The 121,896-nt window shown below is 42.9% G+C and overlaps 1 protein-coding gene across 1 annotated transcript; it reads right to left on the reverse strand.

The window, feature by feature from the left end:
• Nucleotides 1-8,589: 8,589 nt before the first annotated feature.
• SOBP (sine oculis binding protein homolog) lies at nucleotides 8,590-121,122 on the reverse strand. Its single transcript, XM_058801985.1, has 7 exons — nucleotides 120,979-121,122; nucleotides 111,764-111,902; nucleotides 109,728-109,913; nucleotides 97,465-97,616; nucleotides 57,704-57,799; nucleotides 22,236-24,190; nucleotides 8,590-9,935 (listed from the first exon to the last, which is right to left on the reverse strand). The coding sequence occupies exons 1-6, from the start codon at nucleotides 121,072-121,074 to the stop codon at nucleotides 22,238-22,240; spliced, it is 2,622 nt and encodes an 873-aa protein (XP_058657968.1). The 5' UTR covers nucleotides 121,075-121,122; the 3' UTR covers nucleotides 8,590-9,935; nucleotides 22,236-22,237.
• Between the last annotated feature and the right edge of the window lie 774 nt (nucleotides 121,123-121,896).

A 121,896-nucleotide genomic window follows, 5' to 3' on the forward strand; every position in this document is an offset into this window, starting at 1 on the left:
CTCGTGTGGAGTGGCCAGGCTCCACATCTGTGGTGCTGCTATTTCACTGGTCTGCGGGGCTCTCGCTTGGCCTATAAACCACAAACATCTGCTGGGGTTATGGTCGGCTTGCTGGCTGATTTCAGCAGGGGTGGTGACCTGCTGTACTAGTCAATCAGTTCTGGAAGAGCAAACTGGATGCAATGCAGAGGAGTTTGAGAGAGCAGGAAAAGCACTCAGCCAGTCAAAAACAAAAACTAGGTTTAAAAAAGAGCTGTGAAAATGGTAAAATGTTGCAGCTCAATAGCCTGGGCAAAGCACACACTTGTGCCCAGGTGACCTTGGTCTTTTCCACACATTCTCTCCCTTACCACCTAGACAGTATTTTTTAATGCATGTTGACAATAAAGCATGCCAGTTTATCAACCCAGTAAGATAAGCAAAATCTAGAGTCACTTCAGAGGAAGGAAATTACGAGAAGAAAATGTGCCTCACACCCACATTGATAAAGTACTCCTAATTTCATTTAGTTAGGGAATAGTTTATTTGAAAGTGATATAACAGCGATAAATTCACTGTAGTAGCTCAGGTTGCAATGACATCTTCAGCCATTAATGTGGATGTCATGTGTGTCTCAGAGAAATGTCATCGTAGCTTGGCAGCCTGAGGAATGACATGTAAGAGACCAACTCTGCTCTCCATCCCAGCAGTGCTGCCTGGAAGAATTCCACTGACCCTTCCATCCACTTTCCTTGGATTGACACAGATGGACACTAAGAGAGGAATGGACTGTCAAAGCTCTCAGTGTTCAGCATCATTTCTTTAAAAAAGGAGTCCCTGCTGCTGGTCTGATTCACGTCTCTCCTGTTCCAGGGTAGATTCAGACTGATTCTGGGGGATTTGCGCTGGCAGACAACAGAGATGTCCTTTTTAAAGTGAAATATATAAAGTTCTTCCCATGTAAATTCAGTTTAGATGCAGGAGTCTGGGTGAAGGACTGTTGAAGCTACTTATCCCACCAGTTATTCTATAGTCTCACTGAGAATTTATTTCCAGGTCAAGCAGGGCAGCACATGCTGAAAAGGCAAGGATGGAGCACAGCTCTGTGCAAATAATACATTAGGTCTGCACTGGACCAATATCTACTGGCAAAACAGACTCTTTTTTCAGGAACCTGGTCCAGTTGGGACTTCCAGAAAATGAAAGTATTTTATAGTGCAACCTTGTAAACTACTTAGGGATTTTGAAAATAAACATAAAAGCGAGGATACTGTTCCTGCTCCTCAGTGTCTGATAATTTCCCAGGAGCATAGATGGCTGAAAAAAGATCTCTTTTCTCATGGTTACATACCCTGCTATTTCGGGGATGTCACTCACTGGACTGCATTATCAAAAACATTTAATGAATCTCCCCTTGGGTTTGCATTCCTGAAGAAAGCCACAGCAGCCCAGATTGCAACTCATGGCAGCCTAACTGCTTCTTGAAGCCATGCTTGCCCTGCTGGGCGACCTCCTTAAGTCTCCCCAAAATGCATAGGAGTTCTTGGTCCCCTTGGGAGCCCTTAGAAAGCCCAGCCAGAGTATCCGCCAGCCTGTATCTCTGTCAAAACAGAGGGGCTGGACAGGAGCAGTGTGAGGAGACTTCTGTAAAAAGCAGTCTACAAACCTGTGAGCTTAATGGACAGTGAAATACATGGTACTTTTTTTTAATCAACTCCTGTAAGTATTACAGTAGGAAATAAAAATTTCCACTAGATTCTATATGGTGGGAAGATTATCTCTTTCTTTTGAATTCTGCTGGATTTTCCTGTGAGAGCAAATGTGTCTGACTGATAGTGTGTGGCTATCAGACACAAGGAAAATTATCTAATTTATAGCCTGTACTGAGAAAGCTACCAGCAGCAGAATAAAATAGTTCTCCATATGGCACCATAAAGGTTCCAAAAACTATAGTTAAAGAAAACAACAATGCTTGTAGAGAAATTCTCCTTCCATGTATCAAGTAAGGGGTTACAGCAACAAGGTTGGTAAAGGCTCACAAGAAGGAACGATGTCTTTGATTGTCTTAGATGAATTTATAGCTTTTATGTACAGGATTACAAGTATTAGATGCATCTTTGTGCTAACAGGGCTCATGTTTTGAAGTACAAGAAAACTCTACAGTTACATTCTGTGGAGGCTTCCACAGTTTGCCAAATGGAAAAACATTTGGAGGTTTGGAAAAATCTTGCACATAAATTACTAAAGGCACGAAGCGCCTGAAAGATGGATGAAATCAGAAGCCAAGGAAAAGCAGCGTGTGTGCCAAGGAACAAAAAAAAACATGTAATGATTTCTTTTAATGACTCTCCTGCAAAATGGAGAGCAAGCTTCCAGGGCATGTCATATTCTCATAAAAGCAGCTTGCCTGGGTGATGAGAAATACCCTGTAAGTGGTCAGACCGAGACCAAATTTTTCATCCTTTCTGCACGTAGCTCTCCATTGATTATGTTAAGTGCTACCCACTGGTTAAAAACACAGCAAGCTCATTGTCTCTGCCTGTGGCAAAGGGCAGCTACACACTTGCTAATTTCCTGATTTATGACACCCTATAGAAGGAATTGAAAATGGGCACAAGGCAGGGGACACACACGCACTATTAGGACAGAGGGAGATCAGGAAGTTTGTGATAAAGAAAAGGCAGGCTCTCGTCTGACATGTAATCTCTCTCTTGGCTTGAAGTAAACCTGCTCCTTCAAGGCTATGCCATCAAGAGGGCCTGGCTCAAGTTTCACCACTAAATCTGAGTCAACAATCTCTAATCTGGACACTGGGCTCAGGATTCAGGCTCAGGTTGCAGTTGGAAGCAGACAACAGGGACACAGGAGGTGGGGGTCAGGGGGAATGGGGAGAGGAGGAAAAAGACAATCTTTGTTTCTCACTTGACTGTCTGCATAAGGCTCAATTGAGGTAATTTTTTTTTTTTTTTGTCATCTCCGAGATAAAACTTTGCACCTCTCTGGCCTTGAAGTTGCCTTCCTGACACTTATATTAAGTACAGAAGATATATGTCCGAGAATGGGGGACATAAGTTTGCAGAGCAGCTCAGATTTGGAGTTCTTTTCATCTTTCTGACATGTGATACCGTGACATAAGCTGCCTGCAGTGGGGTTGCTATGCAGATATACAGTTTCTGAAAAGTTACACCAGGAAAACTAAAACCTACCGATGGATTTAGCATTTCACAAAGAAGCGGGATAAAATGTGTGGCAGTTAGATTCAAAAGCTAGAAAAGGTGAATTAAACTTTCATGAAAACAATCTCCCTAAAAAAACAAAAAGGATCAATAAGTATAGAAGGATCTTGTTGCATTCCTAGCCTTTGGGCTGCTGGCTTAATCCCGCTACTGTATATAATAAAGGACACCCTGTGTGTTTAATGGCAGGGACAGAAAGAAGTGGAATATACTTGGGTACTGTTCCTCCTAATTTCACCCTCTTCCCCCCTCTTTGTTGTTTCTTTGCCATAATTTTATTTTGAAAAATAAAGACTAGAATAAAAAATATGTTGTCTGAGGCTTGCAGCCAAAAATGTGCCAGCACTTTCCCTTCCCACCGCCCCCCCAGTCCTCCTCAAACTCCTTAGGCCAAAAGCCTTAACAAAAGCTGTTTTCTGTTTGGAAGATCTCCGGGTCCTGCGCTCTCTTTCCTAACCCCTAACACAGGAAATGATTTTATAATTCACGTTATTAAGCAATTCGACTCATGCTCCCCCCTCTTCCCACCTCATTCCCTGGATGTCGACCGACAATAAGCCTGTGGGCTGGCACCCATCCTCTCTGACCGATCTGTGTCAGCTCCTCTACCTGACTCTGCCCATAAATCATCCTGCTGGGTCTCTAGTAAGGGTGTGCAGGCAACAGGGAGCTTTCCCCAGCATCCAGCTGTGCTCAGCACTCAGGCCCCTGCTCAGCCATGAGTTTTGGGAGATAACTGGGAGTTCTACAGCCAGCTGCTCCCGAGCCCTGTGTGCGTGTGTGTCCAAACATTGCATTTCACATAAGGCCTGTCATGCCAAAGACCATGACAGCCACTGGGATGCATGAACTGAATGTCTTTTGGCAAGAAGGAGAAGCCACATCTCTGTCCCGAGGTGCTCAGGAGAGGGCGGGTAATGAGGGCCGGCATCACCCAGCGCATGTGGGGCAGACGTGTCGGGGCAGCCCTGCCAGCCTGGCACACTCTGCCCTGCTCCAGAGCTGCCTGGGTGCTGCTGCCAGTGCTGCTGCCAGTGCTGCTGCCCCAGGGAGCCCTTTGGCTGCCTGCCCTCCCTGTCCTGCTGTGCTGAGGGCCCAGGAAGCGTGGAGGACAGCGAGGCTGCAGCACACTGAAGTCAGCTCCTGGAGCTGGCTTGAGGGAGGCTTCCTTTGCTTCAGAAGTGGGCTTTGTAACGGCCCACTGTAAATGAAGCAACTCTAAAGCCCTTTTGGGAGGAAGAGCAGATGCCTTTTTTCCAGGAGAGAGCCTCAAGCACTAGCTGGAGGACTGTGCTTCCTCTTCCTGGCACTGTGGATGTCATCTTTGTGTCTCTTCCCTGTAAAATGAAGAGAACCCCTCCTGCCTTTCTTGGCATAACCTGTGCCCCAGTAGACCAGCCAGGACAGATTGTATCACATTGATTCTGGCTTGGGACATGGGAAGGGATAACAGCCTCTCTCAACAATTTGTTTTGCATGTGCCTGTGTGGGTTCGTTTCCTTCAGCTGAGGAAAGGGTGTGAAGCTGAGTCTCCTGGACCCTCAGCAAACCCCCAGAGTACAACACTTTTCTGGAAAAGAAGGCAGCATTCCTTCTTCTGCAAGCCTTTTTCTTTTACTAAATAGGTCCAGCAAGCTCCTTCAAAAGCAGGCCTACTGAGAGCTGAGAATCACAACATATCTCTGTCCCCAACTATCTTATCAGCAGTTAACAACCTAACAAACTTTCCTTCCCACCTGGGGCAGGATTCCACCTGCAGCAAGTGTGGGCTGCTCAGATGTCACAGAGCTCCAAGAGGGAGCAGGTGATGCTGCCCCATCTCTGGTGACAGTCATGTGCCTGGACTATTGATGTAGGCACACACAACTTTTAGATGTTTGCATCATTTGCAAGGAAAGCTCCTGGGCATTTGGCTGCCTCTCTGTGTTTTGAGTATGCTTGGAAAGCTTATTTCAGTAGGGCAGTGGGTAAAGTGGCTGGGACACACCTGCTCCAGCAGATAGGTGATGCTTTAGAGACCAAGGAACAGCTTGGAGAAAAGAGAGTGTCAGTAGCCTAAGTTACCATTTTCTTCTTCTTCCTTGTGGCTGGGCCAGTTCTTCACATTGTCACAGGACTTCAGGTCCCAGCAGGTCTTGACTGGCCAACATGTCAGACCGAGGGGCGCCCCTGTATCAGATACCCTGTGCCCCTCTGGGGGGCTGCAGTGCCCTGCAGTCAGCATCCATTGCACCTCTGAGGAGCCATGCTCCCACCATTCCTAGAAGCAAACAGCCAGAAGCTGCTGTTCTGCTGTGCTTTTCCACAGCTCTCTGTGTTTTGCTGGTGCTTCCCATGTTTTCTGCAAAATGTCCAGTATTGCTCAAGGTAGCAATGCATTTCTTTGCTCAACACCACATAAATGACAACTAAAATGTGTGTAAGCCTATGAAAAGCTGTTTTCCCCATTTAAAAACATCTCAGCTGTTATATTCAGTGTGAAGCAGGTTCAACTCAATTCTGGATTCTCTCTCCCTCTGCTGCACACTTGTGGATACTGAGTACCACCTTTCCTTACTCACAGATCCCAAATATCAAGTCAACTTCCAGTGAGAGTGGAAGGCAAAACAACTTAAGAGACTGCTTCTTTTCTGAGTTACACCTCTGTAAATCCAGAGCAAATCCAGGGGAATCAACCTGAACCAGCATCAGCAAATTTGCTCTTAGTTTGCACACAGAATGTTTGTCATAGTTGTTATTATTAAATGATGTCTTTATATTCCAGGTCTATTTTTAAAACAAAGGCAATGAAGTTTGGGCATCCAGTTCTATATATGGACACTCCAAATGGCATTGAAATGCCTCATGCATGTGTTTGGCTGAGTGTTGATTTGAGTGTCCAAATATGGACCTCAGAATGGGATATCTCACTTGGATAAGCATCCTTGCAGATTTGGCTCACAGCACTTATTTGAACAAAGCAAATTTATTTCTATAATTTAGCATGGAAAAAGCACAAATTGTTTTCATTTTGAGGGACATCCTTATTCACGGAATCGGGCCACTCAAAAAACTGTCATGTGTAGTAGTTCTGAAAAAAATAAAGCTCTCAAAATCATCTAAGAAAACAGGGGAGGAAATTAATGCAGAGTGCTTGCAGTACACAGACCCCCTTTTATCACAAGGGCAAAATGCTCGCTGACAGCAAGAATTCAGTGCTAGCAGAAGGGCCCATGCAGCTTGATCACAGCAAACTCCCCTCTGCCCCGGCAGTGTGAAGGGGCGCACGCACGGCCAGCTGCTCCGAGACCCGAGGCAAAGCCGCCTCTCCCTGCTGATGGAGACAGTCTCTGCATCCCAAACCCATGTGTAAGGGTTGGAGCCATGGCTGCTGCACGCAGGAACCTTCCCCTGTATCTCCTGGATTTTCTTTGTCTGGCTCCTTGATGGCAAGTTTCCTAGGAAAGAACTTGGCTTGGCTATGAGGTCTTAGTGCTCAATAAATAATGTCAGCAGCAGGAGAGCACCGATCTGCAAGTGTTTGCTGGGCTCCTGTTAATTGCGAAGGACCTCTACATCCTTTGTGTAATTCCATTCATTTTGTTGGCATCGTACAAGGCATGGATTTGGCCTCAAAAATAAAGCAGGTTTCTCTTGAATAATGTATTGTACCATTTGGTCTGCATTTTCCTCAAGGTTTATGTATACTTGGATATTTCTCCCCATATATGCAGCTGGAGATATTTTTTCAATAGCAAACAATGAACCGATTCAGCTGTTCAAAGCAGTTGTTCACATTCTGAATTTTGGGGTAAGATGTTAAGAAAGTATAAGGTGAGCAAATTCTCAGGAAAGCTAAGGCAAGTTCGTGATCACTGGAAACATGTGACGCCAGCTCTAGCCTAGATCACTTTCTCTACCTCTGCTGTCCTGATGATTTTTGACAAGCTGATTCCATTTCTGGAAAAGAAAACCAGTTCACCAGAGAGAAAGATTTCTCTAAAGAGTCTGTTGTTTTTCAGAAGAGTGAAAATGTGTGCTAACAATTCTGGACCACTGACAAAAGCAAAATCAATACACACGGCCTTCGTTTTACAGCCAAGTTCAGATGAATAAATAGAGATGCAGCAAGCTGTTTACTAGGGAGACAAGCTTCACTCTACATGCCCTTCCAAGCAGGCGTGCTTAGGCTGTTGTTGTTTGCCTTACATGGCTGGTAAATAAAATCAGTCAAAGAGTTCCAGAGCTCACCGGACATTTCCAAGCCCTCCATCAGCAGCGCTGGCTGTGCTGGCCAAGAGCTGGGAAGCAACCGCTGTTGCGAGACAGCTGTGGCAGAGGTCTGGGGGCAGTTGGGAGGAGTTTGGTCCTTTGAAGAACCTCTGATTTCAGGGGGAGTTCATGCACAGAAAAGCCCCATCCTCACAAAAGACAGGCAGAATATTCCCTGTACATTGCCCCAGAGGCAGCATGAGAAAAGGGTGCTTGCACAGATCCTCCCGAAATCAACAAAGCTGCAGCCACTGCATCTATCCAGGGATCTTCTCTAAGATCAGGACCTCACTCTGTACTGTGCTAAGTGCAGGAGTTTTTCTCCCCATGCCTTAAACACTGCAGAAAGTGAGAAGTGTCAAGGGAGGCACGAAGATGGAAGGGACATAGATACAGCTTTCAAGAACAACTTACACATATTTTTCTGTGGCTTCAGACTCAGGGGTCTTCTTGTCTGTGACCAGACAGGTATAGGAATGAATAACTGCATGCACAAAGAGGGAAAAAAAAAAAAGAAAAATAAAACAACAGCACATTTAAGTGCATTTTTTTCTTGGAGATTTATTTTGTTTTAATAAATCTGACACCAGTCAGGGAGAGAGAAAAGCATTGCAAGACCGAAAGGAAAGCAGAGCACGCTGAGGGTGCTTCAGATTCTTGCTGTCTTGAAGATGTTTCATCAAAATGTCTTTGAGCTCTCTCCCTAGACTCAGGAGTTTTTGGATTCCCCCCCCCCCCACACCCCTTTCTTTTTTGTTGTTTTTTTTTTTCGTTTGTTTGTTTGTTTTTTTAAAAAGCGAGCTTACTCGCCCGGTGTGATTTCCAAGCTTTCACAGCTCTAATAAATAAGGAGCACCTGTAAAACAGTAGCTTGACTTAAGTGAATCTGTACAAAGGAAAATATAGAAATACAGTATATACATAGTGCTCATAGTGCACCATCACTACAAGGCTCTGTTCAACTGACTCTGCTGCCCTGCTCCCAACACCGCTGACACAGAGACTCTGCTCCCTCCTCTCTTTCCCGCAGCAGCCTTATAGAAAAGGTGTACTCTGAACACTCAAGAGTGAACAATTGCTTTATTCGAGTTAGTAAACAGTTACACTGAATCACAAGGTGATCTGAAATTTTTTTTAAGTTTTTTTTCTTTCTTTTTGATTTTTTGTGGGGTTTTTACACGTTTTTGTATTTTTTTTCTTTTCTTTTTTTTTTTTTTCTTTTTTTTTGTCAGAATGGGATACTCCACAACTCTCTTACCAATTCAGTGCCAGTATAACATGCTCTAGTGTACTTTTGGACTCTTGGCTACAACTGTACAAGTGCACACAAGTAAATTCTACCCTGTTATCCTCCACCCACTGATTGAGGATCAAATTGCACATTTCTCTTAACCATGACAGGAGAAAGCAAACAGTGAAACAGAATCATGGGGGATCTTTCTCACTTTACCCTTGTTTTCATTGGTTTGTCCATACCATTCTAATTATCATGAAAGGGCTATGCATATGGAGAGATTGTCTCACTGCCTTCCTGGATCACTGAAAACCATCAGGGTTGAAATTTCATCCAAGTCTTTCGTGACGCCCAGCAAATATTCCCCTCAGATTATTTTACACCTTGAGGGAATTTTGGTCTTTAGTTCAACACTCTTGCTCTGTTCCCAAATGGGGCGCTATTTAGGGGAATTTAAAGAGAAAGCTGAGAAGAATAAACATTTACTGAGTTCTCTTGGCATTCAGTCTCTGAAAAACCACAGTATAAACTATTCATGCTGCTTCTTACATCTGTCAAATCAAAAATTAAAAGCCATAAAAGTGTAACACTGAAAATATGGCATTAGAAAGGATAAAGGTGGCCTTTGTAAAAATAACAAGGAAAGTATATTAGCCAATAAAATATTCTAACTCTTCATTTAAAAGTGCATCATGGGTAGGACAGAGATGACTCTGAAGCGTTGCTACTCCAGTATTACCCCTTTCCCCCATCAAAACTTGAATAGGTCCAAAACCATACAATGCAAATCACGATTCTTAGTGTAGCAGCAAAACCACAGCAGTTTTTCAAAGGAAAAAAATTAAAAAAAAAAAATCCGTATCACTGTCCAGTTGTCACATATCTGAACTTCGAAGTCAGTGAGGGAAAAGTACCTATGTTGGTCCATGTGGTTTTTGAAACCCGGGTGAAAAATCCCCCCAGCAAGAAACGAAGAGGAAAAAGCGTTCCAAGAGGAGAAGAGGGGTGGTCACAGGAATGCTGAGCACACTGTGTGGATCTATGATGTGCTGTTTTCTGGGTTAAAGGCACCCGTGGGACCGAGACTTCCTCGGGGGCTTCATGTCAGGAAGCTCTTTCTTTGCTGGACTTTCAGCCGGAGGGGTGGTGAGCGGACCAGCTGGTGTCATTCGGTGCAGTGACGTGGTTTGCTCTGCTCCCTTTCTCCATGCAAGGTACCCTGTCAGTGAGCGCTCCTGCAAAGCAGACAAGCAGAGGGGGTCAGGGAGAGCAGCAGGAGGCTCACTGCAGGCAGGCTGGGCACTGCCTGAGCTCAGGTCCCACACGGCCTCACGCTGGGCAGGCAGCCAGGCCGAGGCACAAGCCCATTGCTCCGGCCTCGCCGGCCCCTCGTGCCTCAAGGGCCATTGGGACATGCAGCCTCCAAGGCCCCTGGAAAGGGAGATGGAGGAATTCCTGTGATACAAAGCTGGAAGCTGATATAATGATAGTTAATTATCAACAACACCCTGGCAGGTATAAGCTCCTGAGTCTTAGTGTTTCTAGGGGATACTGGGAGATGCACCAGTGATTCCCTCATTAGCTGGCCACATAAGCTACCTAGCAGTGATTGTCCCCTCTGTCTCTCTACACAGGGAGCTTTAGACTTTATCTCCTTGGACAGGATCTGCTGTCCCCTACAGATTTGGACTGAAACTCTGCAGTACTTATCAGCCTTAGTTTTGGTGCTGGGGCACACTTCCCTTCTCAGTCTGCTCCACAATCTCCCTTCACACTGGCTCCTCTGCAATCCCTCTCAACAACTTGCCTGTATCCCCTTGCCAAAGGTCCACCCTCCTTACAGCAGAGACTGGAAGGCACATGGAATATGTTGACTAACATAAACTTCCATGGCATGGAGACCAGGATATCTAGGTTAAGGAGTAACATTTGTGCTTTCAGGCAATGTGCCCAGTGAGATGAGCTTCTTTGTGTGTATAGAGAGCTGTGAACAAGAACTAGACTGAGAATTGGGATCTATCTACCTACTAAGGTGAGTCACATGACTGCTTTCTGTTCACATTTTTTGGCTTGAAGTCTTGGTGTAAAAAGGGAAGCAGAGAAAATTAAACCTGTAATGTCTGAAACCTCATACTGCTCTCTCTTTCCATACATCAAGGGAAATGAATTTCCATTCCTCACTAACCAGACTCATAGTACATGGACAGCACAGACCAATAAGGGATTTGGGAGGGAAGGCATAAAGAAGTTCAGTGGCTCTTGATGCTTTCTGCCTGGAGCAGAGCTGTGTCAGTTCTGTCTGTTTTCCTGTGGTGCAGATGGACTTAGTGTAACAGGGTGTGCAGAAGGGCAGGAAGGACCTTCCCTGTTGACTGGCTCATATGGCAGTAATCTCGTTTGATGAATGCATCTTTGTAGCATTCAAGTTACAAAATAAAAATCCATATCAGGCATCACAGGCAAAGTTCTGTAAAGAAATGAGAACACACCAGTCATCACTGCTTGGGAGCTCAATGCTACACACCTCGTGCCAGCACTAGCGTGCATGACCAGCACAATAAAGTCAGCTATTTATATCTCCCCCCAAAAAACCCCAAATTACTTTTCAGGAGAGCGACATATGCTCTTCACCCTAGCTGAACCTGCCTTCAACACACATCAAATATTGCCGATCAGATAGAAAAATTGCATCAACCACAAAAGAATTTTCATTAGGGTAAAGCCATGGAGCTGAACTTATGTGAGCTGTGCTGAGGTAAGCAGACTGGGTTTTGCTTGCTTTCCAAAGTCAAGTAGGCCTGGGCTGATCCCGGGCTGGAAGACCACCTAGAAGTTAGAGGCAGACTGTAGTTCAAACCCAGGAAGCAGCATGGAAAAGATGAGGGAAAGAGAACAAGTAAGAAGGCTCATTTCTGCCCTATTGTTGATGTGGGGAGAAGGAGAATAACTCAACTGGATGACGACCCAGCTCCAGCAGGTGGCTTGGAGGTTCATCTGTGTGGGCTCAGATAGTGAGGCAGTGCTCCTGTACAACCGGTGAGAGCTGCACTGGTGCCCTGCATGGCTGTTAGTCAAAACCTGAGCAACTGGCAGCTGTGACACAGGCTGCACTCACCCACACAGAGCTTCCTCTTTGGTGATGCCTGACCTGCAAGGATTTAAGTCCTTGCCCAGAGCAGCACAGAATTAGAGCATGGCAGGTCAATCTGGCAGCTCAGGCAAAGCCTCCCCACTCTTTGCTCCCTCTCTGCAGTTACCCAGCTACTTCCAGGTGCTGTTGCAAAGCTACAGCCCTTTATCCTGTGGTGGGAATTTTGGTCCTGCCTGGTAAAGCCAAATGCTGGAAGTGTTCCTCACTTCCCTGCCCCTCCATGCTGAGGAGCTGGGTGGCTCAGCTGTGGGGAGATGTCATCCTTATGCTCCCCCACACCCCAGCACTGATCCCTGAGTATCTGCTCCCAGCAATGCCCAGGAGCCAAGCTGGCAGCATGCTCCTGATGGCCACCAGAAAGAGCTGCTTTTCCACAGCGGCCTCCCCAGTCATGTCCTGCTCCCTCAGAGGGGCCATGTCATTGACATGGCTTTGGACTCATACACACATCCAGATGCACACACAGTTTTTTCCATGGTTGCTTCCCTGTCATTCTATGCCCCGTTGAACATTTCTGTCTCCAGATTCACATCTTATTGTTCAGGAAAAATTGGAGACTGGGTGGGGAGGCTGAAACAACCGTTAATGTGGATTGGCATGGCAGAGTTTCCATAATTTAGCACAGCACTTTATTCACCCAGACAATGAATGCTGATGTGCTAAAAGAGGCCTGGTTCATCTGGGACATGCATGGCCCTAGAGTAAAGGCACTGCAATTATTTTCTCAGGGAAACTGCTCTGAAGATAAACCACAATAGTGCAGCTAAAGTCAGCATGGGAGCAAGCTCAGCCCTGGAAACACTCGAGAATCATCTGTTACTTGTAATAGTTCTGTAATTTTTAATTTTATTTTTTTTACAATTCTTAAAGCAGTTCAAGCTTCTTCATTAAAACCTTCCCCTTTGAATACTCTATGATTTATCTTTCCATGAGCTAATGGAAGGGATGCCACATTGCAAAAGTCAGGGAGGGCTTTTAGCTCAAATGGGAGAACAAGCTGAGTCCTTAAGCATCAATGCTGGATTTCAAAGAGAGTGGTTTCCTTCTGCTCTGACCTTGTAAGCTAAAAAGATCTCCTCAGCTTTGGGTCACCTGTGGAACTCAGTTCTCCCTTCTACCAAAACATGAGCTGGAATCTGAGCAAACATTGTGACTTTAGGGAATACACTGGGGAAGAGCCCTGGGGTTTGCCTTCTTTGCCTAGGCAGAGGAAGTGGTGAAGACACCCCCAAGTCTATGAATTGTTGCACCATTTTCTCCAGGCTACTACTGACAGAGGGGTCTCTGGTTTATATTTTGGGACATTCTGAGGTATGTACATGGATCATGCAAAGAGGAAAATGCCACCATGGTTTTGGACTTCTAATCTCTACACTGGAAGTGACTCCTATGGCAGACCACAGAGCCTGCCAGGGCCAGTCCTGATTGTAATTGGGTATATCTCCACAACAGCAAGGCAGCCCAGTCTCCCCCAGTCAGTACAGCACCAGTGTGTTTGCCAGCCTTGTGAGTAGTGTGCTTTGCCCTACTGGTGTGCAGATGTGGCAGAAGATATGATTTTCCTCTGAAAAAAAAAAAAAAAACAGCCAAATTTTCAACAAATTCTCCCATTCTAAGCTGGGATAAAGTTGAAATTTTGCAAGGTATTTTTAAAAAAAATAACAAGAAAGCAACCAACCCCCCCACCCCCCCAAAAAAATCCAAACCACAAAACCAAACTGTACCAAACAAAAAAAAACCCCAAAACTGAAAAACTGAAATAGAAGGTAAACCTAATCCAGACAGCTTCTACTCTCCTTTCCTGAAAACAGGCAACCACTGTGATTCAATAACCCTTCTTTAAACCTCTGATTTTGTCTGAATCAGAACCGTAACTTCAGCATTTCAGCAGTCTTCTGTGAGCCTAAATCACTATTCCAAGGTGCTTCTCAATTTTGTTATTCAACCTGATCTCTCCAGTAAAACCAGTTAAATAGCCAGAGAAAGGCAGTTTAACTGTTGGTGGTGGTAAGGAGGATGGTGAGGATGGGTGTCTTGCTGAGGCACAGCCTGTGTCTCCCTGAGAGAGTCCTTCTCACCTGGGCTACACCTGGGCCTGGCTTTTTAACCTGAAATGTTATTGTGGGCCACAAAAATATAACAATTACAATAACAAAACTTTCTGAAACAGCAATGAACTTTCTTAGTGAAAAGTTTCAGCATCCTATATCACGAAGCAATCAACATTTTCCCGTTTTCCCCATGAACAACTCCACTGTCCATAACCATCCAGGACTGCATGCGTGACACTGTCCTCACGGGGTTTCTCCCTGGTTTTCACAGCCTTTGTTCTGGTTCTTTTCAAGTCTTAACAACAGCAGATGCAGACTCATCCAAAAGCAAAGGGGCATGCTCAGGTGGCAAAAATGTCACATGGATTACCTTGTGGGAGAAAGAAGAGGAAAAACTTGTCCAGAGCACATAAGGAGCAAGTGGGTGAGACCTGGCACAGACCTCAGTGCAGTGCCAGATACCTTAGGGCATCTCCCTTATCCTCAGCACTGAACTGGGCACTGAAAAACCTGGATTGGGCCCAGGTTTAGATTTTCTCTATTCCTCACCCCAAGAAGACAATTGGACAAAGGAACAATGTTTTTACCACCAACCATTTCATCAATAATTGGCAAACTGCTTCAAATAAAACTGAATTGGCATTTTAGCTGATCTTTCAAATTTAGGGTCACAATTCAAATTTTCAGTGACTTTGTCATGTATCCTCTCTAGTTGTGTAAAGACTCTCTCAATTGGAGAATTCCTGTGGGAAGCGGCTTTTTTTCTCCTCTTTTTGGATTAGGAACTTAGAAGTGGCAGCACAAGTAGTTCATGAAACCTTATAAATATTTGGAGCATAAGCAGACGACACAAAGTTTTGCATTTAAGCATGTGGGCTCCAAATAAATAGCTGAAAATTGCCTTAACCATAGGTTTCAATATCAATCACCTGATGATGGGATGCAGATCCTTCCAGAGAGGTCAGAATTCCACAGTTATGTCACTCAACACTACCCAATCCTGAAACCCCCTATTTCTTAATTTATTTTTTTTTAATATCTGCCTTCATAGAAGATGATTACATTACACTGCATGAAAGTCCAAAAGTGGGACTGGAAGATGGAGCACAGCAGGGAGTAGGGGTGTCCTCTCAGCAAATGCAGTTCAGCCTCTTTGCCTTTAGATAATTTGTTGTTGAAGGTTGGCTCGAATTTAAGGCAGCAATGTTTCAAAAACACTTGGAAAAGCAAGCCAGCTGCAGGGTGGATATCATTACAAATTGAGACACATGTTGTACAGGAATACCATTCTTTTCAAATACCAGAGTTGTGTCTGGGGAAGCAAAGCCACGCAAAGGAGTCGGAGGCAGGACCTCGAGCTGTAGCGTGCTGGGGGCCTTCAGTTTGCATTAGAGGCACCAAGCACTGAGTGCACACAGCACTGAGCAGGATCAAGCCCAGATATTTAATCAGCTGTAATTTTCATGGAAGAAGCAAACATTAAATAGTTGAGGGCTCTGCAGAATGTTAGAGGTTACTCCAATTCATGGCTCTCACGAGATGATCACACATGTTTCCAAAGACAACTTTCAGTCCTGCAGCTCATTATCAAAATAATGTAAATAAGGTCATTATTAGGAGGTCTCAGCTGTGAGGCTTTGACTGGTGGAGGCACCCAGAAATGTGCTTACCTTTATGGGACCAACAGGAGAGACTCAGCAGGTAATCTGGAAGCAAAAATTGTTTCAGAAAGTCTTGCTTGCCACTGTCTGATTTCTGCCTGACTTCTTGCTCAAAGAGCGTTGTTTCTACTTTTCTTCAATCTTCCACTATGTTTTTTCAAACAATAATTTAATTTTATTTAAAATCTATACCTCATTGCTTGAGTATGTCCAACTTTTTTACAACCACAGTCCTCAGAAGCGTTTTGCTCTTTTCTCTCTCACTTTCAGGTATTGCTGTTAAATAGTTTATAATCTTCTCACAGTTGTTCAGAGCTCAGTGCTCTGCACTGAGGTTGGCATGGTGTTTCAGGGTCAAGCTTCACAAAGGCTGTTAGCTCCTCATCAGATTTCAGTGGCAATCAGACACATACCATCCAGCATCTTGGCCCCTGCATGCCAAGGCAATCGATGTCTAGATGATGTTTTTACAAGTGTTTTTACAAGAGTCTGTTTTACTATGGTCTTTGTTGTTAGGGACTCTGTATTTAATTATGAGAGGTGCTTTCCTCCCCACCGCCATAAAATTTCCATGTACCACTGACTTTGGTAGCTCAACAGCACAAGGACAGGCTGATGAAGAGCTTGAGTCTCCCCGTAGGGCTGTTTCACACTTAACACTTTTCAGTGCAGCCAAACCCACTTTGAACCAATTTAAATAAGAGGAGCATTTTAGACCTTATAAGTATGAACGTGCCTGAACAGTCTTTAAAGCCTGGCAAAGAATTATGAGCAACTCATTGTTTCAATATGAATGTGAGTTGCACCAACTTAGGGAATGCATGGTGCTTATTTCAGTTCAAATTATTTTAATTTCATAAGACAATTAAAACTAATAATGGCAAGTAAACACCAAAATTATCTCTGAAATGGGTGATCTGAGGTCCTGGGATCTGTCAGGTAGGCTACAGTCTGTAGGTGTCATACGTTCTTCAGATTTCTTTGGGTCTGTCAATTGAGCTATGTCTTTTTTGGCTGTCAAGTTCTGGCCGTGTGTGTTGTTTGCCAACAGCCCTAGATGATTATTACCTTTACAAATCAGACTAGGTGTAGTTATTTTCTAAACTGAGTTCAAGAATCAGATTTCATATTTGAAACATGTGCCCTAGGAGGTTTTACAGAAAAGCAGGAGGAGCCCATCAGAAGAGTGTGCAGTGATCTATGGCAGCGTACCACGAGCCTGCTATTTACTGCCACTGAGACGGAAGTTAGCACTCCCACACCCCAGCAAGATGTGGGAGCTGAAAGCTACCCTGGAAGTATGTCATTTTATACTTCACTATTTTGAGAACATTTTTTTTCTTTCCTTTTTTTTTTTTTTTCCCTGGGAAATCCTTTTTCTGATTTAATATACCTGAGAAGGTATACAAGCAATTTTGAAACATAAGATCACACTGCCAGAGTCAGGCAGCTCTCAAGGGCAAAGCTTCAGTTCCAAGCAAATGTGTTTAAGGCTTTGTGGTGTTAAAACTCTCTCCTCTCCCCCTTTGGATAAATGGAAAATTTCTGTAGGCTCATAAGAAGCCAGGTGAAGGAAAACTTCTGAAGCAGAAGAGTAGGTGTTAAGTGTATGAGTCCAATTACTCTGCTGATTTAAATTAGTTTGGCACCAGTGGAACTATATCCAGTTAAAATCAGCTAAGGCTCTGGCCTGTAGTACCACGTCAACAAAGATGACTAGCATAGAAATGTGTTCAAATACAGAAAAACTATTTTCAACTACATGTTTAATGTCAAATTTTGTCAGAGCAATCTGGGCAGAGGTAAGAAAGATGTTGGTAGATAAGATACCACAGTGACAGAGGAGATCTAAAATCTCTAAGGCTAAAAAAAAAGAGGTCAATAGCTATGCTCCTTCCCTCAGGAATCCAGACCAGAGTAGGAAATCTTGTGCTGGACCATTATGGGCAGAGGAGCTCAAAGTGGGATATATACTACTTCTGCTCTGAACTGAGTGTTCTGCCTGCTGTATATTTTTACGAGTACAGTGCACGGACTAGACAGCTGAAGGTTTGGATCTTTCACTTTCAGCAGATGCTGACCCTGAGACATACAGGTTGGCTCTGTAGATGGCCATACACCTACTATTTCCATTACTTCTGGAAGAAATTCTGCTGTCACAAGCAGAAAAACTCTTTCCTTTCCTGACCCCTCTGTCCCCAACACAGGATTACCCAATACACACACATACGCACACACAGAAGCTAGTTGTGAGTTTAGCATGTGCCACTTCGTTTTCTCATTTAGTTTAACATAACTATCATGTTAAATCCAAGCAGACCTCAGTGTTTTCATTTCTTTGCTTTAGGAAACACTGACATCAAAGCTAGCGGGTAAAAACTGATCCCGCCAGGGCATAAAGCATGTAGGCAGGCAACACTAACACTGCTAATTTTAGAAACTCACATTGCTCAAACTTGAGAATATAACACTCAACAGAATACTCTTCCTAGCTTCATTCCTTTATCATAGCAGGACTTTGGCACTGAGACATCTTTTGATAGTTTTTCAAATTGCATCAAGTTAGAACAGCTTGACAGTTCACATCCTGATGGAGAAACTAAACTTTCACATCAAGGATGATGTTACTGATTAGCACTTTCAATAATCAAGTAATTGGTACATTAAATAATCCAGAAATTGGCAACTTGCCCAAAAAGGTCACGCTTGCACTGATTCCTTTTTAGAGAGTCCATGTTGATGTTACATGAATTCAATCTGTCTGTCCAGAACTCTAGCGTAAAAATATTTGGCTAATTTCCTTCTTGTCACACAATTTGATGGGAAATAAAATCCAGGAAAAGTTGCACATTAGAGCAATATGTTCAGATTTTCCAATTCAAGTAGGTGAGAAGCAAGAGGGAAAAAGACAACTGGCTGGACTTTTTTCTCCCAGGTTAGTGTAGCCAGCGCTATCAATACAAACCTCCAAGGGTCCAAATCAACCCATTTGTTAGTGCAGCTTCTATCCTCTTTCTAATTTATTAGAATTTCTATGAGGTTGGAGTCTCTCTTAAGACATCCTCCCCACAACTGGACTGCAGAAGAAGGGCTTTATCTCCCTGCTTCCTGAGGCCTGGGCAGGAGGAACTAACCCATGTGCATGGCAGAGCTCAGGGCTGCGGGTGCAAGAGGCTACACTGATGTTCTCGTCTGCACAGACACAGACAGGCTCAGTCCTCACAGGCAGGGAGGGCAGAAATCTAAGGCAGAGCCAGCCCTTTTGCTCCCCCAGACTGGCTATGACCAGCAATGCTGAAATAGCAAAAGAAGGGCTCTTCGTGAAACCACAGAGTCCTCACCTCAAATCAATCATCAGAGCTGCACAAATCACTCGTGCGTGCCTTGAGGCGCTCAAAACCCACCCGCATTTCACTGAGGTACGCACTGGAATGAGATGGTTACCATGCTGTTTACTTCTGCAGAGTATTTGGAGTATCCTCTTTCCCTTGGAGCACTTAGGGACTCTGGTCTCCCATATCTTCTGCACAGAGGCTACTTCTTTTCTTTTCCTGGAGGAATGAGGGGATGGACACAGACTAATAACCATCACCATGCCGTGCTATGCTACTGCACAAGCCCCAGGGGGAATGGCAGACACCTGGGCTGGGCTTCTTAACTTCCAGTGTCTGTGTGGAAATCTAGGTCTGTGCCACTCATCCTAAGTTTACCTCACTGCAGGCAGAAATAGGCACTCCTAGGGCACAATTTATCTGAGCTGTCTTAGTTGTTGACTCTGGGATGAGCTCAGCTGTCTCTCTGAAGTGCCTGCTTCTCTAGGTTAAAGAGAGTTTAGACAATTAGCTCAGCTGCATCTTTGTTACAGATGTCTGTATTGGGTCAGATTAATCTTGCCTGGCAACCTGAAAACTTTCCTGTAAGACAACCCTTACACTGAGGCAAAGAAATATGAAAAATATGAAATAGGATAAAAGGGAAAATCGCTATTCCTGAGGATAATCACAGTGGCAGTTATTGACATTTAAAGAATACAAAGGGCTGAGGACAGTAACTGAATGATAAAGAATCCTTGTCTTTCTAATGCAGCTTGTTCAGCTTGCCAACCTTCTCTCTCAAGTACTATCTGTGATGTCATGAATAATCATGTCAACAGGCAAAAACACATTACTCGGCGAAGCCAGAACTCACTCTGATTGTTCAGGCTCTGGCTTTGAATGTTACTAAACTCTTCATGGGACTGGGACCTTGAAGAGGCAGCACTGCTGCAGCCTGGATAGTCCAGGCAAGCAGAAATAGATGCTAAGAACCAGCCTGTCTTTGACTACAGAGTAAGCACATAATATGCAAGTCTTCTAGCACTGTCTTGAAATAAGCAGCTATGAGGAGCTTCAATGAGGTAGGAAAGGGTTAACCATGGCTCTCCTAAAATTTAATAAAAAGGACACAGCCAAATAGTGGCCTTCTCACTAGATCAAATCACTACCCCTAGGTAGAAGCATGCATACATTTATGACGGGAATCTTTCAAGCTCCAAAGGTAACACAGGGGTTTGCAATAAAGATATTGCTGCTGAGGGACATACATTCCATACCTCAGGGGTGGGTAGGGGGATCCCCACTAATAGGACCTAGGAGTGTGTAAAGATTTAAATATTAATTTGACTTTCAAGTGCCTGTATATGCTGATTACTAGTCCAGGAATGTGATAGTTGTCCTCTCTTCTTGTTAGTGTATCTTTTATGTGTGTCAGCACATGCTGAGAGCAAAGAATAATGGTTGTATTCCACCGAAGAAAGTAAATAAATACTGTTGGTGATCAAGGGAAGAAATGTTTCCAGCCCTGCAATGAGCACAGGGAAGGCTGTGTTAACAAATGAGAAGGCAGTCCTGGCTATACTATGTATCTTTGATGGTGCAATTAGCCCACACTGATGGAGCAGGGAGATACTGCAATGGCCCAGATTACACAGTCTGCTGCTGCTATCTGTGGCTGTAGGTGCCAAACACCACTGCAGTCATTATTTGTGCTACTAGGAACAGGGATTTACTGGAGGCTACAGAATATTCCATGGATTGTAATGAAATCTGGCATGTCACCAAGCCACATCCGGCTAAGCATCAGTATTTTACTGCTGAACAGATTTCTTGCAACACCCACCATTTCCCCTTTTCCTGAAAGAAGCTCTTCGTGCTTGTGAATCTAAATAAATTCCATTACATTAGTTTTGTTAAGGAATATATTCAGTGCAGGTAGCACAGTGTGCAGCTGCAGTGCCAGCTGCAGGTTGAGCTCTGGGGGGGCCAGAGCCCAAGCCTGAGCACCAGGCAAGAGAGTGGGAATGGGCACTGATCCTTTCCATAACAAAGGACACAGGGTGACCACACACCCCCAACAACTCCCAGGCTTCCCTGTGCTTAGACTCTGAGGGTATACAAGGTAAAAAAGCCCAGGGTTCCTTTGTTCTGCATCCCTACTCAAAGGCATCAGCTCGAGCTGTTGTTTTGTTATTTATTTATTGCACCATGATGAAATTGTTATAATGATTGGGATATCTGAGAACTCTGATGTGGAAAACCTGGGGTCAAGCCAGTGAGGAAGCCTGGTCTGATTGTGTGAGTGTGGGGTGTGTAGCTGTGGAGGGGCTTTGTCCTGGCTCAGGTGGTACAAGAGTGACTGCCAGAGGCGTTCTTGCATGGTCAGACAGGAAGATTCATTAGACAGTTTCTCACTTGCAGGTTTGAAGCATCAGACACATACTAAACAAAGAGTTTTACAAAGGTGCTATGCTATCAGAGGGATTCAGTAGGCTGGAAAGTGGAAACAAAGGATGAGAAGTTTCTGCATATGGAGCACTGTCCTTGGACAAGCCAAGGAGGGTGGTGGAGATACCCAAATCTCTGCCTTGCTTTGCAGCCCTACCAGGAGCCACAAACATACACCAAGCACTGGGCTGGGGCAAATCTCAGCTGCTTTTTTAGGGTGGGAGACTTGCACCAAAGGCAGATACCTCAGGAAGGGCACTAAAGCCCCATGGCAGAGGTTTTGCTGCAATAAGCTATAGTGGGCAGGTCCCAAACAGCAGGCAGTCCCTAAGCACCAATACCCCAGAAAGGAAAGCCCATGGAGAGGAGTTCAGTCTCTCGAGAACAGCTCAGTGGAAAGCCAGGATGCAGTGTGGAGGCAGATCAAAGTGAGATGGTTGGAGGTGACCATTTGCTAAGTCCATTGGATCTGAGCTAGCAGGAAGCTGCTGGGTCATCTGGCTCTGTGCTACACTGCAGGGCAATTTCAGTCATCGTGAAGGCTTGAGCTGCTATGTAACTCAGCTGGAATAAGTAAGCAGATTAATGGCCCAGACCTGTACCATATTCTAGGCAGAAAACCACTGATTTTGACATACACAGCACAATAACTTCACAGCCAGAACCATCATGACATGTTCTGTGAGCAAAAGTGTAATGAGGCTGCTGATGAATGGAGTACTGACAAGTACAGATGCAATACAACACAAAAAACAATACTACAACACAAATACCAGTAGTTTTCTGAAAGTGCTCATAAATTGTAATTTGTATCTTTCTCTTTCATGAAGGCGACATCCACATGAGTTTGCCCTCACACCTGAAAATACTGAATTCTATTCACACAGAAGGCAGTAGTGATTACACAAACCTTTACTTATTCTGATTTCGAATTCGGAGACACCTCCTTTTCAATGGTGGCTCCAGATCCTCTGGCCCTGTGCTGAGCATTGGCGTTGAGATAATGCACGGCGCAATAGCAGTCTTTTCTGCTGGTTTTGGCACAGGCTGGATCACGCAGCCTGTCTTGGGCAGCATCCTCAAAGCATACGCGTGGTCCTCGTCTGCTGGATTGTTAAGGTTTGGGTCCTGTTTGTCTCCCCCAGCCAGGGGCTCCTCCCCAGCCTTCTTGCCAGCCTCTCCCTCGAGGTGGCAGTTCGAGGCGCAGTTGTTCTCCTTCACGGACTCCAGCTCGCTCACCGCCAGCTCCTCCGGGGACTGCGGCTTTTTCGGCTCCTGGGGCGGCTCCGGGTTCTTGGAACCCTCTGTGCTCTTTGTGCCATTCACAATGACGTTGCACACCGCTGCGCCAGCTTCCAGTCCTGGCGTGCCAGAGGCCAAGGAGACGGGACAGCAGTGAGCTCCGTCACTGCATGGTAACGTTTTTGAGTCAACCGGGCTGCAGTTGTCCCTGCAGTCACTGCAGTTCCTTTTGTCTGAGCTACCAAAAGCCAAATTTACAACACTGTTAGGTTCACGTTCAACTTTCACCTGGGCGTGCAGAGCCCTGTGGATGACATTGTGCAGCCTAGACCGGTGGCCCACTGTTAGGTCTATCACACCGTCCTGTGGACCCTGCAGCACGCTGGGGAAACCAAATTTACTGTTTGCTGGACTACTAGGTCTGACAGTCAAATCAACAACTTCATTTTTACTGTGCTCCTGAAGCACTTTAGCTTGATTAAGGGACTGGCCTGAGCAGCTCGGTGATGAGTCAGAGGATTTGGATGATCCTTGCTTTGACTCTCGAGGGGATGAAGAGCTATTGGTTGGCTTTGCCCCAGGCGTCTCGCTGGAGGTACTTGGAATGAAGCTTTCACCATTGCTGGAGAAGCCGTTGGGGGGTTTGGAGTCGTTGATGTGAGGGATGGGGATGGGAATGGGGATGGGAACGGGCAAAGGGACAATGACAGGATATGGCACTAGTAGAGTTGGGGGTGGCACCAGTGGGGCGAGGGATGGCAATCCAAAGTTCATCATCTGTGGCATAGGCATAGGACCATTTGGCATCATGCTGACAGGGGGGAAAGGAAGACTGGGCAAAGGAGCCCCGGGAGGGGGAGGTGGCAACAAGCCAGGAGGATTCCCAGGCATGGTAGGTGTTGTGGGGGGATGGATATGGGGGGAAAGCATTGGCCTGTGCATGGGGCTAGAGGTGGGACCCATATTTCTGGGACCACCTGGTGGGGGACCAATTCCAGGAATCATTGGATTTGATAGAGGGCTGTTAGGATTTGAGGCATGGTGAGGTGGCCCACGAATAAACGGTGGACGGATTTGCTGCATAATTTGCTGTTCCATGAATATGGGCAGAGGAACTGGCCCACGGTTTGTCATCACCATGGGAGGACTGCGAGGAGGGACACCAATTGGAGGCACAATGCTAGCAGGTGGCTGGACAGAAACTGGTGGAATATTTGGATTCTCACTGATGGGAATAGGTTTGGGAACTGGTGTGGGGATTTTAGTGACAGAGCAGTTGGCAGTGTCAGACGGAGAGGCAGTGGTAGACGCTGATGGTCCAGGTCCTTGAATTTGGCCAGCTGCAGACGCTGGGGATGGGGCTTTTCTCCGAGCATCTGCTAGCGGTATATTCCAAGAATCTGGAGTCAGCAGCTGCACCCCAGTGCCTTCTGCTTTATTTTCGACTGGAGGATGTAATGTACTGCACAGTCCAGCTGGAAGATTGGCCTGTGTCTCTTTGTAGAAAATGTCCATTTTGTACTGATTGAGACATTTTGCACTGCAGAACTGAAGCCTTCTTTCCCCGTCCCCAAAATCCAGATACTCTTTTGTGTGTCTTATGTGCTTACACCAGTCACATACCTACAACACAGTAATAAAATCAAATCAGGTAAGAAAAGCAATCTTCTCTTCATAGTGTTATTTTAAAAGTAATTTTTCAGTTGCTAAACACATTATTTTTCTAACAGGAAAAAAAGAAGTCGCATTTGTGAAAACTGCACCCTTTTTTCCCCCCAACATATTAATGAATTGAATGCCACTCCCTTTTCTGGCTCCCATGATCTCAGTTCTACCTTATATGATGCTTTATATATTTTAAACCCAAAGCACAGAAAAGAATCCTCAGCTGGCATAAACTGTTATAACACACATATGTAAGCATGCAAAGTCCATATGAGTATGGCTGTGATCACTCCTTGGTGGCAATCTAAGATGCCTGTGCCATCTGAGATGCCACGCTACACAAGGAGTGCGAGAACTGGAAAAGGACTCAGAGAATTGCTGGAAATGAATGCAAACCATTCTCTGCTAAACTGCAGCCCACAGTAACATTTAGTATTCTACCAAGGGTATCAAATAATAGGCTGGAAAGAGTGTGATATTTCAAAATGGCATCACAAAGCAAAAACCATCACTGATTCTTTGCCCTTCGTTCCAAGGAGAAACTTGGAAAAAGTTGGGATATTTGCGTAAGGTTCGAATAGTCCCAATTTGTGATGTTTCAGCAAGCTGGAATTATTTTCTGAGCTGTTTGCCCACTCTTGTGTACAAGTCACTTTGAGTAAAACTTCTTGGCAAGCAAGGACCTGTTTAGCAACTCTCAAATACTACGGCAAAAAGTTTGCATTGCAGGCTCAATTTTGTTTTGTTTCTCTGCTTTCCATTTAATCCTTTTTTTGTGTTGCTGTTGGTGTGGTAAAGGCACAGCCAATTTTTTTTTAAAATAAGGCTGCAGAACTAATTAAGCTGTGAAAGGTTTTCCCAGTTGTAAACCACTAGACACCAAAGTTCAAAAAATAGTCATTCTAGGCTTCAGAATCCATTACTTCAGAGAAATTATTGTGATTTCATTAACACATTAATTTTGCAACACCAACAGCTCTCACAGATGGTGAAGACATGATCTACAATTCAAATATGACTCTTGTTTGCACAAATGCCTTTCCTTCATATGGCATTTTAAACAAGAATTAATATGAGTAATCTTGCCATAGCTATAAACAGATAAACAGATGTCAGATTTTTCAGTGCCTCACTTTTTTGACAGAATTTTACACACACAAACCCCCCCCATTTTTGTCATTTACATTAGTTCTCAAAATACTCCACTGACAGAGATTTTTGGTGCTTTCTATCAGCATGTTGAGCCTATGACCATGTCATAATATATCCTGGTATTGTTTGCTCTGCCTTTTCCAAATAGCCCACATTAGCTTGTTTTGAAACGACTCTATCTTTTGTACAGAGGAAAAAAATACACTAAAAACCCCAAAGAAGACTATGATTGTGAAAAGACTGCATTAAAAGGATAATTAATTTTAATAACTGTTGGCCATATAAACAATTCAAAACAACATATGCTGGGCATCTGATTACCCATCTCATTTAACTCTCAGTTTTCCTTTAATATAAACAGTGGCGACATTCTTGAGTTTTCAGTAATATATCTTTAATGTATATAGACACACACACATGGTATGCTATGGCTATTAGCCCATTTAACTCCTCCACCTTTTGGCTATCCTGCCAGGTCACTGTTTCTTTCCCTCTTGCTCCCCTCCCCATTCACACACACAGGCATACACTCCCTCCTCTCTCTTATCCCAACATTTAAATCAAGCTAAATAATCAATCGAGAAGCAGCATCCCCTAAGTCAGCCCTGAAGTTTGTGAATGCAGGACCCAGATTTTTAGCTTGGGCAAGCATACACTGTGCCCTGTGAGATAAAGCAGAGGGGCTGCTGGTGCTGTTTGGCACATGTGGCATCAGTAAGTCTGTATTTCCAGCATGGTGCCCCATGGCAAAAAAGGAAATTTCCTGGTGCAAACAAGTCCAGCCCTGCATTGAACATACAGTGACATTGTCACACCCTAAAATGTGTGGGCAAAAAGGCTGTGAAATGCACAGAAGTGCTGGGATAAATGCCTGCACTGCCATGGTGCATGCATCCCCCAGGCGTGGGGCAGATGGGAAAGCAGGAGTGCAGCAAGCAGGGCAGAGGGGACAATGCCACTTCCAATAGCTCCTGGATTTTATCAGGTGTCAGCCCCCCACAGGAAGGCTCAGGGGCCATCACAGACAGCCCTGGAGCTTGTGCTGCAAATAGTGCAAGCACACAGCAGTGGTACTGAACCATCCTGCATATTTGGCATGGCTGGGGGTTTGCCACCCACCTGGCAAGGCAGCACACATGATGGAACCATCCTGTAATCAACCTCCTGAAATTTTCTGGCTTGCCACTGTTTTCAAAGCAGACAAAAGGGGAATTTGTGAGTCTACACTATGAGGTAATAAGATACATTTAACTCAGTAGAACTGCTGAATTTACCTTAAAGTTATTTCTGAGTGAGAGCTCACTGCTGTAGCCATAAAATGCTATCTATTTTGCATGCATGGAATCAGGATGTACTCCACCACACTCCTCCTGCTGCTTGCAGAGTATGCTCTTGCCCCAAGGGCTGGCAAAGATGCAGAGAGACTCCACATGTACCCCAGGAGATGTACAAAGAGATACCAGGAGCTCCCGCACAGCTCCTGAGGCAGGCTGGGGCAGCATGAAGCCCACCCTGGCCCACCACCATCTATTTGCAGCAGAAAGACAAGGAGGAGAGTGGCCTCAGAGGTGCCTGCAGAAAGGGATGGAGCAGGACTTCAGGTGCATCTGCACTGAAGACTTGCCCTTCCTTTGGGACAAGGAATAAACCACCTTGTAACCCCCTGCCAAAGAAATGCCTGAGAAATATGAGAGAGCAAACCCAGTCTCCTTCTCTTTCTAGGAAGAGCCCCATCTGTGACCTTAATTAAAGGGACTGAAAGAGAAATACAGCTCCACAAAAAATTGTGGCATCTTTTCTAATAATTTAATTTCATTTGTTAGCATTTGCAAAATTCACTGAAACACTCCACTGTATTATTGCTGTATTGATTTGTTTATCTCCAGTGGGCTCCTGTGTCTCTCCTGGCTAAACAAATATTTTCTCTTCCTTGGTAAAATATTTAGAAATCCTGCTTACAAATTCTCTACTGATTTCTCCAATTTTCAATAATTCGGTGAGGAACAAGAAACTCTGCCTCACTCACATATTGATCACATACCCTTCTGTATATTTTATCAGTAGATAAAATTAATTAAAGCCAGAGAAATTAAAGGCAGCAAATCTATTCCTCTGAATACCCCGCATAGACCAAATATTCCATAATTATCTCATTGATTTAATGCAATATCTCAAAGTGTTGAAGCTACAACATCAGTGTAAAATGTCCATCTTCTACATTCATGTATTTCATAATTTTCTTTTGTTTTTTCTCTCATTCTTTTTACTTACATAAGCAATCAGTCTGTGCTGCTTAGTTAAGACAAAAGGTACAAAAATGTGGGACTCATATGCAGGTAATATGCAGGTAATATGACACCTCACAATACCATACTAAAAGGCAGAAAAACTGTCTCTACAACAATGAGGAAATTAGTAAAGGAGAAAAAAATATCACTTAAGAATTAATGAATCAAGTCTGTCTTACAGAATTGATCATTTAAGATGAGGTCAATGAATTTATGATACAAATGGCTATATTACTAAAGGTGATAAAATGCAGCAATATCATTCATTTTACATCTAACTAATGATGTGCTCAAAGTAATTACAGATTTCTTCTAAAAGCCTACACTGATTAGTTCAGATGTGATAGGTAAAACATATATATCTCTCCATTCTATAAAATAACATTTTCTTATCTGTAGAACACACAGCTGATGTCTTATCTTTTTAAGTACTTGCATTCTGTCTGGAACATCACTGTTCTTCACAACCAGCTCAGAATTTCTCTGCACATGTATTCCCTTTCCTTCCCTTTTCCTGCCTTATTCCTTCTTTTCGTTGTACAACCAAGAGAAGAGCTGGACTGTTGCAGAGTGCTTATTGACACTGCCCATTGGATTTGGGAGTGCTCACACATGGGAGCAGCTCCCCAGCTTTCAGTGGGATTAGTCACAAGCATTCATGCTGTAGGATCACATTTGGAGGTCCTGACCCAGCACCAGTGGAAAACATTAAGAGGCTCCTCTTTAATGCAATCCATCAGCTTTGGGTCTGTTGCCTAACCATGGCCTCTGCTCACCCTGGAGTCATCAAGAGCTTTGTTCCCAATCTCAACAGCAGCAGAGACAGGGACAGGGATTTTGGAAGGAGCTGCAGGAGAAATACCCAGGAAGAAAATAAATGCTGTGAGACTGAGTTACAGACATTTCCTAACAAACATAGGCACAGCCACCATTTTACACATTTCTACCAACAGGAGGTTGGACCAGTAGTGGTGTCACTGACAATAAGCATGAACATTTCCAAGATAAGAGGGTGAAAACTTGCAAGGTGCTAACAGATCTCCTATGCACCTTCATCTCTCTTGGAAAACACTTCTAGGACCGCTCTGGGAGAAGCACACTTCACACCATGAATGCCAGAACATGAATCCTGAATGACAGAAAGATCAGTATTAAGATAACGGCCTATCTCATTCAGCTGCAGTGCAACAACCCTCAAGAAGATTAAATTTACCGAAGTGGGGCATATCCAAGGCTAAACAACAGAATGAACATTCCTTCAGTACATTTAATGTATTTATATTTTGGTGGCAGCTTGCCAGCATGTTACTTATAAGCTCAGTGACTTGGTATCATTTATCTGCTTTCCTGTGAAACACACAGCAACCTACACCAGGAGACAACTCAGAAGACACTGCATCAGCAGAAACACAGCTCGTGCCCGAAATGGGAACACTGAGGCAGCCAGCACTGAGGGATCCCGTAACGCTCAGATGTCTCTAACACAAAGAGCGGGAATAAAGCCATTCCTGTTGGCATCCATATCTTTATTTTGATAGAAACACCCAAAGTGGAGTCCAGACATGGCTACAAGGCTGCCTTGCAGGCACAACACAGGATTCTGCTGTGCCCAAAAGGGCCTGGACTCCAGGCACCAGGTAATTAATACTTAAATCAATTGGCTGTCAAATGCAGGCACAAAGTTCACACATTGGTGCAGTCCACCACTAACTTTTGAAGAATAATCTAGTATCAGACACTACTTCATTAAGAAATACACTTGGCAAAACCTGTTTGCAGAGGTATTTACACCAGCCCTAGAGAAACCAGGAACAAGTAGCAATGGAAAAAACCCTGCTCAGATGAAAGATTCCCTATGCCTCTTACACAATGCTTTGGACAACTATCAGCTCCATGGTAAAGCTTGGCAAGAGGACAGAAAGTGGTCACTAAGGCAAAGACGTGCCATTTTCAGCTTCTCCAGGACCAGAAGGTGACTGACAAAGCTCCTCTCCTTGCTCAGGACAATGCCACTGGGGTATGCCTTGCACAAGTGAGGGTTGAATCACATCTGAGGACCAGGCTTTTATCAAAGATGCTGAACAGATGCTGAAGATTATCAAAGACTCATTTCTTGGCATAAAATCCGTGTATTCTACTTTGCTGAGTAGTTCCTATTTCCTTTTCTCACTGTGGTATCCAAGTGCTGTCTCTTTATATACATTCAGGCATATGTTCTGACTTCACGAACACCACTGCACATTTCCTATATCCTGTTCTGGCCCTGGTTGCCTTTCCTTTTAGCCCAGACTGGTCCTGGAAAGGTCTGGGAAGATGCCTGAAGTTTCCAGTACTGCCACCCAGTCAGGATGTGTGAGGCATGGAGGCAGAGGCTCCCACCCCATCCCAAAAGCCACAAGGTGAGGACACAATGCCTCTCCCCTCCTGCCTTGCAGCCCAGTGAGAACCCGACACACCAGCCATAAGTTTTTCTGCAAGGGCTCAAGATTTTTGAAGTCTGCCAAACATTGGACACAGCAAAAATCTAGAAATTAGGAAGCGGCTAGAAACACACATACAGAGGTTTCTAGCACACAGCCAAATGAGTCACAAGTAGTGTTCTAGCACACAGCTCAGTCACACCCTTTGCAGAGCACCCAGCAGCTGCCGCAGCACGGACACCAAAGCATCCTGAGCCCCAGGCCCCCTTGCAAGGCTGTGAGCACTCCCAGCAGAACACCAGGGGAAAATTCAGTCAATCAAAAGGAAAGAAACGTAGATCTGTGTGTCCTGCTGGACTATGTACCCAACTGACTCCAAAGGAGTGTGAAACCTCTCTCTGCCGTCCTCAACAGCTCCCCAAGCTTGTTGGGCAATGTGGCTATCTGCAGCCTCCCTACTTTTCTCCATTTATCCATCAACAAGGCTTCTCTTCAGAGCAGGTCACCTAAAAGGTAATCCCCTCATAGAGCCCACCTGCAATGCTAATCCTGCAAATGGCTCTGTTTCTGCAGTCTGTTGCCTGATTAAGAACTGAAAAACTTTGGGGCAAGAGCTGTACCTCAAGTGTTAACGTATCCAACACTTGTGAGCACAGAGAAGCTCTGGCCCCAGTGGAGCTCTGGGTTAGACTGAGACCTCCTGCAAACATCAGTTTGGGTCTGTATCAATCTTCACCTCCTCTTCTGCTCACCTTCTGAGGATAACTTGCTGCAGAACAGCCCCTCAGGAGCCAAAGCCCCCATCAGGCTCTGAGTTCTTAGCACACACACCAATTTGTTTGATACAAAAATTGTTCCAAGGAATTAAAGTTCCCTTTTAGCATTTCCTGGCTCAGAAAAAGACAAATATGAAGAAGAGCAAGGTAGGCACACTGCCATGCCAGTTGAGAAGGTGGGCAGGTGAAGATTTGCAGAAGGACACAACCATGCTCAGAAGAATAGAGTTAGAGTGAGGAAGAGGGGGATAATGTGTTCCACCCAGAGATGATGGAAAATGACAAACTCATTGGAGAGGTAAGCAACAATCAGCACAATAGCCTAATGCTGTTGTGCTTTTTTCACAGCTAATTGAGTTATCACAAAAGGTATTCAGCTGCCAGCACCCAGCGCCAAGAGATAGAGTGGGTGCAGCCTTGCCAGGAGCTGCTGTCGCTCACCAGTGTGTCCCACATTTCTCTGGTTGATCCTCCTCCAAAACACCCATGCTCAGGCTTCCTCCTGACACGGACCAGGCAGCCTGGGGCACAGCCAGGGCTGGGCAGGGTGTGCAGGATCTGCCTGTCCAGCACTGCAGCCGCTCTGTGCTGGCCCATGGGGCTGGGGGCTTTGTCTGGGGGTCCCCAGCAGGCATCAGACTGTCCCTGAAGGGGGAGGGCAGCTCACAGTGCCTACTTTGAAGACAACTATGACTAAGTCCCAGCTGTCATGACTGGGAATTGATGCTCTTTCACTACCAAATGTCAAACAATACTGTAACAGGCATAATCCTAAGTGTGGCTCTAAGCAGTTATCCAGCCTCGATCACCATTTTTGATGTCTTATTGTAAAACATTCAGCATGTTTATTGTGGCAAGATTTTTCTATCCAAGATGGCTTGTGATAATTTTTTTATACTGATTGTTCCATTTAAATGGAGTGATTATTATAAAAAACAAAAAGAACCATTCCAGCTGAAACCTGCTGCGAAGGAACCCCGAGGCAGGCTCTAACACACTGTGAATGTGGTTACAATATAGCTCATAGCAATGCTAGGTGTGAAGGAAAACAGATTTTTACAATGTTTGGAGCTTTGTGTAAAAACAGTTGACAAAACAGAACACTGCAGTTGCCTACAACTTAAAACTGTCCTGTGACAAGTTTCTCTCTGTAAAAAAGATACCAAAGCTTGCCTGCCTGATTGTTTTTTCTTTCCCTGATGTTACCCTCCTGAACATCTTGTCCTTTCAAAAATCTTACCCAGTTTTCTGAGTGAATACTGATTTTATGTCATTTAAATGCAAGACTCACTCTGTCTCCATTTTTCATCCTAATTATGCAAAAGTCTAAGCTACATGAAGCATAAGGAGAAAATAGAGTTATTTGGTAATTAATGGCTAATGATAAATTGATTCCATTTTTTGAATCATTGCAGTTGTCATCTGTGGTATTTAAAACATAGGGCTTTTCAAAGCCCTTGGGTTCCTTTGTGTTGGGGGGCTTTTTAATGTTCCCAGTCAAGAAGAATGAATGTGAGTTATGCTAATGCCTGATGGAAATCCAGGTTGGGTCTTATTTCATCAGAGTGGCTACATATTTGATTTTGTATATAAACAGCTGAGCTCTGTGTTTTCACCTTCAGTCTGAGGCTTTGAAAGCACAGAAGGAACTTTGGATCTAAAACCACTGGTGAAGCCCAAAATATGATGGGTGAAACTTCAGGGAAAATGAATGTACTGTGAGGTGGGGCTTGCCAAGAGGGAAGTTCTTCTCCCCAGAAATGTTCCTGGCTAAAATAACAGAGAATGGGACAATAGCAGCATTTAAATCTAAAATCTTTAAGGTTTTTTACAGGGGTGCTATACAAGAGCAGATTAAAGGGCATGTCTGTATGGCTGTTTCAGTACTGGCTAAGTCCACCACTGCAGCAGTGACAGAAGTCCTAAATAAAATGAATGTGATGCATAAGATAAATGGAGGGTAAGAACAGGAGAGAGCTGGGGGTTAAATGCCCTCAGTAGGTCAGACAGTCTGTCTCACACATTTCAGAAACATCTGAAGAACACCTCAGTCTGAATGTCCTTTCCAAAAGGGCATGCCATGGGTTTCCCATGCCTTGGAAACCTCATCCCACACCAAGTATATTGGCCTTTGGGCATGCAATAGTCTGTGGGGCAGAGCAAACCACAGTTCAAGCCATCAAGTCCTTCACTCAGATCCTGGACTCTCATCAAGCCTCATCACACAGAAAGGCCAAGTAACAGTTCCTCTTCCAGACTTAATCTAGTCTGACTGGAGACCATGCAACTGTGTCAGTAGCCACCTTTCTTGTGAGCATAATTTGAGGGATCTGTGGAGTAAACTGAGTGTCTCCACCACCATGCTCTTCATGGCCCTTATTTCTTAGGTGGCACCATGAGAAGCCAGCTTGGCAGAGCAGTGGTGCAAACATCTGCTGGTCAGTCAAGAAGTTTAATTTGGATTATGTAGGCATTGGTCTCCTTGATGTTCAACACTTGATGTACAGACCAACGCTTCTCATGATGTGCATTCCCAAACTGCCCTGCTCCTGTGATGATGGTGGGAAACAACTCAGCAGACAGAAACAACTACATTGAGTAGGTAAAGCTGGGAGTCTTGGTGAACTACAGCCTGTCCCTTTCCACAACAGGAGGTTTTGCTTTATCATACTTAAGCTGTTAGTGCCCCAGCAGGAGCTTCACTTCTTCCTAAAGATGATACAAATGAACTTCATCAAACTCCTGTCACTAACGCTGTGCAAGGTATCAGCAGTGGAAAAGCATTGCAAACACCTTGACAGCAGGACAAGAAATGTTGGCTTTGAATATTCAGGAACTCTTAAGAAAGAAATCAGAGCTGTCATCTGGAAAAACATTTCTGGGGCTTAGAAATACTTCCTCAGAGTGCCCAGGCCCTGTTGTCTCTTTGGGGCAGCAGGGGAAGGTTGCACTAGGAAATACCCTCCTTCCTCTTCCTCAGAGAGTGGAAATGCACTTTGTTCCTCAGGAGGACATTCACCTCCATGACATTGGAGAATTTTTTGTATAATTTACATTTCCACACGTTCAGCTACAGGAGGCAGCAGAGCAGCTTCTCCATCCTTGGGATAGCCAAGCTGCAGAGTCCCATCAGTGCCCAGGCTGACAACAGGGCCAGCACTTCTGTCATGACAGGTACCCTTCACTCCTTTCTCCTTTGGAGAACTGGACTAAACATCAGCCACAGAAGGTTTCTTCTGCAGAGCATCTGCCAACAAGGGCAGTGAGAAAGAGAGCCTGTATGCACCAGGCACGGCAGCATTCCCTGCATCCAACCCAGCAACTGGGAAAAGAAAGGAAGCAACTGACACTGCCAATTGTTCTATCAAATTCTTTTGAGAAATAAAGATGCTGTTAAGCAAAAAAAACCTTAGGGTAAAAATCAAAGGGGCACTTTACTAGGCTCAATCAGTATTGACCAAAATCTTTCCAAATGAGAAATCTGCACCCTTAGGAATCTCATGCAACCAAGTCTGCAGATGACTTCAGAAGCCAGATGAAGATTTACTTCTCTAATTAATTAGCTTTTTTATTCAGTGTCTGAATAAACATGTTCACTCATCTTGTTTTCTGATCAAAACTTTATTCTGATAATATGGCAGACATTGTGAGGTGGAAAATTACCCATCTGGCTAGAATTTATATCTAGTAATATCTTATATGTATTTTTCCCAGTATATTTTCTTTTTTATATTCAAGAGAATATAAAAATAACAATAAAACCCCCTGTTACTACTCCAGTTGCTCACAGATTGGTTGACAGAACTATAAATGTAATAATGAGGAGGTTTGAGGGGCAGGTTAATGTTTTTTGCTAGCATATGATGCTTTTAGCCTAAGGCATTGCTGGGGGCCAATACCACTTCACCTGAAACCAAAATCACCACTGAACAGTCATTAAATCACTCAGAGTTAAATGTAATATTAGTGGGTCTAGAGAATAGTACTGTAATCCAGATTTGAAATTTCATTAATCCATAGAATAGGAAGTAGGAGTACAATCTGAAACCTAGGGAAATCTTTATTTATTACCCTTTATTTGTAATGAAGGGCTCTAAGTCAAATTTCTCCCTCTCACCTACTGCCATTTTACAGTGGCATAACTCTCTCAGACTGTTGGGAGACTGGTGGGCTGTTTTCTTCTGATTCACGCCTGTACAGGCAATTCTGTAAGAAGCTTACAGAATTCAAGACTCTGGGTGCTTTGAAAAAAAAATATTATATATGTGTGTGTGTCTCTGTGTGCCTCTGTGTGTCTGTGTGTGTGTGTTTGTGTTTTCCCCCTATCTACATAGCTAAGAGATCTTCAATTCTTCAATTTTTATTATGACATGGTAATTTTTCTCATGCAATAATTTTTACAGGCCAGGACCCAGGACCCATTACACTGTATTATGTGCTGTAACAGATACATAACTGTGGCACAGACTGCAGCAGAACTGGCTGGGTCTCACAGTCAACCTGACACAGGCTCCCTGCATGTTTCCCCACCTTTCCCAAGCATATAAAAATCCTAGAGGGACTGCATCAGCCACTAACTTGAAAAAATTACCTTAGGAAAAGATTGACTTGATTAGGGAAAGATTGACTTGACCATTAGTAAAAATGGATGAAAAAAATCCCACAAAACTTCCCAAGAGAGGTGTTGCTGGGTTTAGGCTACAGAACTCTGAAGGGAGTCGAAGCTGTCTGAGATCTGAATGCGTGTGATTCATACTTTGAGAGCTGCTGGTAACGGTACACACCACCCTGCGTCCCAGAGTATGCTCAGTCTGAAAAGCAGCCCTCTCTCTGGAAACCACATTTGATTAGAACAGCCCTGGGCCAGATCCAAAACCTGCCTGGATCAGGGAAACATGTGTCACATCAGTTTCAGCCCAGGACTGAGACATGTCACATCTCTTGCAGATTGGGCACTGGGAGTGGAATTCATTTTCCCATTTCCTCTGGAGTTGGGGGCTGGAGAAGACGAAGCCAAGTAGGCGAAATTGCTCTGCCGCACACAGAGGAAACATTCTGAGTCCTCTACTTCTCTTGCTGCAAGGCACTGATCCTGGCTGAAACCCAGAGTCCCTTGGTACAGACCCAGCTCCCCTTCCCCCTCCTAATTAGCACAAAATCACCAGTGGAGAGAAGCTTACTCTGAGCAACTGTGGGTATTACTCTTGGTCACTCCTACATGGAGCAAGGAAGAACGAAATAATGGCCAGGGAATGGAAGAGATGGGGATTGTAAGAGCCTGCACATCCCTCAAACAAGGAAAAAGGAGAGGAGAGGAGAGGAGAGGAGAGGAGAGGAGAGGAGAGGAGAGGAGAGGAGAGGAGAGGAGAGGAGAGGAGAGGAGAGGAGAGGAGAGGAGAGGAGAGGAGAGGAGAGGAGAGGAGAGGAGAGGAGAGGAGAGGAGAGGAGAGGAGAGGAGAGGAGAGGAGAGGAGAGGAGAGGAGAGGAGAGGAGAGGAGAGGAGAGGAGAGGAGAGGAGAGGAGAGGAGAGGAGAGGAGAGGAGAGGAGAGGAGAGGAGAGGAGAGGAGAGGAGAGGAGAGGAGAATAAAAAGATTACTCTGTTTCTGGTAGGTAGGATTTACCATGAACATTATGGTCTCTAGCTATCTGAAACCATGGTTTTTCAGGATTCAGATTTTTCAAGGATAACCTTGAAAATAATAAATGAGGAGTTACAAAGGGCTGAAACTGCAGCCTAGAGCCAAACATATGGTGAACTAATGTGTGTGAAACTTCCTTGTCGTCTTCTTCTGCTAATGCCTCTCTTGTTTTACTAAGAACATTCCTGCAGAGAAGCCAGGCCTCCTTTGACAGGAGCCAACAGCTGTGAGGGTGATGGGCAGCAAGCAGCTTTACTTATGTGCCACACCTGAGGGAGGGAGGGCCAGCCCTTCACACACCCTGCTTGCCCACTGTGATGCCCTTCTCAGGCCCAAAACATTTGCTGGATCTCAAGAAATGCAAAATGTGCCTTCTTCCTTGCTGATTGACACCTCTTTCTTTCTAAGTAAGGCATGGAAGTGAAAAAAATTATCTTTCCTATTCCGATGAAAAGGTCTTACTTATCCCTCTGTTTGGAAAGTGTTTAGCACTAGAACATACCTGACACTAAGCTATTTACATAAATCAAATCTATTCTTAGCAATCCTGGGATCAATCTGGGATAACTCCACTGAAGCTAGTGTTGATTTTCAATCTGAATCATGTAACTGAGAGTTGAATTTGGTACAAAGGATTAATTTCTCACCAAGGAGGGTACATTACAGCAGAAGGCATCAGATGCACTGTTCAGTAGAGAACACAATCACAGAGGACTCTTTAGCAATGCATTGTGTTACTGTAGATGGCACTCCTTCCTTGCCTGGGTGCACGATGCACACTGCAACTGCACAGATTCTATTATGTAAATGCATCATGCCAAAGCCTTTCATACTTACAAGACCATGCAGATGATTTTCTCCTTGCATGACATGCATGACAAAGCAGCTATGTGGAAGCAGCACACCAGGACAAAAGAAATCAACATATTCAAACCATCACCCTGCAAAGCTCTCAAGAATGCTTTGCTCTTTAGATTCCTCCTCAAAGAGGACCCAGTCGGTCTTGCTTTCTCCAGTCTTTTTCCTCCCCTAGGTCTTCCCACAAAACTACTTCTGACAATGATTTCACAGGGTAGAGCACCACTCGAAATATTCATCGGACCTGCTGAGACCTGGCTGGCAAATGAAGACCTGCAGCCATCACATACAAAGACTTCTAACTGTGCATTTGTTCAATGCAACTCAAGTGTTTGTTTTTCTTTAAAGAGCTTTCTTTTAAATTTATTTTAACACCCATCCTGGGTCAAGTGCTCCTCATCCAGTCACTTAGAGCAGTAGGAGAAGGAAGGTTACAAAGCTACAGCATTGAGATAGGACTTGCCATGTTGGCATTAGTCATTCTCTGCAAAGACAAAACTGCTGAGTAACTTTGGACAAGGAGAAGGGCAGGCAGTGAAATAATGCAAACAGCACAATTTCAGATATTAATTTTGATTGCCCAGCTCAGGTCTGTGAATAGATGTAGGCATCTTGGGAGGGTGGATCACAGCAGGAACCTAAGGCTCTGAACTGATCCCAGCAGAACTCTGTGTCCATCCACTGTCAGAGGAATGAAAGGAGACCAAGCAAGTCTCTAAAGCTGGGAGGCTTCTGTGTTCTTTATTTCCAGTATGTATCTTTGATCCTCCTTTTACAACCAGGAGAAGGCTTCCCCAGATCTGCCTAGCCTGCTTGGAGCAGGAGGGTTTTGAAATGGGAATCAGGTCCTCTCACATGTGTGTACAACATCCAGTACGGTCACTCACACAGAGCCGGTGCCTTGATCCACCACCATCAAACAACCAAAGTGCAGCATCCCTGTGGGGCTCTTTCCTCCCTCTGGGATCAGAAATCAAGCGGGGCTTTGCTCACACTCTGACCTTAGGATTTGGTTCTCTGTGGCTCATTACAACTGTGCACTCCTACACACACTGTTATATGGAGATGCACCACAGTAGCAGGGAAAGGAAGATGGAGTTAAGTACAGTGTATTTACCATTAGACATGACTGAGAATATTGGCTGTTCTTCACACGGACCAGGCACATTTGTCACCCTGTGCTACAGGAGGGGATGTGACTAAGAGGTGGGGACACGCCAGTTAACCTCAGGCACTTGTCCAAGCACAGCGAGAGATCTGAGGTATGCACGAGGGTTGAAATTCCATTACAGGTTTTAAATAATTAAACACTACATGTTTGGAAGCTCATTCATTCCTATTACTTTTTAAATAATTAATCTGTATTTACATCTAGTGAACTTCACGGAGCTATACACATAACAAATTTGAGTCAAGTTGCAGAAGAGAGATTGTTCCTGTCTGACAGCATTACAAATGTTTTTGCTGTACACAGTAACTTCAGCTATTAGGGATCAGTCAAAAGCCAAATCCAACCTAGATGCTGTACACCACTGAGGGTTTTTATCAAATTATTCACAAGTAATCAAAACACTAAAATAAACTGTAAATCCCCAGAGGATAAAAATGTGCTTCTTAAATCTTAGAAAAGTAAAAACCAATTCAAGACAGTGAAATGAAAAACTGCATATTTTTTTCCTATTGAAAATAATCACTATGTTCATAGATAACGCTGTCAGTTCCACCTAACCTGTAGTACAGTCTGATTAAAAAATACTGATTTCAAAGCCTAGAATAATACATGTAACAGAGAACAGGCTCTAGAACAGGGAAAAAAAAATCTTTATCCAGAGTCCTTGTCTTCCTCAACATATTATTTCCTTCTATTTGCTTGTAGTTCAAGCTGAACCAGACATTAAACACTCAGCAGGTTCCCCCTAACTGAACTAGATGTGATGCACCAAAATGAATAACCAATACTGTTGAAACTTCCAAAACAATAGAGCACTGAAATAGGTGCTTGAAACCATAGCTCTGCTGTGGGAAATGAATTTGTAGCAATGGCATCAGGATTACATGTTTATTACACATGTGATTTCCAGCTCCAGTTAGCCTCTATTTGCAGGTAAACAGATATATATGCATTCACTTATGCAATTCTAGCTGCTATTCCTACAAATTCAGCCCAAAACTAAGTTATTTCCTTTTCAAATAGCATTACTACTAATAGAAATGCTGCTGGCCAAACAGTTCCTTCAATTATAATAAGTGGAGCAAAGCTGCCATCAAACTGAGATCTCTGTTACACCTGCACAGTTATTCTGTAAGTTAATTAGATTGCACAGGGCTAAATATGGACTTAATGTGCTCTTCAGAGGCCTCATAATGGCAGAAGACATATTAGGGAGAGAAGAAAGAATTCAACTTGACTTTCAAATCCCAGGCTGGCTTTGCAAGGAAGGGAGCAAAAACATCTGTACTGTAGGTGAAGCAGACATGCATTAGAGATCATGGAAAGCCCGTGTTACCTTGGAGAGGAAAGGTTTGCTTAAAAAGTACCTTGCAACCTTCTTACTTAGTTATTGTTATTAAAAAAAAAAAAAAAAAACAATGCAAGGACATCTAAATCAAGGGCAGGTATTGGATCCAATAATGACAAGTCTTCTGTTTGCTCCTTTGACCTATGCAGCTCTAATTCAGAGTCCTGAGGACAGAAGCTGCACATTTCTGAATGGCACAAGAGAAACGGGGCTGCAGAAGAAGGGACCACGAGGTCAGGTTTCAGTGAAAGCCAGGCTTGCATGCCAGGCACAGAGATCAAGGAGTGACTAACTCAAAGCACAGGAAGAATCAGTGCTTCAGATGTCAGCTGTTTCAAGGATTACAAGTCCTCCTCTTTCCAGTGTCGAGGTAATAATCAGAGCAGTGGATGTGCAAGGATCCTCGCAGTGATGGCTGAATGTGCAGCCCTCGATTTGGATTCAGTTTGGGGGATTTTGTTTCTTTTTTAGACAAAGCCAACAGCGCCAAGTATTCATATTTCAATGCTGTTTTAAGGATCAAAACCCATCTTACTTAATAAAAAGATGAGCAAGATTCAAAGCAGAAAATTATATGGGAGCTTCACATACAGTAGGTGGAGAGCAGGATTCTGTGACTTTTTGTCAGGGGTATTCATTTAAAGATTGGTGCTAACAACAGCTTCTAAAAAATGTTGTTGTATGTGTTCCTTCCTGTCCCTTCCCCTCCCCCTCCCCCCTGTATTCATGTTTTCACATAAATCCTGATTTTGGCATATTATTTTATTGTGGAGACATGTTCTGTGTACTGGATGGCTTATGCAAATTAGCCAAATGTCCTATAAATTAGTCTTGAAATGCCTGGGATAATGAGCTGCTTGCATGGTGAGCAGTGCACAGTATTCAAAGAAGGACTTTAGAGGTTGGGAGAGTAGGAAAACATTATAAATGTGTCCAGACTGCACAGCAAGGCAGCATGCCTCCCTGGCTCACCTCAAAATGCAAGGCTGACTGACTGGAACTGAAAAATGCAATACCAGGAAGCGACCAAAAATTGAAACACCCTGCCCCCCACTTATTATTTGGTAGGCAGGTATGCCCTCAGCTACTGAAGCCCAAGATTGCAGATCTTAGTTGACTTGGCCAACATATTTAAACTTCTGCAGGCTGGGTTTTCTTTACTGTCTAGTTTGGATTCTAATTGAAGGTCTTTTGACATATGTTATGTATGTGAATTGTATTGTATGCACTGCTTTCTTTTGGAGATATGCATCTGTCTACCAAAACTCATACCGCCCTTGTGTTCCTTGCATGAGATGGAGAGAATGCTTCAAAACTATACTCCCAGCTGTATTTTAAAAACAGATGTTTTATGTCACTTGCTGCTATCTTGTGAAGTGTAGATTTAAGAGCAAGCTTTGCGCACACAGGGCTGGTTCTCTGCTCCTGACTCAGGTGATGCTCTCTGAGGCATGTGAGGTAAATGGCAATAAATCAGATGACAAATCCAAAATACACCACTTGGCAGTGGTGGCAATTGCCAATGTGGCATGTGTTTAATTGGCATGCAGTATTGAATTTGTGTGTGGGCACCTTCACTTGAAACATCACAATAATTAAATGATATTAGCATTCAGATGCAGGTGTATGAGAGAAAAGTGCTGTTGGGATGCCTTTACCTTGCATTACTTTATTTTATTGTTATCACAGAACTAAAGAGGGGGGGGTAAGGGAAAGAGGCTGGACAACAGGGAGGAAAACCAGAGATGGGTTTTACAGTTGGGATGTTCCCCTTCCCTCCCTCCCTCCCTCCCTCCCTCCCTCTCCTTCTGGCTCTTCTAAGGCCCCATGTTTTCTGCTAAGGATCCTGTGGAGCACGCCCTCAAAGGTAGCCATTTTATCCCTTTGTCCTGCAACAACCACTGTGCCCTCCTGAGCACCCTGCCTTGGAAACGTCTCTTTTCCCTATACAGAGAGAGCATAGGAAGCTCCTCAAAGCACACAAGAGTGCAGTGACAAATCTGGCTCTCTGCTGTCAGTGCTACTGGGATACGGCGAGTGGCCGGGCCAGCTGCTTGGAGCTTTGTGCTAACCATGGCTAGCCCTGATTCGGTGGCGTTTTATCCCCTCTGACAATTGTGCAGACAAAAGGGATGAGGTAAAGGCAAAGCAAGCAGGAGGAATTCATCACCGCAATTCCACGTGAGCACCAGAAGTGCAATTATGTTCATTTTATGAATGGAAGCAGAGACAAAGAGAGATAAAGTGACTTGGCCGGGGTCACAGGGAATATCTGGAACAGAGCTGAGGAAAGAACAGGCACCTCATTAAGGACTGATCTAATACCATGCACTGGGGCAATCTTCCTTGCAAAGAACTCAGGGCTTGCGTTCAGAGACCCGCCTAGTTTGGTAATTCTGAGAAATCAAGCTGTGAGCTGTGGCAGGCAACTGACATGCTTTTAGATGGCAAAGATCACATTTAGCAACATCTGGGCTTTACAACATTTAGGGATGGGGACTTTCCACAGCTAACAGCACTTACAAGCCAAAGACTACGGGAACAAGCAGACGTAAAAAAAAGTTACGTGATTTACCATGGAATTGAGGAAGATAGTTAAATTGAAAGAAACAAAATAAAGTAATGGAGGAAGGGAGATATTCAGTGGAGGAAGAGAAGCCTAAGAAAATAATTGCAAGTAGCAGGAAACCAAGAACAAAGGTCAAAAATAATTTTAAATGGAAAATAGTAGGTACACTTAGGTGAAAACAGCTCAGCCGACAGAGACAATCCCTGCCTCACTGCACTTTCAATAAAAATGTTTCAGCTTGCATGAACCTTGGGCAGAGGAGCTGTTTGTGCTGGAGACAGTCACAAGAGGAGCTGCCCAGGAGACAGAATCCCAGTGCAAGGGTACCCAGGCAGGGGAGGGACAGCAGCCGTGCCCACCGACGAGCTCCACCTGCTCCCTGCTCAGCATCTGCAGCGAGTGTAACACCAGCAGGAGCTGTTTCAATAATGTTTTAAACCTTCCTGCCCTGCTTTTCAGAGCTCCAACATGTAAATTCAAATCCCTGGACATTCACAAGCAATTATTTTCTAACAATGCTAGAAGAAAAGCTTCCAGCTCTACAGCTTCAAAAGCTCCTGCCCAGACATGCTCTGTGGTTGACCTTTTTCAAGACCTAAATATATATGAGATACCTAAATAAGATAATTGGCCAAGTATAATGTTGGTGTGAGCTAGAGGCCTTATACCAGAGGTGACAGAGGCCCCCTCTAAGCAGGAGAGAAACTGCAGGAACTCCATCCTTGCTGGTTTGCCCCCTGCGTTCAAAAGCTTCTCTGATGCTTGATCCTCTCCTGATTTTGTGTGATTTTATTCATGTACAGCCAGGTGTCGGGTCTCACAATGGATGTACTTAGCTGTACAAACTGTGCCAAGTGAGCTTAGCAGAATGGCAGTGCTGTGCAGGAGATGCTACTTTTGCAAGGGCAGCCCCAAATTTCTATTTTCCACTGCTGCATGAGAACAGCCTATCATGCCATAAAAGATAGAAATGTTTTGTGGCCTTGCAGATAAGCTAGACAGATGATCCATCATCATGGCTCTGCATCACCACCATGGTGAAGGGATAAGGAGTGAAAGCTGATGGCTTCTGCACAACAAACAAACAAGCACAGTGTTTGCTCATTTCAATGTGCAAAGCTGACTTGTTTAAATATGAATTTGTTGCTTATAGACAAATTTTAGTGACAGCAGCCCCATGGCATCTATCACTGTTTGCACTTCTGCTAAAAATAGTTGTATTGTCTTTGGATTTATTTAGATGCCACATCTGCAGGTAGTTCTCACTCCTTCCACCACATCTCTACCTGTTACCATTTCCTCCAGGGTACATCACGCTTAGGAAGAAGCTAACCATACAAGGTTCATGTGGCATCACAAACACCTGAAATCACTTCCCTGACCTCACCAAAAGGCTGTGCCCTTTTCTCTCTCATCTCCTCCCAGTTATTCTCCTTCTCTGTCATGCTTACAGGCAAAGGACAACAGGTAAAGCTTCAAAATGCCCCCAGTGCCTTCACTGAAGACTGAGGTGGTCTAAAAGGCAGCACAAACTGCAGAGACTGCAGAGTGGTTTCTCTCAGACCAGATCCTGATAATCATTGCTTCTCCATTTACAGAAAAGTGAGCGATTTTCTCTTCCCCCTGTGCCAGCCCACAGCACGATACAGAAGTGCTTTAGAATCAAAGCACTGTCTGGAGGAACTAACAGAACCTTGCCATTTCTAGGTATTCACTGTATATATATATACATATATATATATATATATTCAGATGAAGCACACTGTATATATATTCAGATGAAGCACCTGTCTCCAATTCAGGGTGATCAGGCTCCTCCCAGAACTCATTTGGGCATTGTCTTAACACCTATGAAAAAGGAGCAAATCCCACCCAGGAAATAAACAGTAGTGAGAAAACATAAAATGTGAAGTCTAAACACTACTGGTTTCCTCCAAGAGCCACAATCCAGGCACTCTCTAAACCCCTCTTTTAAGACAGAGCTGCATGGAGTTCCTGAAGTTTCACCAAGGTCCAGGCTACTTTTGATTTGCCTTTTTTGCAGTTTTTGAACCCCAAGAGCACTGGGAGATCCCCATGCTCACAGCACCTCATCCCTCTGCTGTGAGTATCTGCCTTCATGGATGGATTTTAGTGTAGGACCAGGGCTTTGCACATGAGGGATGTGGCACCTCCTGCTGTGTCAGTGCACCATGATATAGATGTGCTGTCACTCTGCCACTCAGAAAGGCACTCTGAAAATAAAGAGTGTGCTCTCCACACCATGCACCATTTTGCTAGCTGGGCACCCAGGAACCAAAACCAGCCAGCAAAGACCACAAACTGCAGCTTCTATTGCTCCAAAAACCTCCAAAAAGGCATTCTGCCTTCTGCACACAACCTGCACTTGTGGCAATCCTCAGCATTTTACAGCTGAATTATTTTCTCTGCTGTGCTAATCAGATTTTTTTCCAGCAGGTTTTTCTAACAACACAGGGGGGTAATTGGGCCAAACTCCTCTACATAGGGGCTTCTCCCAAAACTCCCAGACACAGCTGAACTGGAGGGAAAGAATAGTGGGATCATAGTTAATTCCATGGAGACAAGCACAACCTGCTTTCCAAATACATGAGCAAGGTACTGCAGCTCTCCTAAGCAGGCTGCTGTGTTCTTCCTAGCCCCTACATGAGCTCCCATCAGCAGTTCAGAGATACCAAGGAATACATCTCACCAGGGTGGCACTGGAGAGAAAAGCCATCACACAGGTCACTACAGTTGTGTGGTGACTTAGGGCAACTGAGATTTCAGCAAGATCCCAACAGAAGGATTTTGACAATGAATACAGACTAATATCTCCATTTATTCAAGGAGCACAACAGCAGCCTTTCCTTTCACTGACCATAATGGTCTTGAGCTAATATAATTTGAACTTTAGACAGCTTGCACTCATCTGGTCCTTGGCCATGCCTTCCTGCTGGGGAGAGTTTCTGCCCTTGTTTGTGCTGGAGGAAAAAGGGAACTAAAGCTGGACTGCTGGACTGCTCAAGCACACGAGCTATAACCCCTCATTAAATGTGCATCATGTGGTAACAAAGAAGGAGCAGTGCAGTGGCAATTGCCAGAGCCCTGTGGCAATACAGCAAGCAAGCATAGCCACTGGGGAGAGCAGTGCTTGCTCAACACAGTCCCCTGCAATCTCTCAGAAAGGAAGAAATAGGATATGCCTAAGATAAAACTGAACGTGTTTTCCTGGCCCTGTGCAAGCCCTGTGTCTGTAAGGGTGTGCCTGTCCCTGCTAAGCCCCCATTCCTCTCTGGGCACATGGTCTGGGAAAAGCCCTGTAGGCTGCAGGCACAAACACACCTGAGAATCTCACCTGCTTGCTTTGCGTATGGTACTGGATGCTTCCAGTTTAAGCAAGAGATTGGATCCTGAAGGATCCAGTGATTTTACATGAAATACCATCCCAGAGATTTATAAATACAAAGTGAAAAATAATGGATAAGAGAAGCATTTACTGTTTCTATCTATGGAGTCAATCTCTTGGCTCTTTAATATTTCAGTTTCCAGCATCCTTTGGCCCTGATGGCTTGGTAAAATGATACAACAGCACAATGTCTCTAGCACTATCTTCCAGCACTACATAATCCTATGTTTGGGACAGATTGTCAACTACCTTGAGACTCTTTTACACCACTCTGGCAGCTGAAAGGGGCCACCTAAGTGCATTTCATATGCACCAACTTTTGAGGCTTCTTTCCATTGCTAGAGTGATGAAAAGGCATCCCTAGCTTGGGCCAGAACCTCGTCCTTTGCTTGAAGTTTTGAACAAATGAAGCTGCTGTTTGAATGCCTAAGAAACAGAGAGAGAAGGGGGCAGTAGCCAGGTGAATACCAAGTGCTTCTACCTTTGGCAGTCAGGAATCTATGTAGTAATGAAGCAGAAACGTATTGGGATGTATTACCTTCCCAAGCACTAAAAAACACTTGGAAAATGACTGCTTTGCATGTTGACTAAGGACGCATTAATTTCAGTGTCATGTGCAGTAATGTTCATTTGGGACAGGCCACAGGTGGTCAATTATTCCTCTGCCTGTCTAGAAGAAGTATGTTTATTCCTCATAATAAAGTGTATTAGTACAATATAGAGTTTATCGCTCAATTAGGAAAGTGACATGTAAAGAGTTACAGCTTCTAGTGGAGAATAGAGCTAAAACCAAATTTTTAAAACTGAGTGAAATACTACCCTCCTCCCCATCAGACACACAGAAAATATACAGCTGGAGAGGCAACTGACAGATACTTTAGGTGGAATATTTAACCAGCCTGTACAATTGAATATTGTATTGTATATTAAAACTCTAGACTATAACTGTGTTCCTTTCTCTGTTTGAAACATTTTTAGCTGATTATCACACACAGCTCTGCTTACTTCAGTTACTATGTCTGGGCAGTCAAGTTGTTTTTAAATACCTGTAAGTAAATCTTGGTACTTGTTTACTCCTGCATCAGATAATAATTCATAATAAATGAACTTTTCAAATACCAAGGATGCAGTTGTTCATTATTTGGAGTATAACACAACATTCAATAAGAGACATCATTTTGCACTTCTAACATTTTAATCTCAAATTTAAATTGCATGCAAAGGCAATTAAATAACAGCATCCCCATTTAAAAGCTGTAGACTACATATCTAAACATAAAGTTAGTAGATACCTAACTTCCAAGCATACAAGCAGTCCCTCTGAGTGGCTCTACATGCAAGACTGATGTTGGACACATGCAGGAATATGCAGCTCAGCCAACGACTGTAGTACCTAAAATGTAGGTGTCCTATGGAAGGTATTTATCTAGTTAATGAGCAGATACAGGCATGTCTAAACATTGCTTAAGCAATCCTAAATCAACACCTAATTCCCACTCTACAAGTGCTTGCCTTCCTGGACCTAGAAAGAGACTCCAGCCTGGATGCCAAATACTGAGATGCCCCAGCCAGGCATGTGAATGGAACCATGTCCTAAACCAAAGGGTGCTGTGGAACTGGGAAGAAACATGGCACTGGTTAAAACCAGAGTGAAATGTTGATCTAGCTGAAGCTCACACTGAAACATCCATCACCTTACTGTGAATGCAGCTGAGAACAACATCTGATCACCTGAATCCCATAGGATTATCCTGCTACCCTGAAAGACATCAGGCACAAGGAGATGTGCATGGTTTTCAAACAGGGAAGCAACCTCATGCATAATGAAGATTTCACTGAAATTGTTAGGGCCAGACTGGGGGGAAAGGTGTACAGCATAGGAATATTTCAGATTGCTACAAGCAAAAAGCTGTACTCAAAATACTGATGCATGTACACCCACCTGAAAGACCCCGGTCTGCAAATGAAAGCAAGAACAAGCAAACTTCTTGTAGGGAAACAGACACTTCTTCCCAGGGTGAGAAACAACAGCACATCAAAATAACACTGTGCAAGACAACATTTATAAAAATGCTGATAGAAATCATCTCCCTTTTGACTTGTGGAGCCATCAAAAACTCACTTCCACAGAGCGTTTTTGGACCCTTTAGTTGACTGAATCACCAATTTAGAATCTGTCAGACTCCATTATGCAGATTAAGAGTCTCTCCTTGGTTTCATTTGTTATGCATTAATAAGAGAGCACTGGTGCCTGTATCCTCTCACACAACCAAAGCCTTTCTGCCATTACATAGTAAATTTTGTTCTTTCTCGCATTCGGAAAAAAACCCAACAAAGCAGCAACACGGCTTAGTTGCTATGCAAAGACTTTAGAGCCACTGCATAGGGATCAGTTCTAGAGTTCAGTTTGATTCCAACCAAGAAAGGCAAATTATGCCTGGAAGTGAACTGGCAAGACCTTCCACCTTGCCTGTTTCTCTTGTCTGCGGGTGTAGCATGTGCTCAGAACAAACCTGGGATGCCCACAACCCTTTATAATCCTGATGCACATTTACTGCCTTGAAGCCTGATGCCTGCTACTGTTAAAATTCCGAGTACCAACAGCCAGATTTATTATGAATGCTGGTAGGGATCTTTTTTCTCTCTCATTGACTAGATGTGACTCAAAAAGTTAATGGTAATTGCTTTCATCTTCATTTAGCAACAAGAGAGAGAGAGAGAGAAATGGGAGCAATTTGCAGATATGAGAACAGGTCATTACAGGTGTGTTATATTAGTGTATTCATGAGCCCCCTGGGACAGCCATGCTGTGATATCCAATAACTTTTTTAATGTGTAATTACACACCATTGGACTATAATTGATTAATTGAAAAGAGAATGTAGGCAGATGCTAGGCCAAGGCTGCTGCTGCTTGTTAAATGAATATGTCCTTGCTTCTTTATAATAAGTTAAGTGAACTACTCAGAAGCAATTAAGTGAGAACTGAAATTCATTAGATTTTATGTAATTGTTGGTATTAACTTCTATAATAAAATGCAGGATTTATATTTTGGGTTTTTCTTCCCATCCCCAAAGCAATATAATACACGTCACTGCTGAGATGTAAAAAAAGTGTCTGCCACAGACAGTGAGCTGTGAGATATGTGCTCCCAGCATTCAGATCTTCCCCGGACAACTGTGCAGCACTAATCTTCCTTCTTGGGATGTCATTCCTGGAAGCTCTTCACAGCCCCAGGGATTCCCAATGAGATGGAGTCAGACACTTAATGTCCCAGAGCAGCCCCAAACCTCCCTGCAGTCTGCTTGAATGGTGGCCAAGCTCTTCTCAACCATCCTTCCCACTGGCTGGATCTTAACTCTGAGACATAAAAAGAATACAGTCTCCTGATTTTCAAAACCCTACTCTCAATGCTGTATGTTGGCTCTACAAGGGATCAAAGCCTTCAAACACTTTTCAGGGGGAAGGGGGAAGACAACACATGAGCAAGATGAGACCTAAGCCAACTGCACCATTACAAAAAGTGACACTTGTTAATGTAGGCACCTGTTCAGACCCAATAAAACCCATTCTAATTAACACCTTGCATGACTGAGAGCCAGGGTCAGAGGGGAAAAAGAACCTGAGCCCCTGGATACCAAACAGATATGTTGCAAGGGATGGTTCCCCCCAGGTAGCTGCCAGTGTATCCCACAGGCCCTACTGAGCCATCTCCATCCCCTGCACAGACCTCAAAAAGATATTTATTTATAGCTTTGGGTGATGACTTGGGAAATTTTATTTCCAATTTATATGGAAGGAAGTCCAGTGAATTTTAATTTTATCACACTTCACTTCCTTTAGAACAAGATACATCTTTATTCTTTAAAATTCTATAAAACTGACTCTGGTTGACTCAACCATCTCTGTTGCCTCCTTTGGACACTCTGATAATTTAATGCCTTTCTTATATTGTGGTGCCCAAAACTGCACACAGGACAGGAGATGAGGCCGCCCCAGTGCAGAGCAGAGCAGAGCAGGACAATCCCCTCCCTTGCCTGGCTGGTGATGCTGTGCCTGACACAGGTTATGAATGCCAGTTTCCTACAGCTAAGCCACAATTCTCAACTGGTTTTCTTCCCAAGAGATATGAACCTTCTTTTTTTTTCCCCTCTTTTTTTTCTTTCTTTTTTTTTTTTTTTTTTTTTTTAATTTATAGAGGTTTGGGTGGGGGAATGGCTGACAATTTTTTCCGGGATTTTTTACTTCAAAATTTATTGAAATCATTATTAAGTAGTAGTCTCCTAATCAACAAATGTAATTTCATCTAGTAGTTTTTTAACTTTTTACATGTTTAAATTTGTGGTAAATAAAAAGATTGTCAGGCTTTTTTAATATTTAAAAAAATCATTTTTTTAGTGACAAGAGGTTTAATACAAAAATTGTAACTTCAGTAAATATATCAAATAAGGAAAGTAAAGAGTAAAACTAGAGTAATACAACACAGTATTGCAGTAAGGATAAATTAAGGTTAGAGAAATTATTCAGAGGTCATCAGTAAGTGCAGATTTATTAATGAAAATTTTAATACTTGTCCTGGGAAGGAAGATGACAGAATAGGAGCTGTAATGGGATTTTAATTGTTTTCCTTTTTAACAAATGCATTTTGCTTCTCTTTTGAAATAATAATAACAGTGATGTTAAAAATTAAAAATATGCCTCCTTTTGAGAAAAGGCAAGCTTGTGCTCACAAAGTGTCAAATTCCACATCCTAAAATAATGCTCCAGTATTGGGATGAAGGAAAATGCTAAATTAGAGGCACTGGGGCAAAGTTGCTTCCCATATGTAAATGGATGGTGTGGGAAAGGGGATATGGCTCACCCTTGGCTCCAGAAGGCCAAACACTCACTGCCTGTAGCCATAGTATTTCCCAAATCTGTCCTATTCCCATTGCCCCTCTTCCCATGCTGCCCACCCCTTTCACACCTTTGGGTCCATCTCTTTAGAGCCCTGAATCATCCTCCTTAATTTGGCTCACCGGGTTGAAAAGATGGGGATTATGTAGAGCTCCAGGAGGTACCAGCCTGCTTGGGGAGGAAGACATATCCCTGACAATGGAGGAGAATTTTATTCCTTTTATTCCCTTCCTTCTTCCCTTTCCTGATGCTCCTGTGACTTTCATACTTTGTATTTTATGTGTTGCTGGGCACTGGCTCTCCTTGACACTCCAGGGGTGACTGGTACTCCCCTGCCCACCTCTGTGGGAGCTGTGGGAATCCCTCACCCTCCTTTGTGCTCAAAGTCCTGGTCACTCACTAACCCTGGGTGTAAAAGAAGTGAGGTTTGGATCTTCTTTCCAGCAGAAAATCTGCTACCTCAGACTTTGGCCTTTGTTTTCTATTAGTTCCTACAACAGGTCTCTGATGTCAGCCTTCGGCTTAGATATTATTAATAAAGATCATGTTTTCTACATTTCAAATTAGCTGTTAGTGGCCTGCTGAGGTTTTTGGTCAGACAGGAGAAGATGTCTCAAAGTAGTCATTCATCTTTTCTTGTTTGTAAAACATAAGGTGTCATTCAGAACCCACCTCAAGTGAACAAGAGGGATCTTATTGATTTCACTGGGCTTTGGATCAGAGGTTGTGGAGTCCTAAGCATGGTGTGGGTTAAGAAATAAAAGCTTAATACTTTAAGTAGCATGGTGGTGCAAACTAGGGGAAGGTGAGCAGAAGGCCTGAAAGACCAAGGAAATCTCTCAGGATCCTCTAGAAAGTCTCTTGCAGCACAGAAAACCTCCCAGGTCTGGTCCATGCTGCCATAATGTGAGGAATGGATTCTCTTCCATTGTGGGATAGAAAAACCTATCATTACAAAGCAGGGCCAAGAAGGACACAGCCTGGGTGCCGGGCAAGACAGTGGCTGCATTTGTTCTTACCCAGTAAATAGATGTGTGCAGACAGGCCCAGGGACTATAATTTCCTGGGGACAGTGTGTGGCAGGGTGGCTGGCAGGCTGCAGCTCTGTGTTTGATCCCGTGTTATCCCAGCGGGATGCTGATCCCGGCACAGATGCCAAGGCACCCAGTGCTCCTTGGTGCCTATCTGTGCCAGCAGGCAGGGAGGGTCAGCTGGAGCTGGGTGTCAGGGCTCTCTCTCCCCAGGGCTGCAAACAGGACCACGGTCTGAATGCTGCCTTTTTTCAGTGCATTTACACAGCACTCAACAGGAACATGCAAGTGCCACTTAGCCCTTCATTCAGCCTGGTGGCAATCAAGGACAAAAAACCATTCAGAATAATTTTTCCTGGTTTGTTGCCCTTACTTGAAGAGAAACAGAGTGCAAGGTTTTCAGTGGGGTTTTGGGGAGTTTAGTTTCAAAATACTCTGCCATTGCTCATGGACAATTTAGTTTTTGAAAATGAAACACTACAGGCGATTAATCCACCATATGACCTAAGCGTCACTGTTATTTCAGTCACAAGAAAGGTTGGATTTCATGTGGCCAAGATTACTGAGGTTTTAAGAGCATCAGTATCAATTCACTGCTACAATTGCTTTTCCCCATATTTTTTTTCCAGGGCCATAACCACCACTCTGACAGCTCTCTGTGCCTGATCCAAGGACCCTGAAACCCACAGTGGGCTTTCCAATGATGGTTGTTGGGGGTTTTGCACAGTCATCTGCTTGAAACACTGCGTGTGCCACAGTGCAACTGATGCAGGACTACCAGTTGCCCTCAGACAAACTGAGGCAAGAAACTGATGAAATCCATCAGAAAACCACCAAAAAACTGCACCAGCAGTGAGACAAGCATCTGTTGATGCTGAAACAGCATTTAAACATGGCTGTGGAGGTTTTAAACTCTCATCAGACTCAGTAGCTCTACGATCTGGAACTCCATAAGGTGTCACAGGTCTCTTCCCCCTCTCCTCTCCTCTCCTGCCCCTCCAAGGTAGCAGAATTGCCTCCTGACCACAGGATTGTACCTGACAGGCTAGCTGTGGCCCTGCACCCCTCAGAGCTGCTGGGCAGCGCTTCTGCTCCAGCTTTCAGGCCAAAAGCTATGCATATTCCCATCCTTGGCCAGAATGAAGGAAGTGCTCTCCCTTTCTCTCTGCTGATTTGCACCCAAGAGGGAAGATCCAGAATAAGCACAGGAGGAAGTGCACTTCTTCCCCTCTCTCCACTCTGCTATGAATAAGAAGAGAGAGAGACAAAAAGGAGAGACAAAAAGGGTGGAAAGGTAAGGGACAGAATGAGCAAAGCTATTTCTCCCTAATTCAGTCCTTTTTTGAAGGCACTGTGATTTTAAATGGCCTGAGAGGTATTTTCTTCTGCTGCTGAGGCACTAATAGGGAGTGGTTTTGCTTGATACTGGGGCACAGTAAGCAGGTCAGGCACCTTAAAAAAATGAATTTAAGCCTCACTTTCTGAAACCAAAACTCTCATGACCTTCAAAGGATACCAATATGCATATTTACATTTAACTCATCTACAACACTAAAACCTATCAGCCTCATCTGATCACAAATACTCTCAGTACTTTCAAATATCAGTCTAGTAGGTGCAAAATCTTTCCCACATGTCAGTGCCATAATTCTGAAGTTAACCTGCCTGCATCCCCACTGCCCTGTCTGGGTGCCCCACACGTGCCCCTTGTCCTGATTCTGCCTCTAGTGCTGGAACAGCAGAGCACAGTGACACGACTTCAGGCAAAGCATCAGATGCAGCTCTGGCTCACCACAGCTTTGCCGGAGCCTCCCCAAAGGCCTTTTGCTCTAAGAGAACAATTTGCATTTCATGTTTCCATTGTAGATGTGTTTTCAGAGTTTTCTCTGCCTCTTTTTGTCAATGATTAAAGATAACTAGCCGTAGGTGAGTTTGCATTAAATCCAATAGCAAGCATGTTTTATTTTGAGTCTTTTACATAATAGCTTCCAAGCACTAGGACTTATAATTCATCTCATACTGCATTCACAAATTTATCCTCCCGGAGCAGAACTACTAGGAACAGGACTTTTTTATTTCAAAGATGAAAAGATGAGGATTTTTCTGCACAAAAAGCATGGATTCAACTAGGTATAGGACTGGAAATGAATTTTTTTCCAGGATATTTATGTTTTGTTTGGTTATTTGTTTGCTTTACATATAATCCCACAGCAGTGGGTGGTACTCACATCATCTCCATAAACAAATTATCTGGAAAGCAACCTGATGTTTCATTTCCTTAACCCATCAAACCCTCCTTGCCTCATAGAGCAGCATGCCAATCTGAAAACTTGACTCAATATTTGAGTAAATGGGGGGAGGAAAGACGAACTTCTGGTTTTTCTTTCCCACTTTTGTTAAAAGGCAACCAAGCATGACTCTCCCTACCCTGACTAACCTGGGTAGGTGCCAGATGGATTTTTCCTTTCTCTAGGCAATGGCTCAGGAATTTCATCCGGCTAGAGCTGGGGCTGCAAGCTCCTTGCTGGCCTTTTCACTCCAGCCTCCCCTTTCTTGGCAGTTAATCCCATCTTTCTCCCCACATCCACTGTTAGCTGGACTGTACTGTTTCTTGACAATCAGCTTACAGCAGGGACTAAATTCTGCCTTTTCCTTCTGGAAACAAAGAGATGTGCCTGAAAGAAAAGCTTCCAGCCACTCATGGAATAAGAAATTGAAATCCTGAGGCAGTGCCTATGGGAGAAGAATGGATGGCTGGCCAAGACAGCATGCTGACCTGGCTCTTTAAAAATAGATTTCTTTTATGTAGTTCCCGATATTTAGCATGGATAGCTAAACTTTAGACAACATGATTCTCAAAAATACTGTGAAGTCCACAAGGAGAATCTGATCTGCTCATTGATTAGAGCATCTTAACCATTTTGGGTTTTGTGCCCTACAACAAATCCCAGGACACAACATATATGGATTTAGCTTGGGAAATGAATTCCCTGTTCTAATCCCATAACTGCAAAATGGCTTCCTATACTAACCAGAATATTTAATTGTCACTGCTTTTCTTAATGAGCAGAACTACTGAACACACTTCAGGGTTTCCTCTGCCTAAATTATACCTTTCTTCCTTCTATTTCTTATCAAACTTGCTCACATTCAAAAAAGACAAAAACCAAACAGAAAAGCTGAGTTCTATCTCATCAAATTATCTGCTCTTGTGGTGTGTAAGCACTAAAGAAAGCATACAATTTGTAATCCTCCATGTTAAATTTTTAATACTCTATGTTACCATGCTTTAAAATCTCTCCAAGTACTGAAGAGTTAAAGCTTGCTGTGTGTGCCTGTGGCCTGGGATGTTAAGATTCAGCCAGTGTAGCCTGGCTCCTGAGGGAGAGCCCTGGCATGCAGACCCAGCAGCGGCAACCCAGCCCTGGATCCCGGCTGGCAGCACTCTCCCAGCATGAGCATTTCCCAAACTGAGGAGCCTGCCTTTGCCGAAACTAACCTCACTGGAAAATGGCAGCTGAACCCTAAAGCAAAAAATGCATTTTTGAGCTCAAGCCTCCAATTTTACCTGACAGACTATTACTCTATTTACTCTGAACTGCCCTCAGAAAGCTCCAAGGATTTCCTCATTCTCAAAAGCATAAACAAGTTTCAGTTTCTCTTTGATTTATAAAATCTCGTCTGTTCCCTCAGCCAGCATCTGACTCGTGCTGTTAGATTCTGGGTAAGTTTTCACCATTGGGAAAATATTTTTTTAGAGGATCAGCTGTCCCCACTCCTTTCTTTTATGTTTGTTTTGGTTTTTTTCTCCTCTCTCAAGGATACTGAGTAGCCTTTAAGAGAAAGAAGGTTTCTTGATGGCCAGTTCTGGTGAAATTAGCTTTCGAATTTTGAGCACATTTTAATATAGCATTGTTTCCATAAAGTAAAATGTAGAAGGAATAACACTACCTCTCAGTGAAACACATAGAACCTTCAACAAATAACACTAGCTCCCCCACCACCCACACCTAGGCTCAACATCATATTTTCACTGAAAGTTCCTAAAATACATCTTTAAAGATAGCAGAGGTACATATTCATTATTTGCCTATAAGCAACTGGGCATTAAAAGAATGCTTGATTTTAATAGCACAAAGTGGGTTAATTGGTTCATTGATGGCTTGCACTAAATATAAAGCAGATTTTCAATGGAAATATTACATGACATATCCATGTTGTCTCTATTACTAAGTTTCTCCAGCACCAAGAAGCCCTACTGACTTTGGGAGCATCTTGGTGTGCTGTGATGGTTCGTCAGGCCTGATTAGCAGCACAGTAATTAAGCATGGCCTTGATGAAAAAGCTTCATTTATTTGGCACAGGAATTATGAGTACACCAGGGAACCACCCTTTGTGTTTGTCTAGTCCCCTCTCCTTAGGATGTAACACTGCTAACCCAGAAACCACCAGGAACTTTGCAAAGGGTTTAAGAGGACCCAAGACCAGATCTCCTGGGTCACCTTGCTTTTGGCTGGGGAGAATTATACTGGTAACAAACTGAACCTTCCAAGTGACACTCATGGGTTTAAAAAGCATTGTCTTTACCTAACCAAGGGCTGGCTCAGCGCAGGGGACACTTGTGGGGCAGGAGGGCGCAGGCTCAGTAGTGCAGGAGTGGCCAAGATGCTCTGTGCTCTGGGCAGTGTGGGGAGCAGGGACTGGCCACCAGCCCTGAGCTGCTGCTTCCTGCTGTGGGCTTCTCTGGCCAGCTGACTGGACCTGGAGGCCAGCTTCAGTGCTGGGTTATCAGCTCATCAGCTCGACTTTCACTGCCTGTTGCACCTGGGGCACCCAGAGCAGCGCTTGGCCTGGCATCCTGCGGGAGCAGGCACGGGCAATAATGCAGATAAAACGCAGCTTGCTCCTGCACTGCCACCCGCCTCTTCTCTGGTTACAACCAGAAAAAAAGAAATGTTGTTTCAAAGTAAAACCCCGTGTACTGGCTCTCCATAAACACTTCCATTTAGCCAAATGATACATTTTACTTAAGTACAGATGAGAAGAAAGGGGAATGCAAGGGAGAGATCTATGCATGTATCTAAACCTGCCTTTTCGAAAGCCATGCATGAATCTCTTTTAAATGTATGACAATTCATCCTCTGTTTACTTTAGGCAAACAGAAAAACTCATGGTGGAGCACTAATTTTCGCAAGCTAATCAAGAACATTAGGTCCCAACAGATTCATTTAATAGAAATATAATAGGCATTCCTGCTTGCTTTTAATCTTGTCTAGCTGCAAACGCTAAAATGAACAGTGAATTAACCCTGCCTTGGAACAGAGATTCTTTCACAGCAGATATCATCTCTCTTATGGCTTGTAAACACTCCAGGCTCCCTGTAAGTGCTTTCCTGGCTTTCGCTCTTTCCCCACAGCAGAGGAGAGGAATGGAGAGGAGAGGAGTGGAGAGGAGAGGATGCTCTGGGTTGCATGCAGCTATGAAGGGGAGGAACAGGCGAGCTCTGAAGGGAGGACTGCCTGTTAGCAGAACAAAATGCAGTACCACCACCCGAAAACAAGGCAGAGCTAAAAGGTGCATGGGAGAGTGAGTTTTGGGGTGCCTTGGGGGAAGGGGTGGGGGGCTTTCCGTGCATCACCAGCCACTCCCTGCATGGCTCCCCTTGATTTACCAGTGCAAGACAAGGTAGTAAGACAAGGCCATTCACGTGCTGACATCAAATATATGATATTTTCCAAGCAATTTAAGATCTTAAACTGTTCACGGATAGCAGAACTAGCATTAGAACGCTAAAACAGTAAAAAAAAAACCTATCATATTTCATAATGTATGTCATAATGAACAAAAGCCTTTAAAAAACGGTTTTCACTGTGCTAAAGTAACAATCTAGACTTGTTGTAAGTATGTTATTCTTACAAGTAGTTCGCAGTTATTCTTGAAGGCAAGTCTTGGAGTTTCCTTAGCATAGTGCTGCTGGGGAAAATTTTCAGCATGTCCATCTTCATCTCTAGCCTGAAGGGAAATATAATGGCCTATTTAGGGACTTACAAATAATGGAAGGAAAAAAATAGCTAAAAGCATAACAGCTCAGATCATTAAAACAGACGGGAATCCCAAAATACAACATTATTAAAAAGTTTCTTTAAATAGTACACCTTTTAGATATGAGAACTTGGGATGCTGTTTTCTTACATAGCTTAGATTGAACATGCAAATTCATTGTGGAGTAATAATTAGAACAACAAAAGACAAAACCAAAATGAAATATTTGAGCTGGAAACTGAGTAACTCAGGGTTTCAATTTACTCCATGGCATTTTTCAGGATTACATTACATATGTACTCGTTTAAACTTACTTTTTGACATGCTTAAGCAATCCCTAGATGATGTACTTGTATTTTCAGTTTAACAGTAAGGCCAAAAAAGAAATTAAAAAAATAAAAGCTTTCATACTCATAATTTACATGTAATACTATTACAAATAAATGGATTCCCCCTCCATGTTTAAGTGAAGCTTTGAAAGGAGCAATCATTGAGTGAGAACAATGATCCTTCAGTCAAATGCGGTCAAAATATTTAATGACAAAGATGCATTAAAAGTTACTGGTTATTTGTAACTACACTGTTAATTAAGAAAGCTGAAGTCTAAATGGAGACATTACCAGAGCCCATTACCAATCCTGCTTGCATATAGTATTTTTCCCTTCTCATCTTGAGTGTTTTCTGCTTTTTGAGTTAAAGCAAAAGGGAGAAGCAGGTGAAAGGAGGAGTGTCAGCAATACGCTCATTACACTGTTCATTTGAGTGACACTTGCACTCCGTTCCGCTCCATCTCATCTGATTCCTGACTGTTCACTCTCTCCCTCTCACAGCCTCCCAAAATTCACAGCTGAGCTGTCTCCCTCACATATGGCTTGCATACAATTATGCACATTCCATTTTACACTGCATTAAAATGATGAGCTCCTGGCTCCCTGCCAACCTATTTAAATCAGCCCCTGCCCAAAGAAGCCGGGGAGAGGAGGAGGGCAGAGGCAAGGTGACCGCATCGGGGACGAGGGGTGCAGGCAGGGGCAGCGGGGCCGGGAGTCGCAGCTCTGCGCCCATCCCTGCTGCTGCCCCGTGTGTGCTCCCGGGACAGGGGTGCCCAGGGATGCCCAGGTGCAATCCGGGCACACCTCAGTGCCTGTGGCAGGGAGAGCTGGCACCTCGCTCACCCCCCGCACGCCGAGAGCTGCCTGTCACCGCGTGTCACGCGCCCGGCGCGCCGGCTTTTTGGCGTTGGCATTTATGAAAGATATTTACACCTTGCAGGCTCTGCGACTTGTTTGTCTTCAAACAGGCTTCTGCCTCTCCCCAAGGAGATGGGCTGGGGAAGGGGAGATGTGGCCTAACAGCACTGGCGATAAGGAAAACATGCAGGGTCTGCACCTCAGTGAAAGCCCCTTGACTCCAGCAGGCTTTGACTCGGGCCTCTGCTTGTCAGCCACGGGGTGTGAGCACAGTTTGCCCAACAGAAAATGCCTTTTTTAATGGTGAAAAATTTGTCCAAAGGTATATTTTGGGAAGTACCTAAAATTGATGATGATTACAAGCACAAGGGAAGTAGGAAAAAGGTTCATTCTGTATGATTCCTAACAGTTTATGGGTATTTTCTTTCAAAGCCCTCAATAGTTGTGGGGTAAAAAATGTTTAAAATTTTCCTTTAAAACCACAAGAAAGAGGATTCCTGAACATCTGAAGTCACTTTTATACTGACAAAGATTTAAATGTATTCTTCCAATTATTAGTTTGAAACTAAAAGCTCTCTTTCACAATAAATCTACCTCCATGCTGCTTGGAATATAAAGTTCAAATCTAACCAGGTTTTCTAAAAAAAACACACCTCAAAATTCTATAAATTTTGAAAATAAATTTTGTCCTTTCCTCTTTGAAGAAATATGGGCAACTCACTGAAGTTCTTCCAGGTCATCTAGAAGACAGCTGGGGGATGAACGCCTTAAAAATGCCTTGCACAAATAGAAAGAGACCTGTCAGCCTGGGAAAACAGATGCCAATGGGATGCTCAGTGAGGGACAGCTAGGGAGATACTGGTGGGGCAGAGGTGTTGTGTGGGGCTCTGAACGCTGTTGGTGCCCCCAGACCCCTGAAATTTTATCTTGGCACCACGCACTGCATTGTGCATGTGATGGCTGGCACATTGTAACCTGCCAGTGACCCTCTGGAGTGTTGCCTTGGTGCACACACACACCTTGTAAAATGAAATGGATATCAGGGTGTTTGGAGTGCATCTGTCAAAATACAGAGACAAACCCCACTGAACTTGACCTGCTTACCAAAACTGCCAGTTACACAAAGGTTATTCACCCCTGCTGACAGAAACATGCTCCTGCTCCTACTGATCTAAATCTTGCTGTACTTAATTTTGGATGTCACTAAAATTTCCTAGTCTCAAAACCTGTTTAGCTACATACTGCCAAAATTTGCTCAGGCAGCAGAAATACACCCAATTTAGCTAGCTGGTTTCCATTGTAAAAAACACCTGTTCTGAGCAGTCAGGACTAATTCTCCAGTATCTTTCCATTAATTCATTACTACCATCTTCCAGTCGTAAATAATTTGCAGAAGGAAATACTCTTACAATGTTCATTACTGTTCTAAGCATATTAAAAAAGTGGCTCAGAATTTATCTTGCAATGGTCATATTGTGATGCATCTGTGCCTACACTGACCCACTCTCAATCACTGCTGCACACCTCGTGACTGCCTCGGTTCCCCAGCATCTCACTCACAGCAAGCTGGCATCTACAGCTTTGCCATCAGGCCTGGCTGCCGTGGGATGCTATTGTTCAAAAGGAAACAAGTGCAAAAAAAACTGAGCCAAATCTGTGATCACTCTGATTTTTTTAAAAAAAGCTTTAATACTGCTAAAATCATTACAGGAACGCACTCATCAAAAAATGTATGCACTAACTGCTAGATGTGATTGAATGCATACATGTAATATATGGAACAACTCCTCTCACAGCACATTTTGTTCCAGGACAAGAAAAGGCATCAGCTCATGTTCTGAGGCCTGGAACCATGGTTAGCACTGCTAGTTTTATCAGTGCAAAACTGCTGCAACTTCACAGTGGCAGTGCCTCTCCTGGGATTTACTGATTCTCCTAATTCAATACCCTCTACTGGCGGACAGCCGCCTTCCCGTCAGCTGCATGGGATCCGAGAGGGAAACCGGCCCATTGCCAGCCTCTGGGACACCAGGCTGGACACTTGGCAAGACCAGTGGCACACACACACACACACACACACACACACACACACACACACACACACACACACACACTGCTACTGCCAGAGCAGAGCACACTGCCCAAGGAGCGGGGCTGGCAAAGATGATTGAGTGAGGAAACTGCAGCTGACTTGGTGGAGGTGGTTGGGCTGTAAGGTCAGCCTGATGATGGGTTGTGTGGGAAATCATGGCCTTTAATTGCAGGTTAGATATCAGAAGCCCTTCTTAATGACAGGTACAGCAAAGCACTGGAGCAGATTGCCTAAGGAGACTGTCAAAGCCCCATCACTGGAGTTTTTTAAGAGCAGATTAGGCAACATCTGCCAGGAATGACATGCATGGAGTAGCTCCTGATGTGGGGAAGCTGGACAGGTGAGAGGATCTCCTTTCCTAGGTCCCTTTTTCCTCTGCTATCTACCACTGAGCTTTGAAAGAAAATGGCAGGAGGCTAAGGAAAAAAAAAAATTAAAAAACCAAACCAGAAAACAGGATCTGAAAGGATCTCTCTGAAAATAGCACAGCATTTGATGTTCAGAGATATGTGTACTCATTAATAAGTGTATGATGACAACTATCTTTGGCTACAGAAACTGTGCTATTTGTTCGTAAGCCAGCCAGCCTATATTTGTGAAAGATGCCAATAGTTTGGAAACAGACTATATATTCAGTCAAGATTCCTTTTTTTAACACAACGGAGGAAGAACAATCTACAGCAGAATTTCCTCCTCTCCAATGAGCGTGGATATTTGCTTCTCCTTATTCTCAGAGAAAAATTGTCTTGATCCAGACAGAGGATTCCTGAGCTTCAGTGCAAGCCTTTTTATGCAGCTTTAGCCTTGGGAAAGGAAATCTGTGCTTACATTTTAATATTAAGGGCAGGATCTTACGATAGTATAAGTCACAAGGCAGGTTGAGCCAAATAATTTATTAAGATGGAACTTGTTAATGCAAATCTTCCACTAAAATGGGACAATGCATTTGCAACAAAATCCTACTGCTTAGTCCACAAAACTCTAATGCCACTTAACCGAAACCACCTAACATTAAGAGCAACAGTCACTTGAGTAAGGCAGAGTGACAGAATATTAGTCTGCTTACTTGGGATAAAATTGCCACCTGATTTCCATAAATGTCCTTTAAAAGAGATGAAACAGGGAATGCTACCCCCAGATACGTTCAAGGCAGCAGGCATTAGCTGAATGTCTCTGCTAGGACAGAGAATAAGCTGCAAGGAGCTGAATGGCGTTGCTATAGAAGTGCAGATAATTGCGTCGGGGCTCCTGTCCCGTGGCGATGAACAGAGGAAATTCACATCACCCTTAATGCCATTGTCTCCAGAGGCTGGCTGCAGATGGGAACTGAAAGCTCTGTTTCCGTTTCCACCACAAAGGTTATCTCTCCTTTCACTGAAACTCGAAGGAAATCCTCGGGGAGACCCTAATCCTTGAAATTCTAGTTCCTGTGCATTTCTGTTGTCCCAGTTAATCAATTATCATGCTCTTTACATTCACTGTACCAGCAATAGTAAAAATAGTACTAAACTTCCACCTGCTGGGTATATTTTTCCCAGAAATATGAATGTGCTTGCTGTGGGCTGGGTGGTTGGGGAGCCCAACACCAGGGTCCTGTGCTGGGAATGGAACATGCCCAGGGAAGATGATCCAGAGAGGATGTTCCCTGGTTCAACAACCACACAGTTACAGGAATGAGCAAGCCCTCAGCTCAGAGAAAGTCCTCCCTAAGGAAAAGCTCCCACTAATGTTTGATGAGAGGTTTGCTCTTCACAAGGATTTCAAGATTTTCCTGAATCACAGAGTGATGGAATAAGCGGTATTTACTTGCTTGTTGCCTCTCTCAGCTGCACTCTATTTACTAATCTCTACAGTTGTAATATTTTGCCACTCCAAACCTTTAAAATCTTCTTAAGATTTTTTGAAAAAGTCACAGGTATTTTGAAAACATATCAAAACAAGATTTCATAAAATCTTCCAAGACTCAGATCAGTGAAAAGAAAGGACCTAAAGTCATGCTGATTGTTTATCAAGTTGTTATCATTTACATCCCACAAAAATTGAGCTTATCTCTTTAGCCTGACCTCTGGTGACCATACGGGTTAGAGATGACCACCCTACCCAACATTTTCCAGCCTGGAGTCTCTTTACCAGCAGTGACTTCCTGCACACTTGGTGGTGGTCTATGGAGAGCTTGCAGGTCACGTGCTCCCCTTGTTTCCAGCTGCTAAAATGCATTTAAAGACAGCTAAAAATACATTAAATACTTTCCTAATGTTATTTTTCCATGTAAGCAACTGCTGTAGTCACCACAGGAATGTTATTTGATCGCCAAGAGGAGGGGAAGTGGTCTGCGAGACAATCTGTCTACTGGAGGTGATCTACAAAGTTAAAAAGAAATTGGGAATATGCCCTCTTGTAACTTCTTTACTAAGCATGCAAAAGAAAACTGGAAGGGCTTTTGCTGACTTGCTGCCTCCTCTCCTCTCCCCAGACAGGCCACACAAGCACATGTACCAACACACACGTGCACATCCCCACCCATTACTCCAGTTAGGAATCCAGCCCTTGTTTATGCTGGAAGAAGGCACCAGTGGAGAGAAAGCAGCAGAACAACATCACCGTGACAAGCCAGACCTTGGCACTGCCCATGCAGCTCTGCCCAGCCCCTGAGGAGAGGGCATACTGCAGGAGACAGCTTCTGCTGCCATTTTGTTGCCTGGGGTCTCTCCATAGACTTCCTTGAAATCTCTCCCTGGCACTCAGCTGCTCCTGGCTCCCATACATTACCACACAGAACTGTGGAGTCCCTTTCCCAGAGGGAAGTTATATGGTCCCCAAGAAGGAGCAAAGATGTCCCTGCAAAGTCCCTAAGCAGAGCCTGAGGTTCAATCCTCTGCAGGTATCCTCAGCAAGACAAGGCTCCCTGTTGCTGTCACAGCTCTTGCTCACAGCTGCTCTTGCCTTACTGGGACATGTTCAGGGCAGACAGTGATGAATCTAGACCCAAACTCCAACCTTTGTTCAAATTTTAGTTGCCATTTCAAAAGCAAATACAAAACCTGAATGCAAAACCACTAATGGCTGACTAGATTAGAAAAACATTTCAAGTCCTCGTGTTTAGGAGAAAGTTTGGTATGGAAGCAACTTCAGGAGGCCAGTGTGATTAAGCCCTGAGAAAATATCTAATTCTGAATATCCTGCAAACTTCTCCACTGTGCTGACAGACGAAATACTCCCTGACTTCAAAAACAAATAGTCACCAGGTCAAACCTGCTATTCTAACCAAACCCAGCCCACACCACTTCATCATCCTTTTCTGAACACATGTAAAATCTCCTGACAAACAGGCAGTTTTGCTGAGAAAAGCCAATTCAGAAAAAATGCATTACAACAAAGAAGGAGAAGGTGCCAAACTGTGGAATGATAGGGCAGTGTTTCTGAAATTATCCTTGTCAAAGCAACTGAGGACTGTCACGTTCACTTTCTTGCATAACTGAAGCACACTAAAAAATCCAAACAAATGTGCCTGCAAATCTGAAAAACAGTTATTTAAGGATCTTTTTTTTTTTTTTTTTTTTTTTAAATGCTTGCCTTCCACAGGCTATGACTCTGAATGGTCCAGCATTATGTATTAAATTTTTCACTCAGGATTTCATGGTATAAAATTCTCCACAGTTTATGTTTAAAATGCAAGCTGCAAACTCTATTATAATGTAAGGAATATTATAAGTGGATCAAAAGGAAATACTAGTAACAGTACTACTATAGTACCTGCTAAAGTAATAACTTTCATCCTACTGCACTTAAACATTACACCAAAAAATGCATTCAGCTTTCTGGATTCTATAAAACTTTTCCTCCCCTTCCCCCAGTTTTGTTTCATATACTTTGTAGAAGAACCCTGATCTCCTGCTGGACTTTTCATCCTTCCAGGCAGAACTAGGGTATTTCTTTTTATACCGTTTGCAATGCTGTACATTTATGGTCCTTTCTACAAGGGTCATAATACACCTAGAAAAAACTGGTGATCACTTTCAGTCTCCCAGTACATCCAGAAAGAGCAACTGAATTAAAACCATCCGTGTCAACTGCCCTGGATTGCTTTTCTAATTTTTGTAGGAAGAGGAGTAGAAGGTTTGAGATGTTAAGTGACTCAAGCAAGATAAGGACACATGCAAGATAAGGTGGTACAGCCTCAATCCAGTTGCTCAAGCAGGGAACTGCCTAAAGCTCTCAAGTGCAAACTCTGCATTAAGCCTCATATTCCTTTCCTACTGCATTCCAGACTTATGGCCTCTTCCTTTCTCTATCAGCCAATACCCAGGCAGCACTCCTGCCTTCCACAGGACTGCACTACCCTTTCTCTGACACTTCATGGCACGGTGATATGTGAGAAGTGTTCAGGTGGCTTCCTCAAAAGCTAATTTTTCAAACTGCACAAACCTTTAACCACATCATAAATTTTTTATAACCACTTACAAATTGTCAAAGAATAAATATAATAACAAACACATAACGTTGAAATAATTTGAAATAAACTTTGTTTATTGCCCCCTTGAACGTTTTTTCAACAAGTCACTGCTGTGTGGGATCTTCACAAACGTGAGCCTATCCTGCTAATCTCCCTCCTGATTCACAACAGGCCTGATCCAGAGACACTAATGGACCATGCCTGACAGTTATTGCAACATATCCAATACCCAGCCTAAAATATGGCCAGGAAAGAAATGAAAATATATGACAGACTTGCCAGTAGCTCCCATTTGTGTAACAGGGAGCTCACACCAGCATAGGCAATAAGCTTTCCCTCTCTCTTCACATTCCCTGATTATTACCATTTATGAGATAAAATCAATTTCCAAAGTGTTCTGTGTGTTTCACTGTCAGATAGCTCAAGTGTCCCTTGTCACTGCTGCCATTTCTACATGGGTTCCCCTGTCCAGGTGACAGATTTGGGCACAGGGCAAGCACACATTTCCAATGAGCCTGCCAGAGAAGTAGGGAGACAGAACACAAGACCAAGGAGGAAAAAATAAAAGAAAAAAAACCCCAAAACAAACACCAGAAAAAAAGCCCTGTCAGATGTTAGTAAGGGTTACCTAAGGCTCACAGACCAAGCAGATAGCTGCCCCTAGTGAATTTGTTTTCATGCATTTGCGTATTTCAAGCTTTTGCATTGTAAATACCAGAGCAACAATGCGGATTTTCTCTGATTGCAGTGTCACATATATGATTAATCATCTTGACTCAGAGCATATTTTTTTAAAGCAATTGCAGGCTGGTTTAATGAACTCCTCTCCCACTGGCTTTTATAGACTAGTCATGATCAACATACCATTAAGATAAACCTCGTGCCCCATCCCTCCCCCCTCTGACAGCTTGCCTTATTTGCCTCACAACAGTCAATATCCAATTAAGAGGCAAGGGATTTGATCGATACAGAAGGCAACAATAAGACTTAAACAGCTGGTAAATTCTACATGTACTCTTTTTCTTCAATTCCCATCTTTGTGGTGTACACATGGTTCCAAGCTTTGAATAAATGCAGAGAAGGAAAAACAATGGCCAGGTGTGGCTGGTAAAGCTTTCCCTCAAATGGGCAGTGTCTGCAAGCTACTGCACAGCCATAAATGCTTGTCTGGGGCCACTGCAAGACAGGCAGGATCCTATTCTCTGTATTTTCTGTGGCCTTTTAAAGGGTGAAGGTAGAAATCTCTTCCTGGTCTGATTACAAGCCACATGTCACTTGGGTCATTCACACGTGAAAATGGAGGGGCTGTAATATTATTAAAGCAATCATTCATGAGCTGGGCCAAGGGATGACTGGTCTGGAGAGAGGGGCAAAACCCAACAGGAACAGAATATAGGCAAGGGAACAGGCAAGTAGAGGGTGAAAAGAAACGGGAAGCTTTGATACAAAAGACATATTCTACAACCTTAATATCATCTCCCAGTCTTTCTGCCAATGATGAATGGCTGCAATAAAAGGTGGGATAGTGGCACATACAACCAGGAAAAAAGCAAAACCTGCCTTGTGGTGAGGGCCATTCATTTTAATTCCCAGCAGCCCAGGTAGAGGTCAGGGACTGAGGTCACAATATTGCCACTGCCTTTGGGTCTAACACCAGGCACAGCACTTCTTCCTCATCTCCTGCCACCTTTTTTCAAGGCTTTTATTCAAAGTTTTACTTTCAAAGACGTTTCACAGAGTACTGAGCTGATATAGTCCAAATGAGGTACCCCTCCTTTTCCAGGATTCCCACTCCATTTTAAATAAGAAGAAGTCATGACCATGTGGGATGCCACGCTCCCACTGACAAATGGGACCTAACCCAAACACCTCTGAGCTTGCTCCCAACACTGGCAGAAAGTTATTCCTAAATCACAGTGGCATGCCTGTGTCCTCTACTGCCCACTGCAACCCTCTGTCATTTGGAGGGATTCCAACAACATATATCATGTCTAAAACCAGGAAACTGTCTCTTCAAACTCACAAGAAAGCTCAGAGCACACAGATCTTTTTAGGCAACGGGAGGCAACCGACTATAATTTATTTTCCCAACTTGACTTGGGATTTGAAAAGTCCCATTCTGAGCTCTCCCTTCTGTCACAATAAGATGAAATGTGCTGAAAAACACCTCCATCCTCCCAGCTCCCTTCACTACCATTTTCCACAGGGAATGGTTGCAAGTAGATCTTTGGCCAGGTTTTTGAATCAAAACGAATCCACTTCTATCTGTTCCCAGCAGTTTACTTCAGGCCCCAAGTTTTATCAGACTACACCTTTTTTTCAACTCTGTGGATTGCTATTACAAAAAAAAAAAAAAATACTACTTTGACTCTTGAAGATAGACTTAAAAATGGGTACGCTTCTACTTGAAAAAGGAATAGAAAGAAACATATTTTTCTGTCTTCTGCATTCACTCGAATGGCTCTGCCCCTGCTCACCTGGCCCCTTACCAGACAGCAAAAGTCTGCCTGTTTTGCCATGTAATCCTGTAATCCTGATTTTGATGGTTGGACTTGATGATCAGTTTTGACAGTTGGACTTGATGGCATTAAAGGTCTTTTCCAACCTTAATGATTCGATGATTCTCTTTTCAACTTCTCACTCAGTTCCTGTCTTGAAAAGCATCCCTTAGGGCTTCACCAGACTCTGCAAACTCCCAGTTAGCACTGATGTCTCGTCAGGCATATGTACAAGTATTTACATGCCACCCCTACCATTTCATGGTGGCACTGTCAGCTTTTCAAAACTTCCATGTGTTTATTCCAGGCTCTTATGTGACTGACCCTTAGATAGCTCCTACTTGCCAGTAGATATTGCAAATACAAGCCAAATACTTGCTTGCAGCCCTGACCTCCTTTAATGTTTCCTCACTATTCTGTGGACTATTCAGTGTCACCTCTAATGTGACACCCATTGTGTTGCTGGGCCTGCTGAAATCCAGCTGCTGGCCTATGCCATAGGTCTGCTGCCACACATGTGTCTCATTTTCCTCAAAAACAGAGGTACTGCTTCAACAGGGAAAAAAAAAGATGCAGATAGGCACTCCTCTGCAAAGCTGGTATCACAGCTGAAGAACTGGGAACTGTCAAAATCACACCCTTGCACTGTGAGTGCCCCTGGGGCCTCCATTCAAGGGCTGGAATTTAGGCAGCCTGGTAGGCTTTGCAATATTTGGAGAGTAAAGCACTCCTGATGTTTCTGCACCCCCGGGCTGTGAACTGAATGCTTGCCTCTTCTGTCTCCAGCACAGGGAGTTATCCATCTCAGTTTAGGGCTCAGCTGAAAGGATGTTTCTGTCTAAAAAGAGTTTGGAGAAACCTGCAGAACTATGGCCTTTGGTCTATCATCCACTGTCACAGCTCTACAAGCTCCCCACTGTTTGGCTGAGATGTGGAGTCTGTCTTAGTCCCAGTGTATATTGCAGTAGGAGACAGCAAGGCTTGGAGGAAACTGGTACTCTAATTATGACCTCTACATGGAAGTACAAATGCATCAAGCAAACAACCAGCTCTAAATGAACACTTTAAGCACACTTACTCTACTAAATATTGCTGCTATCTGAAAAACTTTACATAATTTTCTATTCTCTAATTTATTCCATCAAAATTCAAGGCCCAATTCTCTTGCCTGCATCCAGACGACTTTGCATTTGTTTTGTAAAGCACAGGAATGGGCTTCACCTCTGTTGTTCTTAGTACACTTTTTCCCTCTGTGCCTACAGATACTCTAAAGTGAAGAAAGCACCTACTTGCTCTTCACACAATCATGAGTGAAGTTAAGCTTAGGAAAAGGCCAGAGCTAGCAAGATAACCACTGGGGTAGTGACAGATGTTCAGCCTAACATAAGATTGAGGCCAGTAGACAGGAAAATCTGTCTGTGTTTCCCAGTACTAACTAGCAGGAGGAGGACCGTGGTGGTAGCCATCATCTTTTCGTTAGCAACAGCCTGGTCAGAGAGAAAAGAAGCCGAGGAATCGTCTTTTCATATTCAGAGTGTGAGTTCCAGGAACAGAATTACCATCTAAATTACTTACATCTAACTATGTAATTAATGTTTGTGTCAGTTTATTACAGGCATCTTCACCATCGATGCTGTGAAATGCAACTTAGTGACTTTTTTTGTGGGGAAGGAGCTGGAACAACCATTTGTCTCCCATTGTTTATATATTAACTGTTAAATTGTTACTAATATTATTAATCTCATTATCCTAATTACATGTGTTCTGTCTTTTTAGAGTAGCATTCCTTTCAGAATTAGAGTGTTTTGCACATCTCCATTGTTCCCTTCTCTCAGTTTAGAAACTTGATGAGGAATCACTGGCATGGAAGAAAGGTGAAATGAGAGTATTGAGCACAAGAAGCCGCACCATCGGCTGCTGAGCAGGAAGGGGAAATCTGTGAGTGCTCTTTAACAACCTGCATACACTGGCAGAACATTTCACACGGCAGGAGGTGAGGCTTGGAAAAATTGGTGCACCACAAACCTTTGAAAGCAGCCTGGGTCTCTTTCTGGAAGTCTGGGTCATGTGCCTGGCACTGCCTCATATGGTGTCTCTCTTCCGCCATTTGTTTATTTGCTTCTGGCAGTTTTGGCAGTGAGGTATCGGAGTGAAATGCACACCACTCCATACATATGGTGGGAAGAATCTAGTGCATCAGTTGAATGCATACTGTACTGTATACACATTCTGTTTTATCTCTGAGCACAGCTGTGCTGTAAAAGCTTACAAAATGTGAAGCCTTCTGTGCAGCAAAAACATCGACAGGAGAAGCTGGCCTATAACTTATTAGGTTGTGACACAAGCCAAAAAAAGACGGAGTTACAGCTGACAACTCCTGGCATCGTGATGAAAAGCACAGTGGCTCAAGTTAGAGAGGGAGTGTCAGCCCTAACTTCATGTTTTGGACTTTCCCTGCCATGGGTCACAAATAGCATCGCTGGTTTGCTCTAGGACAGTGACTCCCAATCCCAGTGACTGAAGCAAACAGGCAAATCATCCCCCTAGTGCCCCACTATGCTTGCAGGCAGCCTGCACTAGGAAGGGATTCAAGGAGGGGGTGGGCAGGAGTCAAAAAGCTATTGTGCCTCTCTTCCTCACCCAGCACAGCAGCTTTCAAGCTGGGATCAGTCCTGCATTCTCTACTCCCCCTGCAAATTGGGCTGAAGGTAGTGGAAACACCTGGTAGGAAACTCAGGTGCTGGTTGAAGCAGATGTCTGGTTAGGCTTTTTTTCAGCACAACCTTGAAACAGGGACTCTCTATCTAAATCTGAAAAAGAATGGCCACTCTGGGTCAAATCTAAACTGCCTGAGCTCAGGCTCGTCCCCAGCAGCAGCCAGTATCACCCTCCTGAGGCGAATCTGAGGACCAATGGGCTACCACTCCTTGCAGAAGTACAGACCTGCCCTGAGGGCAGTGGGAATGGGTGTGTAAAAGGTTTGATAAGTGTTTGGCCTCTGTGTCCATGGATGTTTTACATGTATCTCTGTGAAGTGCTGAGTTAGGTGAGATGGTAGTACATCTCCTTCCCTACCTACTGACAGACTCCATATGTGCATGTAGGCAGAGGAAGTGTGGTGAGTAAGCAAAACAGAAAAGGAAAATGCAGGTGAGACGGCACTTCTAGGACACAGAGGAACTGCCCTGATAAGAAAGCTATAACTCGAGACATCACACTTGCTTCCTGATCCCATAGGAATGAATTCCTTATGCTGCTGAGTGCTGGACTTCTCAGGGCTGACCTGTGCTGCTTCCCACAGATGCTGTGAGAGCTCCACAGCTAGAGAGGAAAATCCCTCCTGTTCAGCCCCTCCACTGCCTGGGGTGATACTGACTCTCAAGGTGGGCTTCCTGGAGGATGTGGAGAGCACCTCATGGTGGGAGAGCATTCCACAGGCACTCACCAGGGGACTCACACCCTTTTCTGCTCCTCTCAGAAACTTCTTTTTCTCAGGCAGGACCCCACCCAGTCCCAAGGGAAAAGGGAAGCTTGACCCTCCTGTCAGTGGGAGCTGAGGGAGGAGCCATCCCACAAGGGAGCTTTCATCCAGCTGCTACCACATCCCTCAGCGGAGAGGAGATTTCCTTCCTCTAGCACAGGCATGGTGGCACCTCATGACTCAGCTACCCCTGGGGGCTGCCCAAATGTCACTGGAGGAGTCCTGCAGCCAGATGCTGACCCTGCAGGGGATGAAGCACAACCCCCAGCCAGGTTTAGCCAGTCTGCCTCCTCCCGTGGGAGCACAGCTCCATGGCTTTTACACTGCACTGTGCCCTCTGCCTTCTTCCCCAGCCCTGTCAGTGACACCCTGACTACTCCACAGTGAAGGGGGACACGACTGTCACACACAGACAAGAAGGAGCAATTTAAGGCCCTTAATTAAGGCCCTTAATACAGCAAACACCCCTCCTCCTATCAAATATATGAAAATAAAAGAGAAGCAAAGGAAGGGAAAAATAACAAGCTCTTGCCTCAAGCTCTAATTGCTGCTGATGTTAGTTCGTTTTCAACAATTTGCTTTAATTGCATGTCCACACTGGGTAAACTTTCTTTTTCAAAAGTTATTTTAAATGCATGGCAGACTGCTCCTTAAAACCTGGCCATGGTTAGCACCAGAGGAAATAGTATCAGTGAAAGGCAATCAGAGTTTTGGAACAGTTCTTAAATAAGATATTCAATAACAAGGACTTACCCACTTAAAATAAAAAGAGAGACAATGGATGGGACAGTAGTCTATGTTGTATGCTGTATTTTTATGATACCAAAAAGTATTGGTATATTTTTGCTCCCATATTTTTGTTACCCAAGCAAAAGTAGCAAAAGTAGCTATCCATTAACTATCCACCGTCTCTCACAATGTAAAAAGCTAGAGGTTCAATGAATGTGCAAAATTTTTTTTTTTTTAAATAACTCTTTGCAGAACAAGTCACCAAGCTGGGTGATGTGCAGGTCAAAACCATGCACTATTCCAGGAGGAGTGTAATGCCTCTTGGAAGGGCATATTCATCAGCTATTAACAACAGCAGCACAAGCACTCCCACATGAGAGCAGCTCCAGCAGCCATGGCCTCGATGCCAGCTGCCATGAGTCTGGCCTGCAGGGTGACCTCAGCTGCAGCTTTCAGACACACAGGCCTCCCTGCAAGTCAAACTCCAGGAACTGATTTTGGAAATGGGAACTCTGGATCTGTTTTCAAACCTTGAAAGTAACCCATGGAAATGAGTTGGGGCTATCATTTCTACCTCCAGAAAAGGGTCATTAAATTGCTTCTGAGACGGGTAAGAGACTTCAGAGATGGGAGCTACATTTGACTTTTACAGCAAATACAGCCACACTTTGGCTGAGAGGGGAAAGGGTAAAACACAGGTGTGTATCTCCTGAGAGTACTGGACACAGATTAGCTTTCCTTCTTATACATGTTCTAGGAAAGGTCTGTCATTGAAGGGCTTTTGAAAGCCAGGAGGTCACAGCTTTTCTGGCCTTCCAGCTGTCTGTTCATACCACAAAAAAAAAAAATTCTAGGAATCTATGCCTGTTGTGAGAAAGTTCAGCACTCCTGAAATTCAACAACTTTGAATGTCGTGATTTGAGCCAAAAAGAGACAACTAGATTTGAAACACACAAATATCCACAGGAAAACATGCACATGTAATGAGTAGAATACAAATAAATTTCACTCTGACTCCTAGTTTTCTTCAGTTTTACCTGCATTTCTGAGTTCAATTACATGGTCATCCAGGAAACAACTTAGATTGCACTTCTAGAGATATGTGAAGCAACCAGAAATGTCATCACTCTTGTGATGGCTTTCAGCAGGGGTTTAAATCTTTCTCTCTCAATCTAAGGAACGCGGTGCTGCGCAGAGGAATTCAAACAATTACAAATGAGCATCCTAGAAAACGGCACTTCTGGAATGAGAGCTTGCTAGAATATTGTCAGCTACTAAGAGACATTCCCTAAAGCATTTGAACAGGAAGGGAAAGGGCAGCTGGAGATACTAGGAAATGAATTTCTCTAGACCCTGAGCAGGACCTTTAAAACATGCTTCATTAAAAATGTATTAAAAAAAAATACTAGCCTTGGACACATTTTTTATAAACTTTAATACTACAGTTTTACTAGTTGTAAAGGACCTTCAAAATTACCTTCAATAATATAATAATATACCCAAAACCAGTCTCTTGCTACTGTCAGTCGCTTGCCTGGTAACAGGTGGAATGTGGCAACATTTATGTCTTTCTGGGACATGGAAAGTAGAATGTAGTAATGGAAAAGAAGAGAAACTCTTGGCTGTGCCAAGATATGCCATTTCTTTTTACTTGGTTCTGAGGAAAAGATACAACAGCCGCACTGTGTGCATAAATGCATGTATGAACATGAATCTCTAGGTTTAGTTCCATCACTCACAGGAAGTAATTAGAAACTTTAAAGTTAATTAACATCCTAAACATCCTAAAACTACAACTGTTGTGAAGCAGCTACAACACTTGCTTCACGAAAGGGTGGAGCTGCCACACGTGGCTGTGGCTGGTCAAATGCTGCGAGAGCTCAGAGAAGCCTATTTCCTTTTCCTATCATTTTTCATCCCTCTTGGTCACCAGATGCTTGTTGCTGCAGACAGATGACTGCAGGAAGCAGAAGTTCTACAGAAAAGGAGTTTCTAAACTACTTTTGTTGAATCAACTACATCAGATGAACTTGCGCTTTTTTTTTCCCCCACATCCTTGCTCATCCCCATATACACCAGGAAAACCTGTGTCATTCTGGATTGACTTAAATGCAAAACAGACTAATAGGAGACCCATATCTAGGCTGTGGCAGGAAACAGACCTGGAATACTCACAAAAAAATCGACAGGCTTGATGGCTGAATGGATTTAAGCAACAGCTGAAATTTGATGAGTCTAAAATCACAAGTAAGCTGATCAGGAGAATAAATCTTTCATGGATTACATTCAATTAAGTGCTCCCACATCATTGAGAGGCAGCTAGACATCCATGCACAATATATGCTAAAAGTAACTGGGTTCCAGATTCTCCCACTGAGGCTGAAAGCACAGAAATCTGGGATTTGTCTTCCAGGCTGGGCATGGGGCAGTGCAATTAATGTGAAAAAGTGACCAACACTTGTGTAAACTCTAAACATCCCTCCAAGGGTATCCCCTCTCCATATGCGAAGAGGGATTGTCTTTAAACTGAAAGAGGGTAGGTTTTTACTGGATATTAGGCAGAAAAATTTTATTATGAGAGTGATGAGGCATTGGCACAGGTTTCACAGAGAAGCTACAGATGCCCCTTCTCTGTCTGTGAGTGTTCAAGGCCAGGTTGAAGTTGGACCCTGAGCAACCTGGTCTAGTGGGAGGTGTCCCTGCCTATGGCAAGGGAGCTGGAACTGGATGTTCTTGAAATTTCTTTCCAAAACAAACCATACTACAATTCTCTGATAACAGAGCACCCAGCTCCTTTATGTTTGCTACATGTAACATGCAGGAGATGGGCTGATTTCTAAAAGCCGCCACTCAATAAGAAAGGCAGCAAATGTTTATGCCAGCTACTTTTAGCTATGGAGCAGAAAGTGGCAGAGCCAAGCCCATCACGCACTCAAAGGCTTTCATTCCAAGGCTCCCAGGGCACAGAAGCTGTGGGGTTCTCAGCAAATCTGAAATAGCTTTCATGGTTGGAGATCAAGTCTCTGCAGTAAAACGTCATCAAACAGTAAAGAGAGAGAGGCAAAGAACTGAACTGAAGCAAAACAAACCAACAAGTCACCAGAAAGACAGCATGTCTCCTGGGAAAAGTGTCTAATTGTGACTGATTTTACAATGCTAATATTTCTCATTCATTCCTTTCATTTATTTCTCATTTTTCTTTAGAGGAAAGTTTTAAGAGGAACTGAAATTTCTTGCTGAAATTTCCCATACTGTATGTCACAACAGTAATTAAGACATGACAGAAGGAAATTTTGGTGTGATTCTGGATTTATACAACAGTGTTGGAGTCAAGAGCCCATGCAATTCCCTCTAACAAAGTCACTTTAGCTTGGATTTTCAGAAGACCGGGTATAAGTTAAGCAAACAAGGTCCATTTTTTTCCCCAGGGAAATCGGTTGCTTAATTTTGTCCTGCGCTTTCAGAAATTTCAAGCTTGGCAAGAGGAGCAAAGGAAACACTTTCCCTCATTCCAGAGCTGGGATGATGACAGGTTACAAATGCCCATCTGCATCAGAGCTGCCCAGATGTGGTGTTCCTGTAGGGTGGCTCCCTTCGTGGGTGCTCCATGGAGGAAGGGGCTCATGTGGTGCAGGACCATCCACCTGGCTTTCAAGTGCCTTTGTGGGTGTCTTTCCTCTCCTGATGAGAGCATGCACCTCTCTGACTGCTACAGCTCTTCTTCATCAGAAAGCAAAACAAAGTGGCAGAAGCCCACCTCTGCTTGATATGCAGCTGTCTGCTGGTGGGAGAGGCTCCTCCCTGCGAAACTGTCCAAGCTGCAAATTCACTGCAGATCTTCAGCTGTCAGCTGGCCAGCTCACAATTACCTTAAACACTTTGACCCCTACTGTGTCCTGAGGATCCATCAGACAGTGACTGCTGTCTCAGACCAGTTCCAAAAGACTCCCCCTTTGACAGTTACTACATCAGATACGCTAGGCTTTGTTTTCCATTATAACAGTGGCTTTCTGAGGCCAGACAGGGTTGTGCTTTGCTGTCTGTCCTATAAAATCAACCTGTGACTCAAAAATTAAGCTGTGTCCTTTCAAAGATTTTCACTCCTGGTAATAAAACATCTGCGTGTCAGGCTTTCTTGACCATTACCCTGATGATTCTTACTGAGGTAGGAAGGCATCTGGTCATTCTCCAGGCACACTGACAGGGACAAGATCCATCTGGGTCAACACAGGAAGCACATAGAGCATGCAGAATTCCTTTGTTAAACAAGAAGGTGCTGTTTTTCTAAATAACCACTTTCTTAACTACAATCTCATTTTAAGCGGAGGTCACTAGCCTCTATTCTTCAAGGAATAAGAGCAGTGTGACAAAATCAGCACCAGGAAGGACAGAGGATTAGAAACTGGGGTCAGGGAACAAGGATTTAGGAAGTTGAGAAGGTGTCCCTAATCTCAGAGTATGCTCAGTTTCCCCAAACAAAAATCTACTATTTGGGTGTTGAAATCTGAGACTCACAATAAGAACACGAGCTCCGTCAAACCAGCCGGGTTTTCTGCAACTCTGACAAGGAATTTGGTGCAACAGCTCGTGAAAACAGGTGGTAAGTGTCCAGTTCAGACTGGGAAGTAGTGTACTACTGTAAAATTCCCATCTTCCCACCCCTTGATTTAAGAATTTCCATGTCAAAAAAAAATTGGTCAGTTCAGCAAAGAGACTGAACTATCTTGTAAAAGCCTTGTCTTTTTAATTGCGATAGCCGTGGAAAACACAATGCATCTCTAACATTTTTACAGTGCTGGTAACATAAAAGAACTGAAATATTTGCCATTATCTTATCAAAATATCAGTCCTGCAACTTATAGGAATATTTTATGAATGGTAAGCCAGAAAGACTTGATTTTTCTTTCTTTCTTGAGTCACATTCACAGCAATGCAAGAGCAAAGAATAAGCCCTTCTCTCTATTGCAGAATTGATTTGCTTCATTAAAGGCCAAAACCCTCTCTCTCTTGCCAGCTGAAATAGCTGCCTTTGTATCCTTAAGTGAAATCATTAAGAAACATGTCAGACAGAGAGAGATGTGTTTTTCCCAGGTATTCCTAAAGCCATCGAGTACTACAAGACAGAGCTGTGAAATTATACTGCACCACTCCAAGCATTTGTTCCTCTTCCCAAACAGAGAATCATTGTTCTTGTTTAAAGAAATAATCCTCACAAAGCTGAAATAATTATTCAGCCCAAACAGCCCATAGCAAGTGAAACAGTCTTTAGACAGCTGTCATGGCTCAGTCTTCCGGAAGCTTTGATTTTAATGAAACTCATTAAGGAAAGAAATTAACAGAAATTAACAGGAAAATATCATAATTTGTCTTGTTTCAGAAAGCTTGAATGGAGACAAAAGGCTCTTAACATGACACGTAATGTGACCAGTCAAAACTCTGTGTGTCGCTGAATATCGCAGGCTGAGTAAGTCCGAAGCTGCTTATGCTGCAGCTCCACAGCTTGGTGCAGTGAAATGAAAACAGTAAATGAGAAATCCCTGTCTTTGGGCACTAAGGAGACTCTCTCCTAAGCATCTGCGCACTGTGTGCCCGTACAACCATGCAGGAATGTTCAAGGTAATGAAGATGCTACCTGTAAATATCTTAGGATGATGAAAGATGAAGGGTAATAAATTCTCTTGAGAAGGAAACAATTTATAGATAGTTCATGACAACTGTTTCTTTTTGCAATACTCTTCAAAGGAGGGGAAAAAAACCCACTTATCTTTTCAGATACATATTAGGTGTCTAAGTAATCTCTGATTTCCCATTCAGAAGCACAAAAAGGAACATTCCATCATGGTTTTTAATCTGAGTGGAATTGACAGAGGAGCATGCGGTGTTGTAAGCAGCTCAGAAAAGCAGCAATAACAACATTGACATGTCTTGGTTTAGTGTCCTCAGCCTCTCCTCTGGCTCTTGCTGGCAAGCTCTCCCTTAACTCAGCCTGCTACACTGCTGCCTCACCCCAGGAGAGAGCCACACACACCCTCTACAATGTGGGACTGGCATGTGCTCAATGGTTGGGCTAAAATCCTGCCCTTCTGCAACCATCTGAGTTCCACCTTTGACTTTCAAAGGGGCCAGGATTTAGACTGGAGGAGTTGTGAAAAGGACAGCCATGGTGCTTGAGACCAGAGGGAAGCAAAAGGGACAGCTGGAAAGCAAAAGGGGCATGACAATCCACAGATCACATTCATAAAATAAAATTTTCCCATGAATCACTATTTGTTCCTCAGGGGACCAGTCATCTTTCTACAGAAAACAATAACACCACTAAGAATCTGTTGAAAGCACATTCATAAAAGCATTACCTATTTGGCATTTGCCCCTTGCCACCTGCAGTGGCAGTCATCTTCTGAGGCAGAGCCACGTTGTGCTGCCATTGTATCATGAATCTACTGGCAATATCAGAGCAGTAACAGGCACACAGTTACTACAGCTTCCTAGCACAAGGAATTTGCATAAATATAGGTTAAAAGACAAGGTAGCGCTTCCAGGGGAGGAAAAAAGCCTTAGTTATATGGAATTTAGAAACAGTTTTCCTGTGATTTCCTGTGGAATTCACAGGAGGTGTCAGTGGCATGTAGGAAGTGCTGGGGTCCATAAGGGCAGAAACAGAGAGCAGGTATGACAGACAGGGAAAGTCAAGGGAGTAATCAGAAGCTGTTGGCAGGAGGGAGACAAGGATGGACAAGGAAATCAAGACTAATGGAAATGCTTCTGAGAGAAGTAAAAAGTGTTGGGCCTTCAGACAAAGCAATTCTTGAGAAACAGACATCAGCAGAATGGTTCCTCCTCCAGTTCAAATAAAGCCTGAATGATAATACAAGCCACAGAGGATATGGAAACTGGATCCTATCCAAATGGCCTTAGAACAAGCTGAATATGCCTAAACTGGAAAATCACCTGGACCTTCCTTTATCCCAGCTGACTAGGAATCTGTTCCCAGCTTTTAGTTAGATAGTTCTCACCTGACATTTATCCAAAATTGTATGCTGTTTCTAATCAAGAACACCAGCAACATCCTTCATGCTAACATGCTTAAAGCAATGGTCCACTTGTGAATACAGCTGCTCCAAAAAAAAAAAAAATCAAACTTACTCTATTGAAATCACTGGAGACAAACTGATTAGAATGACCAGAATTCAACCCCACAATTCTATACACAATCTGGGAAAGTTTGTGAACTTTTCATTATTCTTTTGAACCTTCTGAACTTCAAGGAGTTGTGGAAAGCTATTGAAATATATCAAAAGAGAAGTACCTCCTTACAGTCTCTCAGACTATATTTTATATGTTTTTATCTAGTAACACTGTGATCATAGACTACGATTAAATTAAACAAGCCCTCTTGCATTGTAGGGAAATGCCTGGATGACCTCCAGGAGGTTATTTCTGCCCTAACTTGTTCAATGTCAGAGCCATTTTAGGAATACAAATGAGTGAAGAGATTAGGAATAGATGAATCCTGGATATTGGACTGCTGTGAGTTCACCAGCTCTTTCTGAACTAGTAGCAGTGATTTCTTTCAAAAAGAAATCCCCCAAAATTAACCTCCTATCACCTAGATTACCTTCTTCCTGACTGAGAGAGCACTGAATTTCTCTTTCATTGCCACTCCTTCTCATGCAATGCATTAGACTATTTACTTAGGCTCTGAAGACTACCTTAAGTGTCCTCCAGCACACAAAAAAAATCCATACATAAATGATTCAGGAGTACATGCTTTATCCATTCCCCCTGTTTAAAAACATGCAAGTCAAATGCTTATCACTTACTGCCACTCAGCTCAAGCTTCCTACTCGCTTCAGCCTGCCTTCAAACTAAAGGCTAAAGATGACCTGACTTTCCCAGGTGTGGATGTCTAGCTGTAAGCCCCATCACACTTCCTGGAAGATGAGGTGTTTACAACATCTAGGAAAATCAAATTGTTATGACACAGCTCTTTATTCTTTGTTCTGCTTATTGTGGTAAGCAGAAAATATTCCACCAACATTATTCTACTATCTTGATTTGCTCTCATTTATTTTCACATGCAATTCACTGTGTGTTTGGACCACTCACTCACAAGAGTTATTTCAAAATTGCTTGCACTTCATCAAGTTTCCTTTTATATCCTCCCTTTTTCTTATTTCAAAGAGGCCAAATATAATTTTTTCACCTTTTTACAAAGGAAGCCTGAAATCCTGCTGATCCTGCCCGATACCTCCACAACCAAAACATTATGTCCTTTAGTCTCCAGTGCTTCCGTTTTCAGCAATCCCCACCTCTAATCTGTCCGCTCCTGGAGCATTCCAGCAGCAGTGGCTGTACCTCAGAAGGGTCACTATGAACTGCTCTTTCTCCAGGTTTGGGAAGAGGTTGGCACATCCCTCCCAAATGCAGCTATGGCACAGAGCTATGGGCTGACCACTTCAGTCCCTGTTCTCTCATTTATGAACCCCACTCCAAGGACAGCTGGGAGAGGGACCCACATCTCCATCACAACTCACTCCTCTGTAAAACTCAGATAAGGAGGCCTGTCTGTTCCCTGAGAGAAGCCAGAAACCATAGCAAGAAAATTGTATCAAGAACACAGAGCTCCTGCACATCAAAGAAAACCCCTTCCCTTCCTATTTATATTGGAGACTTCAAAACAGCCACCTCAGCTTTTGCTGTCACTTTAGCTGTTACAGAAGAGCCTGTTCTCTGCTTTCAGACACGTGTATTTTATGTAGCATGACAAGAAAACACAGTCAAAACTTTTTCTCACTCTAGTTTGAAAAAAAGCCTTTTCTTCTGTATTATAAAGGAAGAAAAGCTTTGAGAACTTCACAGGCAGATTTGTTGAAACAGTACTTTAAATACAGAGCAGAAAGCTTTCTTATTATGATTCTTTTCATGAGTTTATTTATAGGACATTTTTTTAATTCTGGAAACAAGAGCACATGGCTGCTGCACCTACAATCTTTCAACCAGCTTTGCCTCTAGTTAACCTCAGTTTTAAGGGAACATAATTAAACCAATTTCTCTGGGACTACTACAGTGTAAACCAGGGTGATCTCATGAAGAATTTCTTTCCCAGTGTTCCTATTGTCACTTACTGCAAAAATAGCAAAATTAAACACAGCAAGACAGTCAACTTTTCCACAGGTATTTTGCACACTGCAGCAGCCCATGATGCATGACATAAATCATGATAAGTAAAACACAAGAAAAATGGAAACAGAGCACTGATGTCACTTATGCCTGGTAATTTGTGTATGTGCATGCATGTCTCCTGGATGCAGGGGACACTGGCCAGCTGGGGATAATGTCTATAAAACCACAGACCCACATTATACCTGGCACAAAGCTTGTTTCACCTCGCGAAGTGTGCTATGACTTAGTGGAGGCTCACTTTTGCCACTGACATTACTCTGGTAGATAGAGACCTCATCTCACAACCAGGCCCTATCTCATATTGAGCATCTGTGCCTAAGCACTGCCAAACGTGCACATCCTTCCTGACAGGCTACTCAGAGCCAGTTAAGCCTGGCAAATGTGTTTGTGCACGGCACTTTAGCAATACAGCACACGCAAAACCTGCTAGTTTTCTTCCACAATATTTGCAAATTCCGTAACAGTTGATTATTTATACATTAACCCACAGACTTCATTTCTTCCATCTTATACCCACCCATTGTAGATGTAGTGTTGTTGCCACTTGCTCTGTTAGGCACAAATTAATGCATCAGGGCCGTGTAATTTATGCATGCTATTTTGTCAAGTCTGTTTGTATGGAATCTGCTTTGGAGAGGCAAGCTGCTCTCTACTCTGGGGCTAGAAATAGTATTAATTTTTCCTTTCTTTTGGTGGTATGGATCAAGGTAGCTTTAGAGCAGTCACCAGCAAATCTCTGATGAGATGGAAATTGCAATGTTCTGTGTTTTATGCTGCTTCAGGTAGAGATGATTTGTGTGCATGAAGAAGTATGACACGGACACAATAGAGGAAAACCCTAGTTGACATGGATATTCAGGGATGCCATTATCAGGGCAGCCAAATGACCAAGGACAAAGCACTGATTTACTAAGTTAGAATATGACTGTGCGCTTCCAGGTTTCAAAAGCGAGGGAGGAAACCAAACTGCCTGCCTTTCCCAGGAAGAAGTATTACAAGGCAGACAGCTTGTTCCACTTAAATGCGCCCCACTGCAGTAACAGTATTACTTGTGAAATGAAGACACAACATACAGTCTTTTCTTAGTGCTTTACAATTCTCAGGTCAAGTGCTAATACATATTACAGAGCTCTCCCTGGCAAGTATTGTTAGAGCTGTCATTAAAGACCTCCAAAAATCTTAGCTGTGCAATTCAAAATGTTTCCAAATCCTCTTATCCCAAACATAACAAATCTTGCTGTTGTTAAATCTGATGTTTTGTAAATTTGATACTACTTGGCTTATTGAGGGGGCTGGAGAATTTTTTTTGTGTAATAACACAGATCTCCAGAAAACGAATAAAGCGTCTCTACAGCAGGGGAATAAGACGGATCTCTGGGAGGGGATTTATGTAGACCCGTGGAAAAGGAAAAATCAAAGACCACCTACAGTACAGTATGAAGATGATTCTAGGATTAAAAGGCACAATAATGCTACCCAATTACATCTCTGCCTGGGTCATGTGCTATGCATAGCAGAAAGAAGCAAGATGGCAGATACCCTGGGTTATTTTAATTAATTTAATCATGTGACTAATTGGTCTCTGCTGGGTTTCTGTGGTAACTGCTTCCTAAGTGCTGATGGGCAATTGTGTTAAATGTAGCTTGGAAACTGCACGTAGGGTGCAGTGCCTTCCAGGGAGCAAAGGGAATTGTACAGCTGTGTGGAGAAGGTGCTCCTGCTGGGGCACTGATTATCTCCGTGCAGAATGTCTACAGCTGTACCATCCTCTTTGCTCGCCTGCTTCCCGAAGGAACACGCAGCAAACACGCCAGACTTTTCCCCTCCTGGGCGTGAAAGTAGATTTCCTGTAGAAATATGGGAGGGCACACGTATGCGGCAGAGCACGCGCGATTTGGAAACAAAGGGAGAGCAGCCAGAGCGCCGTGCGTGCAGAACTGAAACGACTCCTGCATGCACAGTGTGAGGCCCTGCAAGCCAGAATGTCTTCTTAGTGCTGACTCTGTTTGAGGGTAAATCCATTACCAAGCCCTGACACAAACAACGTGTGAAACCGGGTGGTTTTTTTTTTCCCCAACTGCTCCTGCTTCTCTTGTATTATTCATGAAATCCCTAAATCCACACAGGTCATAATTAGCATGGAGTACTGCAAAATGGCACAGAGCTGCCTTCAAAACTGGCAAACATGAAAATGACTTGTAAAAGTCATTCCTTGCTTCACGGGTTGAATTTCAGATCACCACGAACAAGAAGTTGTCATCCTGTTGGATCCAAACTTACGCCCATGTCTCCTCACATGATTAATGTAACAGCAAGAGTGGAAAGATGATTAATAATAGCAACCTACATTCCAGCAATCACAATTGCACATAAATGACTGTTTAATGGGGTGGTAAGTTAAACCCCATTAAGGGCACAGAGAAAAAACAACTGAGAATCTCCCCTCCTCGGTACCTTTCAATGAAAAAAAGGAACCTAAGAAAATATCCTTAAGACAATGTAAGACATGCTGCAAATACAGAAAACAATAGGGAACAGAAAATGCCATACCTTATCCTAACCTCACCAATGAAAATGCACAAAGAGGATAGGAAATGTAGGAAGACATAGCCAAAGAGAGGTTAAAAGTTTGGTAGCTGCATTGTGAAGGATAGAAAGGTTCCATATTATAAAGCAAGGGAAAGGATAAAACAGAATGGTAAAGGAGGAAAAACGTGCAATACCACCCTGTCCTGGGCTACTGGAAGATAAAGAGCTATCCAGCCTAACTGTGGCAAACCTGAGCTTTATTTTATTTAATATAAATTAGGGTAAATTTAAAATACCTTATACAGCTTTATCAGCAAAAAGTTATAGTTGTAGAGCACAAATATCAAATTCCTTGTTTTTCCTGTTGTAATGCCACCACTGGCTTGAAGTTTGTGATTCAGTTCTCATCCTACTGACATCAGTGGAAATATTGCCCCTGACACTCATAAGACCAGAATACTTCCTTTGTTTTGAAACTGGTGGTCAGCATGCTATTGCATATTCTGTTCTGAAATTTCTATTGAGTTATTCAAACCTAAATTCAGGGCTGAAGAAATAAAATGCTCAAAATAACCACATTTGCTGTAAGCTGTCTTTAGGAAATCAATTTTAGGAAACAACTTACAAACTAGGTGAAATGCTGTAATATCTCTACTGTGTTCTTTGGAAAAGTTAGGTAGGCATAGTGAAGCTGCTACACATTACGTTTTATGCTGAAATGTCCAGATATAATGAATTAGAGCTCTACATGACCCTTCTTTAAAAACAGCCCTTATTGTGTGGGATTGAACACAACCTCACATTCTGCCTTAGTCTTTTTATAAGAAGTCTTTTTTACACTTTCCATATTTTCACCAACAGCAAATACTAGAAAATATTGACATTTTCAAAATACTCCAAAAGAGCAGTGTGGCGACCCTGACAACTGCATTATGAAGGCTGAAAATTTTTAAAAGAGACTTGAGAATAACTGAAAGTGAGACAAAACATTTTCATTTGAGTGATATTAACAAAAAACTCCCCAGTACAACGATACTAAACCTACTGCTCCTGCAGACCCAGTAAGAACTAAATGGAGCCATTACAGCTCCTACATTGGGCCAAAATTACTGCTGATCCAAGCAGCCCTGTTTATTTTAATAAAGCTGTGCCTGTTTACACCAGCTATGTATTTGCCCAACCAAATGGGACATGTCAATCTGGATCTGGATTGTGTCACAGAGCCCTTCATGCCTGCTATACCAGCAGGGCAACCACTCTGATTAGGAAGATGGGTCTCACCACAGTGATCAGCCCATTTGTTCATCTCATCTGGCAAATTGCAGCTGACAACAGCCAATACCTGAAGGAAGGAATGAAAAATATCCTATAGTCTACACAGTTATAGGATGCATCTGGGGCTGACACAGCGGGCAACATCTCTCATGCATGATATTTGGTTCCTATTGCTCTTTCACTTGGTTTAGTTATACACTCTGCTAACAGTAATCAGCTTTATCAAACCTCTGCAACTACACCATTTAATTTTAGTACCAGTTCAACTGCTACTCCAAACAGAGCACTCCTGTTTATTTCAGAGGCCTGTCACTCATGCCTTTAACTATTTGTAACAGTTGAGTCTAAAAATGGGCAGTGTACTTTTGGGAATTAATAACTCCTGAATCCAAGAATGCTATCCTTTCATTTCCAAAGGAGACAGAAAATACAGAGGATGGTGTATGTATCCCCCTGCCAGTGCCAGCCACTGTGTTTACTAGTGTTTGTTTTTCCCAGCTTAGTCAGTCCCAGGCAAACCAGCTCATTTCATGCCCCAGCTACAAGTGTTAACACCTCAGAGTATTATACACCAAAACTGCAAAAGATGAACCTCTAGTCCACCCTTCTCCTACTTCTCCACAGGCTTAACATTTTCATATTCCCTAAAGCATCTTTGATTTGTCTCATCACTGAACTCTGCATATCCAAACTCTCTCCAAATCTTGCCACCCCTTGTTCTATCCACATTACAGCAACGACCCAACTGTCCTCCCCAACACTCCACCACCCCAGACCCTTGCTCATTCAACTACCATTATATCTGCATCATCCAACTTACTGCCCTTCTCCTATCCTCAGCTTCAGGCTGTTGTATAGCTTCACTCATTCCCCTAGGATATTTTTTTCAGGTTGCTTTTTTATCCCCCCTTGACATAATATCTTGCTTTTGGAAAAGTACAAGTTGGATTTCTTCATTATTTCTAATTCCTCCAGAGAATTATTTTCTGTCCTGTCTGGTATCTGCAACTCCTCCTAGTTCAGTATCAGCTGCAGAGTTTGTGAACTTGCTCTCTGTTCTCTCCTGGAGATCATTAATGAAATATGAAACAAGACCAACCTCACGAAAGTCCCCCTGGCACTTCTCTATCCACAACCTGATATGCTGCTCTTTATCACCACCCTTTACTTTATTCCTTGAGCCTGTTTTCAGGCCACTTGACAGTGTTCATATCCAAAGTAATTTGAATTAATCTGAGGGTAAGATTTCATGAGATGCCATTTCAAGTGCTTTACTAAATTTCAAATCCATTAGAACTTCTAATTTGCGTCCCTCAGCTGATTTCTGTGCGTGTGTACACACTAGCCGTGGTTGCTGGGCAAAATCTCTGTACTTGTCTCTTACTCCTTGCCCATGTGGTACAACCACAGAAAGCAGGAATGTGGTTGAGTGGGTTTGTGCATTGAGTATCTGCCTTTTGTTGGAAAATCCAATTTTTTTCCCAAAAAACAACTAATTTTTCTCAAGAAAATTGAATTAAAATTTTGTGTAGCACATACAAAAACACTCCTCAGCATTATAAAGTAATTTTTCTTTTGGCAGGAAACTTGAGTCCTTTTCAATGCAAGCAGTTTCTTATATAAATGTCCAGCTTCCTATGAAAACATGGACTGAAGTATGCTGCATTCACTGCTTCCATGGAGAGCATCAAACTATACATAGACACCAAATAACACATCAAAACCAACCAATCTATCCAGCAAACATGATCCTGAGGTCCAAATAACTACCTAAATATCTCTGTCTAAAAGCTGCTATGTATAAAAATTATATCCCAGCTGTTCTTTACAGTGTTACTATCTGCCAGGTCATGCCTAACTGAAGTTACTTTATTCTGCTGTTAAACAAATTAAATAAAAATTATTTAGGAACTCTCATTTCCTGTGCTCAAGAAGAAAGTAACCTTATGTCTCCTTTTCTTTTTCTGTTTTTGTTTTGGTTTTTTTAAGCATCATACAAAAGGCTTCCAAATTTTCAGGAACAGTTGCTGGTTTTAATGATATATTGCAGATCCTTGTCAATATCTCTGCTGCTTCACACTTTTATTTCCTTAGGAACACTCGGCTGAGCACCATCTGCTCCTGGTGATTTACTGCTCTCGAGTTGCTGAAGTTGGTCCATAACTTCATCCTAAGAGACTTCAATTTCTGTTATAAGGCCACATTCTGATTTCCTGTGGATAGTGTCCTTGGGACAGGAATTTCCTCATCATCCTCTGTGGTGAAGACGGACATCGGAAATTTAATTCCGTTTCTCTGCTGTTCCACTTTTTGAGAGGAGGTCAGAGCCATGGCTGGATGGCTTACAGGCACAGGGGACTTACAGGTGGCTTTTTGTTTTCTAGAGAGACTTTTTCTGTACTTTTCCTGTACTTCCTACGCTGCCCGGTACCTGCACCTTTCAGATAATTTCTGCACTCCACCTCAGGAACCTTTAGCTATAACTGATTGATCATGTCTTCAAAAGTTTTGAAGGAAGTGTTTTGTCTTAAAAAGGCAAAACTTTTGGTATTTCTGCTACATGTATGCCTAGGACCCTGGTGGCATTTCCATCATTTAACAACCACACTTCCAATTTGGAAAAAAATGGTTTTTTCCTCTCTTGCTGTGTGAAAACCACAGAAACAATAGGAAAACAGACCAGATGCAAAATAATTGAATTGCATGTACACAATGTACAGGGCAAATATGCACAGGGCCTGATCTAAAGCTAATTGCAAGCAGTGGGATGTCACCCGCTGATGCCAATGGAGTCTGGATCACGCCCAAAGAAAGTACACAAAAAAGCAGAGGGAGTTTTTTGTCTCATCTTTCAGTTACAGTAATCATAGGTGTTGTTTGTAACAGTAGTAGGTAACAAATTTTCCAGTAAAAGTGTGATTTTTAAGTTGACAGTGTCCCTTTAAGCTTATGCACTTCTTCACTTAACTATGCCAGATTTACTCTCCCCTTTCTACTTTTCCTTGCTCAGAGGTATACATACCATCTGTGCATCTAATATGGTGTTCTTAAATAGCCTCCAGAGAGATTCAATGCTTCTTTTCTCCCCCTTTTTAAAACTTTTCTTGTTTAACCCTTTTCCTTGGTATTTTAGAACCTCCTCTTTCAGAGCTCCTGGTCCGTCTTCCTCAGGATGAAGTTATCACCTTCACACACTGAACTCAGTAGTACAGCTACTTTCTCTTTTAATACTTGTACATTAGTCAAAACTCAGAGGGAGCTGCCTTATCAAGGCAGTGATATTGATAAATTGCTTCTGCAAAAGGAGGCATGAGACTGGACCATTCAACAATAGCCAAAGTCAACCATTATTTTAACACTACACAATGAAATAATTCAAACCTTTCTCCCCATAAATATTTAAATGTCGGTGCACTGCTTTAATCTCCAGATTAATCTTTTAAGACTTATGTTTTGAGTTCTAGGAGCTTTCTTCCACCTAATTTTTAGTAGCACTGTGCACCACAACCGCAAAAGCCTGGGGGCTAAATTAAAAATAATAAAAGAGTTATTGAGACTGAGATGTTTGATTTCTAACTCAACAGGCTTCCCTCTTCATTTGAGACTTTGAATTTCAAGGGAGAGAAGGGCCACAGGCATACAGGACACTGCAGTGCTGCATCCATCCATGTACTAAGAGGAAAATCACTCAATCTAATGGAGATGTTGAGTCCTTGGTGGTTCCCCACGTTCCCCAAGAAAGCTGCACCAGGCTACCATGCCCCACTAAGGGCCCTTTCCCTCCCAAAGCCCAGAGAAAGGCTGGAGAGATGGTCTGCTCTGCTTTGGAAATAAATGGGCAGCAACAGAGCCCTGTCTCCTCCTCATCCCAGACAATGGACTGGCTCCTGCTGGAGCATCTCTGCCACCCCTCTGTGTGACAGAGGCAGGGTCTGGCCTCCTGCTTCTTAGGCTGGAGAGCAAATAAACCAAAAACATCTGAAGACACATGCTCCCCACCTCCACACCCATCAAATGGCTGTTTCTAAGTATTACTAAGCAGATGAGTACATTTATTTTAGATACAAAATCGCATCAAGTCTGACAACTCACAACATATGTTTACTTTCAACTTAAATTCAAATAGGTGAGCTGTAAATGCTTGGGGTTTTGACATAGTACAGCCAGTAACTGAATTTATCTGGTCACCAAGTGATCAAACATTATTGGAGAAACGATTTTCTACTGGAAAGACATTTTACATTTTCAGACTTTTGCTCTATAAAATCCACCTCATTCTTCCATCAAGTTTAACGCCTGCACAGTGAGCACGGCTTGATTTATGGCAAGAAACTGACTTCAACTAACAATCCCCAGTAGTACATTTTCCTGTTCACCCAGCAGATTATAAGTTATATCCATTTGGCCTCTCCTAGCCTCATTTAAACTCACAAGGCCAGACTCAAGGTTAATGGGTGTAAGGGTTTCTTCAGTCTTCCCATAAACCAGCAGAGGTTTCCAAACAAACCTAAAGGGGATGAAATTTTCTGGCTAGAAGAGGCCCAAAAGATAGACACTGTGATTTACTCCCTTGGTCTGAACTCAGTTTCATCCTTGAATTTATTGCAAGATTTCTATGGCTGGTGGAGAGGAAAGTCGCCACACTGGGAGTGTAATAGAGTGATTAAATACAGACTGTCAGCTGACAAGAAATGTCGCAACACCGCTGAATTGCTGCCTCACCTGCACAAATTACTTTGCCACTTGCGAAATGTGACAGCAATGTCATCTCCTGAGACACTTTAGGACTAGAAATTACCTTCCACCTTCAGCTGGGCCCCTCAGGTTTTTTACTTCTGCCCACCCTGCTACTCTGCCTGGGTGGAATTTTGCCTTGTTAAACTACGCCGCTAATTCTAATTTCTGTATTCCACACACCCTTTCAGAAGTGTGTACGAATGGTGTTGCTCACAACATTGTTCCTAATCCAAACACATTTTGGAAAACCATATTTGCTTAATTTTGGTTTTCAAATAAAAATATATAGAGTGAAAAAAATACTCAACCTCCTTTTCAATATTTCCCTAAGTTAATGAGCTGACTGATAAATGAACAGATGCCATTAAGGCAATAATTTATTCAAATGTCATGATATTTTTGAACAAACATTTAATATGCATTTCTTTATTTGCCCAGCTCATATTAGTATTAATGATTGATGTGTTCATTAGGAAAAGGAAGAGTGGCACCAAATATAGTCTGTGCAAATTAGATTCACTTTGGAGATATACCCTGAGCTTTTGTCAGAACAAGGACTGTTCTTGATGCTCATTCTGTGTTGAGCATGAGAAAACAAAGCTGAAAGGTGCCTAATTTTGTACAAAGCCAAGGTTAATCTAAGGTGACCTGAGCTGAGACGTGAAACAGAGGAGAGCAATCTTTTTTTGAGCAATTGGCTAGCTCACATAGGTTGGAACCAAAGGGGTTCAGAGGTAAAGTAAGCACCAGTGTGTATTATATCTGCTCATTTTCTGAATGCATCACTGTTATTGATTTAAACTCTTTAATCAAAAATCCCTTGGTGATGTAAAAATGCCATGGATGCAGACCATGAAGTCTATCTTGCCAGACTTTTTAAAGGAGCAAAATGTCTGTTATCCTCTAGTGTTCTCCTCTCCCCTTCAAAAATTCACCCTATGTGATTTAAAGCCTCAGTAAAGCTTTTTAGTAACCTCCAGAAAAATGGCTACTGGCCATATTTCTCCCTCAGTCACTCTGCAGGTAGAAACTTCTTTCACTTCTCCAATACCAAGGTGCTAGAACACCTATTTAAATCCAAATCATTGCTCTAAACTGCATTCACTCAGTGTGCAAGAAACTTAAAAGCATTTCCAGTCAAGTCCTAACACAATTAGTGGTTTTTGTTGTACCATCTGTATGCAAACAAAACTTGCTTCTGGGAAAAAGGAAAAGTGCAATCGTTGAAGCTGTCCAAAACTGATGTGAGGACACCTTGCATAAACTGGTAGCTTTGTTTGAATCAAATGCCTGGTCCCCAAGAGGCAGCTGTAATTAGCATATTCATCTTGATAGAACCAAAGCAGCCAGAATGCAACACGACTGATGTAATGTGACATGGTGGTTAAAATTAAAAGTGAACACGCCTTTTAATTGGATTGGATACCTGCTAGTAATTCAGACAATGGGAATTTGATTCAAATTTATAGTATTAAATGGCAGCAGATGGACATTAAAATGTCCATTGAGTTCGCAAACTGACAAGCACGCTGGGTTTGCCAGATCCCTTCATTAAGTCACTGGTGGCATCAGTCAGGTGCTGCTGCCCATTTCATTGTTAGCAATGGCAATACATTTTGCTTTGTTGTGGGTGAGTGGCGAGATATTCTGACTGATGGCCTCAGTGGGTTCATTTGGAATTTCATTTGCCTCTTCTAATAATGAAAAATCCTAGCTCTGGTTTAGGAAAGTAATTCTATGAGATTTCTGGGTTTAGCATCCTGTAAATAACCAGGCCAGCTGATGACAGCAAGACAATGATGCCAATCTTCTTTCTGACCAATGCCACCCATTTTTTTCACACCTCAGGATTTTCTTAATATTTCAGTCTCTGTTCCAGGTTCTTGGTCACTATATGCAGCCTTCAACCCTCCACAAACCTTGAAAACATCTTCTGAATTAGGTTATTCTCCTTATCCCTCCTTCTCCAGCCAGTTCCTCAAAGAAGTTTGCAATTGTGCCCCACACTTGAGCTGTTTCCCCTGCAGACTCAGCGTCTCATCTGCATTCACTCATCAGCGCTCATTTATGTCTCAACAAAGCAATCACAGCTATGGAGATGTTTGTTGTCTTTTTCCCCTCTACCTTCAAGCATTTGCAGGAAACCTTTTCAATTGGCTGCTGTGGCAATAGGCGCACACACACACGCAGCTGTGCACACACAAATACACGCACGCACGTTCTACGCAAACCCGCAGCGGCAGGAGCCGCTTTGTGAACCATTTATTGAATCCTGCTTTTCTCTACAGCTCCACAGAACCAAATATGGGCAACTGCATGAAAAGATGGTGGGACACCTGCTCTGCACTGACCTTTCTGAACACCTGATTAACGCAAGTTAAATCTCTAGGAGAAACAGATTTTCTATTCAGAGCTCCATGTTTTTCAACTATAGAAAGGGAGTCTGAAGGAACAGCTAAGCTTTCTTTTTTTTGGTCAGGGCATTATTTGCATCAAGTTGCTCCAAGCAATTTTCTGAATTTCAATGAATAATGATCACTTTACAAATTAAATTTTGTAGATGCATAAGGAAGAGATGAAAGTGGCTCTTTTTTTTGCCATTACTCATTGACTTAACAGTGAGATTGTTAAATATTTCTCATGCGCTGTTAGGCCGCACAATTAAGCTTGAAATCAAGAGAACTTTCTCTGACAATTCTCAGTAATAATTCTGGGGAATGATAGCTGCTGTTTACTCCAGTTTATAGTACATGTTTGTATCTAAATGTCCATATTATCACTTAGTGATAGATATTAATTAACCAAAAAATTATGCAGGCAAGAGCACTAAAGTGATATGACGTTGCATGCTCTTTATCATTTTTAAATATAGCTTGAAAATGTGAGGGGTTTCCTAATGCAACAGAACTCAGAACTAAATAAATGTCTATGACTTCTTACAGCTCCATTTGATAGTTCACATTCATTTTTGCCACACAGATGAGATAAAGGACCCTAAACCTGTCTGCACTACTCCCTGTCTGCACTACTAACACACAGTATTGCCCATCACTACACTTTACAGGGAGAAAAGAGTCATCCTTGTTTACATCTTCTTGGTGCTACAGAGTAGCTTACTTTTACTTTCTGATTTATGCCTTTTTGTTTATTAGCATGAATGAAATTGGACTGCTCTGTAAACAGAAACATCTATCTTGATTCCTAATTGTGAGGCAGTATGAAGCAGGGACAAGGTCAAGTATAAAATACTGCCTGAGAACCTTGCAGTCGCTATGTCTCCAAAGCCTTAGTCAAATCAAGTAAATTACTCTTTAATGTATCTGTGAGCAGATTTTATAGCCTCTTTGAAGTCAGTTCTAGTTCTATGTTTGGCTATTTGGTCATAATAAATTTGTTTTCTGACCCATTGAGTCAAACAATTTAATTTCAAAATTAATCTTTTCAAGTTTCAGACTCACTGGATCAAATTATGAGTCCAACCATTCCCTTTAAATTTCATAATCTGAAACTTGGTGGTCTAGTGCTTTTTGCCCTTAAGTGACTCTTTGGCACTTAACTTTGTATTAGTTGGCCTCTAAAATTAAATCTGAGAAGGAAGCATCCAAATCTTATATCTTTGGGTACTACTAACATTAGTCCCAAATGCTTGCTTTTCCAGCAATGGTTCCTTTTAGTCGGTTTTATTATACACAACAGGTTGTCATCATTCAATATTCAATATACAATATTATACATTATTACAATATGTACATTTGACTGGGCGAACTGGACAAACAGGAGCAGGAATGCATATTTGGGCTATTTTTTGTTTGGGGGTGGCAGTGGTGTTATTTTTAGGTTTTTTTCTAAATTGGATCTTGTCTAAATGCTTTGGGTTTTGCTGAATGGGGTAAAGGCCTCAATTTTTTGTTCATTTATCACTAACAATTTAGATAAATTTATTCTGTTGGGGGAGCCTTTATGATTTCAAAACATACATATTTCTATTCTTGCAAGGCATGGCTGCTGGCTAAAATAATTTTAAACGGTCATGACTTTAGAACACCTGGAGTAAAATTTGCATTTCTTATAAGAAAAGCAACTTAAGGTTGCACCAGACTTCTTCTTTACAAACTTCCCATTCCAGGCATGAAGCTCCCTGACAACCCTGGCTATGCATGGATGCAGAGGATACCGAGGCCCAGCTTCCAGAGCACAAATAGACAAGACTCCAGCAGGACAAAAGGCAGGAAAGCCTGATGGGCACCTCAGACTTCACTCCTTGGGTTCAGAGCTCCCAAGGCCAGGAAGGCACCAGCTTATCCCAGTGTGTTGCTGCTCTTGCCAAACCTAGTGCAGGAAAGGGCTGAGAAGGAGTTGGAAGTTGGGAGCAGCCAGTGCCCAGCTGGCCTGGGGCTTTGTGGAGCCCTTTCAGGGCTCTTCAGGGTGGGCTCATGCCAAGCCTTCTCCCAGCTGGGAATCTGTGGCATGCAGCACTGCAATGTGCATTTGCCCTGTGTATGGGAAAAGATTTTTTTAATTAGAATGATTATAAAAGTCCTCATTCTGAACACAGCAATTGTCATTCAGGGATGGATAATTCACAGCATTACTTAGTGCTGTTTTGAGGCATTAGTGATGACTAATTCCTTACTGCTTAAACAGTCCTACCATCCGAGGCAAGCACTTATTACAGCACTTCTTATCTAGGGGAGGGAGGGAAGACTGCTTAACGTGATCCATTAGGAAACTCAAGCTTTAAATAAAGTGACCACAAAGTCCTATCAGCTCCCAGAAATGCAGCAGCTGTACATATTTAATGTAATACAACACTATATTGTGGCAGAGATCCCTGTTTAAAACATGCATAAGGCAGGTGAAACGTGACTGTTTTGCTCCTCTGTTTGAAAAATGAGAAAGTGTAGAGTGGCATAACTCCTTAAAATACATAAATAAGCATTAGAGTCAGGGAGAAGACAGGTATGCTGTTGGAATAGCAGTAACAGAGCAAAGGTCAGCAGTTAAATCTGAAACTATTGCATCCTGGTTCTTTTGATCTTATTCCTCAAGACTCCACTCTGTTACTAACAGGTGAAGTGCAAAACCAGAAGCGTGAGGGTCTGCTGAATTTTACTGTGCTTATCTTCATTTAAGAAGAGCACTTCCTAAATATTCTGTCCCCAGATTATCTAATGCCATAAATACATGCAAGGGACAGCTACAGATTTCCTCTGCTCAGCCAAATCCTGTGAAATTCCAGGTTTCACAGGTCCAAAGAAAAAGAGAATTTAACTCACTGGCTTAGCTTTGAAGCAGAGCCAATCAACATGATAATGTTTTCTCACCATGTTTTGCCAAGTCCTCCCACATGGCATTTTGTTAGTTTGAAACCTTTTTAGTGAATAATAGGACATTTTACTGGGATATGATGGTATATGAAAATATTAGGAACATCTATTGTGCTTATATACATATATGTGTATATGTATTTATTTGTATATATTTGTATATGTGTGTGTGTCTGTCTGTCTGTCTATACACACATACAAAATAATGAATACAGAGAGCTTTCTTGATGGAAATATTTGGCATCTGCCAGAAGTTAACAGAGGTGTAGGAAAGGGAACCAAGGAGAATGTGAAGCTCTAATTCATCCTCTCTCATAATACAAGAAGAAGACCTCCAGTAAAGCACCAGGGTAATAAATAGTAAGTCAGGTAAAAGGGAACTTTTTCATATACTGCCTCACTGATTGAATTCATGGTCATAAACTATTACTGAATTCTACTACTAACGGGTTACTAGAAGGTTGAAGTACCCTATGCGTTATGTTAACACACATTTATTTTCATTTAGTGGAGATCTAAATCTCTTATTTCAGGATCTGAGCTGTAGGTGAGAAAGAATACACCAAGTCCTTTCATCTGCCTCTCCAAGGTTTCCCAAATTATCTGGTACTCATCAGTTCTGGTCACACAGGACCAGTTAACCAGGATCACTGACAATGCCTCCATTACTAGGAAGGATCTTATCCATGAAAATTTGTGACTGGAAGTCACAGGAGCATCAGCTGACAGAGATCTGCATCCTGTCAGCCCAGAGTGTCTGGACTGCCCTGCACACTGTAAGGCACACAGAACTGCATGCGATAGAAGTGCACATGTGCACATGCACATACATCCCTGCAGATTTATTCTCAAATGAGGAGCATCTAAGGAGCACGTTTCCCTCCTCTACACTTCTAGATAAAAAGAATGTAAACAACACTCTTCACAGAATACTCATGTGACTTTTACTTGCCTGTCTGCTCCAGTAGACACTATGAGCTTCATTCTCCAAGACTGCCACTAAAATTCCACTCTACTGATTTTTGCAACCTAATTCTTCAGGCTTTTTTTTTTTTTTTGGCAGGATGATGTGACCCAAATTTATAAAGGAGATTAATTTGCTATAACATTGCATCTGAAGTCTAGAAACCATATGTACTTATTGGTTATCATGACAGATGTAAAAGACCAGATTTAGAGACCAGAAGTCAGTTTGAACTTGACAGGCTTGGAATGTCCTGAAGGATGAGGGTAAATGGCATCATTTAGGAAGCCAAAATGTAAAGAGTTTTCTGACTGAGAAACATTTCTAAGACAATAAAGTTACCCAGAGGCTCACATTATTAAGCACCAAAAGGATACAGTTAGTTTTTTAACAACTAAAAATTTGAGGGGTTCCTTCTCTATTTTTCTTTAAATGACATGTTACAAATTCTGCTGCAGAAAAACAGCTGCTGAAGTAACCTAGAGGGCATTTTCAGGCACTGTGCTTCAGTGATTACAGCAATTTTTGTAGACATTCAATATTAGGATTGCTTCTAATTTTAGATGGAGTTAAATTTAAATTGAGTAGGAGGGGTGTTCACATTACTCTAGATGTTCCAACATTGCTTACCCCAACCCAAAAATTGAATAGTGTCTGAATTTTTTAGCAATGATAAGTTATTAAAAATTATATACTTTTAAAGAATGAAACTACAGCTCACTAGCAGCAGTGAAAAGATGTGCAGTATTGTGATGGGACTGAGACTTAGGCCCTAAAAGCATTTACCAACTGGCCATGACCCCAATGCCATGGGACTTGGTGGCACTGTCATACACAGCCTTTCTCTATTCTACTTCTCTGATACTTCCTCTTAGCTGTGTATATGTAGGAAGTATCCTGAGACTCTAAGGCCAAATTCAGAGTCTTATGTTAATGCTTATTAGTATTTAAATTTCCTGACCCTCACAAAACCCAAGTATAAAGCTGAGAGAAACTGAAAGAAAGAAGGTTAGTAAAGGGTTGACAGTCCAACAGACAATACAGATGGAAAGTGGTGGGACTAGGTGAAACAGAGAAAACAAAAGAAAAGAGTTTCTATTAGATGCTAAATGAGACTCAGGCTGGGCCTGATTAAAGCCATGTCTATGTAGGTTACATCTTTCCTTATTTCTCTTACCTTGTTTCTCTTGAAATATGCTCTTCGGCAAGCTGCAAAGCACTTCTCGCTGCAGAAGCATTTCACTTCACTTCCCATACTCAGGGAATAGCGCTTGATTCCAACTTTCTGGCACCAGGCACACATTATTTGTACATTTGACACATCATCTTCTACAACAAAAATATAAGAACAATGTTTACATGAGATGCAAACACCTTCCTCAGACATCTGCACACTTACTCTTAGACACAAGCAGCACCAGCTCATCTTATTGCTAACTCCCTCACTGTCAGAGATCAGAACTGTGCCTGCCTGTGATCACCAGCTTCATCCTCAGGCAGCCAGTGACCTGTGCCAGCCAGACTCAGCAGCCTGGCAAAGCTTCTAAAATGGCTGGAAAAGATGATTAACTCCAAAAATTGTGCACTGCTGAAAATGTCTGGAAATCTTGAGAACTTTTTAGCATGCTTTAGAGCGCACAACACTTTATTAAACGAGTAACCAAGACTGAAGGTTTAGTGGGTATTGCTGTTTTGCTCTTGTTACTTACAGTCTGCTGCAGTGAGTCCCTGAGATGCTCTGCTCAGCAAGCTGCTGATAAAAAACAGCCAGAAGGTGCTGCACCAAGGCAGGTCTCTAACACAAGCCCTCTTCTAAATAAGAAGGAACATAAAACACCCCTTTTCTGTATTATTTTGAAATGACTAGCATACAAAACAGGAAGCTTTTGTGTGAATTCAGCAGTCACAGAAACATAGACTTAAACAAGGCAGAAGTTGCAGCACTGTGCCAAAATCTGCCAGGTTACTTTTCAGTCATTATCCTTATTGGTCAAATTTTAATTCAGGCAGAGTTCACAAGCCTCTTTCAAGCTCTTCTCTAACATGTGTTACAAATGTGGCATGTGTGCCTTCTGGCATGTAAAAATACCACCGAGCTTATTTACTAATGTAAATATCCTTTTGCAATATCTTTTTGTGGTCATCACTCCCACCTCAGGTTCACAGACAACAGCAGTGAATAGTTAAGCCTACTAAACAGATCAAGTCAAGAAGTTTGCAGGAATCTTTCTGACTTAAAACACAGAATTCTTCAGTTCTTATGTCCAGTTTGTGATACTGAATGACCTTTCAGTTACAGACAGCAGCCATTGTCTAACTTCTGGGAAAAAATATCCCTGGAGACTAATTGTTAAAGCAGTTCCTGGTCCATGAGCTGTGGAGAATTCATAGCTTAGAGATTCTGTCATGCAGCCATCCTATTTCCCTATAAAGGATTTGTTTTTGAAGCTACGCTGTCATCGTTCTGTAAAATTATTGGCAAACTAATTTTTAGCAGAGTGATTTGGCTCCTTTCCCTGACTATCATAACTCAGAACTAAGTGCTGCATTTTACTCACCTTATTGGAATAAATACTGCCAGTTTAATAACTTTTTTCCTTCCACAAATTGTGTTATGATTTACAGCTACAAATAAAATTCTACAATGTAAAATAATGACCTTTTAGTTTTAATCAGACTGTCTACCTTTAAACCTACATTTAAGGCCAAGTTATAGCACAGATTTGTGTTTAATGTATTGTATCACTTACCCTTTAGAGTGGGATTTTCCAGTATTATAAGCACCTTCATATACTGAACACGAAGGGAAATCAAAACAATTTGGCCAAAATTATCACTAGCCAACTCTAGGGTGAAAAAGCCTGCCCTGAGCTGGCTGTAATATCAGCCAGGCTGCTGTAACACAGGGTGCTGGGTGGTGATTTTTGCACGCCACTTTCTCTGCAGACTGGTCTTGTCTAGGGTGCCAACTACTCCAGCACAGACCTAGAGCTCTTCCCCCATTCTTGTCCTGAGCCATTTGCAGCACTTATCTTTTTCAAAGGCACCCTGATTCAGCTACTTTTGCACCATAATAAACCAATTCCTTACAGACTGAACCTGCCCCTTTGAATGTACCAGGACAACAGAAGATCCTCTGAATCAAAGGAACCAGACAGCAGACTCTTGTTTCAGATAACAGTAACATATATTCCCCTACTGATAAGAAGCATTTTATCTCTGGAAAAGAGAAGATCTACCAGTGATACCTTTCTAATAGCCTTCATTTCTGATGAGAGGAACTCTCATAAATGAAAAAAGAATATTACAGAGCTGAAAGAGAGTTCACTGGCAAAGTAGGTGCTGAAGTAGCTCTTTTTGAAGCAGGTTAGCTTGTCTGGGGCACAGTTTTTAAGGGGAAACACAGATGCACCACTGGGATTCTCAGGGGCTTTCATGAGTGATTTGATAGGGGGAACACCTCAGCTGTCATTCAATTTCTGTTCACTAATTCACTTGAACAGTCTCCCATAGATGATGAGAAAGACACACATAATTGTTTATTTCTAATTACACAGGCTACCAGCAGCAGCTGTTTACATGGAAAAGCCATGTTATTCGCTGCTCTGCACTTTTCTGCAGGTGTTATGCAGGATAGTCAGGTTCAGTCCACCTCCCTCTACCAAAGCCCTCTAAGACACATCCTGGCAAGGGAAGGGGAGGAGAGGAGAGAGAGAGGGACCTTCCGTGTCAGGTTGCTGTCTTGCCATGTCCCATCCAGCAGAACTTCACAACCACCTCACAGAGAATCCCTTGAAGCAGCACGGCTTCACTAGTGGTCCATAGATTTGATTGTCAAAAAAATAGCAGAGAACAGTTTACAAACTACTACTTCCAGTCACTGTATGCACTTCCAGAAGTGATATGTGATATCCAGGGGGCATCATCAGTATTAGTCAAAATGGTCATCATTTTGAAAGAAGGAAGGGGAAAAGGGAAGGAAATAATCTAGCTATACACAAAGAACTCAAACTATTTCTCTATTCTTCTCCTTTCCCACAATAGTCATCAAACAATGTAATCCCTTTCATTTCATGGTAAAAGCAATAATAGAACTAGATGCCTCTTCAATTAGATAGACTCAAGAACACTGCTACAAAAGGATTAACTGAGTACGGCCATGTGAAGCAGCCAGGAAATAGCAGTACTTCAGAAGGGGGTTCAGAGTACACACTTGCTGGGACAGGACACTAACACATCACTTTTCAAGTCATCTTTGTTCCCTCAAGTGTACATTTGCCTAAGACAACTTTTGATGCAACTCAAACTCAAACTTTTTGTAATGCAGTTCATCAAGTGAAATAGAAAACATCCACGATCACATTTCTATGGACCATCAGTTGGATCCAGCCCAGTGGGAGGAAAACTTGGTCTAAACTCAAATATTCTCTTTCAGCCATAAGTGATAAGAACAGCAGAGAAAGGGAGCCATGCTTGGTACCTGGGGGAATACAGAGCTGTGCCCTATGGGCATGGGTGACAGCTGGGGACAATGATAAAGGTCCAAACCTGACTGACTGTGTGCTTTCCTTCTTCACACCGGGTGTGGTAAACATCTGTGCAGACCTTGTGAAAAGAACTAATAGGCATGTTTTGTTACAGTGTATTAAGCTTAGTGACCAAAATTCAGAACTGCAACATTGGCAGAAAGTATTACTTCATGTATTTCTACCAGCAGTGAGAAGCAATAATGTAGCCTCAAGACATTAAGACTGTGTGAAATAAGAAAAGACAGAGTCTTGGGATTTAAGTGCTGTCATCTGCTAAATGCAAGCTGGAATAATCTAAAACCAGAAATTCATATCTTGCATTCCATTCAAGATAAAATTCCTCTCACTTTTTCACAGACCTTTGTTTTTCAAGGCCAAATTCTTTGAAAATCACTTTACCAGATTCCTGCCCTGCTTTCAGGAAAATGTATCAAATCCCTGTTCCTAGAGTGTTCAACTAGAAGAACTTGCTGCTAGGAGATCACAGGGAAGTAGGAATTTTTCAAATCCAGTAGTTTTAAGACTGGTTATCTGTCTTCAACATTTATTCTAATCTTTTCCTGATTAGAACTGCACTAAGAAAGCTTCTCCACAATAATTATCCCAGTTTACTACATTGGCAATAGTCTCCTTTGTTCATAGTCAATCTTTTGCTGGTAGTCTAGCTTAGCATATCTGCTTAAAGTAACATGAGCTCATCCTGACACCATGCCTACATCCATCATGTGAGCTCCCACTGGAGCAGCTCTTCTGGTGAAGATCATTCACCATCCTTTTAGGACACATATAGCTATGCTGACACATGTTTGTAAAGTACAAAAATATCACTTGCAAGTCCTGGCACAGATAATATTGAAGTGAAAGAAAATACTTCTTAATAACTGCTTTTTTTTCCCCCCTCCATCTGGGCCTGCAACTTTATGACCTGCTTTTGCAAAGTGTTTAGCATGCTCTCAGATCTGTCACACTTATGACAGGTAGCATGGGCACTCTCACAGGTGAGACAAAGAAGAGATGGGACTGACACAACTGAATAGTAACAGGAGGGCTTTCAGCAGAACATACATATTGCTGTCCTCTCTAATTAGACCAGGTAATAGAAAGATAAATTCTTTCTACATACTGCACAAGATCTAAAGTTCCAGCCTCTACTTTTCTGAGTTCTCAACTCTTCACAGGGAGAGATATTGTGGGAGTTACAATATTGTGATTTTCTGCCTCTGGGTTGTGTCATTACAAGTGGAAGGAGTACTCCCTGCACCCACCACACAGATACTGTTCAGTTATATCTCCTTGTGGTTTTTATCCTGTGTATTTTTCATAATGAACAATGCAATAAACACGGAGTGTTTGCAGTGTTAAATCATGTTCCCAAAGGGAGTAGTTTGTATAACAAGATAAAATTATCACATTATAATAACTAAATATGCATCAGTCTAAAGCATGCTTCAATTAATCATCAAAAGTTTGCACCGCCTCTTTAGGTCTTAATTAAGCAGAATGTTTGGAATTTTTTTCCTTTCAAACCCATGTGAAGGAGCTGCAGAAAATTGTTCCTCTTAAAGCCAATGAGCAGCAGTTTACACTAATCGATCTTATATGGAGCTATAATTTAAACAGGTGGGGGAAGTGAAGGAATGTAATGAGTACAATGGAGTAAATCCATCATGAACAGCTCTGTCTCTTTATCTAAGCAAACCAGCATGATCTATGGTGTTTAGTGCAATGTTCCTGAAATCCCTACAATTCTGGAGTTAATCCTGAATCAGTTTACTAAGTTTTAGGTTGTGATACTCTACTAATACTGTTTTGAACTGAGATGTATTTTCAACTTTAACTCCACCTTCAAAAAGTTGAGTGAAACTAAATGCAGCTACAGCTCTAATCCTGCATATTATGATGATTCAAGGACAGGTACTTCAAAACCTTATTTTCCATATTTCCTTGCAAGAAATTCAGCAGGACATAGTCAACTCTTCTGGCAAGAAGATAACATCTCTCCCAAAGGTGCCCAACCACAGCACTGCTATGCAGAAGGAAGACCAAGAGGATGGAGTGTATGGGATTGAGATCTCAACTATAGCACCCAGACTGAGCGAGCCTTTCTGAAACCTGTACCTTGACTTGGTTGTATCCATGATCTGATACAAAAAATATTTTGGAATCTCATCCCTCCTCCATGTCTTCCAGCCAACCAACTCATCTCTAGCATGAGTTTCCTTCCATCACACTATCAGAAGCCATTTTTCTCCACTACTACTTTCCTCTCTTTCTCTCTTTGCTGCATCCTACCCCCTGACCCAGGCAACTTGGATCCTAGGTTTTTGGGTAGGGAGCTATAAAGCCCTTTTACTTTGAGCTGGGAACTGCACTCAATCCACTGGTGTATATATAACTTTAAATATTTTAACTGCTTTCACTGTTACTTTCTAATGAAAAGCTGCAAAACTTCCTTTTAAAAGACTTAAGATCTTAACTTAACTTGAGCATCTGCAGCAATAACATTAAGGGCTCACTGTTTCCACTGGGACCTGCCAGGATTTCAGAATTGGATAATTCCAAGTTACTCTCCTGCTGCTCCTGAAATCCCAGATCACTATTGAAGAAAACGAAGTAGCATGTGTTCAGATTTTTCATCCCCAAGTAGTTCCTGAGGTTGTTGATCCCAAGCAAGGCAGAAGCACCATTACAGTCAATTTTCTTACACCCAAAATGCTTTACCAAATTAATCTCAAACTAAAAAAAGGTGAAGAAACAAAACTTCTGAGACATTGCTGCAGATTCCCTTGTGATATCACCTTAAGTGCTCATCCCCTAAACAGATGGGGCACGTGACAAACTTAAGGTACAAAAAGCACCTTATAAAGTCACTACCAGAGGAAGATTGAAATATAGGCCTGACAATAGAAAGCTTGCTGCAGCCATCGCTATGGAAATATCAGAGCCTCTACAATGCATTTCCTTTTAAGGACCAGTCTCTTCAAGTTCACTGCTCTGCCAATAAAGCAAAATGTCCCAGCCCCTTTTGAAAAAGTCATTTTGGGGAACCACAGCCTGCCTACGTTTTCTATGCATGAGCTGAGGCACGTTCTTATGCATAGCTCAGAAGGGACTGAATGCACAACACAAAAGCTGGCATTTAGGCAGGTTTTAAACATGCAAACAAGAAACGCACCTATTTCAGCTAACAGAGGAGGAACTCCCTGTGTACTTGAATACATGCTATTAAGGTGCATACATGGACTTTATTATTTTCTTTTTAGCACAAAGGAAACGTTTGGCCCTCCAGAGAGAGCAAAAGACATCAACAGCGGGCTAGATAGGGCAGGCATCCTGGCAACCACTGGCATTTAAAAACCCAGGCAGTAATAACCCTACAATCACTGGAAATTTGATGATGCTTCAAACTGAAAACAAGAGAAATAATTTGAAGAGTAGTGACTATAGGATTAGTTGCAGTGGTCTTTACCAGAGGGCAAAACCTACAGTTAGAGAAACTGTAATGCTGTTCAGCAGCCTTCAGACATCTTCTGAAGAGGGATCCAGAGCACAGTAAAATGAGCACAGAAGAATACTGAAGAGGGATCCAGAGCATAGTAAAATGAAAGTCTCCTTCATATACAGACCTGACTAGATTTGATAATGTGGTCTTTACTTAAGGAAAACTGCTACTCGGTTCTGCCTGGAATCAAACTTCTTGCTACTGTAGTTATAGATCCAATTCCTCAGTGAATTTTGACAGGTGATCTTGGAATTAAGTTTTAGTGGCCTGCTAAATACATTAATGCTTTCAGATTCCTCCAATGCAATTTAAATATTGAGAGAGGTTACAGCAGGCTGTTCCAGAATGTTTGTAGGGCAGGAACTCTGCTTATTCCCATATGTTGCACAAAGTTACTCATCTGCACTTGCATTTACAAAATCTCCTATAAATTTTAATTCTAAAGCAATGCTAAACCATAACACAGAAAATTAATGAATTCCCTCCATAAAATAATTAAATACTTACTTTAGCATTTGAATCTGATATTTCTTTGCCAGCCTAGGTTACAGGCTGATTTTACAAGTCAGCACTGGAAATGCTTCTCCTTTAAGACATTTTGCCTCATCAGATACCATTCCTCCAGCCTAGTCCTCCTTCACCTTCACAAGTTTCTGATAACTTCTGGTACAACTTCAGCCATAATACAGAACCGAACATTCTGTTGAGACATTCATCTGTGGGTTATAGGATCTACATCCCCTTTCCTTCTCCAAATGTTGTGAAAACCTTGGGAGGGAGCATTATTTCTCCCTTGTACTTTTTTCCTCTGTGGAAATCTCAGTAAACTGCATGTCATCATGCCTTCTGCCTCCCCTTCTCCTGTGTCCCTGGGCAGTGACCTCCCCTGGCAGCACAGCATTGCAGGAAGCTTGTTTGGGATGCTCTGAGCAGCTGGCACACTCCATGCAACACTTGTACAAAGGAGGAGGCAGGAAAGGGAAGGATTTTGTCGACCCTCATGCTCAAAGGACAGACCAACCAATGTACTGTCATGGGGATCACAAGATAAAACAAATCAAAGAGCACTCAAAGAAATGGGAAAACTGAGACACCATAGCCTCCAGCAGGTGCCAGGGGAAGGAGGCAGCTTGTTCTCACCCGCATTGAAAGAATTTTTTGCATTCTTCTTTGACTACCCTGATTTCAGCCTTCCTTCATCCCAGGTAACAAGAGTTGTCCAGACTTGCCTGAGTAAAAGGGCAGAGTCACCCTAAGTGCCCTCTCAAATTTACTCTGGCATTAAAGGCTGCAGAATTACAGAAGGTTTGCACACTATATATTAAGGCCATATACCCCACACAACTGTGGAGATTTTTAGTTCTGGGTCATTCCAGGCTATTGCATTGCTGTTCCTCACTATTTATATGAGACTTTTAAAATGGGAAAAAAATCAACCAACCAATCAAGCAAAATAAAAAAACCTCACAAGCCTTCTTTACATTGCTGTGCAGGAAATAAGAACCTTCTAACAGCAAGCAGAACTAATCTTAGGATCACTTTGTTGCAAGAGGCTGTACTCAAGACTAACCCTGAAGATCATTGAGAATCTGCAGCCAGATCTAAATGTAGTTGCCAACCAGCTGGGCAAGATGGACTCTTACTAGCCACAAGGAGACTCCTACAGCAACACTCTGGAGGCTGCATTGACTTCTCACATGCTTCTAGATTCAGGCTGGATGGCTGATGCTGACTTATAAAGTGATGTTTGACTTGGGCACTGTTCCAGTGTGGTCTCTCTGGCTGGTGCTGCAGATCAGGGGAGTGCTCTTGCAGACAGCCTCCCATCCAAGTAACTTGCATTCTCCTGGTGGATGCTTCCCATGACTGGATTTAGCATCCTCCATTGACACACCGTAACCTGAGTCTGTAGATACTCAGTGCACCACATAGGACCCATGCATTAAACTCAACCTTCTTTGGGTTTAATTATGAGGTACAGCAAGGAGAGAGTGCCTTTACTGGAGCTGTTTCTATTTGGTTAGTAGCACCCTAATTCTTTCCAGAATCATATAAGCAAACTGGAACCTAACATTTCATTTGATTAAAGCAGAAACTGAACAGCTTGAAGATAAAATTTTAGTCAGACTGCTCAAAATTATTTGGTTTTCAAATTTAAAAAAAAACCCAAACAAAGCAAAAAAAAACCCAAAAAACAAAACAAAAACCACCAAAACAAAAACCACTTTATTGCGAAATAGGCATGAGGGGAAGAAAGGTAATTTTGTCAACTCTTCAAGGTTTTAGCCTGGTCATACAAAATATGAATGCAAGCACGACCCTTGTTCAAAGCTTTCCAGCACACTCAAGGAAAACCTAGTCTGCTGAAATCTTCAATGGCAGCTTCCTAGATAGTTTAGGATCAGCACCCCTTCCTCCACTTTTTCAAACTGATAGCTGTTTCTGATAAAGAATTGTATTTGCCTTCCTAGAAATCCTGCTTCCCTTGGCTTCCTGACTGTCTTTTCTACCTCTGCAATTGCTATGTCAGTGCACAGTTTCCTTCTGGCTGCTCTTCAGGTTTGTGAGCACGCCCCATGCTCTGCTCTGCCTCCTCTTACCTGTATTGAATCTTATCAGCAAAATTATTCAACTAATAATTCAATGGATCTGCTTATCCTCTTCAGACCATTACACTCCTGTCCAAATGAATACCTCAGCCTGTCTCTCTGACACCTCTTTACTCATGCTGACCCTTCTGTTCAAGATCAATACAGCAAGAATTAAAGTCTTAATAATTTCTCCCTGAGTGCTCACTCCATATTATTCGCTCAATAAGGATGGACTGCACCATTTTTTCTGTCCTTCAGGTTCATGATTTAGGTATCATTTTCACCTGTGGGCACTCCCTTTTGAGCTATAGTGAAGTCTTGTAGATTTTTCTCCTGTACAATATCTAAAAGCTTTTCTCACCATTCACAAACTCTGGGCACATCCTAATTCTTAGCCTCCCAATCACTGCAGTGCATCACTACCTGGTGTTCTCTCTGGTCTGTAATGTAGCTTTGCCCTCTGTGTGTCCACACAAAATATGCTGCAAAGATCCCTTTTTCTGCCCAGCATTTTAACCTTGAAACTTGCTCTTGGCCTCCTTCTGCCTCTCTCCTCTGCTCCCTTACTTCATTTATCCACTCAAACGTGGATAAATGCTTTTGTGGCAGGTCAGTCATAGCCTGACTGTCCCCCATGCTGAAAATGTCAACCTTCACCTTATTAATTAATGTGAGTTTAATAATTTGCCTGCTCAAGTCAAAGAAGCACCTTTGTGCTGTTGCCAAAGTCATCCCCCTATGCTTGTGAGGGACTCCAAGAAAACATCCCCAGAGTTACTCTTGTCTAGCCTTGTATCACTCTGAAGTTTTCTGCTTTGATGTAGTGCCCACAAAACGGTGTCAGAGTGCAGTGCCAAGACCACTGCCTTGCACACTGGCTCTCCTGGAGCCTTTGTACTCCCTTTCCTACCAGTTGTTTCTTGCCAGGCTCTTCAGGGTGATCATGGCTAGGGCACCAACACCCTAAGATAAAACAAAACCATTACTACCCATGCTTGCTGCAAATCCCACAAGGTGGTGATTCTCCTCCCCCTCCAATCCTCCCAAGCTTTGGTCTCTAAAACAAAGATAAGATAAATACATTCATCTGCTCAGAAGTCATGGTAATCTAGTGCTCATTACCGATCATGGGATAAAGTCAGAGGAGGCAGAGATTATGCATTCATATCTCCTGTGCAGGTACAACAACATTATTCATTGTTAATGAATTAATTAAAAACCTAAAGGTGGGAAAGACTTATGAGAAGCTCTCTCTACACATTACCCTTAGAGGTACATTTGAACACAGGATCATATGTTGTAGGTGGACAGGCAAAGAACAGAAGGCAGTTGACTTGGCCAAGATTCCCTTGTGTCCACTTAACTACTGTTGCAGTAATTTGTTTTTCTACTTCATAGTTCAATCTCCTCCTGCTTATTTGGTGTCATAAAAATCCAGCAACTCTGGCAATTTTCACAATGCATGCTATAGCCTTGTGTTCACATACCACAAATTCAGCATTCTGGATTCATTCGTGACTCAGATTGGAGGGGAAAATAGCTTGGGATGGCACAAGCCCTTGATTAAAGCTTTAGGGCCAAATCAACAACAGCTGAGGATCCAGCCCATATGGCCTGAGATCTTTAGCTGTGTAAAGGCTGCAGGAATGGGCCCAAATAACTTTGGTAATTAGCAAATATCATATAAAATAGATTGAAAGTCTTTGGCAACGAGCACGTATTGAGTAACATTTGGAAATTATTCATTGAATATTATATACTTCTTTAGAGATAAAACTCAATGGCATAACAGTAATTTAGGAGGGGCAACTGTAGTCTATTACAAGACCAAGAACAGGCAAACACTTTCTGGGATCAATCAGTATTTTACAGCTACCTTTAGACAATATCACGAAGGGCAGAGGTGACTTGGGACCTGATCCTATAAGCAGTTCTGCCTCTGCAGAAGCACCCTGGCACCTGCTGGCACATCTTTGGCCCTGTGTGTGGAGAGATGATGTTCTTGGGTAGGAGTTGCATGTCACCCTGCATTCCTCAGTGCCTTGGTCACTCAAGAACAACCACAACAGCACCCAGGGACTCCCATGGAAGCAGGATGCCACCTGCTCCTATCTGGATTCACCAATTTTCACACCGTGTGGAGCAATAAACAATAACACAACAATTAATCACCCTGGTGTAGCCGTTAGAGCTCCTTCCACAGATTACAGTAAGCAGCATGCAGAGGGGAATAAATCATTTTTCATGCAAACTCTGAGGAATGGCATGTTAGAAAACCACTCCTGATAAAAATCTAATGAAAATGTAAAACGTCTCAATGCAGTCTCCTGGGTAGAGTCAAAATCATATTAAACCCTTGAGAGACAGCGGTCAGGGATTTCAATGGGAATCAAGAGACAGTATTCCCAGTATGAGCTTGTTAACCTGATATAAAGACATGATACTGATTTGATGGCTTTGTCTCTTTCACTGTTTCCTCCATGCAGCCTATTTTTAATTTAATAATCTTCCATTAATTTAGTTAAAGGCTTTATTCACCAGAACAAAAGCTTTTTTTTTTCCTAAAAGCAAATGCTGTTGAAGTGCTGAGAGCATAATCCAGCATGAGGAATGTCACAAGCAATGCAAGTTTGTTGTCATTGCATTTGCAGGAGTTTTTCAAGAATACTAAAGTGATTAAAGCCACTCTCCCATTCATTTTTAAAGTACCCTGTGACTGGATTTTAATCATTTTGAAATCAGCCCTCTTGCTAAGACACTGGGATCTCAGGACGTTGTCAATAACAGCAACCATTTTTACATGTTCATTAGGATTTACCTGCTGGTGGCTTTATGAAAGGTGGTGGAATTAATGGGACAATTATAGGTACATTCCCATGATCCTTCGACCCTGCTGGTGAGTCTGATAGTCCATTTCCTGTGGCAAGCCCTGGGTAGCTTGGGTTTATATTGTACGGTGAAATAACACTGTCCTCAGGTAATTTTGGTTTTGGCAAAGAATTTTCTGTAAAACACAAAGAACACATTGTACAGTATGACACATAAATTTCTTAAATGGCCCTACATACTTTCACCAATCTCTTCATTAAATTACTTACCCTAATATAAGAATAGTGCACAAAAATCCAAGGTATTTTCCCTTTTAAAGAAATTGATACTTTGCAGTAATCTCCAGAAGTGCTCCATTCTTTTTTCAAAATCAAACTCACACTTTCTTTTTGCAGAAGGTAAAAGGTGGGATTATTTTGTCATGTATAGCCTTAGTACGCCTGATTTAGTCAATGGCATCCTATTCTTGTACTTCATTTCTACTGTTTGCATGGTGATCACACTTGGTGTGCTGTGATTTCACCAGTACAAGGAGCATGAACTGAAGAATAAAAGAATTCCTATTCTCTATAAATAATATGAGTAGTAATAATAAAAGGAATTTAAATAAAGGAACAAAATATTGAAATCACAGCAAAGCATGCATAAAATGATGACAGTTATTATTCTAATTCTTTAATCCCAAATCACCTCTGGATTCTTATTTCTAAGAATTTCTCTAATAGCTCCCAGCCATGGGACTCCCTCTTCTCCCATCTTTCAGAACAAGAAATATGCTTTTTCCCCTCCCAAAAACTGCATACACCAAAAATTTCTATCTGTCACAGGCATTTGACATATATGGTACATAAAACATGATTTGTATCATGTGCCTGTTAAAAAAATATTTCACAATTTTGATCAAGCATAGACTGGAGCCAGTAATCATTCAGTAAAGGATGCATTTATTAAAACAGAAACAAGTTAATTGTATTACTACACAGGCACAAGTTTCTTCAAAAGTAGCTTAATGACATTATGTTTTCAATGAAAAATAAATATTGATCACCAATGTTGTTATAGTACTAACAAGCTGCAAACATTCCATTTTAACACAATTAGGTTGTTTCACCTTACCTTTAATTTCTTCCCCTTTTTCCTAGCCATCTGTCCCTCAGCACTGGTCTCTCTGGTGTCTACTCATTGCAACACTCACTGAATACAGTGCTGCTACTGGCTATCAGAAAGAAAACCCAAGCACTGCTGTGCATGAACACAGTGAAAAGCAGCACTCCAAGTGGATAAAAGCTGCTGGAACCTCCTCTCTTTACCTCACCTTTGAGGAACTCCTGTTGGATAAGTCAAGATGCAGCAATTTTCTACTCTTCTCCTTACCCTGATGACAAGCCCCTATCCATTCCCTGAGACTGAGGAGTCAGAAGGCAAGAACTGAATGACCAAACAAACCAACGGGCTCTCAGCCTTTACATTTTGAATCACAAAGATTCAGCAATGTCTCAAACAAATTTCATCCATGGAAAATTTCTACCACAGTGCAGAAGACAGTATAGTACAAACATGGATGAGAAGCTTTTTGTGAACATTCACACTTGTTCCTACATGTGTGAATATTCCAGTTAAAAATCTTTCAATATTTTAAAAAGTTGCAGGCCAACCAGCCTTAGTATGGGAAGCCAAAGGGTTCCTTAAGGCCACCCTGCTAAGAAAGTACTCCTTCCCTTCTCCAGTTGTGAGTAGTTTGTTTGTTGATACCACAGACACATGGCTTTCAACTGACACATGAAAAGCATTATTTGTGAAGATATATATCAATATATAACAATATATCAATACACCAATAGCAAATTTGATAAATTACTTTTCCCATAGCCTATCAGCTTCCCTGTGCCACAAGGTACTCTCAGGTATTTTTATGTAAAGCAACCAAGACACAACAGCAGAACATGCTTTGCAATCAACACCAATCAGACAGGTTGAGCTATTAATCTCTCTTTACATGAACACAGAAACATGAAGTCTCGTTACCTTTGAGAACAGAAATGTGCTGGCGGCTTTCCCCATCTGCTGAGTAGTTCCTGAATTCAATATCTTCTCCATCTTTCAGTTCTACCTTATCATAACCATACCAGCCAAGGAGCTCATTCATAGTGTTTTCAGCAAAGTTCTGAAAAAGAAAAATTACCTACTTATTTATGTAATCAATAACCATTTGGAAGGAAGGGAGGACTGCATAAATCGAACCATATCTGTGCTACATGAGGAAGTGTCAGGTTTGGCCCACCTCCTCAAAGACAAATGTTCATTTCATAACTCAAGTGCATAAAGTGAAACGCATTTAAATCTCCGACTGGCACATGTAATTATGACAGAGACTCATATGTCTGTAATTTAAAGAAAATGAAAAGGAGAGTAATTTATGACTTTTGCTCTGACATTCAATGTCAGAAATATTTTAACATACATTCCTCACACAAACTTGTCTGTGTTGCCATAAAATATTTAAGACTGCAGCAAGAGAATAACAGAAAACCAAGATTTTTTTTTCCAGCCAGCAGTTAATCAATCTTACTGCATTACAGTCTTTTCAGCTGGAGCAGGTCACTGACACAATTACAGTTCCTTGAGATGCCCATGAACCAAATCAAATAAAATCGCAGCAGACATTTTTTCTCAGTTTTAAGCCCTTGCATAGTCAAAGCACTTAAAGATTCTTCACTGTGACAGCATTCTACCATCATTTTTCATACAAATGTTTCTTATATTTGTTTAAGAAAACCTTTCTCAATTTTGCCGTATTTATTTTCAAACCAATTTCCAAGCGGCTGAGTGGTTACATTTTATGTTTGCATGGAAATGTAAAGTATGGAACATGACTGTCATAACCCTCAATTTCTATTAAAAATATGTCCTCTAGGTCATGAGGCAAAAATATTTCTGTAGAAAATGCTCATTACTGGGCCAGGAGATTTAGTGGAGTAAGTTAAGAAATCTGCAGCCAGGCAACAAAGCTTTCTGAAACCAAATAGTGCCACAGAGCTCCACAGCTTATGGACTTAGGAAACTGCCAAGGGAAACCAGCTAACAAATTATTGCAATGGCAAAGATCAGTTTCAAGTAGTATGACAACTATAAGTTGAAACAAAAAAGCCACACACAGAGCCTTTCTACTTGGTTTTTGCAATTTTTTGCAATTTTTTTTATTAACACTCTCCTAGAACAAATTCCAAACTTCATATTCCTCCAAGATCTTGACATCTAAATTAATGCCTCTGATAAGCACTGCCTCCCAGGACTCTGGCAAGGGAATAAGGAGAATACAACACCAATTCAAAACAAATGGTGAATGTCAAATTTGCAGGTTGCCAGATTTTGTCTAGTAACCGCTCTAGCTAAATTTTTGAGTGGGAGAAAGTCTAATGATAGAACACAGCAATTCTCCAGTCATTTAAACAAATAAATAAAATTAATCAGATGATAATTGCTTTTGAATTCAAAGCTGCAGCAGGCGGTGTGTCCCAGAACCTCTGAGCGCTGCACTGCTCCTGGCTCATTCATCACACCAGATTACATAGGTGTTCCTGTCACTCAAGGAGCACTGTAAAGCAGCTATAAGCAATAAACACAAGCAATTTGTACTCTTCCAAGAGTATCATCTCTGCAATTATGCAACAAACACATTTCAGGAAAAGAAAACCCCAGAGCAGACTCCTAAAGCACCCATTTCCTTTTGTTTTTTCCCCTATGCATTTTTACCTTACCATCTGATGGAAGTCACAATTCTGTGGCTGTCCTGTGCAGCCCAAGATTTCTGGAAAACATTCCATTATCCCACCTCTGCTTCTAGACTCAGCATTATAAGTATGATATGTGAGTTATGCCACTACTACAGCTTTCAATAAGTACAATGCAGTGCAAATGTGGCTAACAACTATCTAAATAATTTAAATGATGCAGTATTGTGTTTTAAATACTAGCAAAATTTAAATTTTTTCTAGAAGTTGTTTTTCTTTTTTATTTTTTTTTTTCTTTTAGCTTTTTAGAAAACTTTTCTCTTTTTCTCTTTGGGCCACGGAGGCCCAAAGGCAAGGTCTGCCAGCTTCCCTTGCTTTGCTAAATTTCAACTATGAAGACACAGCCCTAGAGACTAATCTAGCAAGGTAGAGACCAATAGACAAAGTCTTACCAATTTAAACCCCATGCAACCAAATTAATTGAGTAGCTCTAAATTTGCCTCCTGTGGATGCTTTGTGTTTTATTTGCACTGCTGATCAACTCAGACAATGAATAATTTCTAATTACTTGTCAAGGAATACATAAGCAAGGTTGTACATATGTTTGTTTTTTCCCGAAAATTCATACATGCATCTGTCTCCTTGAAATGTAGTCAAAATGATGGCTGGGTTTGCAATGGCACGAAATTTAAGTACCTTTCACATCTCATTTAAACTATCCATGATAACTGATGCACCAAAATGAACACTCATACTGACAAAAAATACATTGGATTTCAAAATCAGTCATCATAGAGATCTGACTCTTTTATAAAATAGTAAATCAATGGGGTCTTTTCTATTAACTTCAATGAGAGTACAATGAGGTTGCATGCCAGCAATAACAAAAGTAAGCACCGTTTTACACTGATTTCCCAAAAAGAGTGGCTTGGACTTAAAAAAAAATAAAAGAAGAAAACAATTAAGACATTCTCCTTCATAATTTATCTTACCTACTACAATGATGCAAGTCACCCTTAATACCATTCTCTCAGTGACTAACAGTCAGAGCTCCATTACACCACACTCTATTCACAGCAAATGGAAAGCATGACCCCATCCTCAGCAAGCTGAGTGTCAAACCTGAAAAGTGTTTTTTTCCACACTGACTCTACTGCATAGATGGGTATCCAAAAAACAACATCACCTTCCCTCAGACTCCTGACCACAACACCTATTTGCAGAGATGTCTAACACCCTGACAGTTATGCTAAGATCATGCTGAAGCCACTGCCCTGAAGCTGACCACTACTAATTCATTGTTTTCATGTATTTCCCCTTCTTCCATTTCAATGATAGACACAAAACACATGGATTCAAGACATGGTAACGAGATGGGATTTGTAAAGATCAGTGTGGTGGCTGATAGTCAATACACAAATGATTAGATAATTTTTCTCTGTATGAATGCAGGGAAAGGGGGAAAGAAGAAAAGAAAAAAATAAGGGAGACAAAGACCAGTTCCTGGTGAAGCTAAGGAAAGGAAGAAAGCATATTAATACACAACCTGTACAGGCAGAGCAGAACATCACTGAAAGATGCACAAGGGTCAAAGGCTTAGTGAAAGGAATGGTGACAATTGTAACACTGAGGCTTGAGAAAAGCAGGAACGTGGACTCAATACTGAAGCAGGAATGCAGAAACAGCTGTGATCAAGCAGGCTAGACAGGAGCCAGAGGAATTGCAAGATCATAGACCTGCCAAAGACTAGGAAGATGTGAAGGCAGGTGTGGATAACCAATGGAAGATGTGCAAGGAGCTGCAATTCAAAGCTTTGGCAGGAACAGGACAGCAGAGACATTAAGGTAGTCCATGCTTACTTTCAGACTCATTCCCCAAAAGGATGTGGAGCATCTGCAGGATGAGGCTGCCACCCCACTCCCACAGCTGTGCCAAAGGGCTGGGATGATGTGAAAGACTAGTGTAGAGAGAAAACCTTACTCATAATCAGTAAAATCTCAGGTCAGCAACCACACTGCTAAGCTGGGACCCTTATATCCACTGAGACCAAAAGGAGCCCCCCCTGTAGGGACCCACAGATTTCACTGCAGATGTACAGCATGGAGTCTAACTTCAGCCAGGTGTGGAGGCAATGCTCAGTCCCCTGTGTAAAAACAGAGACCGAGCCCTGGTGCCACCCACAGTGTGGGTCAGCATCAGAGCTGAGAAGAAAACCACAGAAATCCAGTCCCACGTCCTTCTGTGCTCATTCTGCCGTGCCAGGCACCAAGCACACATTTTTGAGACCACAGAGGAAACACCAGTCCCCTCTGCAGCTGCCAGTGCACCCAGGCAGTTGGTTAACATCCCACAGGAGCCAAACCTCCTGCTCTTCCATAGCTGACAGAGCACCATTACAGCTGCTGACTGCCCGAGCATTCACTACGGCTGCGGCACAACCAGCTCACGCCTGCCAAAGAAACCGGCCCGAAAACGCTCCGCTGTCCCCAGTCACACACCACAGCCGAAGCCCTTCCTTCCCAAGAGATGGCAACCCAGCTTTTGCCCACTGCTAAGTCCCAAAGCACTTATCACCACAGTGGGGCAATGTGGAATTTGCATGTTTTAACTGTATGATTTCTCTACTCTTCTACTACACAGAAATACCTTCCCTCCTGGAAGAGCCAGGATAACTGACTGCTATGCTCATTGGTATTTCTACTTGAATTTGCTCCCTATTCCCCTGAAAGATGAAGAAGAGTGTGTTGATGCGCTAGACTGCAGTTTCCCTCCTTTCTGAGTCTGACTTATATGCTAGGCAGTAAAAATATAATCACATTTATTCCCACTTTAGGATTCATTTCATCGTAACAATACACCTACAGTTTGATTTTTTTACATTACAATGCATCATTTCCCCAAATCTTTGCTAATTAATACATTCTCAAACTATGCCACACGTGTCTTTCCATCTTAGATCTCTTGACTTTCCTCCTCTATGAACATTACTCACAGAGGGCAAGGCCTGGCTTCACTGAATGGGGCCTGGCAAACATGGAGGCAGGAAACACAGGGGAGCATGAGTCTGTCAGACTCATTTTCTTCGAGGTTTTACTGCTGAATGTTTATTTCAGATCTGGGAGGAAGCATAGTGGCTCCACTCCATTTCCTTGCCTGCATAACCCACTCAGTGCAGAGCCCCACAAATTCACTTTTCACTTTCACTGCATCAAGGAAATAAAAATGTTTCTAGGGGCACTACACAAACTTGGATCTTTTTTCCCAGCCCTCACATTCTTTGCTTGTTTATGTTGTCGCCATACTGAATTCTGTGATTAGACCTTTACACTACCAGAAAGAACAATTCCATTATGCTTTACTTTCCTTTGTCCTCCCATGTACATTTGGTTCTGTATAACCCACTTTGTTTGGGGAAGCACTATTTCTGCAGTGCCCTGCCAGGTGAGGCTCCCTGTGCAGACAGGCAACCCCTCTGCAGCCATCCCACAAAACTTCCATGCATACTCCACAGAAAAACCTTGGTCTCCTGAAATAATGCAATTGATAAAGTCTGTCTGCTTTTCCACTTTCCCAAAGATATTTTTTGCTTTTCAGGAGAGAAGGGAGGAGTTTCCTTGGAATCTTCCGAGCGCTCTGAGCAAACTGGCTCGCTCCAGGCGCACGGCTGCTACGCCTGCTTCACCGCTTCCCTCCTTCTCACAGTAGTACTTTCAAATGCCAAACAGGGACTATTTAAACACTAAACTGAAAGATATTCTGATCAGTTTACTATTAAATGATAACAGATGGGGCTGCCCTAAGCTCTAGGCACCAGGAACAAAGCCCAATTTTAGATACAAATTAGTTCTTGAGAATATTTATGGACAGCAAACTCCTTGGGCACATGGAGCATCCCTGTGAAATTACAACATGAATTAATTGCTTATCTTTCAACTGCTAGGGACACATGGATACAGTGCCTCATCTGTGCAGGAGAACTTCCAGTGCAATTCAGTACTGGATGTAACCTCACCTCACAGCATTGCAGAGCACCTAGCTATTCCTCCTGAGCAGCACTGCTTCCTGGCAGCAGGATGGCAAATGGAAATACAAATGGAAATAAGGGAGGAGAGATGGATGGGGGATCCACCACTGTGCCTAGACAAGTGCTTTCATCAATTTAACTTTTACAGATATTTTGGTCTTAAAACAGTAGTGGGTTCCCTGATGACAATAGGTTTGGATCTATGAGTTGTTCTGTTATTCACCAGCAAGTGAAAATGACACCAAGCTGAATTTCAGAATAACCATCTGCTTTTCCTCCAGAGCTTGAGGTGAATGCTACCTCTGGAAGAAACACTGGAAAGTCTCATCTGAAGGAGGAAGGAGGACAAAAGAAAAAACAACTAGAAAATATAAAAGAGTGGCTGTAAAGGTCACAGTGTAACAAAACAGTTCCTCGTGAATATATTTTTCATTGAAACGTAATATCAGAAAACTGTGCAGAGTCATGTACTTTTTGCACACAACATTGTATCAAATTAAAATTTGTTATAACCATCGTGTACATCAGGTTAGTGATAACAAAAACGTAACTCAATATCTGGCATAAGGAAAGAGCGAGCAACCTGAATATCCATCCAGTCATGTTAAAACCAAACTGTGACACTACTGTTGGAAAACACTAAAGCAAGCAGTTAGGTGTTGTGATCCTTCTCGAGTAAATATCTGCCTGTATCAAACAGCAAATCTCAAAGGAAGTCTCTGTGATGAGGTAATATTATTGCTCATTCATAGTGCCTTGAATTTACTGTACTTAAAATAGACACTTGCACCAATGGCCTTTTTATTATCCAAAGGGGGGAAAAAAGAAATCACATATACACCAGTCCTTTTTCTTTCTGCTAGCAAAGGGAGGCAATCTGATCCAACGTGGGCTGAAACCTGAGTAGGTCACTGTACACCATGATAAAATTCCCTAACCCCTGAGCCAAATTTCCCTGAGGGGGCCCTCCTACTTCTCCTTTACTTTCCAAGCTGACTTTTCCATTCCCTCTCTCGTCTTTTCCTCCCCTTCATCTCTTTCATTTCCCCTACCTTAAAGCCTTGATATCTGATCTGCTGCTGATACTCAGGTTACAGTTTTTACAGCTTAGGCTGTCTATTGCTGTATACATTCCTTTCTTTCTGCTCTGCTGTGATTACTTACCAGAGCTTATTTTACACTGGTCCAGATGAAAGCAGTTCAGATGAAGGGAAACAGCCAGCCTGTTTGAACATTACAGATACAAACCTACACAAGGGCACATTGTGCTCCTTCTGTCATCTCACTGCAAACATTCTGCACACTGTAACCAATTTGTTACATTTGTGTATTCTCCGGGTTTATTAAGAACAACTAGACGTCAGTTCACCAGTAAAGAACAAGGGTAAATGATCACCACAGGATTTTAACTTTCTCAACCAGTCAAAAATTCAAACTACTTATTTTTCCTCACCCCTCTTTTTCCCTTCTTAGATGACAGCAGCCAACAGCCCTACTAAAAATGCATAGCACATATAGCATAGTTTATGCTGAAAGGTGGGCTATGGAAGGTTCTGCCATCAGCTGTCTTACTGTCAACAAGAAACTACATGGGTTCAAAATGTCCTTTCTATACACCTTTAGTTTTTAAGTCAGCTGAAATACTGAGGTTCCTTAACCTTAAGCAGTTAGCCATGATTAAAAAAGAGAAACTCTCTACACAAAGGTTAATGCCAGTGCTTAATACCAAAGCATTAGTTTAAAATTGTGTAATTTTTCTCCTTCACACAATGTTGTTTTTGTTTCTTCCTCACCCTTTCAGACAAACATCTGTTATACTGTAGAAGAACAACTATCTCCCAAACCGCTGAGTGTGCCTGCAGCCAAAGTAAACAAAACAAACCCAGAGGATCCAGCACAGTCAGCCTTTATATCCAGCCAGGATAACATTTCACATGTTTTGATTAAAATTAGCTAATTTGTAATTCTAGAACCTATGAAACTTAAAAGCTGCAATCCATATAGATCGCATTAGGCGATGCTCTGAGGGGCCAATGCCCTGCACTACAGACCTCTGCAGTCCTCAAAACTATGTGGGATTACAATGAGCAGTGACTCTCCGGTGGCTGCACAGAGCCCTCTCCGAAAATAGGATGTGTCACATATCTCACAAAGAAAGATCCCGCTCCTCTGGACTTGAAGCTACTACAGCTTGTTTCCAAAGAGATGCACCAGCACATTATTTTGTTTGTACCCCTAATACTACTCTTGTCCACATTCACACTTGAAGTGCACACAGACCCATGTACACGCTCAATACACAGGCAGCCTCGGGCAGGAAAGGGCACCTAACCGAAATTACTGGTGTGCAAAAGAGGGGAGAGGGGAGGGGACCGCGCATTCCCGTTTAATTTTATATGGGGAGATCAATGTACCGGAAAGCAAAGATATTTTCACTAGGCATCATACATATTTATACACTCGCCTATATAGTATACATACTATGTGAACGAGTGACATTTTCCAGGCAGTCTTCCACTTATAATCAGCCTTTTAATAAATGACATATTCAAATTAAATCTCAGCAGCTTTATCTCATAGCCAGACTACGCTGTTTTAGTCACTTTATCTGCGCATTTAACAACAAGTTCAGCTGAAGTCTAGCAATACATTGTTACCAACTTTGGGGAATTACAGACAGCAAACAGGCAGGGAACAGACATGGAAAACCGGCGCAAAAAACAGGACCGGTCCAGCCTGGAACAACGACCTAATGATAAAAGAAGTTCCAAAATAGCGGGTTTGTGCCATCGCAGCCATCCCAACATCTGGAGCGGCCGCCGGAGCACAGCTGGAGTGGCACCGGTTCCTATCAAGCAGGACAGCCCTCCGCGCGGTGAATACACACTTCCATCAGAGGCAGCCCTCGGACAAACCCTCGGACAAGCCCTCGGACAAGCCACCTTCCAGCGACACCCCTGCGCTGCCGCGAGCCGCGGAGCCAAGCGGTGCAGCGGAGGAGGAGGCGAAAGGGGCACGGGGAGAAAAGGGGTCTCAAGCGCCGGACTGATGCACGGCTCAGACCGCAACGTTTCACTTTGACAATTTAATTACACAGCTGCAGCTGGCGATTGAAAAAAGGACAAAAATACAGTGTTTAAAAGAGATCTCTTTCTTTCCTAACTTTGGGGGCTTCGCAGCTACCTGAGGGGGTGACTATAGACAGAAAGAGGAGTAAAAAAAAAAGGCTCATCATTGGCACCCGAGGAGCTTAAAAGCCCAACGAGAGAGTTATTTTTAAAAAATAAATAAAGCTGGTCAATGAACAGGATTTGCAGCCTGTGAATTCGTCTCTGTTTGCAGCCCAGGAGGCGGAGTTGAGACACATTCAGTGCATCCTACAAAAAAAAAAAAAATGACAAGAGATCCTTTCTTATTTCATCTCCATGCTCGGAGGCGGGGGTGCGGGGGGGGACCCCGCTCCCGTCCCCATCACAGGCACCTACCTTCATCTCCTCGTTGATCTCCCGCTTCACCGGGTGAGCCGGCTTCCTGCTCCTTTTATTTTCGGGAGGTCTCCCTTCTTTCTCCATTTCTGCCATTTTTTGCGCCTACTTGGTGGTGGTGGTGGTGGAGATGAAATGGCTGCTGGTGCTCTGGGGGGGCCGGGAGGGGCGCGGGGGGGCGGCGGCGGCGGCTCTCAGTGGTGGCAGGCGGCGCCGCGGAGGGCCCGGGGGGAGCGCGGCGGCGGCGGCGGCGGGCGGGCGGGGGGCGCGGGCGGGCAGGGGCGCGGGTGCCCCGGCGAGTCAGCCATCTTCTGCCTCGCCGCCGGCCCGCATGGGAGCGGCGGGGCGGGCGGGCGGGAGGCAGCGCGGAGCGAGCCGGCCCCGCGCCTGCTGTGGCGCTGCTGGCGGGCTGCCGCGGAGGGGGCGGCGGAGGGAAGGGGGAGGCCGGCCCCGGACCGCCGGCGGGCGGGGCTTGCCGGCACCGAATCGGCCGCCGCTGCCCGCCATGGGAGCCGGGGAGGGGGGAGGCGCCGAGCACCGGGCGGAGCGGAGCGCGGCGGAGGGGAGGGGGCGGTGCGCACCCGCCCCCGCCCCCAGCCCGGGATGGGGAGGGGAGCCCGGTGCTCCCCCCGAACGCCCGAGGGGTCGGGCCGCTCTGTGCCCCCTACGCAGCCGACCCGACCCGTCCGCTTCCGTCCCGTCCCCGCCGCTTTCACCGAGGCTTTTCCCCTGATCACTTCTGGTTTTCCCTTTATCTGCGGCGGGGAGGTGCGGATGAATGGTTTGGTGGGACGCGCTTCAGCGAGGAGGTGCCGGATTACAGCGCACGCTGGAGGCGATACATTGATTATTCCTAGGCTCTGCTTTCCCGCTTTCCCTGGCAGTCCCTGATTACCCGATACAACGCATTACGGCACG

The sequence above is a fragment of the Ammospiza caudacuta genome, chromosome 3 (genome assembly GCF_027887145.1).
Source record: "Ammospiza caudacuta isolate bAmmCau1 chromosome 3, bAmmCau1.pri, whole genome shotgun sequence".
Taxonomy (NCBI): domain Eukaryota; kingdom Metazoa; phylum Chordata; class Aves; order Passeriformes; family Passerellidae; genus Ammospiza; species Ammospiza caudacuta.

Excerpts from the sequence above, each read along its gene's own strand:
- SOBP (XM_058801985.1), bottom strand. The coding sequence starts at position 121,074 with ATGGCAGAAATGGAGAAAGAAGGGAGACCTCCCGAAAATAAAAGGAGC. Across the intron at positions 109,914-111,763 it reads GCACATTTCTGTTCTCAAAG|AAAATTCTTTGCCAAAACCA; the intron begins GTAACGAGACTT and ends TGTGTTTTACAG. Across the intron at positions 97,617-109,727 it reads TTTCATAAAGCCACCAGCAG|AAGATGATGTGTCAAATGTA; the intron begins GTAAATCCTAAT and ends TTTTTGTTGTAG.